Source organism: Vipera berus (assembly GCF_964194415.1).
Source record: "Vipera berus genome assembly, chromosome: Z".
NCBI lineage: Eukaryota > Metazoa > Chordata > Lepidosauria > Squamata > Viperidae > Vipera > Vipera berus.
The window spans coordinates 109,748,378-109,892,556 of NC_138205.1; the positions used below are offsets into that span (position 1 = coordinate 109,748,378).

The following is a 144,179-nucleotide window of genomic DNA, read 5'->3' on the forward strand; positions in this document are numbered from 1 at the left end:
AGGAACTAAAAAGCCTCTTTTTGCAGGTGAAGAAGGAGAGTGCAAAAGTTGGCTTGAAACTTAACATTAAGAAAACCAAGATCATGGCATCCGGCCAGATGGGGACTGTAGCCAAGAAATTAAAAGACGCTTGCTCCTGGGGAGGAAAGCCATGGCAAATCTAGACAGCACACTAAAAAGTGTCAACAAAAGTGCATATAGTCAAGGCTATGGTCTTCCCAGTTGCAATGTATGGCTGTGAAAGTTGGACCATAAGAAAGGCTGAGCGCCAAAGAATTGAGGCCTTTGAACTATGGTGCTGGAGAAGACTCCTGCGAGTCCCTTCAACTGCAACGCGATCAAACTGGTCAGTCCTAGAGGAGATCAACCCTGACTGCTCTTTAAAAGGTCAGATCCTGCAATTGAAACTCAAATACTTTGGCCACCTAATGAGAAGGAAGGACTCACTGGAGAAGAGCCTAATGCTTGATCCTCTGTAGCCTTATCAAGGCCAGGCCACCAAAGGTAGCTTCTAGCTAAAGCTTTCATCCTGACAATGCCTGGATGGCCTTCATGTAAAGAGTGTAAAACCCTGTCTCTTAGTGAAGTGGGAATTATGACTCTGTTCCCCCATAAAATGCTGCCCTTATGTGCAGACAACTAATGTCTCCTGACAAAATAACTTTGAAATTCAGAGCCTGGAATTTCTCCAACCAGCCCGTGTATACCCATGACAACACACTACTCTACTGTGGCAGTTTCAGCAGCAATATCCCCTGCGTGGAGAGGAAACTCTGGTAAGTCCTGTATGGACAGTATTCTAGCAGCAGGAGCTGGATCAGGATCCATTAGTGGCAGTGGTAGTCTGCTGAGGCCATCAGCATGGCCCATTTCCTTCCCTGGTTTATGAATTAACTTAAAATTGTATGCAGACAAAAAAATTGACCATCTCAACATTCTTGGAGATAGTATGTGGGGGGTTTGTTTGTCTGTTGTGAATAATCCCAACAGAAGTTTGTGGTCAGTGTAGACAGTGAATCCCTGCCATATAAATAATCATGAAATTTCTTAACTCCAGCAACTATGGCCAGAGACTCTTTGCCAATCTGTGCATAGTTGCACTCAGCAGAGGATAAGGTCCTAGAGTAAAATGCAATAGGAACCTGTTTCCCATTTTTCTCTATGTGGCTTAAAACTGCCCCCACCCCATAGGGAGTTGCATCACATGCAAGACATACAGGTTTAGACTCTATGTAATGAATTACAGTGGACTTTTCTGATAGAAGGGCTTTCAAATCCTGGAAGCTTTTTTTGTGTAAGTTAGTCCATTTCCAAGGGGCTCTTTTATCAAGCAGCCTGTGGAGGGGCTCTGCTATTGCTGCCTTACGAGGTAGGAATGTGTGATAAAAATTTAGGAGGCCCAAAAATGCTTGCAGCTCTCCTTTTCATTTGGGCCTAGGAGACATTTTAATGGCCTTCACTTTAGATTCAGTGGGGTGAATACCATTAGCATCAATGCAGAACCCCAAGAATTCTGTTGATGAGACCCCAATACTACATTTGTTCTTCTTTCATTTGAGGCCCGCTTCGCAAAGCCTCTGCAAAACAGCCCTGAGCCTTCTGGCCAACACTTCTGGGAATTCCCCAGCAATAAGAACATCATCAAAATAAGGGCAGATGCCCTGAATACCCTTAAGTGTGCATTCCATAATCCCTTGGAAAATACCCGGTGCAACACTGACTCCAAACTGTAAGCGTTTGGAGTCACGATCGTTTGAGCCGCAGTTGTGGCCTCGTCAACCAGCAATTGCTGATAGGCCTGTGCTAAATCAAGTTTAGCAAAATGGTTCCCTCTTGCAAGGAGGCTAAAATATGGTTGACTACAGGAACAGTTACCCTGTTCCTGTATGTTGTTTGAGGGCCTTATTTAATGTGCATTTATAATCAGCACAAATGCGAACTTCCCTGTTGGACTTCAGTGGGGTGACAATAGGAGTTTCCCACTCCCCCCCATCAACAGACTGTAACACGCCCTGTTCTACAAGCTTATTGATTTCGGAATCAATTTTGTGCTTTAAGGCAAATGGAACCCTGCGAGGTTTAACCCTAATTGGAACAACATTAGGATCTAACTTAAAAGAAATTGGTGGGCCAGTATATGTCCCCAGGGTTGAATCAAAAACATCAGCGTATTCTTCGCACACAGTCATGAGGTCTGCGGTTTGTGTCCGGTTTATGCCAGTAATCTGAATACCTAAAGCATCGAACCAATCAAATCCAATAAGACTCATTCTATTACATCCAAAAACCCTTTCAATTTTACCAATAATATGGCTTCACCCTTAACTTTAACATGGGCATTCTGAAAATCCATTAAAATGATATCAGGGTTTTAGTTTAGCTCAATTGTTACTGTGCCTACAGATGAAGTCGAATGTGTCTTGCAAAATGATCAATACTGCAGAGCCGGAGTCCAATTCCATCTTACATGGAACTCCTTGTAGCTTTACCAAGAGCTTAAGTTTAGGCTTGAGGGGACGTTGAGCCCCGGTGCAGCAAATGCTTCTCCGGCTTCTGAAGAACCCCACACTAACTGGACCCTGGGTCCCACTACCTCTCTTAGTCATTTCCTCTGACTGGTGTTTGGGTGGCCGGTCCCTCTGGTGGGCTCTGCAAACCACCGCGATGTGGCCTGTTCTCCCACAAGCTCTACATGTGGCCAAGCAAAATCTGCAATTGGTGCAAAGATGGTTGCCTCCGCACCCTTTACATCTAAGAAGGAGAACTGCCTTGTAAGCATCCTCTTGCTGGTGGTTGTTACGGTTTTGAGCATTGGATTGTCTCTGGTCTGTTGATCTCAGGTTCTTCTTCTGACGATTCTCCAGCGGCTTTGGCAACCTCTAGATGGACTGATTATTCGACTCTAGAAGATTTGGTGGGCTAAACTATCTGCACTGCACCCCGTGTGGCTTCGTCAGCCATCACCTCATCCTGTGCCTCGGAGAATGTTACATTGGGTCTAGCAAACAGTCTCTGCTGGAGCGTTCTGTCATGAAGGCTACAGATGAGCCGGTCTCTTAGTTGTTCTTCTAGGTTTGAGAACTTGCAAAGGTGTGCAGCCTGTCTTAGGCCTGCAATGAACTCCAAATCTGTCTCCCCGGGTAGTTGCACTCTTTGATCAAATTTAAATCGTCACTCCATCTCCGACATCTTAGGCTGGAAGTGCCCGGTTAGTTTCTTCTTAAAGTCTGCATAAGCTACTGCTTTAATGGGCGTCGGCGCGAAAAGATTCTCTGCTAGGTCGAAAGTTGCTGGCCCACACATGCAAAGCAACGTGGCGGCCTTCAGGCCTTCCTCTGCAATCTGGTTTGCTCTCAGATAGTTCTCTGTTTGCAAGAGGTAAGACGGCCATTCTTCCAGATGCTTTACATCAAATTCTCTTAATTTGCCGACTTTCGGCATTCTCCTTCAGCTTCCAGCGATCTTTGGATCCTGTTTCTGGTCTCGTGCTTTGAGTCCGCCGAGCATGAGGCCGCTAGTGTTGCTTACTAGCCGGCCTAGAGGGAGGGGGAAATGCCTCTTCCCTCCAGCGAGTGTTGTCAACCCCTCGTTGACTTCAGCTCTAATCGGTGAAGCAGGATCCCACCTTCATTGTCACTATTATGTCATGGGCTCTTAGTTGCAGGAAGGAAGACACGAGGCTGAGTACAGAATAACTCATTCTTTTCTTCTTGATGGAACCGTACTTAAGCTTGGGCCGCAACCAGCCACAATATATAGCCTAGCCCTAGCCCCTAGGTGGCAGCCAATAGGTTTGAACCCATGCTTGCCGCCTGGGGATGACCAATTGCAGGTGGCCTGTCTGGGTTGCTGGAGATGGCCTGTCTGGGTTGCTGGAGAGCCGTTAGCTCCTCCAGCAACGCATGTGTTATACACCACAAGCTCAATACATAACAGTTTAATTGTGAGCTTAGGTTAAAGATATGTTCATTTATGTTATCAAAGTTGTTTTTATTTTTATTTTTTTACAAATATTATTAATTTTTTAATATTACATTCACATATTTGAAAAGCAATGTGGTGACTGAGTAGTAGTAATTCAATTACATAGAGATATCATTAGTACAGATTTCAGATTGCTACCATAAACATTTTCTCTTTTTCCCTTCATATATACTGTCTATCTGTAAATTAAAAGACAAGTTTTATCTTATCAATCATATAGAAAATAACTTTCTTACATATATATCCATAGTTTTTAGTTTACACATACTCTAGTTGTTTTAACATGCAATCTTTTAGACAATCAATAACCTAATAGATTTTTCAATTTTAATTTCCACTAACATTTAAATTTAACTTTTGATATTTATTATTCCCAAGATTTTTAATATACTCCCAATTCATCTATCACCATTCCTCACAACATCTAATATTCAAAACACACATCCCATTTGCTTAACTTCTCACCCTCTGTGTCAACAAATTAAGAATACAATATGACATCCTTCCTTTTTGCTAATTTTCAGGGATTTTTTTAAGTAGTAATCAAAATTTCTTTTTATTTCAGTATTTAATACTTCCTCTCTCTTCCTCTTTGTATCTGCTATCTCTTGTTTAAACCAATAATTTTCATTTTTAACGTTCCATATAGACCTATTTATTACTTTCAACAGTAGGTTTTTAGCTTATCTACTTTATTCACCTTTACATGACCCTTGTGCACAAATCAATATTCAAATTAGCTATTAGTATTTATACTGCTAAATTTTAATGATCAAATTTTTTTCTTTATCTCAGTTCATAACAATGTCTTGTGTTCAACATGCACATCTTATCTATTTAAGTACAGACTGTTTTAGATTTCAATAAGATGGTCGAAACTCCATTCTTCAGTCTTATTCTGGCTTTTTTTTCTTTGCCAAATCATCTTCCATGTCCTTGTTTTTGGGTCATCGAACCAGTCTCCTTGTAATATCATGTATATTAATTGATATTGGTAAACCATCCGGTCGGCATTTTTTTGAGAGGACTTGTAGATGTAGTGGGTCGTCTCTTTATTCTTCCATATCGAAGTGGTTATTCTGAATTGTTTATCTTCTCATCCAACTGTTCTTTTTCTAAATCCTCTAGTTCCTTCTGAGTTGTATAGGAAACCTTTTCCTTTTTCCAAGTTATCGATGTCTTTTCTGCATTTTCAAATGTCAATATTTACTGAATAGTAGATTCTTTTCTCATAGTATTTGAATGTTTCATTTTTTTTCTATTGTATTTTGTATAGATGGTTCTTTAGTTGTAGTCAAAGGGTGGGCTTTCGTATCTGGGCTGTCTTCTTGTTCCTCTTAGTATTTCATTGGTTGTGGTAAGATTTGAATTAATATTTTCAATGTAGAGAGAATTTGTTGATCTTCATCCTTGAGGAGATTTTGTTCCTGGTCTTCTTCCATATTGGCATTTTAGACTAAAGGCTTTACACTTAGAAAATCCAAAAGGGACAAAAAGTCTTTTTTTTCTAGATAGGGAACACAGAGCCTTTCACAGCTGTTGTTTCAAAATTCTCAAGGTTAGGTATCTTATCTATTTCCCTGGGCAGTCAGCCAGGCCCCTTTTAAAGTTTCCCTTTGAGTCCCAAAGTTATTTTAATCTTTTCAGTTTTTCTTTTTTTATATAAGAAAAAACCCAGATTTCCAACAGAAGTAGACAATGAAAAATCAAAAGTAAAAGATCTTTCAGTCCACATGCTTTGAGAAGTGAAGATCCAATTGGGATTCAGTTATTTTTTCAATGTTTAAAATGCCCCTGGGTATTTAGCCACTCTTTCTGGAGAGAGGGCTAAAGTCCCCCTTCCCCCACCGCAGGGGGGAGAATGCTTAGCAGCTTAGAAGATTAAAGAGGTACAGAAAATAATTAGGGTGTAAAAGAGGTAGATCTCGCCCAGTCTCTTCCATGCTGCTTTAAGAATTGCCTGGTGGAAAATGTGACTTTGGCTCTTCACAGCCTAGGGATGAGCCATAATGGCCAGTCCTTTCATCCACAGGTTTGGAGGGATCGCCAGGTATAATGGGAGAGTTGCGGCTCTCCCATGATTCAGCGAGCGCCCTTCCTTGCTGGTCGCCTCTTCAGGGCGACTTTCAGCCCTTTTCAGGGGCCTCCCCAGTGATGCAAAATTGCATGTGGGAGAGTAAGTCTTCCAGCCATTCATAGCGGCTGCGTGGCAAACCGTTGTTTAATTGTGAGTTTAGGTTAAAGATATGTTCATTTATGTAATCAAAGCTGTTTTTAATCTCATCATGATTTAAGCCAATTGTCATTTGAATCTGTCACAGCATTGCATTTATTTTCTCTTTGAATGTATTTGTTTTGTCTTGAGTCATTTTTCCTACAGATCTCTGATGTTCCAAGCTGGGGTCTTATTAGGTGTGGTTTTCTGTCACTTTTAGATAAATATACAATATCCATTTTGTCTCCCTCCTCTGAGTACCAGTCTCTTTAATTAGCTTTATCCAACCAGCCCATCTTAAAATCCAAGCGACCAAATCTTATGTAGTTCTTATCTTTATGTATGGTTTTTGTAATCCAATACATTTCCAATTATCAAAGCACCACTGAAAACAGTATCTTGTAATAGTTCTTCTTTTCAGGGGTCTTATAATGTAGCACCTTGATCCTGGGGAAACGTTGTTTCATTTCACTGTGTACTGTACTGTACTGTACTGTATATTGCTGAAATGACAATAAAGTCTACTACTACTACAACTACTACTATGATTATCAGCCAGCCAAGATTTCAGGTTTAATCACCTGAAAGCTTTCCAGTAACTTACCCTTTTCAAGATTAGCCAAAGGCCAAGGTTTTTCTTTCTCTGCAAACAGTTCTTAAACTTAAAAATGGAGCTCAGTCATTATATAATCCCAGGTCAGCAGTTTCACTCTGTAATAGATAGCCCAATGCTTTGTTCCAAGATGTTTTTTGCTATTTCTGAGCTTCTTGCCAAATTCTGAGTCAATGCAGCTATAGTTTTCTGTAATCCTCCACTAGATGTCAGTAGCTGTTCATTTTCCAACTTTTAAAGCAAAGAGTTGTTAACAACAACAACAACAACAACAACAACAACAACAACAATAATAATAATAATAATAATAATAATAATAATAATAATAATAATTTTATCAATACTTTTTTTGGTTTTCTTAGTTTTCAAATTTATCCAGACTGTACTATTTTGAATCTTATTTCAATATATTTTTGTTCCCCATATGAGTTTAATTCACCGCCTCTGTCAATGGGCGGGGGTGTAATCCCCTCCCTTCTCACTTTGGGAGGATTTTTGCTTCTTGGAAATATTTTCCAGGAATTCAGATACAAAATAGGAGAGAGAAGATTGAATTACTCATCCAGTTTCAAACAAGCTGTTCACCCTTGTTCTGGTTAGTATGTTTGGATTTCGGCTGCATATAGCTTTGGCTGGTCACCGAGGTGTGGCCAGACTTTCCCCTGTCGGATTAGAGGTTTTCCCCAGAATTATTGGGGTAACCACCATCGTTCTGTGATCATCGGGTGCCCCTCTTTCTTGGTTGCCTATTCGGGGCAACTTCACACCTGTTTAGGGTTCCCTGGCAGAACAAAATTAGCCGTGTGGTGTGAATCTCTGCAATCCCTTGACCGAGCGCTATGGTGCAAAACTGGAAGTCTCTCAATTTCTGATCCACACCAAGTTGCAAATAATATTGGTCAGGCTTATGATAAACAATTGTCTGCCATAATTTCTTCTCTTGTTAAATATTTGTAGAAAATTATACCTGTTCAATTGGACCAACCAGTTCATCTTTTGGTCCCTGGATCCTGGGTGTAAACCAAGTTTGAAGAAAGGAAAGTCCACTGGCAACCAAGTAGAAGGGGAATTTTTAAATATTGTTGACAACATACACCTGTGTTAAAGTCTAGGCAACCAAGCCTTCGATTCATCATACCAGATTGAAGGCTGCAGATCCACTGGACCCTACTTGGACTGTTGAACTAGTGCCAAACAACTTGGGCCTGAAGCTGCTGTTTAAAATGATTAAGTGACTGAATAGAAATTAGTACGTTGGGTGCAGAGCTCTGCAATCCCTTGGCCGAGCGCTACAGCGCAAAACCGGAAGTCTCTCAATTTCTGATCCACACCAAGTTGCAAAAGCTTATGATAAACATTTGTCTGCCTGAAGTTGCTGTTTAAAAGGATTAAGTGACTGAATAGAAATTAGTATAGTATTACAAACTTTCTGCCTCCCCCCCTTTTTTTAGGGACTGCACATGGCAAAGGACTGGGTTGTGTGTTATAGACAACTATTAACTCCTAACTGTATACTGTGGGAAAAGTCTTGGACTAACATCTATATCACATGGCAACAGCCATAACTTCTTCATATCTAGTGTCTTCTTGGATACTATGTTTTTATTTTTTAGTGTCTTTTGTTGCCTGTGATAAACCATATCCCTTGCAATATCCTATATCTTTTTTGTCCAAATTCCTGTCATGATGCAATGTCTTCTTGCACCTATATACAGTCTAGAACAGGCATGTCAAACTGCCGGCCCATGGGCCAGATGCATCACACCAAAACTGCACCCACCCTGTTATGTACTGGGCTTTTGGTACCACACCACGTGCTTTGCTGGAGAGCTAACAGCTCTCCAGCAACCCAGACAGGCCGTCTCCAGTCCTGCAATTAGTCAACCTTGGGCAGCAAGCACGGGTTCAATCTGATTGGTTGCTACCAGAGGGTTTGGCTATATATTGTGGCGGGATGCACCCCATGTCTAGTACAGTTCCAGCTTGAATAAAAGAATGAGTTTCTCTGTACTCAGCTGTGTGTCTTCATTCCTGCTCAGCAGAGCCCACGACTTAACACACCCCATTGCCAACATGGGGAAAAATTGTGATATGTTACGTAAGGTCACATGACGTTGCAAGTTTGACATACCTGGTCTAGAACATATTCCTATCTTTATTATAGATAATGTCCAGTTGCTCACATAAATTGGTAGCAAATGCCAGTAGCTGAAGTGCTACATTCCAGGGAAAACCCTTTCAGGGATCCCTCCCTGAAGGTATCTTCCGTCAGCCATATTCACAGAAGTGAAGTGAAATCCTATTTCATGGCTCTTTTTGCAATGGTTGTTATATGAATTCCACAGTCATAAGTGCAAATCCTTTTTTCTGAAGGGGCATTTTTTGCTGGAAATTGGCAAATAAGGTCACATGACTGTAGACCACTACAACAGTTGTAAATGGGACCTGGTTGCCAAATGCCTCAATTGTAATTACATGACTATATGGTAGTATGAGTGTCATAAGTGGAAGCAACAGACATAAGTGTGAGGACCAGGCATTTTTCAGAAAGATAGACTACTAGAAGCCAATAAATTACATATAAAATAATAACAACACTACTTCAATCTTCACTGCAGAGAAGCATATTTTAATTTGCAATAATCAACATGAACCATAACATTAATAATTATAGACTGCACAGAAAATCACATCAACCATTATTGATTTCCTTGGCTTTAGATAGACATTCCCTCCTCATATATCTTAAAATGAAATGTATCACATTTATAAGATACATTATAAAATATATTTCTTAATATTGCACCATCATTTATTAGTTTATAAAAATATATAGGATTTCCACTGAATTTAGCACTTTTACCCAAAAGGAATGAATCATCAATGGTAAAGCAAGCTTCTTCTTTTTTTTGGCCTTTGTTTATGATATGCTTCCTGCTTTGTGCTTCCAATTCAAGGAGTCTGCAAAGGAAAAGAAGAAAAATAATAATAAACCTTTATTGTCAAAGTACAACATGTGTACATTGAGATTAGCTGAGCCTCTCCCCGTGCTCCCTCCCCCCAACACACAGTGACAACAAACCCTCCATCCTACCACACCATGTGAACCAACTACACCACACACCGGCCTCCCAAAGAGCCTTGGTGGAGCAGTGGGCTAATGCCTCCTTAAGTAACACCAGCTGCCTGCAATTAGTGCAGGTTCGAGTCCCACCAGGCTCAAGGTTGACTCAGCCTTCCATCCTTCCGAGGTAGGTAAAATGAGGACCCAGATTGTTGGGGGCAATAAGCTGACTGTGTAATAATGCCGCTTGGGGGAGCGGGGCAAAAGCCCTAATAAGCAGGCATATACATAGAATGAAGGCTACTGCTAAGCTTGTTTTGTGCTTAAATTGTAAGCCTCCCTGAGTCTTCGGAGAAGGGCGGGATATAAATGGGATTAAAATTAAAAAAAAAAATCAATTCTGCATAGGTTCACGGAGATTATATCCCATTTAAAAGCCTAACAGCCCACGGATAAAAGCTGTTTTTCAGCCTGTTGGTACAGCTGGCTATACTCCTATATCTCCTACCCGATGGTAGGAAAGTAAAGAGATACCGTCCAGGGCGTGAGTCATCCCTGAGAATTTTCCTCACTCTTCCAAGGCAACGAGCCCTGGCGATGTCATCCAGTGGTGTCAGGGGACAGCCTACAATGTCTTGTGCTGTGCTCACTACCCTCTGTAATACTTTCCTGTCTGCGGCTGTCAGACCAGCATACCAAACCACAATACCATACGAGAGGATGCTCTCTATAGTAGACCGGTAAAAGAGGGTCATTAGCCGTTGTTCTACCCTGTTCTTCCGCAAGACCCTAAGAAAGTGAAGCCTCTGTTGGGCCTTTCTAGCCACCTGGGTTGTGTTAACTTGCCAGGTCAGATCTTCACTGAGGTAGACTCCCAGAGATTTAAAGGAGGAAACTCTCTCCACACAGTCCTCCCCGATGTAAAGTGGGGCAGGTTTCTCCTTTTTTCTCCGGAAGTCTAACACCATCTCTTTCATCTTGCCGATGTTTAGGTGCAAGTTGTTGTTACTACACAATATGGATAGTTTTTGTACCTCCACCCTGTATGCTGTCTCATCCCCACCTGTAATAAGACCCACCACAGTTGTATCATCTGCGAACTTGATTATCGCAGTGGATGGGTCAGATGATACACAATCATATGTGTATAAAGAGTACAGGTAGGGGCTAAGCACACAGCCCTGTGGCGTGCCGGTGCAAAAAACAGTAAGAAATATTAGAATTCTTTAAATTGTTCATAACTGGTAAAGCTTTTAAAAAAAATAGTAATAGCATAATGGTACAAATGAAAATGCAAATTAAAAATTCCCACTTTCAGATTCATAATGTGCTTTAATGATTAACACTGTTATTATAAAATATTTTAAAATATGAAATTAAAAGCCCTTGTCAGTTTTTCCAATTTATTAATGTTTATGAATAAATATAAATTAAATTACCATGAAAGCAATTGTTATTATAACAAGTACCAATACCATTGTTGTTCTTGTTGTTATACTTGCATGCTTCCTAATTCCCAGCAGTTCTGGGCAGTCTACTTATTGTATAAAACATGGGGTTGGAGTGGGGGGAAACCCAGGAACAAGCTAAGGGTGAAAATGACAAAACCAGATGGTCACAAAGAAAAACAGCCTGGGCTTGATGAAGGCTTCATTCACTCCCATCAAAGGCCAGTCAGATCTCAGGAACAACCCCATTCCAAGGGAAGGGGCTAAAGCAGAGAACGTGAGCTTTCAGGGTTGCAGGAGATCGCATTACTTAATTGAAGAAACCAGAGTATGGCAACCCTGCCAGATTGAGTCAGTCAGTCAGATGCTAAGGGAGATGGTTGGTCCTTCAAGTAACTAGGCTGGACTTTATAGGTATAATCAACAGCTTGAATCACAGCCAGAAGCATTCTGGCAACCAGTGCAGTTTGTAGAACAGAGTGTTACGTGGGCACCTAGAAACATGCCCGACCCTGCTTCTGATATTGCATTCTGGATGAGTTGAAGTTCTGGGTGGTCTTCAAAGGGAGCGCCACATGCAAGACATTGTAGTAGTCAAGCTGTGACGTGATTAGAGTGGCCCTCAAGGGTCCTCCAATCTATGAAAGTCTGCAGTTAGAACACCAGATGAAGCTGTGCAAAAGCCTTTTGAGCCATAACTGCCACCTGCTGATTAAGCAGGGGTTGTGAATCCAGGAAGACCTCCCCAAAGTTAATTTAAAAAATTAAACAATGTTTACTTCTAAAACTCTGTAGGACACTGGTGTAACAAAAATAAACTGTAGAGCATTAACTGATCAGCAGTAATATATGAAAGAAATGCAGAAGAGAAATTCGCAGGGGATCCATTTGGCCGTAATCCTATGGCCCCTGAGACTGGAATCCTCGCTCCCTCATCCAAGAGAATTCATTTTTTCCTATCAAAAATTGGAAAGGAGGGAAGATTCCCTCCATTATGCCTCTAATCCCTTGTATTGCTTGCAATGTGAGAATAATTGTTTGTAAAGTAAAAATTGACTAAAATAATCCTGGAAAAGAGAAAAATTTGGAGCTTTAACATCAAAGTCCTAACCATTAATATGAAACCAAATAGAAATGTGGGGAGGGGGGAAATCATGTTATTTTTACCTTGTGAGGTTTTCTGTCCGCATATAAAATTCATCTCTTGCCCATTCCAAGCTCCCTTCCGACTAGACAATCAACATACATTTTTTGCCAATCTTCAAAATAATGATAGTAGGCATCATTATATTGGGGGATCACACTCCCATGACTTAGGTGTTCCATGAGGTCCCAGAGCTCATCAACAGTCCTTACTTTAAGACGCCTGAACTGAATCAGCTGCCTAGAAGCCTGCCCAAAGCAGTTCATATTAGTATGTCTCATATAACGAAGGACTCTTTCTTGAAATTGTTGACTGCCCAAAACTAAATTCACCAACAAGAGGCAGCACAGCTGAAGATAAAACCATCTGCACAAGGACCCCATGTTGCTCAGAGATCTCTGAAAGCATAAAGAAGAGAAAAAAGTGGTGTGACTTGGTGATGTTGGTGACTGGCTGGACTCCATCACTGCGGCCCCACTGTCTGTCTTTGCTTGCCCGTAGCTGTCGTGACTGGGATGGGACAGGCAACTGTGCTTTTGCCTCTGCCTGCTGATTGGAGAGCTGGGGTGGCAGTCACAGTGTTCAGAGCCATCTGCCACTTGCAGATGGGGGTTCCTCACCCTTTCCATTCACCAGGGCCATCACGGTGGAGCTGGAGTGCGAGGTTGGATGGCAGCAGCTGAGCATGCAGCGGCCATAGCATGGCACCACCCCCTCCTCACACCTGCCCTGTTCCAGTCTGTAAAACAAATTAAGCCACTAAATAAAGATTAAATGCTTATAGTACCTTTTATTTTTAATTACAAGAAATACATCTCATTTTAGAAAGGGATTTAGAAAACTGAAATGCCAAGATAACTATTTCAGTCTCTCAAAGTTATGTAAACACTTTTCAGAAATTGAGAAATTACTTATTGAAGAGAGATAATTAGTAAAATTAGCTAATTTGCCAGTATGGTAGAGATATTAGGCTGGAGCCAGAATCTTTAAAAAAGAATGATTTGCCATGCTCTGGAAGCAGTACTGGAAATTACCATGGCCTTAAATTGAAAAATCTATTGGATTTGCCCAAACTGGACTGGACTATAAGAGCATACTTCCTGGGTGAGAACCAGGGAGGGCTGAAGAATGATCTTCTGGAGTGAAAGAACTGTGGCCTGGAGAAACCTTACAAACTAAACATTAATACCGGGTTTTGCAAGTTCCTTGGGAAAGATGAAGGTCTGTAGAATATAGGATTTGAAAGATGAGGGGCTTTATGGAGAATTACAGTATGGCTTTTAGGTGGTGGGGTGATGTAAGATCAGTAGGTGGGTAGTGACAATGTGTACAGGTAGTCTTTGACTTATGACCACAATTGAGGCCAAAATTTCTGTTGCTAAGTGAGACAGTTGTCAAATGAGCCTTGTCTCTTTTTAGGTTAGTAGAACGGTTGTCATAAATAGGAGTCAGTTGCCAGGTATTGGAATTTTGATTGCACTCCCTTGGGGATGCTACAACAGTTGTAAGCATGAAAAATGAAACAAACTGGTTTTAAGACAAGGACTGCATGTAGCAGGAAAGGCCTGCAAAAATGTCTTACATAGGTGAGCCAATGCTGGTGAAACATGTGATTGGAGCCAATGGCAATAGTAAGGAAATGAGGCAGTGGCGGGATTCAAATATGTGAACAACCAGTTCTCTGTGTGGATGCCACTTCTGGAAGACCATTCTGAGCCTGGGCAATAAAAAAATTAGCTACTGGCTCTGCCAAAGTGGCTGAATCCTACCACTGAAATGAGGCCATTGTGGGCCTCTGGAGGTGAAAATGTGGGGGTTCAAATAGATATTTGATAAGCAGAGAGAGAGAGAGAGACCTGTTTCTTATCTATGACTGTTGCAGAACTGACCCGCTCTGGGCTCAAGGACAAACATGTTAGATGCTCTGGTCTCCAACTGATGCCCGTTTATTTATATTTACACTTTATTAGATTATAAAATACAAAGCAAATAGTAGGACACAGTGGGGAGGGAAAAGGGAAAGGAGAGTGAGGGGGAGAAGGGAAAAAGGGGAAAAAAGACATTGACCTTTGACTTCCTCTGTTACGGTAGAATGAAGCATTAACAATAAGTCTCTTTTTTTTACTTTTCCATAATAGTATAAACTAGCCATTTCTAAAACAACAAATCAATCTAATCAGTAAAACACAAAATCAAAATTTCTTTTTTTTTCACCTCCAGAAGCAGTTTCCATGTAGAAACAAAAGCACATATTCTTTTCTTTAATCAAAATAGTCAGTTTAGCCATTTCTGCCAACTCCATTAGCTTCTGTAGCCATTTGGCTATAGTGGGAATTTAAATGTCTGATGCTGATGCCCATTAATGCTACATCTGTCTGTAATAAGATTGCATGCATCATGCAATGGTGACAATTGCATGGGTGGATCTTCTCTATATTACTTTCCATCCTTTGCTATGAAGACGCACTATTCTAATTTTGGGGTGGTGTCCCTTAGAAGGTTGTTTTGTGGGGTGAAATCAAAGGAGGAAGTCCCATATATATCACCTGAGCTTCTAGATAAAAGGCAGGACATAAGTCTAAAATAAGTCTCCATCTTTAATGATGGGGGGTGAGGTGTTACCCCCCGTCGATAGGGCTCGTAACTTGGGTGTCCTCCTGGATTCACGGCTCAGTTTGGAAGATCATATAGGAGCCGTGACCAGGGGGGCTTTTGCCCAGGTTCTCCTGGTGCACCAGTTGTGGCCCTATCTGGACTGGGATGCCCTATGTACAGTCACTCATGCGCTCGTGACCTCCCGGTTAGACTACTGCAATGCTCTCTACATGGGACTGCCCTTGAGGACCACTCGGAGGCTTCAGCTGGTGCAGAATGCAGCTGCACGAGTAGTAATGGGAGTGTCCCGATACTCTCATGTAACACCTCTTCTCCGCGAGCTGCATTGGCTTCCAGTTGCCCTCTGGGTGAGATTCAAGGTGCTGGTGATGACCTATAAAGCCCTAAATGGCATGGGTCCAGATTACCTTAGGGAGCACCTGCTGCCAGCATCAGCTTCCCATCGTCCTGTGCGCGCCCACAGGGAGGGCCTCCTTAGGGTTCCGCCGGTTAGAGATTGCCGTTGGGTGATTCCCAGGGGGAGGGCGTTCTCTGTGAGTGCGCCCGCCCTTTCGAACGAACTGCCGATGGAGCTTCGGACTGCCCCTGACCTTCGCTCGTTTCGCCGGGACTTAAAAACCTGGTTGTTTGAATTGTCTGGCCGGGACTGAGGGATTTTAAATTTTAAATTATATTAATTAAATCAAATTAAATTAAATTAATTTTAAAATTTTAATTTTTACTGTTATTATTAATTGTGGGCTTGTACTAATTTAATTTCATTTTATTCTCTTTTTTGTACTGTTTTAACTACCCTGTGAACCTCCCTGAGTCCTTCGGGAATAGGGCGGTATATAAATTCAACTAATAAATAAATAAATAAATAAATAAATAAATAAAATAACTGGTAAGACATTGGTACATTAAGAGAACAGCCTAGAAATGTAGGATGGCTTTAGATATCATACCGGAGAGCCAGTATTGAATTAGGACTGCAAAAGTAAAGAAGGAACAAAAGAAAAGGAAATAAGCACAGGTTCCTTTATTACCTAGGTTTATGAATTTAGGTAGTAAAAATCTCAACTGACATAATTGATTTTATATTAAAGAAAAGCCTATTATTATTATTATTATTATTATTATTATTATTATTATTATTATTATTATTATTATTATTATTATTATTATTATTATTATTATTAATTTCCAGGGCTTTTTTTCTCATTGAACACTCAGAATGGAGTTCCGGCACCTTTTTTGGATGGAACCTTGTAGGGTAGGCAAGGCGGGTTGTATCACATGTGTGAGTTCTGGCACCTTTTTCTTTTACAAAAAAGCACTGATTATTTCAACAAATTTGGGAAAAGGGTTTTCTGCATTATGTTCTGTATACTGTATTCCCATTCACTGTTGTTTCTCTCAGTATCAATCTACCTCAACTGTGAAAATGTATTTTTGTCAAAAAGATAAGATATAAATCTAAAATGTTAGGCTCCCAACTAAACATGAATTATGAAAAAGCAGCCAGAAATAGTTAGAAATTCTATTATCCTTCTTTTGCTTTTGAAATTCAGAATAGCTTTGCTACTATTCAACCTGCATTAAAATTATTAATAGAGCCTCTATTATTGACCCAAGGATTTAGCAGACATTGATTCAATGCTGTTTTGAGCTGTTAAAACTGTACTTCAAATATACTTAGCCCAAATACATATAATTTTGTTCATATGTGCATGGTTCAGAAGCTTTTTCATCAAATTTCCAACAGTACTGAAAAACTAGTTCATGTTATCTCCATACAGGTAATGCTAAAAAATATCTTTCAGGTCTTCACTGAGAAGATAAGAATGAATTCTCTGAACTTTTTGATTTTTACTAGTGGATTTCTCTGAAAAATAAAAGGTTGAGAAGACACTGGATTAAAAAAAATGTACAATGCAATGCTTTTGCATGGAATTGTTGATACACTAATATAGCAGCCCAGACTTGTCAGCCCAACAAAATTATCAACATATATGTCACTGAAAAGAATTATAGCTCAGATCCTTGATACATTTATTGAATACTCTCCTAACTCTCTCAAACAATATACATAGCAGTGCCCAGAAAGTTCTGAAATCTAAGTCTCTCTCTTAATGAAAGTCTTTTTAAACATCTCTTTCATGCAAGCAGGTGATAGTTGTGGTGAAGAAATCTTACTTACTGAGAGATACAGTCCTGAGTGCAACTGTGCTGTCTCTGGTAAAGGGTTCTGTTAACTGGAGTAACTGGAGTGAAGTCTTCAGTTGGCTGTCCCAGAACAGAGGGCTGAAGCTGCTATATATATGTATCAGCAGCTACAGGAATCACTAATGGAAAGGCTATAAATCCATAACCCCGCCTCTCTCCACCTTATCTTTCCAAAGTCAATATGCTACATACCTTTCCGTTCTACTGACAATGTGGGCACTGTAGATTTTTGAAATGATAACAAAGTTCATAAAAGTAGATCTGTAAGCCTAGGCATTTAACTCAGGAATAAAGTCCCACTTAATCCATTTGGTTTGTTAACTAGACTGACATAACAAATCTGTGGATCATACTAAAAATGTGTAGGAAAATTGGTTTATCAGATGTTAAAATAAAAGTTATTTAAAAGATTGATATGTCACCTTTCTGCCAAATAACATTTAAGGTGGCCTGACAATATATTATCAGTGTATGTCTAGAATCATTGAAAAGCTTTAAAAACTACAGAGGCAAACAACAAATGGGAACAATATTTTATTAGTGATTAAAGAAAAAAAATGCTTACCTCTAATCAAATAGACATTAAAACCTCTTTGTAAAAGAAAGTATTAAAATGTTTTAATGATTTAAAAGGGCAAACAAATATTGTCTGTAACCTGTAAGATCTGTTAAAACACTTTTGTTCATTCCAAGTCTTGTTGAACTGATTTTATCCATTTTTGCTGGGTTATTAATGCTCCTCTGGAATCTTGCTTTCGGTCTGAGAGGTTTCCTGCCAGGCAGCAGTAAAAAAAAATTAATTGATATTGTTGTTATTGTTATTATTATTGTTGTTGTTGTTATACTTTTCTTTTTTTCTTCTGTTTCACTTGGGTACCAGGGATGATTTTCAGATAAAGAGCAAGAGATATTGAAATCAGCCAGTTCAAATCATTACACATGCTTAGAGGGGAAAAATATTATTTTCAATTTTATCCCAACAAGAATGGCACTTTCAGCATTTTTCAATTTCTGTCTTTCAAAGCTAACAGTTTACAGGCCCCTTCAAAGGCACCTCATGTGCAATCAATAATGCATTCAAAAAATTATCAAGCCATGGATTTCTCCATGTACGAAGAGTCAGCCAGGTAAAATGTATTATATGTAATCTTCATGGTTTAAAGTAGAAGTAAGGAAATGAAATCCTGTAAGAATAGACAGTGAAGAAATGGGGAGAGGAGAGCCTGCGATCACAATTTATGATTTACTTAATTGTGAGATTTTAAATATGCTAGATTTGGTGAGTTCATGCAAAATGTCAAGGTCAAATCGAGATTTGGAAACCACAAATTTACACATTATAGTAAGCCAAAAGCAAACCAGGTTGTAGTTTAGCTCATTTTTAAATCTAGCCTGAAAGCAATTGAAGAAGAGTGACAAAAAAGAGCCATTGCTGACTTCATTCATTAATCATTTCATCACATTCATCACGCCCTACAAGATAACTGCAGGATGAATAGTATAACTCGACAATACTAATGCAGACTACTTTTCTGATATAAGACAAACACCACTTCTCTAGACAGGAACCTGACAGCCAACTGAGCTGTCTAAATCAAGGTTCACTTTTTTGGTCTACATACTGTCTTTCCTAGTATGTTTTAAAACACAGGAAGTGGAAGCCTTCACCAAACACATCAACCCCGTGGACAGATATATGAAGTCCACATTGGAAGATGTTAAGGAAAATAGTCTGGTTTTCCTGACTTTGCAGTACACTTTAAGGAAGCCTTAACATTGAGGTTTACAGAAAATCCTCACACATATCAATCATTACATTTTGATTCTCACCACCCACTGGAGCACAAAATGGGAGTGATCAGAACCCTACACCAAGGGGCTGAAGGTTTGCCTACCAGCAAAGGTAAAAAAGCTAGAGTCCCTGCACTAGTCATTGCCAACTATAGAGGGCAATGCTCATTTCCATTTCAAAATCATTGAGCTAGCGCTCTTTGAGGACATTTCCACAGTCATGTGGCCAACAGGACATCATGGAGCTCTGTTACCTTCCCACTTAAGTGGTTCTTATTTATCTACATGCATTTGCATGCCTTCAAACTGCTAGATTGACAGGAGCTGGAGTAAGGACAGGAACTCACCCGGTCGCATGGCAGTCCGGTCTTGAACCTGGGCTGCCAGCTTTCCATCAGACAAGCCCAGCATCTTAATTGCTAAGCCACCATGCTACCCCCTGAACCATCAGCAAAGAGGAAAAGAAAAAGAACTAAAGCACATCAAGGAATCCCTCCCAATTTGTGGCTATCCCAACTGGGCCTTCATCAGATCTAAAAAGTCCCAGAGGAACTATTCCATAAGAGACAAAGAAGAGAACAACAAAGCAATATTGTCACTTCATATGTTGCAGGAATATTTGAAAAGTTCAGGAAGATTTTCAACCAACAAAACATACTTGCACACTCTAAACCCAAGAATATCCTTGGGATGTTTTATCCTTGGGGTGTTTTATCCTTGGGATGGACAGGCAGAAGCTTGTCCATCCCAAGGATAAAACACCCAGAAACAAAATGAGCAATATGATATATATATATATATAGTACAATGCAGTGAGACATGTGCAGATCTGTACATTGGAGAAACAAAATAACCATTTCACAAATATATGGCACAACATAGGAGAACGAATCCATCAGCCATTCATCTGCATATGAAATACCAAGGTCACTCTTTTGAAGACAGCAAAGTCTACATTCTGGACAGAGAGGACCATTAGTTTGAAAGATGAGTAAAAGAGGCCATCTATGTTAAAATTGAACAGACTTTTCTCAACAGGGGGTAGGGGTGGGGATGCAACAACAACACCTATCTCCTGTTTACAACACAGTCCTTTCAGCAGATCCAAGAAGGTTGCACACCATCTGCATTCCAATTCAGGGCACCCTGAGGGGACAGATAACCCCCCAACATAGTCTCAATGACTCTAAGAGTTAATGACCAACTTTCAGAGTGCTAATAACCAGATGACTGCAAAGAATATAAACCATTCCATTCAATCAAAATTGAAGAGGTTTCTCGGATGAGAAGCGAAACATCTTTAAGATAAAAAAGGAAGTCCAGTTGTCTTTTGAAAAAGCACCTTTGGGATATCTCTTTTTGTTTTTTGTTTTTCATATTGATAATAAAGAACATTTAGAAAATGAAATACAAATCCCATAAAACCAATCAGGAATGGGCCATTCAAGTTAATATGACCTAGAATGGACCAGTTTTAAATTTGGTAACTAACTAATATTCTCTTAAAGTAGGAAACTTTCTATGGCCATCCGTAAATATAAAAAAACAAAGATGTATCATATGGATTTAAAAAGGGGTCAATGATTCAATTATGTAGTCATGCGCAGTCTTGACTCTTTTTTTTTTGACATACCCTATGGATGCTTGTATAGGGACGCGGTGGCTCAGTGGGTTAGGACGCTGAGCTTGTCGATCAGAAGGTCGGCAGTTTGGCAGGTCGAATCCCAAGTGCCGCATAACAGAGTGAGCGCATGTTACTCGTCCCAGCTTCTGCCAACCTAGCAGTTCAAAAGCACATAAAAATGCAAGTAGAAAAATAGGGACCACTACGGTGGGAAGGTAACAGCGTTCCGTGCGCCTTTGGTGTCTAGTCATGCCGGCCACATGACCACAGAGTCGTCCTCGGACAAATGCTGGCTCTTCGGCTTTGAAACGGAGATGAGCACCGGCCCCTAGAGTTGGCAATGACTAGCACGCATGTGCGGGGAAACCTTTACCTTTACCTTTTACCTATGGATGCAACTGGTTTTTTACCCTTAATAAATATGGTGGTGAATGACAGCGAGGGGCAAGGCAATTTCTATTCTGGTCTAACATCAGGCTGAAATAAATCTAGGTATTAAGATTGACATTTTTAACTTTTGTATTTTGTACTGTTTGGATTTTAAATACCCTGTAAACCGCCCTGAGTCCTTCGGGAAAGGGCGGTATATAAATTTAATAAATAAAATAAATAATAGTACCCTTAACAAATGCCTAGAACATAATGGTTTCTCTTCCCAAAAGGACGGAAAATGTAGTTTTAGAACCCTACAATGAATAACTATATTGAGGAAATAATTTCTGGTTTCTAGTTCCTTTTTTTCTCTCTGTAAAATGCTGTAAACCAATAATCTAGTTAGTCTGCCAACAAAGCAGAGAGAACAAGTTCTATTTGTTTTCTTAAAAGTGATGTAATGACCCATTTATCTAATTTTGTTTTAAAACTAATGAAGTATGAGATTTAAGATAGTTTAAAGATACTTTTAAAATGATTTTTTAAAATACTATTTTATTCTTTCTATTATGGAAACATGTCATTCAGTTTTTATATGTAAATTTAAAGTTTAAATGAGTGCTTCCAATGAAGTTAGGAGACACAGCTTTTTGTAGCAGGTAGTGCAAACAAATAAACCTTGTTTTTCCTTTTCATGAATGAGTCAAGACTCAGTGCTCAAGTCACTACCATAATGCAGCTAACAAGCACATAGTGTTCCTTACTACTATAGTTATAAAAGAGGTACATGGCAAGAAATTGATATTTTTTTAGTAAAAAATACATTAGCCCTTTCAGTGTAACCCTACAAGCAGCTGTTTAACTAAATATACTTTCCAGCAAAGATCAAATCACTAAATATTTCTTTTTTCTTGGTTCATTGGTAGAGGAAAAGTTCAGTTTCATTTATTTTGGACATTTTAGAGATATATTTTGATATTATCTAGCAATATGATTGCAAACACATAGGAAAATGTTAACTTTTGAACTTTTATTGTTGCATTGTCTCTTGACCTATCTCAGATTATGACTGCTTTAGTATAATATTGATTCAAATTCCTTTTGTTTGTTTCGTTTTGATGCAAATTTCTATGATCTGTCAATCTTGGGGAATGTGCAGATGAGCTGTTTTGTGTTCTTATAGATATTTTCATATATTTTTTGTCCTGTTTACAAAGTTTTATTAGTTTATAATATACAATATAATAGAAATACAAGGTAAATAGCAGAAAAGATGGGGAAGGGGGAAAAAGGGAGTAAAGAAGTGAGGCAAGGGAGGAAAAAAGGGGGAAGGCATTGACTTCCGACTTCCTTTGGTGCAATAGAGCATTAACTTCAAACCTCAACTTTTTACTTTTACAAAATAATATAAACTAGCCATTTCAATAACATTAAATCTATCTAATTGGTAAAGCCCACAATCAAAATTTCATTTTTTTTTCCACCACAAGCACAAAAATCTAGAAGCGGTTTTCACATGGCAATAAAACTATTTGTATTCTTTTCTTTCCCAGCATGAGGCCCTTCTCCAGTGAGTCCTTCCTTCTCATTAGGTGGCCAAAGTATTTGAGTTTCGACTTCAGGATCTGGCCTTCTAAAGAGCAGTCAGGGTTGATCTCCTCTAGAGGGCAATAGAAGAAGGGGACGACAGAGAATGAGGTGGCTGGATGGAGTCACTGAAGCAGTTAGGCGTGAGCTTAAATGGACTCCAGAAGATGGTAGAGGACAGGAAGGCCTGGAGGAACGTTGTCCATAGGGTCGCGATGGGTCGGACACGACTTCACAACTAACAACAACAAAATTCTTTTCTTTAATCAGTACAGTCAATTTAGCCATCTCTGCTAGCTCCATCAGTTTTTGTAACCATTCCTCCATTTTAGGAATCGATGGTTGGGGGCAAACTTTGCACAACAGTCATGGATCAACAGGGTAAACAGCAGCGGACTTAGGATGCAGCCCTGAGGAGAACCTGTAGTCAAGAAAATGGTGTTAGAAATAGTCCCAACTCGCACTACTGGGGCCTTTCAATAAGAAAATCAAGAATCCATTTGCACAAAGGAGTATTAAAGTATTAAATATGTGGAAACTATAAATTAGAAACAAGAATATTATATTCTCCTCCTCCTCTTTCTCCTCCTTGCAATTGGTATTTTAATGACTACTATTCTAAATATTGTATGACTGATATGGATATGGAAGTGAGATAAATAAGAACTGGATTACATTACTAGGTATTGGAGAAAATTGTGTAAAGGGAAAGGAGGTTATTTAGCAATATGAAAATGAGAAATCTTAAATGTTTAATTTCAATGTAAAATTAAAGCTAGAAAAATATATAAGGTGTTTGTTGTTTTAAAGATGGAATGTTAAAATATAAAATATACTAAAATATTAATAAATATAAGAAAACTATTTAATAACTGATGGATAGCAATGAGATGTTAATTTAGATAAGAGATAGTATGTATTAAAGGAAAAAAGAGAGAGGAAGTATTGGTTACAACAATTTGGAGATTTGTAATAATATGTATTTGTCTGAAATGGAACTATTGTAACCCGGACACCACGTTGCTTTTTAAAGATACTATTGTAATATTGGAAAACTAATAAAAGAATAAAATAAAATAAAATAAAATAAAATAAAATAAAAAATAAAATAAAATAAAATAAAATAAAATAAAATAAAATAAAATAAAATAAAATAAAAAGCAATACATCATACAGAATGTTTTTAAATCTAGAGTAGAATAGAGCTGGAAGGGACCATGCATGTCTACTAGTGCAGCTCCCTTCTCAAGCAGGAGAAGCTATACCATATCAGACAAGTTTTTGCTTTTACAGAAATTAAATCTGAATGGGACATGACTTTATGTTCTACACATGATCACTTGATGGCTAAAGTTATAAAGTGTTACTTAAAATATGTGAAAATGAATACATTAAAGATAGCATGGTAAAATGGGCAAAAAATGTTGGTTATTACATAATGTAATGTTATTACATAATGGAAGAATGTATGAACCAATGGTTTAAAATTTACTTGACTTTTACAGTTTGAAAGAAAACTTTTATACAGTAAAATGATACATCAGTAATATTTGACTCTGGATAGATTGAGGAGGGACTTCCAAAAAGTGCTGGAAATGCATGAAATTCCAGGTACATTTTATCATATGTGGTGATATTATAAGTACATTAGATCATATTTGATAAATACAATAGTCACAATGTCAAAAATATTTAAAATACAAATGTTATTGAAACTTTAATCCTTTCTTTTAGATTTTATGGGCAAAACAATTGAAAAACAGTTGGGGACATTATTTCTTTACATGGCGAGCACCACAAGGATTGTTTATGCTAAGCATCGGAAGAAAAAGAGGATGCCGGCTGTTGAAGAATAGATCTTAAAATTGACTGAATTGGCAGAGATGGCAAAATCAACCACTATGATTAGAGACAATGGACTAGACAACTCTACAAGTGGCTGGAAGCCATTTGTGGACTTTTTACATGTTAAATACAATAACAGATGGTTAACAGAGGCATATGAAGATTCATTTTACACTTGGGGTAACCAGTTGACTAGGTTTCTTTTAATATATATACTGTGAACAGATGTTCACATGTGGGATATTTATGTATTTAATACAGAATTTTATAATACACAGATGTAAAAATTTATAATTATTTGTTGACGCATTACATAAGGAGAGGAGAAGATATTATTTTTGAATGTATCTTTCATCTTTGAGTGGATTTTTTATGTTTAATGTTAGATTTACTTGACATTTTTTTCTGTTTTTGTACATAAGATCCTTTTTTTGTTATTAGTGTTGGATGCTTGTCAACCTATTGTTTTCTTTTTTGTATTTTATCTTTGTTCATAAAAGAAAAATAAATATGTTAAAAATATAATTGGGTTAAAATAATAGAGACAGCTTCTTCCATAACCTCATTACTTGTAGCTATAAGAGAATAATTACCATTAATTATTCTTCAGTTTGTCCCATACTGTTCATTTTATTATGAACAGTATAGAATGAACTGTTTGATTCAGTTCATTACTGTTCAGTTCAATAATAATTTTCATAGTTCATTCTGTGCTTGTTTATGTGGAGAAAAGAGGTGATTCTGTGCCTTTATCATGCAGAAATTGTTCTCTTAAGAATCCCATAAAAACCACGGGTAATGTGAGATGGTCTCACGAGGTCGATGGATCGTTAAGGTGCTTCCAAGTGAAAAAGCAGAACGCAGAGATGCAATCATATGAAGCTTTATTTAACAATAGATTAGAGAGAAAGAATTACTTGGCATGGAGGCATCCATGCCTGCATGTGAGAGAGAACAAAAGAACAGAGAGCAAGCTAGCATAGCATAACTGGAACAGAACAAGAACTAGAACAAAGAGCAGCCCCTTGAGTGGAGGTATTTATGGGGGGTCTCAGCCCCTCCCTAACCATAAAACTCTCTCGCCAATGGGGCTGCAGGGGCCTGGGACCCCTGACTCATCAGTGGAAGCAAAGAAGCCTCTTTGCTCCCATCTGATGACCTTTTTGGTACCCTGCCACCGACGAAAGTGAGGAACAAGACGAAGATGTCATCCTATCTGGATCAGATGGGGAGGATGAGCCGTCCAGTCCCATGGAGGAAGACACACTGTCTTCACCCCCAGCGACGCCTCAGAGACCCGCGGAAGAAAAGGGCGGTGAGTGGCAGAAGGTAAGGAGGTCAAAGCGGTCAAACAAAGGGATCCCGCCAAAGAGAATTGACATTGGGCACATCGCGTCTGTCAACAGCGTTGTGGTCACCCCAAAATCCTTCTCTGACATCCAGGAGCTGCCCATCGAAGAACAGGAGAAATGGCAGCTCGCGATGGAGAAGGAAATGGACAGCCTAAGAAGACTCAAGGTCTTCACCCCCCAGCAACCACCAAAGGAGAGGAAAGTCATTGGCACAAGGTGGGTTTACAAGGCCAAACCACTTGCCAATGGCCTCTACCTGTATAAGGCCCGTTTGGTAGCTCAGGGGTTCGCTCAACGCTACATGGAGGACTACGGGGAGACCTACTCTCCAACCGTTCGGGCAGAGAGCGTCAAGGCCGCCCTCATAACTGCAGCCACTCTGGGGGAGGAAGTCTTCCAATTCGACATCCAGATGGCTTACCTCCATGCCAACTTGGACCGGCAGATCTATGTGAGGGCCCCTCCTGGCTACCAGCAAGAAGGGGGAAATACATGGTTGCTCCACAAAGGGTTATATGGCCTCAAGCAGTCGGGGAAATTATGGTATGACTGCCTTAGAAAAAGTTTAGAACGAGTTGGTTTCACTGCATCCCATGCAGATGAATGTGTCTTCATACGCAACTCCAAAGGTACCACAGAACGGGTGTTAGTTTATCTGGACGGCCTACTATATGTAGGGCCTGACAAGGAAGGGTGTGATGAATTTGCCAAGGCCCTGGAAGAAAAGTTTACCCTGAAGTCTTTGGGGCGGGTTGACAAGTACTTGGGTGTGCACATCTTGGCCACTAAGGGGGGGGTTTGCTCTATCTCAAAAAGAAAAGATAGAGGAGTTATTGGCCAAATGCAAAATGGCAGAATCTAACCCAACGCATAGCCCGATGCAAAGTGACTATTACAATCACACTCACAAGGACGGTCCTGAGTTCACAGATAATAAGCTTTACAGATCTGTGATTGGCTCCTTGCTATATATCAGCAATTGGAGCAGGCCTGACATAGCTTTAGCTGTGAATCTACTGTCCAGGCACGTGGAACACCCAAAGGAATTCCACTGGACTGCTGTTAAAAGGGTACTTAGGTACCTCAGGGGCACGACCGATGCTCTCCTTGTGCTGGAACCAGAGAAGGGGAAGACGGCCCAGCTCTCCGCTTACTCAGACGCAGACTGGGCTGGTGACACCAAGAGTAGACGGAGCACCTCTGGTTTCCTCATATTGCTAAATGGCTGTCCTGTCCATTGGCATGTTAGGCAGCAAAAATTTGTTTCTTGCTCCACGGCCGAGGCTGAATATGCCAGCCTGTCAGACACGGCCAATGATTTGATTTGGTTCAATGATCTGATAACGAGCATCTGGGCATCTCCTCCTCTGCCCATCCAAATTCAAGAGGATAACACAGCCGCAATTGCAATCTCGGGGGCATATGCTGTGGGCTCTAGGTCCCGCCACATAGACATACGCTATAAAAATGTCAGGCAGCTTGCCAAAGAGGGTTTTATACATGTTGAGCATTGTAACACAACTGACCAGATAGCTGATCTGTTCACCAAACCTGTTCCCATTGACCGGCACAACCTTCTGTGTAAGCGTTTGTGTTTGGTCTTCTGAATGTGTTTGTGCATGTCTATGACACCTGCTCGCCCCTCACACACATTCACTGGTCCCTGTCATTGGCTGGCAAGAAGGGGAATTGTTAGATGTTTTGTGCCAGCCATGGCAGTTCCCCCAAAAGGTCATCAGATGGGAGCAAAGAGGCTTCTTTGCTTCCACTGATGAGTCAGGGGTCCCAGGCCCCTGCAGCCCCATTGGCGAGAGAGTTTTATGGTTAGGGAGGGGCTGAGACCCCCCATAAATACCTCCGCTCAAGGGGCTGCTCTTTGTTCTAGTTCTTGTTCTGTTCCAGTTATGCTATGCTAGCTTGCTCTCTGTTCTTTTGTTCTCTCTCACATGCAGGCATGGATGCCTCCATGCCAAGTAATTCTTTCTCTCTAATCTATTGTTAAATAAAGCTTCATATGATTGCATCTCTGCGTTCTGCTTTTTCACTTGGAAGCACCTTAACGATCCATCGACCTCGTGAGACCATCTCACAGGTAATGAGGTTGCAGAACATACAGTCTCTAGCATAAGACTTATTTAACCCCCCAAAAGAGGGTTTTATTATTTTAACCCAATATTATTTTAATCCAATAAAGAGGGTCCTGCGTTTCTCCTGACTTTATCTACATTGCAGTGATTTTCTTTTCTCAGCCATGATGTTCCTGCTAAATGGCGATGGAGCAATGTGGGGGAAACAGCTGGACCGGCTGAGAGGTGGATCAGTTAAGTAGCGGTGGAGCAATAGCCAGTGGCTGGGGGCAGCGACATGGACCTGCTGAAGACCCCGGCAGTGGCAGGCAAAGGGCAAGTAGACAAAGAGGTTAAGGACAAGTACGGAACATAAGAAGGCAGAGAAGAAAGGGATAAATAAGGATCACAAAAAGCAGGAAGGAAAAGAAGTCAGGGAGGAAAGCACTTCATGACAGGGAGGATAGGAATGGACTTTCAAGGCAGGGAGTAGAGGGCTAAGAGCAAAGCACTGCAAATTTCTACAAAATTTCCTCTCTGCAAAATCCTTTCTGCAAAAGGTGTGATCATCCTTTCTGCAAATCTCAAGGTTATGTTCAGCATACCTGGTTGAGGAGAAAGCAGCCCTTCCCTTTGTTAAGCCGCCCTGTTGATACATTTTTATTTTCAGCTGAGATTTAATTTTTCTTTCATCTTTATCCACCTGTTATGTTATACATTCATCTATTGTTTTTATACATCTCTGGATTACAAATTATATCTAGAAAGCAACCTCATTCCCATTTAAGTCATACTCAATACCACAAATTTAAAATTTTTAAACAAACTTTTAGAATTTTAAATTTTTAAGTTAGATTTTTTTCCCCTTTTTGTGATAACATCTTCTACACTTTAAACATTTTGTGAATTTTTAGAATTTTTAATCCTTAAAAGAAATAGCAAAAAGAAACAGTCATGGAAAAAGAGACTGACCCTGTTATGATTTGTAAAATACGTCCATGTATGTGTTTATGCCCATAGGACAGGGGTCGCCAACCTTTCTGGGTTGTCGGCCCGATGGGAAAGGGAGGGACAGGTACCTTTTTGCACAAACAGGGCCATGAGCATACACACTCCACAAATGGGGCTGCTAGCACTGGTATGTGCTTTGTGGCTCGGCTAGTGTGGGTACGTGGCTTGACTAGCACCAGCGTATGGCGCACAGTTTGTTTAGTGCCAAAAAGCAGCTCACGGCTCACGGCTTGCAGTTCACAGCTCACCTAGTGCCAGTGAGCAGCTTGCAGCTCACATCTTGTGGCACAGCTAGTGCCAGTGCATGGCGTGTGGCTCACCTAGTGCCAGCGGGCAACTCGCGGCTCACCTAGCACCAGCAAGAAGCTCACAGCTCACCTAGTGCTGGCAAGAGGCTCGGGTTTGGCTAGCACCGGCGATAGGCTTCTGGCCTAATCCTAACCCTAACCTACACCTTGGTAAGCTAGAAAAAGGTAGAATAGACAACATCACCACCAGATGGATCTGTGACTGGCTGGCAAACTGTACTCAACAAGTAGTCCTCAATGGCACTACATCCACATGGAGAAGAGTAAGCAGTGAGGTACTGCAAGGTTCCATCTTAGGCCCAGTACTCTTCAATATCTTCATCAATGACTTAGATGAGGGAATTGAAGGGGAACTCATCAAATCTGCAGATGACACCAAACTGGCAGGAGTAGCCAACACCTCAGAAGACATATTCAGGATACAGAAAGATCTAGACCAGGGGTGTCAAACTCAATTTCATTGAGGGCCGCATCAGCATTGCAGTTGCCCTCAGGGGGCCGGGTGGGTATGGCCAGGGTGGGCATGGCCTACTGGGTGGGCGTGGCTACAGTGTGTATGGCCTGTTGGGTGGGCGTGGCCAGCTCTACATCGTTGGCATCAAGGGTGCCTATGGGGCCCTGGGCAGGAGTTTGGACAGATCTGGGGGTCTCTGGCAGAAGGAGGGTCTCTGGGCCAGGGCCAAGGCAGTGGGGGCCGTTCCCTCACTGTTTCCAGGATGGCTTCGCGGGCCACATGAAACCACTTCGCGGGCCGGATCCGGCCCCCGGGCCTTGTGTTTGACATGTCTGATCTAGACAAACTTAAACAATGGACCCTATCCAATAAAATGAGTTTCAATGTGGAGAAAAGCAAAGTCTTACATTTAGGCAGGAAAAATCAAAGGTACAAGTGATTAGGCGAGACACTGCTCAAAAACAGTAACTGTGAGAGGGACCTTGGAGTCCTAATGGATGATCATTTAACCATGAGCCAGCAGTGTGCAGCAGCAACCAAAAAAGCTAATACAGTCCCGGGTTGTATAAACAGAGGCATAGAATAAAGATCACATGAAGTATTAGTACCAATTTATAAAACCCTAGTAAGACCACACCTGGAATGCTGCAGCCAATTTTGGTCACCATATCACAAAAAAGATGTTGAGAGTCTGGAAAAAATTCAGAGAAGATCAAATAAAATGATCAAAGGCCTGGAGACTAAAACATACGAAGAACAGCTGCATGACTTGGGTTTGGCTAGTCTAAAGAAAAGAAGAAATAGGGGAGACATGATAGCAGTATTGCAGTATTTGAGAGGCTGCCACAAAGAAGAAGGGTCACATTATTCTCCAAAGCATCAGAGGGCAGGAGAAGAAACAATGATTAGGAACCGGTCAGAAAGAAGCAACCTGAAATTAAGGAGAAACTTCCTGACAGTGAGGACAATCAACCAGTGGAACAGAAATTTTGGGCGCTCCACCAGTGGAGATTTTTAAGAAGAGGCTACCCAGTCACTTGTCTGAGATGGTATAGATCCTCCTGCTTGAGCAGGGGATTGGACTAGAAGACCTCCAAGGTCCCTTCCAGCTCTAATCTATTCTACAGTAATGGGGAAGTTTAACTATCCTGACTTCAACTGGGAAACATCTCTGCATCAAGTGGAAGATCAGACAAGTTCCTGACTCACCCAGCTGACAATTTTGTCATCTGAAAGGTTGAGGAGGGAACTACCTATGCCTATTTCTTACTAACAGAGAAGTGATAAAGGGGATTAAAGTTGTCAGAATTTGGTAATTCCAATTTGTCATATTGGAATTCAATATAATGCAAATGCAACTAATGGAACATAATCAAAAGAGTGTCTTAGACTTTAAAAGAGCTAATTTTAACAAGCTCACAGAGAGCTTGAGAAGTATTTAGCGGATGAGAATCTTAAGTGGAAAAACAACTCAAGGAGCTTGAGAAACTCTAAAAATATAATCAAAAAAGCCCACTCCAGCAAATACCACTGGGGGGAAAAAGGAATCCCAAAAGAAAACAGCATGGTTGCACAAAGATCTCTCTGATAAACTGAAAGACAAAAAAGTATAAAAATGGAAAGAAGGGCACATAACAGAAGCAGAATACCAACAAATAGCCTGAACTTGCAAAGGTGAATCTAAGACTCAGAATGAAGTAAAACTTGCAACAAATGTCAAAAATAATAAAATAAGTTTCTTTCAACATATAAAAAAAATAGTCAAGGATACAGTCAGTCCTCTTAATGGGAGAAAATGACAAGAAAGTAACAAGCAGTAGAGAAAAAGGAGAGCTGCTTAATTCATTATTTGCATCCTTTTTCACACACACACAAAAAAAAATAAAGCCCAACCTACCAAAAACATAAATGTAAAAGACAGACTATGAATACAAATTAAAATAAATGAGAAAATGGTAAGAAAACACTTGTCCACTCTGGACAAGTACAAATCACTGGGACCTGATGGATTACATCCCACAGTTCTGAAGAGGTGGCAGCCATGATCTCCGAAACATTGAAACATATATTTCAAAGATCCTGAAGAGCGGGGAATTAGCAAAGGACTGGAAAAGAGCTGATGTGATTTCCATGTTCAAAAAAGGGAAAAAACAGATCCAGGAAACTAATAATTTAATTTAATAATTTTATTTGTATACTGCCCTTCTCCCGAAGGACTCAGGGCGGTGAACAGGGCAAACATATGAAAGTACAAAAATACAAAAATTAAGAAAGAATTAAACGAGATGCCCAAGTTACAACAATTGGTTAAAATACATTTAAAACAACAATAAAATCCAAACCCATCCCCCATCAGGCCAGGCCAGCTTGTTCGAACAAATAAGTCTTCAGATCGCATCGGAAGGAGCGAAGGTTGGGCGCCATCCGGAGCTCAACCGGCAAACGATTCCATAAATCCGGGGCACCCACAGAGAAGGACCTCCCCCTGGGGGCCACCAGACGACATTCTCTGACCGGTGGCACCCTGAGGAGGCCCTCTCTGTGGGAACGTACTGGGCGGAGGGAAGTTGACGCCGGCAGCAGGTGATCCCTAAGGTACTCCGGACCCATGCCATGTAGGGCCTTGAAAACCATTACCAGAACCTTGAACCTCACCCGGAAGACAACTGGGAGCCAATGCAGCTCACGGAGCAAAGGTGTAACATGGGAGTATCAGGAGACTCCCAACACAACTCTCGTGGCTGCATTCTGTACCAGTTGGAGCCTCCGAGTGGTCCTCAAGGGCAGCCCCTTATAGAAAGCATTGCAGTAGTCTAAACGAGAGGTCACGAGCGCATGAGTGACCGTACGCAGGGCATCCCGGTCTAGATAGGGCCGCAACTGGCGCACCAGGCGAACCTGGGCGAAGGCCCCCCTAGTCACAGTCATTATATGGTCTTCCAAAGAAAGCTGTGAATCTAGGAGGACTCCCAAGTTGCGAGCCCTATCTACGGGGGGTAATAGCTCACCCCTCATGGAAAGAGATGGAATGTTCTGAATATCCCGAGATGCCGGTACGCACAGCCACTCAGTCTTGTCAGGGTTGAGTTGAAGCCTGTTCCTCCCCATCCAGACCCGAACCGCTTCCAGGCAACGGGACATCACGTCGAGGGCATCACTGGGGTGGTTTGGGGTTGAAATAAAAAGCTGGGTATCATCAGCATATTGATGATACCCAACTCCAAAACCACAAATGATATCACCCAGCGGTTTCATATAGATGTTGAACAGGAGAGGCGAGAGGACTGACCCCTGAGGAACTCCACAAGCGAGAGGCCTCGAGGTCGACTTCTGCCCCCCTGCCAACACCGACTGCGAACGTCCCAGGAGATAGGAGGAGAACCACTGAAAAACCGTGCCTCCCACTCCCAATCCCCTGAGACGCCGCAGCAGGATACCATGGTCGATGGTATCGAAAGCCGCTGAGAGGTCTAATAGGACTAGGACAGAAGAATATCCCCTGTCCCGGGCCCCCCAGAGATCATTCACCAGAGCGACCAATGCCGTCTCCGTACTGTACCCGGGCCTGAAACCCGATTGGTACGGGTCTAGATAATCCGCTTCATCCAGAACCAGAGGGAGCTGATGCGCCACCACACTCTCAACAACCTTCGCAAGAAAGAGAAGGTTGGAGACCGGACGAAAGTTATTTAACACAGCTGGGTGCAAGGCAGGCTTCTTGAGGAGAGGTCTCACCACCGCCTCCTTCAAGGCGGCGGGGAAACTACCCTCACTCAAAGACGCAGATATAACTGCCTGGAACCAGCCTCGTGTCCCATCCCGAGCCGCATAAACCAGCCAGGAAGGGCACGGGTCCAATAAACATGTGGTGGAGCTCAACGTCCCCATAATCCTGTCCACTTCCTCCGGAGTCACAGGATCAAACTCCTCCCAGATAACATCGACAAGACCACCTGTGTCCTGATCGTCAGACTCTGCCCAGTCGGAGTCCAAACCGGTCCGAATCCGAGCGATTTTGTCCAACAGATGTTGACTAAACTCCTCGGCACGGGGGTTTAGGGTTCCTCCCTCACCTCCTGATTAAGGAGGGAGCAGGTCACCCTAAACAGGGCGGCCGGGCGGTTATCTGCAGACACGATAAGGGTAGCGAAGTGATTAGACCTCGCCACCCTTATCGCTGCGAGATAAGACCTAATATAGGTTCTTAGTCGCAATCGGTCGGCCAACTACCTTGACATCAATACCTGGAATGATTCTGGAAAAGATAATCAAGCAACAGATATGCGAACTGAGAAGCAAGCAAAGTAATAACCAGAAGCCAACATGGATTTGTCAAAATCAAATCATCCAAACAAATCTTATTTCATTCTTTGATAAAGTGACCATTGGATCAGAGAAATTAGGGGATCAGAGAAATGCTGTGGATGTAGTATAGTTGGATTTCAATAAAGCGTTTGATAAAGTAGACCAAGCCTACTTTCTGATAAGCTAAAAAAATGTGGGATAGACAGCATCACCACCACATGGATTTGTAACAGATGTCAAATTGCACTCAACATGTAGTTGTCAATGGACTTACATCTGCATGGAGGAAAGTATGCAGTGGAGTATCCCAAGGTTCCATTTTAGGCCCAGTACTCTTCAATATCTTCATGAATGATTTAGATGATGGAATCGTTGATCAAATTTGCAGATGACCCTAAGTAGGCAGGAATAGCCAACACCCAGATGATAGGCTCAAGATCCAGATGGATCTTGACAGACTTGAACACTCTACCCAACAAAATAAAATTTAACATCGATAAAAGTAAGATCTTACACTTAGGCAAGAAAAACCTAATGTACAGGTACAAATTAGAAGAAACCTGGCTCAATAGCAGTAACTGTGAAAGGGATCTTGAAGTCCTAGTGGACAATCACTGAACACTAAAAATTTGGGTTAGTTCACTAACTGTTGTTATAATCAGTTGTTGTGTGTTATGTACTGGGCTTTTGGAATATCACTACGTGCTTTGCTGGAGAACTAACGGTTCTCCAGCAACTCAGACAGGACGTCTCCAGTCCTGCTATTGGTCAACTTTGGGTGGCAAATATAGCTTCAATCCCATTGGTTAATACCATAGGGCCTGGCTATATATTGTGGCAGGGTGACTCCAATCTCTCAGTACAGTTTCTGCTTAAATAAAGTATGTGTTTGTACTCCTCTGCATGTTCTCGTTCCTGCTCATCAGAGCCCATGACATAATAGTGGTGAGGAGGATGGGATCCTGCTACTCCGCCTGAGGGCTGAAGTCACGAGGGGACGGCATTACTTGCTGGAGGGAAGAGGCATATTCCCCCCCTCAAGCTGGCTAGTAAACTACGCTAGCGGTGCTCAGAGGAAGCGTTCCCTGAGACTAGAAGCAGGATCCAACAGCAGAGCAGGAACTGAGGAAAAATGCCAAAAGTCGGCAAACTCAGAGAATTCGACATCAAACATCCAGAAGATTGGCCGTCTTACCTCTCACATTACCTACGAGCTAAACAGATAGCAGAGGAAGGCCTAAAAGCTGCGATGTTGCTATGTGTATGTGGGCCAGCGATTTTCAATTTAGCTGAGAACCTCTTTGCGCCAACGCCCATTGAAGCAGTATTTTTTGCTGACCTGAAGAAGAAGCTGAGCGGGCATTTCTAGCCAAAAATGTCAGAGATGGCCTGGAGGTTTAAATTTGACCAACAAGTGCAGCTTCCTGGTGAGACAGCATCCGAGTTTATCACGGGCCTAAGACAGGCTGCACATCTCTGCAAATTTTCAAATTTGGAGGAGTGTTTGAGAGACCGACTCGTCTGCGGACAAGAGACAGAACTTTGCAGCACAGACTGTTTGCCACATTGAGAAAAATGGGGAACAAGTTCCTATTGCATTCTATTCTAGAACCTTATCTGCTGCTGAGCGTAATTATGCACAGATTGATAAAGAAGCCTTAGCCATAGTGGCTGGAGTCAAAAAATTTCATGATTATTTATATGGCAGGGATTTCACTGTCTTCACTGATCACAAACCCCTTTTGGGCTTATTCACCACCGATAAACAAACTCCCCACATACTGTCTCCAAGGATGCTGAGATAGTCTATATTTTTGGCTGCTTACAGATTTAAGTTAGTTCACAAACATGGAAAGGAAATGGGCCATGCAGATGGCCTCAGTAGATTACCACTGCCACTAATGGATCCTGATCCAGCCCCTGCTGCTAAAATATTGTCTATTCAGGATCTACCTGAGTTTCCCCTCCATGCTGGGGATATTGCTGATGAGACTGCTACAGATAAACTTCTGAGCAGAGTATTGTCATGGGTACACACCGGCTGGTTGGGAAAGAGTCCAGGCCCTGAGTTCCAAAGTTATTTTGTCAGGAGACATGAATTGTCTGCACATAGGGGTTGCATATTATGGGGCAACAGAGTTATTATTCCCACAACTTTGAGAGACAGTCTTATACTCCTTACATGAAGGCCATCCAGGCATTGTACGAATGAAAGCTTTGGCTAGAAGCTACCTGTGGTGGCCTGGCCTGGATAAGGCTGTGGAGGATCAAGTCCATGGGTGCTATATCTGCCAGAGGTCTAGGCCTGAAATGCCTCAGGCCCCAGTTCATAGGTGGGAGGAAACACATACCCCCTGGTCCAGGGTTCATATAAACTACACTGGGCCTTTTCAAGGACAGCTTTTTATGGTAGTAGTGGATAGCCACTCAAAATGGCTGGAAGTAGTTCCAGTCCCTAATATGACTACTGCTAGGACCATCCAGGTGCTGAGAAACTCTTTGCAACACATGGCTTGCCTGATGTTTTGGTTTTTGATAATGGGGCTCAATTCACTGCTGCTGAGTTTCAGGCTTTTCTCAGAGCTAACCTCATCAGACATGCTACGTCTGCACCATTTCACCCCTCTACGAATGGACAAGCTGAATGCATGGTGAGGACAACAAAGGAGGCGCTCAAGCACATCATCACAGGTGACTGGCATCATAGACTGGCAGATTTCTTGCTCTGTCAACACACTACACCCTGCGCAGCTACAGGAAAAAGTCCTGCTGAGCTTCATTGGGGATGGTGATTGATTACTAAACTGGACAGGTTGCACCCAGACAGAGTGGCATTCGAAGCCTCTAAACCAAAACCCCCGAGGGGGCTGCAAACAGGTGGTTGGGTTTGGGCCAGAAATTATGGGCCTGGAAACTTGTGGGTTCCTGGTCAGGTGGTCAAAGAATCTGGACCCCTATCTTACAAAGTGGGGTTGGAGGGAGGGCGACTGGTCAGAAGACATATTGACCAACTTAGAAAAAGAGTCCCAGAGAGGTCACTAAGTGAGGACTATGGCACAAGTCCCTCCCGAGGTCCTCAAGCTGGCATCCAGGCCAGCTCTCACCAGTACCACCAGGGTTTTCCTTCCTCAGTGGAACTTGATCCAGAAGAGGAACGTGGCAGCTCAGAAGTGCAACATGGAACCCCTGACCAGGCAAATCAGCCAAATGTCAGCAACCGTTGTGCCTACTCTGCAAAGCAGTCAGACTCTGGGGTGGGCCCACCGGAAGAGGCCAGCCAGAGTAACTCAACTTCCCTGGACACAGGAGCTCAGGGGGACAATGGTCTACCCAGCCCAATGGGTAAGTTGGTAGACCACAAGGTGACTGCAACCCCTAGGCATTCATCCAGATCACATAAAACTCCAGCATATCTTAAAAACTATGTTGTAAAATAAAGTGATGTGTAATTGTATGACAATTTGCCACTATTGGGGGTGCATTATAACTGCTGTAAGACATGCTCATTGAGATGTTGTTTTATCTCTTGTAGTATATTGCATAGACATATCGTTCTTTAATTTCCTTGTAATCCACTCTACTAGGCACGTCTGAGAAGGTTGCGTAAGGATTTCTAACTACCTTAGCTTTATAAAACATCACATTTATTATTGTTTAATATTATTTTAGTTGGCCCTTGACAATTGTCAAGGGTATTATAGTCTGATCTTAGGAGGGAGGGGTGTTATGTACTGGGCTTTTGGAATATTACCACGTGCTTTGCTGGAGAACTAACGGTTCTCCAGCAACTCAGACAGGACGTCTCCAGTCCTGCTATTGGTCAACTTTGGGCGGCAAGTATAGCTTCAATCTGATTGGTTAATACCATAAAAAGGTAAAGGTAAAGGTTTCCCCGCACATGCGTGGTAGTCGTTTCCGACTCTAGGGGCCAGTGCTCATCTCCGTTTCAAAGCCAAAGAGCCAGACTCCGTGGTCATGTGGCCGGCATGACTAGACGCCAAAGGCGCACGGAACGCTGTTACCTTCCCACCATAGTGGTCCCTATTTTTCTACTTGCATTTTTACGTGCTTTCAAACTGCTAGGTCGGCAGAAGCTGTGACGAGTAACAGGCACTCACTCTGTTACGCGGCACTCGGGATTCAACCCGCCAAACTGCCGACCATCTGATCGACAAGCTCAGCATCCTAACCCACTGAGCCACTGCGTCTATTGTGTTAATACCATAGGGCCTGGCCGATCATTCCGCCGGGGCCTGAAGACCTGGCTCTTTGAGCTCTCGGGCCCAGGCTGAGGAGAAATTTTTAATTGGGGTTTTAATTGTGTACAGGGTCAATTTAATATTTTTTAATTCGGTTTTAACTTTTGTATGTTGGATTTTTTAATTCCCTGTAAACCGCCCTGAGTCCTCAGGGAAAGGGCGGTATATAAATGTAACTAACTAAATAAATAAAATAAATATATTGTGGCAGGGTGACTCCAATTTCTCAGTACAGTTTCTGCTTAAATAAAGTATGTGTTTGTCTGTACTCCTCTGCATGTTCTCGTTCCTGCTCATCAGAGCCCATGACATAATAGTGTATATTTAAAAAGAGTCTCCAACTGTCTTGGAGCAAACTGCTAGCCTGAAATTTAAGCAGGAAATTGTTCTTTAAAATGATCAGTCACCACCTAGTGGCAGCACTATATAAATAAATATCAAGTGGTTGTCAGAGTCACTTCTGTGTTTTCAGCAATAAAGAGCAATTGTATTACATTGATCTGATCAATGTCTCAACGAATGCAATACGCAACATGTATTGTAGTGCAGGATCCAATTTAGGTCGATCACCAGGTTTTGTATTCCAAGCTTTTGGACTTGTGCTGGAGCCCATCTTCAGGGAACCGCTCTTATATATTGTAGCCTCATGTTCTCATATGGATAGGAATGTATCTAGTTTAATGAAAAGAAAGGCTAGAGGTGATATATAGCAATATTCCAATATCTAAGGGCTGCCACAAAGAAGAGAGGTCAATCATCTGAAGGCAGGACAAGATGAAATGGATGGAAAGTAATCAAGAGGAGAAGCAAGGAGAGAAGCAATCTAGAAGAAATTTTCTGACTGTGAGAACAGTTAATCACTTGAATGGCTTGCCTCTGGAAGTAGTGGCACCCACTACTTTTAGGAGCGATTGGACAGCCATTTGTCTGGAATGACATAGGGCTAATGCTTGAACAGGAGCTTAGACTAGAACAGGGCTTTTCAACCTTTTTCACCCATTGTACCACTTTTAGGATATGGCAACATCCAAATACCACCAGTCGCCTAGCAAGGTGTCAAAAACTTGATGACCAAAAAAAAAAGGAAAAAAGTGATGAAGTACATGTAGTCCTCGACTTACAACAGTTCACTTAGTGACTGTTCAAAGTTACAATGGCACTGAAAAAAGTGCCCCCCAAGCTACAGCTGAGCAAGATACCTGCCTACCTGGCGGCGCTCTTCCCCCTGTCTGAGATTTTCATTGTTGTGAACATTTCTGTTGAGGATTGTCAGCAGGGGTGGGGTGGAGGGTGTTTGGTTTTTATTTCCCCTGTCTGCTGGGTGGTTGCAGCAGGTTTTGGTCACTGACCCTGGGACACTGTGACCATCATAAATATGAATCAGTTGCCAAGCATCTGAATGTAAGTCACAAGACCCTGGAGATGCTGCAACATTCCAGCTGATCGGCACTTCTTCTGGGCTCAGCAGAAGTGCCAGGATCAGTGCCGAGCTCCACCTGGAGCCTGGCGCTGAGCCCTGACAGCCCTGCAGCTCCAGCCATCTCTCGCTCAGGCTTGTGCAGTACTACCACTGGTTCAGCTCATTCCCCTTTTCTAGGATGGTCGCATACCACCTGCTAGGTGCCAATGTACCACAGGTGGTACCCGTACCACTGGTTGAAAAGCCCTGGATTAGAAGACCTCTAAGGTCCTTTCCAATTCTGTTATTCTTGGTTTCTAGTGCGTGGCAACAGCTTAAAAAGCCAATGTAGTGCTAGGCTGCATTAACAGAGGGATAGAATCAGGATCAGGTGAAGTAGTAGTACCACTTTATAAAGCCTTAGTAAGAGCACACCTGCAATACTGCATCGAGTTTTGATCAGCACATTATAAAAAAAAGATGTTGATACTTTGGAAAGAATGCTGAGAAGAACAACGAAGATGATTAAGGGTCTGGAAGCTAAATCAAAAAAAGAATAGTTGCAGGAATTGGGACTAGGGATGACATAATAGCAGTGTTCCAATATTTGAGGGCTGCCACAAAGGAAAGGGGATCAACTTATTTTCCGAAGAAGGTTGCTTCTCTCTAATCAAGGAGATTAGCAACCTAGAACTAAGGAGACATTTCCTAACAGTGAGAACAATTAACCAGTGGAATGGCTTGCCTTCAGAAGTTTTGGGTGCTCCATGGCTGGAGGCTTTTAAGAAGAGACTGAACAGCCACTTGTCTGGTATAGGGTCTCCTGTTTGAGCAGAGGGTTGGACTAGAAAACCTTCAAGGTCCCTTACCATTATTCTAACTCTGTCCTTCTGTTAATGATTAAGAAAATTATTGGCCTGAAAATTAGATTGATTTCTATGGGATATGTTTCAACTAGAGGGATTCAGTTTCAGGAACATGGGATTCTGAAGAGGATAATTTCCACATGATAAGCACACACAATCACCACTTTTCTCCTTGTAAACAAGTGCATAATGCACTGAAGAATTATTAGTGAACTGAACATTAATGAACTGAATCGAACAGTTCATTCTATACTGCTCATAATGACATGAACAGTATAGACTGAACTGGAGAATAATTGGAATCATTCTTTTAAGAATCCCATGAAAACCACTGAGTAATAAGGTTGCAGAACATGCTGTTTTTAGTGCTTGACTTATTGTAACCCAATTATTAAGGAAATTATTGGCCTGAAAATGAGATTTATTTCTGTGCAATAGTGGCAAATTTATTTCTGTGGGATATAAATTAGAGGGAGTCAGTTCCAGGAACAATCCTTTGCAGTTGTATCCTGGGAATTCAGAACCAGACATTTGGACTGACTGAGGCCCATTAGCTACTTGCATATGAGGCTTCCCATTCCCACAAGTAGAAGCAGTAAACTGCAGTGACTTCTGTGCCAAAGAGTTTATAATGTTTAAGACTGTGTAAATCTCAAGCCTAATTTGGGATGATTGTTGTTGTTGTTGTTGTTGTTAGTTGCAAAGTCATGTCCGACCCATTGCAACCCCATGGATAACGTTCCTCCAGGCCTTCCTGTACTCTATCACCTTCTGGAGTCCATTTAGGCTCACACCTACTGCTTCAGTGACTCCATCCAGCCACCTCATTCTCTGTTGGGATGATTATATAATATTTTTAAATGTTTCAATGTATATTTATAAATAAATTATTTTAATTCCAAAGCCATCTCCAGTATCAGTTGTTTACATTACCATGACAGATTAGGAACAGAGAAATATTTGTTTTGTACAGTGGTAATGGAAGCATGGGTTTTAGGAAGGTAATTAATTTTATGAAGTGCATTATTTTTGAAGCAAGCATCTATCCTCTATGCCAAGTTAATGGCCATTGTACTGCTTGTGTATTACTTGTGGCTATTCATGGATTGGAAATATATGCTGAAATCTTTGTTACCTCTCAGTTTGACTGCTGAAATTGTTTTGAAATGGAGTTGTAGCTCATTGCAAGGTTCTTAGTGAACATTTCAAAAAGAGGAACAAAATACACACGATCTGAAATTGTCACTTGCAAGCACTTAAGTTTTCACATAATGTCATCAAGGCGTATGACATACAAACAATTTCTTCAATAATTTCTTAGCCAAATAAATGAAGACTGTATATTTGCTAAAAAAATATCTACATTTATTTAGATGCTTTTTTTAACTTTACACATAAACATCACCATTCCAAATATAAATGTAATGGATCTGATAAACATCAGCTGATTTATTTTCAAAGTCTGGGTATTGGATAAAGTTCTTAACATGCAGGATAGTACATTTGCCCAATGACAAATTTCCATAACATCTCATTGGGAAATTATTATTTCCAATATCTATATTGTACCCTAATCCTAACAGCATATGGTAGACTAAAATAATTAAAATGGAAATAATAGAAATCACAACAGAAACAGTTTAATTGAATTGCTAGTTCACCTTCTACTCCACAGAAAATTCTAAATTTCAGCATGAGACTAAAATAAAATCCAAAACTTTCTTTGTTCAGTGGAAAAAATATTCCCCCCCCCCCGCCCCACTCCACCCTATGAATCAGAATAGCTCCAATACAGGAAATGTGTGAAAACTGTTCCAAGATTTGGGAAGGGAAATATAGATGGACCACTACAGGTGGCACTTCTTTTATTGGAGGAGTATTTTGGGAGACTAGTTTAGGATTGTTAATGTTGTCCTTTTATAGTATTTTAAACTTTATTTAAAAAAAGGATATTCACTTAGACTTGGCTAGGATTGAAGTAATTTACAAGCCTAGCTAATAAATAAGTAAAAATGTAACTAATGCAACATTTCTGTGGATGAAAAAAAATCTATCCAGTAATAATTAAGATATATCCACTCTTATTTTAAATCTTTTTCTTTCTTATGGGATATAACTACTGACATCTCAGCAAAGGAAAGACTTCTTTGCATTCAGAGTTAAATACCTCCAATACAGTGAACACCTGATGGTCATTATTCAGAACAGATTAGATAAGAGTTTGCAAGATAGCTCTTACTCTGTCAGAAAAAGTAATCATTGACAAGCAGGTAAGAATGAATACCAACAGTGCAGTCCTATATCTGCCTGCTCTGAATTATGTCCTGCTGTCCTTAACAGAGCCTACAAGATTGCAGCTCTTCAAGTCCCTTGAATATAATTTTCATATGGTTTTAGAAAAACAACAGAACATATTTTTTTCGCTTGTTAAAATCAGTTAAATACTGTAGGATGAAAGCAATCTCCTTATAGCTGGTATTATTGTTTTGATTCACAAAGGTTTCTGTTGCAGGATTGTTTGATGACTGGAGTCTGCCTGCAACAATAAAAGGAACTATTTTGGTGTAGGGGTTAAGCCACCAGGCTAGTTACTGGAAGACTTGGGGTTCTAATCCAGCTTTGGGCACAAATCCAGGTGGGTGACCTCAGGTCAGTCACTGTCTTTCAGCCCTAGAAAGAAGTCAATGGCAAACACTTCTGCAAAAAATATTTGCCAATAAAACTAGTTTAAGCAGTTGCCAGAAATCACTATAGACCTGAAGGCAAACCCTCCCAAAACAAGCCAAAAACTGTATTTAGGTTTATCTTGGGACATAAAACATCCATATTGAAAAAAAACTCAAAGGCTCACAGGGAGCTACTTTGGAGCAAGAAAAACAATAGGATAACAAGCTTTGTGAATATAAGTAATTTTAGATCTTGGGTACAATGATTCTATATGCCCACTTTTGAGATGGTAATGTCTATTTTTAAATGTCGATCAGAAGGTCGGCAGTTTGGCGGGTCGAATCCCGAGTGCCGCGTAACAGAGTGAGCGCCTGTTACTCATCCCAGCTTCTGCCAACCTAGCAGTTCGAAAGCACGTAAAAATGCAAGTAGAAAAACAGGGACCACTCCGGTGGGAAGGTAACAGCGTTCCGTGCGCCTTTGGCGTCCAGTCATGCCGGCCACATGACCACGGAGACGTCCTCGGACAAGCGCTGGCTCTTCGGCTTTGAAACGGAGATGAGCACCGGCCCCTAGAGTCGGAAACGACTAGCACACATGTGCGGGGGAACCTTTACCTTACCTTTATTATAACATTTGGAAGCTCTTTTTCTATTCAGTGAGGCAAGGATGTTAATCCCCAAATTCTGCCCTAGCCAAACATTATGAGATCTCTTTCCAAAAATGAAAAGACAAATTTTACATCATGTCTTTGCTGTATGGATTAACTTGTATGAATATAATGTTAAGCATAAGAGGGAAGCATATGGTTTGGATTACCAGTGGTAATGACTTCTATCAGTTACTTTATGATTGGGGAGGTAGCTTTCAGGTTTTCAGAGGAGGAAAAATATTTAAGAGAATAAATCAAATAAGTCTTTGGAACAATCGAGTAATGCTCTTGTGTAAAGTGGTACAATTACCTTTTAATTATATCTGATGAATGATTTTGCAGATTCCCAAATATAAAAATTTATTGGAAGGCAACTGGTACTTGAGTCTGTGATGATTGGATGGACCATTGATCAGAATGCAATCAAGAAGAAAGAAAAGAAGCCTGGATTCTTAAACAAAGACATCTCAGCTTTCAGGAATTATTGTCAGTAAAAATAATGTTAGTAAAATCAGAGAAACTCCTAGTTTTTATTCTTATTGGAAGTCCTGTAGTGAACAATGGCATGTATTTATAACTCTAAAAACCTGCTGTGCCAAAACTCAGGGCTCAAGTTTTATTCTCTGACTTGCTTAGAGGACATTCAATTAGGAAAACCTTTACACACATAATATCTTCAATGGGATATCAACCGTCTATACAAAATGATGATTATATGGAAACCAAAATGTGTAATCACACAAACAGCAATAGTGTGAAATGTTGCTGCACCTATATATTCAAGCTTTTATGATTCCTGCAATCTGTACTTTCGGCATATTACTTCACTGCATGCATTTTCTCTCTTGTGCATCCTTGTGTATATATAAAAAAGCTGTGGCACAGATGAAATGAGCTCCAACTCTTGTTGGCTCAGCTCAAAAGACACGCTCCCCGTGATTTATTTTTTTACAATTAACCTAGGATCCTAGCATTGCATGTAGTTAACGTCTCAGCTGCCCACGTTGGCTTTGTTCAGAAAACACGCTAGGTAAAAACGCATTTGCTTAATTTCGAGGGTGTCTCAAGGGCACAGCCACTAACTTTCGGTGCTTTTTATTATTTAAGATGCTACGGAAGGGAAAGATTCATTCAGTCGCCCGGAAAGCGGTGTATTCCGGATCTGTGATTCAACAAACATGAACTTCCCAGCCAGTTTCCGGGAAAGGATTAAGCTCCCTGTACCGCCGCATTCTGGCTCATCGCCACACAAAGGGAGAAGCGTAGCTATGGAGAAAGCTGCAAAGGCCAGCGAATTAATCCGTTGGAATGACGTCGAAACTGGCACGTGTTGCTTCATCCTTCGCAATTTCAGGAACATCCTCATCAAACCAACGATGCACAAAGCATCCATTGCCGCTCCCTTAACCCCGGTCACGTCCCACAAGACCAGCCCTCCCCCAACTTCCGTTATGGCTTCCGAAGTGGAAGTGGCCCGTCATTTGACGTCATCAACCTGCGTCCTTCTGGGCTGGAATCTAACCCATCGCGGAAGCCGCGGCGGACTTGCTTAAACTTATTGGCGGGTAGTATGGTGTGGCTTAGCCGCACTCTCTTAGTCAGGCAGGTTAGTGAGATCTTAAAGTGATCCCCCTTTCCCCATAGCTTGTAGCCCTGGGGGAAAGAGGAAGATGCCCAGGGTTTTCCAGATCATGGAACGATTTCCCAAGTTGATACGGTCTGGATGTGATGCTCTTGCGCTCCTACCCTCTTAGATATTCCCCTCGTTGGTTGGGACTTTGGATTTGAAGGGAAAAGCAAGTGCGGAAAAACACTTGGTTTGGTGGAGATGTTTCTCTTAGGGCAGTATTTTTTTTCCCCAAATGTCCTAGGTCCTAGGAGTTCTTGGGAGTGCCCCAAGACCTTCTTACGGGTTCGTGAAATTGAAATTATTTGCAATTATTTGCATGTTGAAAAATTATATGTTAACCTCCCATTAAACAAATGTTGATATGCAGAGTCCTTTGTAAGCAGGAAGAGGTTCCCCCCCAAAAAAAAGTTTAAGAAACTGGCTTTGCATATGTTCCTAGAGTGGTTTGAGGCACAAACTGGCCTCAATGCACAATGTATTTTGTTTACTGAACAGAATTTAGTCCTTATGGTCAGTTTATGGTTCAATATGGATGAATTTAGAAAAGTGGTAGTTTGCTTAAATTGTTCTATTACCTCATAATGAATGTGTTGGGCCATTTAGGCATATCTTGGCAATGAAGAGCTAAGTTAAAGAAAAGCAATTGAGTTTTTGTCTATTAAATTATAAAAATAGGAAATGTATGTTTCTACAATTATGCTTATTGTTGGGATGTGAGTCTTAATACTATCAATTTATGGGAAGATGTTTAACTCAGGAAATAGTTCCACAAGAAGAAATTCACTATATAGGATTTAAAAAGGTAAAGGTAAAGGTTCCCCTGCACATGCATGCTAGTTGTTTCCAACTCTAGGGGCCGGTGCTCATCTCCGTTTCAAAGCCGAAGAGCCAGTGCTTGTCCGAGGACGTCTCTGTGGTCGTGGCCGGCATGACTAGACGCCAGAGGCACACGGAACTCTGTTACCTTCCCACCGTAGTGGTCCCTATTTTTCTACTTGCATTTTTACGTGCTTTCGAACTGCTAGGTTGGCAGAAGCTGGGATGAGTAACAGGCGCTCACTCTGTTATGCAGCACTCAGGATTCGACCCGCCAAACTGCCGACCTTCTGATCGACAAGCTCAGCGTCCTAACCCACTGAGCCACCGTGTCCCATATATATAGGATTTACTATGGCGTAATTTTTTTATAGAACTAGAGATTCATTCAGTTAATTAATGTTCTAATCCAAGAAACTTTGATTTATGCTGAGTTTTAAGGTGCTAATTTTATTTTCTTTAGGAACAAATAAAGCACTGTTTTTAACAATAGCATTTTACTGTTTTAATGAAGACAAAATAATGGTTGGATTTATAAATTTTATTAAGGAGAGGTTTCCTTGCCTATCGTTTATCAAATAAGATATTACTAGTGAGTTTGTGCTAAACCATGTTTTACAAACCACATTTGTATTCAATGCAATATCATAAACTTAATATTTGATTGCCGTTGCATAGATCACATTGGAATATAGTTGTTCAGATTTAGGAAGAGAATATAATTAATACTTTTCAGAACCTGTTTAACTTTCTATTTATTGAAAACATTCTTATTTTGCTTTTCAAGAAAGTCAGCAATGAGATAGCTTTCACAAATAGTGAATACATATGTTGTGGTTTGAAAATCGCGATTTAGCACAAACCCACTAATAACTGATAGTATTTAATAAGCCATACTAAAGAAACCATGCCTTAATAAAATTTATAAACCCAACAACTATTTTGTCTTCACTGAAATAGTGAAGTGTCATCTTCCAGAAAAGTGCCTTTTGTGTTCCTACAGAAAATAAATAAAATTAGCAACATCAAACAAGAAATATTGTGGCTTATATTATAATATGAAGAGTTTTATTTAAGGTAAAGGAAGTCATACTAATAGATCACCTGTGTTTCAGTACATCTCTTTTTATGATATGTTGCAATTTTCTATTGGGTTGAAGTACACATGTTTCATGTATTAATTTTTTTCAGTATGGCAGATTTATGGATGACCTAAGGATCTATGTGAAAGGTGGAACTGGTGGAATGGGTCATGCTAATTTAGGTGGCGTTGGAGGAAAAGGCGGTGATGTCTGGCTAATAGCAGATGAAAAAATGACCTTGAAGAAAATGAAAGATAAATATCCAAAGAAGCGGTTTGTGGCAGAAGCAGGAACCAACAGTAGGTGAGTTCTTTTTTATTGACTGAGAATGCCTGTAGTTCTCAGTCCTGTCCTAGAAAACAGTCATGTAATGTTTATTTTTTGGTCTTCCAAGTATTGCTGCACTGAAAGGAAATAAAGGAAAAGACTGTGAAGTAAATGTACCCCCAGGAATATTTGTTACTACAGATGATGGGAAACAGCTTGGTAAGGATCTTCATTACTCTTATCTTTATTACTATGTTGAATATAAAAGTAGCTTGGATATCTAGTTTGATTTTTCTTCATGCCATTTTTTGTTAATACTGCTGGATAAAATTACAATTCCCAACTTTCCAATAACATTTTGAAAACTGAAGCTCAGTTAAATGTTTTTTTTCTGCAGTAAATAATGGCTTGGTGTATGTGTGTGTGTATGTATATGTACGTGTGTGTGTGTGTGTGTGTGAGATTTAGAAATGGAAAATAATAATTTTCAGAATCTGTTTAATTTTCTTTTTTATTTAAAGCATGATTATTTTGCTTTTCAGCAAAATCAGCACTGAAATAGCTTTCACAAATAGTTACTAGAATCAGGGCTTTTCAACTAGTGGTACGCGTACCACTAGTGGTACACGAGCACATGGCTGGTGGTACGTGTAGGATCGGTTGAACAGCACTGTAAAAAAAAATAAGTAAAAAAAGTAAAAAGCGTTTTTTTATTAACCTGCTTTCAGCTGCATTCTGTTTCTCCATTCGCTTCTCAGCCGCGTGTTTGTGGGGCAAAAATAGTTCCATGAGACTTCCTAATCTCGCGAGAAGTTAGAAGGTCATGGAACTTTTTTTCTTTTTTACCAATAGTCCCATGGCGAAGGCAGAGAAGCAGAGAAACGGAACGCACCTGAAAGCTGGTTAGTAAAAAAATGCTTGGAGGTGGTGAGGGCATCTGGGCAGGGGGGGGGGCCGGCAGAACCTGACTAGGCTTGTTCCATCCAGACGTTTTTTGCGCTCGCCGAAAGACGGGAAGGAACCCCACCTTTCCTTCCAAACGCTTGAGTGGGGTTTTTGTGGGGTTTTTGCGGGGTCTCCACCATGCCTGCAGCCACGATCACACCACTGGGATTCCCCTCCCCACAGTGTGATGCCGGATCATCCCGCACCCTCCGCAGAGAACTCCTGGCGGACTGCTGGCTCTCTGGCGGCGACTCCAGCCGGTGAGAAGAATGGGGGAAAGGTGGTGAGCCTGGAACCAGCCCTGACTACTCCGGAGGGCTTCTGGCATCCACTCGCTGCCCCCCTCCTGCTGTCTTCACCAGCTGGAGCTGCCTCCAGGAAGCCAGCGGAATGCTGGGAGCCCTCCAGAACGGGCTGGCTCCAGGCTCACTGCCTTTTCCCCATTCTCCTCACCAGTGGTCCCCTGTAGAGCTCCGTCAGTGACATGGCCAGCGGGGCTCACAGCCAAAGGGTCCCGAGGCAGTGCAGCAGGCGGCCTTCCTCTCCTGCGAATAAGGCCAGGAGCAATGTGCTGGGGAAAATGGGGCTCTCCATAGTTGGAAGACGCATCCTGTACCCGAGTCCCATCTTTTTTCCTCTCTCTCTCTCCCTCTCCCCCCCCCCCTCTCTCTCTCTCTCTCTCACACACACACACACCACCTTTTCCCAGCCAGGATCAAAAAGAGGAGCAGCCCCGAGTCTCTACCTGTCAGGTAGTAAAGGATCTGTCAGACAATTTTACCAGCTGACCTAATGGGGAGGGAGGGAAAGGGAAAGTACATGGATGGGGAAAGGAAGGAAAAGAAATAAATAGATGAAAAAGGGAAGGGAAGAAAAGGGAAGAGAGAAATGTGAGAGAAAGCAAGGAAGAAGAGCTAGTAGGGAAAAAAGAGAAAGGAAAGGGTGAGAGGAAGAAAAGAAGGAAAGAAGAAAGGAAGGAACAATGGGAGAGAGGGAGGGAAGGAAGACACCCACCCCAGTCCCACCCCCCTCTACCAGAGACCCACAGATTTCCCCCCCACAGGCACCCTGCAACCTGAGTGATGAGCTGGCTATGCCCCCCCCCCCCAGCCATTGACTTCGCTAGTCAAAAAGTTGCAAAAGGTGATGACATGACCCTGGGACACTGAACGTCATAAGTATGAATCAGTTGCCAAGCATCCGAATGTAAATCACATGACCCTGGGGATGCTGCAATAGTCATAAGTGTGAAAAATGGTCATAAGTGCCGTTGTAACTTCGAATTGTCACTAAGCGAATTGTTAGTCGAGGACTACCTGTACTTTTATCATTTTTTCCCCTTTTTTTTGGTCAAGTTTTTTACACCTTGCTGGGCAACTGGTGGTACTTGGATAGAGCCTTATCCTAAAAGTGGTACAGTGGGTGAAAAGGTTGAAAAGCCCTGTACTAGAACAAATATTGATGCTTAGAATCTAAAGGATATGAAATATAGATAAAGAATAGAAGGGAAGAAAAATAAGTTTAGGCATCATTCTTAAAATTACAATTCTTATAACATCTTGGACAATATGCTGGGAATGATTATAGCTATGTAAAAGTTGTGTGAGGTCAAAACTATCTTGTGACAGGGAACAGACCAGCCTTGTCACACTAGTGCAGGGATCCCCAACCTCCGGCCCACAGCTTACTGCCGGGCCTAGAGCCGTTCAGAACTGGACTGCAAAAGTGGCAGGCGAGTACATGTGTGTGCATGTAACCTACTTGCATGAGCAGCGGGCGAGCACGTGTACATGCACTCCATTTGCATGAATTGAGCTACATGTGCACTTGCCCACTGCTTACGCAGAACCATCCCCTCCTCTGCCCCCCCCCCTTGGTCCACAAAGCCAGAAAGATTGGGGAACTCTGCTCTAGCATATATTTGTTAATTTATTTCCACCTTTATTTGTAAATTATATTTTATTTTCAGCTCAGTGGAATGTAAACATTGAGTTACTATCATATTGAGCCTGACTCCTGATTATTATAGGGACATAGGTATAAAGTTCTTCTGGCAAAAGCCTTTACCCCTGATATTACGTGATAATCTCAGATTATTCAGATTTAATGTGAAAGTTTTCGTAAGTCTTTGGAATGTACATTCATTCATAGAACCCTTTTGTACTATATATTTTCTATTCAATGTGTTCACTAACTGATGATTTATAGATAGATGATTGATAAAATTATTTTCCATGTTGTTGAAAAATTCCTGTTAAAATAAGTTCTATGCCAACAATGCAAAAAATTTCCTGACACTTAATATTTATATTTAGGTAAACTTGACACAGTAGGAGAAAGATTGTTGGTAGCACACGGAGGTATTGGTGGATGTCCAGTAACAAATTTCTTGCCTACCAAAGGTCAGGTTCACATGATACATCTTGATCTAAAGCTTATTGCAGATGTTGGTTTAATTGGGTAAGTTATTGATCTTGAAAATTATATTCTAAAATCTCAATAATTAAAGTAATTTCCTTTGTACTAGATTGACTTAACAACCGTTCATTTACCTCCAGATGCTAGAATGTTTCCACTTGCTCCCTATTTCTGTGTAGTTACAATCTTTTCAGGATTTGCACAAAAGTACAGATTTCAAGCCTTTCTCTATTGTTCTGAAACAATAGAGAAAGGCTTGAAATCTGTACTTTTGTGCTAACCCTGAAAAGATTTTGTAGATTTGGATTGCAGAAGGGAAGTCAGGAAAATATACTTGCTTGGCTTAAAATTGAATCTTTTTTCTTCATTCCTATAAGACATTTCCATTCATTATTAGAAAATATTTACTTTATTTTTTTCATTTGCAATTCAACAACTGTGTTCTATTGTATGTAAAAGTTCTATAGTAACATTAAGTGGTAATTTTCTCAATTCTCATTGTTCTAGATTTCCAAATGCAGGAAAGTCCTCTTTATTAACTAAGATTTCTCATGCCAAACCTCAAATTGCAGATTATGCTTGTAAGTAACTTTCTTTCTTTCTTTCTTTCTTTCTTTCTTTCTTTCTTTCTTTCTTTCTTTCTTTCTTTCTTTCTTTTCTTTCTTTCTTTCTCTTTCTTTCTTTCTTTCTTTCTTTCTTTCTTTCTTTCTTTCTTTCTTTCTTTCCTATTTATTTAACTTACTTATTAAATTTATTTTTCACCTATCTCACCATGGGCCTTCTCTAGATGGCTTACAACAATAAAAACAAAGAAATGAAAAGAGTGTAAACAAAACTGAAGTAAAACAATAGAACAATAAAACAATAAAATAAACAATAAAAAGAAAACAATATAATATAATCAAAACAATATGATAATCAAAAAGATGGACAGGTGAAGAGCAGAGAGCAATGGGGGAGGGGGGGAATGGAGTCTGTCAACAATCTAGCAGCCAGCTCCAGCACAGCCAGTTCTTCAGGGTCCTATGGAAGTTGCGGGGGTGGGGGTCAGATCTTACCCTAGAACAGACATGTCACACACAAGGCCTGGGGGCCAGATCCGGCCCGCGAAGTGGTTTCATGTGGCCCACGAAGCCATCCTGGAAACGGAACGGCTACCACTGCCTTGGCCCTGGCCCAGAGACCCTCCTTCTGCCAGAGACCCTCAGATCTGTCCCACTCCTGCCCAGGCCCCCATAGGCACCCTTGATGCGAACGATGTAGAGCTGGCCACGCCCACCCAGTAGGCCTTATGCACTAGCCACGCCCACCCAGTAGGCCATGCCCACCCTGGCCACGGCCACCCGGCCCCCTGAAGGCAACCGCAATGCTGATGTGGCCCTCAATGAAATTGAGTTTGACACCCCTGCCCTAGAAGGTAGGATGTTCCAAAGAGAAGAGACCATGGGATTTGTAGTAGGCCCTCTGCCAGCAAGAGCCGGACAGGGTCGTCCTAGCAGGATGAGACAGTTCATCAGGTAGCCTGGACCTATGCCATAGCTTTCCTCTGGAGAAAAAAGTGTCTTAATTTCCTGACTGCAGTCACTCTCTGCATAATCTTGGAGCCCAAGAAAATAAAATCTGTCACTGTTTCCATTTCTTCTTTTTTGTCAGGAAGGGATGGGACCAGATGCCATGGTCTTAGTTTTTTAATGTTGAGTTTCAAGCCAACTTTTGACTCTCTTCTTTCATCCCCATCAAGAGATTCTTTAGTTCATTGTCAGCCATTATAGTGGTATCTGCATATCTGGGGTTGTTGCTGTTTCTCCCAGCAATCTTAATTCTGGCTTGTGATTCATCCAACCTGGCATTTCTCATGATAAGTTAAAGAAGCAGGGAAACAATACACTCTTCTCATGCTTCTTTCCCTATTTTGAACCAATTGGTTGTTCCATGTCTAGTTCTAACTGTTGCTTCTTGACCCACATATAGGCGACAGGTAAGTAATCTGGTACTCCCTTCTCTTTATGATTGTTGTGATCCATTCAGTCAACGGCTTTGTTCTGATCCATACAATCAAAGGCTCTTGTGTAGTAAATGAAGCAGAAGTAGAGATTTTTCTGGAACTCCCTTGCTTTCTCCATACTCCATGGTATCCATTGTTTTTGGTTCACATGATGTATACGGTAGTCCTCAATTTACAAAACAGACACTTGGCAACCATTTGAAATTACAATGGATTACCCCCCCCCCCCCAAAGGTACCTATGGCCTGATTCTGAGGTACCAGCAGCTCCTTCCCCTCACAGGACAGTTATGTGATTCCATTTTGGGTGGCTTCACAGCTGCCCTGCATTTCAGTAACATTTGTTGAATACCACAGTCACATGACCATGATTTATTATGTTTTTGCCAAAACCCAGCATTTACTTCCAGGTTTCAGCAAAAATGACATAGAGAACAGTGGATTTCCTTATTAAAAGCGATAACTGCCACAAAAAAGATTGTAAAATTGGCTTGGTCACAGGGTGACCTGCTTTACCTCCATAATGGGTGCTGTGCCCATTTCTCCCTGGAACTTGGAGAAAAAGGGAAGAAAGCAAATCACAACAAATGGATGAAACAAGTCAAGCTTACATTGTTTGGAAGGTAACTCTGAATGTTCAATAGACTCTACACAAGTCCTGATTTAGTATTAAATATAATACTAAATATACATACCATTCTAAATTCAAATTGGGTGGGTATGTTTTTGACTTAAGCGTGATGCTGAACCCATACATGCATGCAGGAGTGAAGGTAAATATATGGGTCCCAGGATAATGTTGCAGGATCCAATCTGAGTCAGTCACCCGGGCCAGAGGTTTAGTCTTTTGAACTTTCGTGCTGAAGCCCATCTTCAGGGAACTTCTCTTACGCACTGAACAGATAAATTTAATCCAGGGGTAAATTTTGAAAATCCTTTATACCACATTTGACTTATTTCCCGTTTTCCACAGTCACAACACTATCTCCTGAAATTGGAACTGTGATGTATCCTGATCACAAGCAGGTTAGTTTCTAATATAGTTATTATATAAAATATATTGTGGAAATTCATTTTTGGCAATGTTAGGAGATCTTACTTGCTTATAACTGAAAGAATGCTGCCAAGATATTTGTAAGGGCAGTGCATATTTCATGTGAGTGTCCTAGTTCCCTAATTAAAGCATATGAAATCCTTGATGTGTGGCCATGTTAATCTATTTTTTATTAATCTCAGGTCTGCAGACCACAACATTGTCTGATTACCTACATAGTCCAGAGCAAAACTCCTATTACAAAACTATTGTTTTGAAAAAAATGTTAATATCATCAGTATTTTAGTAAAGGATCTACTATTTTTCTATCGTACTGATTTCCTATTTTTTTCAGCTGGATCAGTATATCACCAGGAGGGTAACATCTAAATAAAGAAATGAAGTATTTATTCTGAACTTTCTAGTAGGTTAATTCTTGCATCTCTGACTTTATGACTCAAATTGCCTCTTTGTGTGCTCCACAGATACAGTCTTCAGGTTTAGTAAATATTCATGAACATAGGCAGCATCTGGATGCATTACACTAAAGGACCATTTAGTCTGAGATTCAATTCTCTTAGTGGTTATTTGATACAGGCATTCCACAAGTAGGACATAATTGCAGTAGCATTATTCTTCTCAAGTTCTTCAGTAAGGAGTAGCAGAGGTGGTAGAAAGTTGGGCTAGACAGACTTTGATATAAAGTTTGATAGTTTTAGTAATATGTGCTCATGATGAATAGCCATATGTACTTGTCCATTATACTAATTTCTTTCAAAATGAGCATTAATGAGTAAGGAATAATATACAAAAGAATTAAAGACGAGATAAGAAAGGAAGTAAAACAATCCCAACACATCTCAATATTTATTTCTTTAAAATATTTGCTTAAAATGCCCTGTTACATATGTTTCTTTTTAAAGAAAATTCTCACCTCTGCGTTTACGAAGGTTTCATCAACTCCATCCAACCACATCTCCTTAGTCTTTTTCTTTCTCTTGATCCATTCCGTCTCTATATACTTGTTTTGTGAATTATCAACAATTGTTAGGTCTGGGCATTGTACAGCAGATGCTTGTTTGAATTCTAAAGTCCCAGAGCACTTTAGATTCTTAATTTCCTATTGTTTTGTCTATTTTGTGGTCCCATCAGTTATTGCTTTCAGGCAAATGATATTACCTGCAGATAGTCCAATACACCATTGTTGCTACTTTGTTATGCCATGGTTTGTAGTCAGCCTGCAGCAGCTAAATAGGTGGTCTGCTGTTTCTTCAGTTTATTTGCAGATGTAGCATTTGCTGTCTGTAAGAATTGAGAATAGAGAAAAATTCTGAGCAAATCACTCCTGTCAGTATACAATGACCTTTCTTATTTATCAGCCTGAAGGCTCAAATCTAGGAAGCCCCCACTGGCACATGCACAACACCTGCCCAACAACTTCAACATTGATTCCCAGTGGAAAAAGCCAAATGGGTTGCTGAATGTCCAGACTTAGGAAGACATATAAATGACCACACAAAATAGATGCTAAGCTTTGAACTACCATTTCAGCCATGGACAATTCTGAATAGGATTTGCACCTCACACATTGTCTGCCGGGACTCACTGTATAAATGAGGCATAGTATCCTCCCCTCAGTGTGACTGTGTGGTCCCATGTCAAACTGCAGATCACACTGTGACCAGCTATAAGCTGAGGGCACATACCAGTCGAGTATCTGATTTTTTCCTATAAACGATGCTGCCCTTGAATGGTTACATGGCCTGGACACTGGTCTCTGAATAGAGAACTTTTTAACATTCACATTTTATTGTGTTTTATTTTAATCTAGGCAAAATGTCAGTATACACTGGAAGACCATGAATGATAAAAAAATAAGTAATTTTCAGTTATGGCTTTTTATGCCTTTGTTCCTAAGGCCTGGTCTTGTGCAGCCAGAATTCATCTGTCTCTTTCTTCAACTTTTCTATTCTTAGCCATTGCCAGGTCTTGTTATTATCTTCTTTGCCTGCTAGTTTTTCAATGTATTGGGCATGCAGTAATTTGTCTTGCCATGCCTCTATTCTATTCTTATTTGATTTTTCTTGTAGACCAGTTTGGTTTTTTAAGTATTCAGTAATATAAGATTAACAAGCACTTTCCAAAAGTGATTGAAAAAGGAAGTATTTAGTTTTACAAAGTTGAATGTAGGAAAAAAAACAAGTAGAAGCAATGTATATGTATTCATTTATTTGTCCACATGTATTTATTTGGTAAATGTTTATGCTGCTGATTTCCCTTATAAGGTAACTCTAGGCAGCTTACAAGTTATAAACCAAGAAGAAAAATAATTTAAATATTAAAATATTTAAACTCCACAGGTTAAGATTTTAAAACTATACTGTTTAAAACTATATTTTTATATACATGTGCTGTTTTTAACTTGTTATTTGGGGGTGCAGAATTACCACATGAAACTACTAGCTTCCTAATGATTTTGGTATCCCCTTAAGTGAATTCAACAGGCCCAAACCATTTAAAAAAGATGTTTTTTTTCTCTTTAGATAACAGTTGCTGATCTTCCAGGATTAATAGAAGGTGCCCATGCAAATAAAGGAAGAGGTCATAAGTTTTTGAAGCATGTGGAAAGAACTAAACAACTTCTCTTTGTTGTAAGAATATGTTCTTTGTCAGCATTTTCATGCTTACTTTGGCCAACATATGAATTGTGTGTTTGTGTATAAATTTGTATATAAGCCAACTCATGGATAAACAGATCCTCAGATTTTAAACAAAGTACCATAAAAAATGCAGACCAGCTTATTCATAAGTGGCATATTTTTATGGTATTTTGATTAAAAAAATGAAGGTCAGCTTATATGCAGAGTATATTAGATGGTTCACGCCATGTTAATCAGATAACTATTTTTTATTAAACCATAATTTGTTGAGTTAATGCAATATCTTAGCCAAAACCAAAACTCCCATAATTTTGGCAAACCATAATATTTGACTGCAGACTGGAAGCAGTTCCCAAGATGAAGTACTGAAATATTTTCATGAATATAAAACACTGAATGTATATTTCCAAGTATGAATTCTTTAACATTTATGGCAATTCACTTTTGAAATTAAAGCTTGGAGTCTCATAGATTGTCCATCTAAATGCTACTAAGCAATCAGTTTACGTAGCAAAGGAATAATTGGTACTGAAATTTTTGGGTAACTTAGTGGAGGGAACACTCATGGTACAATTTCTATTAGATCCAGAATAGGATAACAGCCAATTATGTAAAGTTTCTATAAAAAGATGTGTGCAGCTTTAATGGAACTCAGAAAAATATCTATTTAATGTGTTCAGTAATTTAGAAATCATTTAGAAACATTAAAGTACTATTTTCCGAAACTGTGCTTTGTATATAAATAAATAACCACCTTATTAACTCTTTTCACTTTCACCACCACGTGTGTGAAAATATTTTTTTTTTTAAATTTAGATTGATGTGTCTGGGTTCCAACTTTCTTCTCATAAACCATTCAGGACGGCATTTGAAACTATAATGTTACTAGCTAAGGTAAAATTACTGTCCCTTTTATGTTGTAACATTAAACTATATATAGTTTCATGATGAAATATTTATTTGCATAATAAGTCTCTTAAAATTATGATATTGAGTTTCAGTAGTATTATATGTCTGGAAGTTTCTCCTTGGTATTTCTAGGGAAGGGTGACAATAAAGATGTTGAGCCAATTGTTCCTGGAAGGGTCTGCTTACCTCAAAGCAGTTTAACATGTTTTATTTCAATATAGATAAGAATATTGTTTTCTATTGGCAGTAGATTTCAGATCTGGCCTCTAAGTCAGAGAGTGTAACAATTGTCTAGCCAGATTTCAAAAATATACCATCACCATATTCACATTTAGTTGTGTCTGAATCTTGTCAACTTAATCTCCATGCTACCCTGTATACACCTAGACGTATGAACAGAAGACTTTTTTTTAATGTTTTATTTAGGAGTGTCTTTCACTGCCAGTAATAAAACTAAAGTTTCATACTCATCAGGTGAACTAGAAAATATAGTTACCGTATTTTCCGGCGTATAAGACAACTTTTTAACGCATGAAAATCTTCTCAAAAGTTGGGGGTCGTCTTATACGCCCAGTCGCCTTATACGCCGGAAAATAGTAAATCCTCGGGAGCAGAGACGTTAGTGGAAACGGACAAATCCAGCGCTCGAGAATGGCGAAAGACGGCCTCCTCATAAATAAACCGACCAGCCCAACCGAGGCTGAGGCTCCAGCTTACCGGCGTCCTAGGGCAGCAGACCCCCTTTTTTTTTTTTTGGAAGGGAGCGGGAGTCAAGCGCGTGCCGAGCCGCCAGCGCTCGGCGAGCACGAGAGCTCAAGGGAGCACGGGAAGCCAGGCAGAGGCTGACCTGACATGTTCGCACGGAGCTTCACTTCACCCGACCCTGGGAGTTCGACTTCAGGGCGTGGTGCCATGGCCAGACCTACAGCAACACCCGCCCGGGAAGGCGCAGCTCGGGAATTGCGACAGGCAGACCACAGCGGAAAGCTGGCGCTGGGGCTTCAGCAACCCGGGGTCGCCCCTCCGCCTTGAAGTAGAAGGTGGCCTTTTGAAAAATAAATATTATAATATGTGCGGGGTTTTTCCCCTTTATTTCTTTTTCCCCTTTCTGTATACTCCAGCGATAACTTATGCAAGTGAAAGGAGGAAAAACCCCGAGTTTGTATTTTCTTGGAAAACTTTAGAAAAGCACAGCAAAATGCAGGGGAGGGTAAACGGGCTTCTCGATCTCAGTGCCATGCAGGGCTCCTTCTGGTTTCTAGTTACTTGGAAACTCGGGGCTTTCTTTGAGGGAATCTCAAACTTGCGGCGCAGGGCTGAGCCCGTTTCTTTCACCACCACCCCCCGCCGTCCTTTTCATTAACTAACCTACGGAAAGAACCGCCTTCTTTCAGACCTGGTACCTTCCTGAAGTGCTGGGCCACAATGCTCGTCGCTCCTGGCCGAAACAGCCAGCGTGTGTGGCTGAAGTAGAAGGGGGCGCCAACGCGAGAGGAGACGAGGTTTAGGCGAGGCAGAGCAAAGCTGATCTCGAGGCCAAAAGCTCTTGATAAACCTTCACCTAATTGAGAAGCAGCCCTGACTTCCTACTTACCCGTATTTTCCGGCGTATAAGACTTTAACCCATGAAAATCATCTCAAAAGTTGGGGATCGTCTTATACGCCCAGTCGTCTTATACGCCGGAAAATACGGTATACAACTGCCTTAACATTATATTGTACCATGTTTATGTTATGTATGTTAAGTAATACTGAATTGCTTAGTAGCCAAATATTTTCAAAAAAGTGTATGCTAATTATATTTGAAGGAGCTGGAACTGTATAAAGAGGAACTTCAAATTAAATCTGCATTGCTTGCTGTGAATAAAATGGATTTGCCTAATGCCAAAGAAAATTTTGAAAAGTTAATGGAACAACTACAGAAACCTCAAAGTAAGATTCATTTTAACCAGTTCCTTTTAAAATGAATACTTGTATCTTTTGGATATAAAATATCAACAATGATTAATAATTGTGGGAATTATGGCTTATCTAATAAATCAAAAATTCATAGCAAGATTTCTAGTGCTTAAATAATAATTGTGGTTCAAGAAGATAAAACACCAAAAATATTTCTATCTGCATAATAATGAACAGACAAGGCCTTTACTAACGGGTAGAGATGTAGTTATCCCAATTTCAACTTGAATTATTGTCTTGAACCATCATCAAAAACAAATATATATATATTAACAATCATGCATTGGCCTTTTTTCTATTCTTTTTTCTTAGAATTTAAACATATTAAAAAGAATAAAATTACCCTCTTCCCTCAAAGAAGGAAATGTTAGAAGCATTGCATCATTTTACTTTGCATCTTCTTTTCCTTTGTTAAGACATTTTGCAGCAACTTTGTACAACCTAATTATTTATGACATATTTTCTTCCTTTCAGATTATTTACACTTGCTTCCACAAAAGATGATTCCTGAGGTCATTGTCAAATTCAGGGAAATCATTCCCATATCTGCACTTACTGGCGAAGGAACTGAGCAGCTGATTACATGCTTAAGAAAAATAATAGATCAAGAAGCTGAAGAAAAGATTGAAAGTTATCAGAGGGAGCAACTCAGTGCATTACATCTCTCAAAAATATAGCAACATTTTCCAATTAAACCAATACATCAATTTTTGTAACTCTGCTTGTAACTGAATTAATGCAAAGTTATGGTTGCTTCTCTTTTTAAGTATAAATATGTGTATTTTGTTCTTGTAAAATAGTAAAAACATATGTAGATTTTAAAGTTACGCATCTCATGTACTTTGTAGAATAAATTTTAAAACATGTAAATATGTAATTTTATATATTGATCCTGGGGCTCAGTTTTCTTCATGAAAGACTTCAAGAAGAGTACAATATTTTGAGAGAACACAACAGATTGTACTACAGACATCTAATGCTGCATGTGATTTCCTGAAATGTTTTGGGCAGAAATGTTTAAATTACTTATAGCCATTCTAGTAGCAGTTGTAAAAAGTCTTGCACTGGTACATCTTTCAGCATGAACAGTGTTAGAACCATTTTATACTATACTAGTAAAACCATACTTGGACTATTGTGTCCAGTTTCGGTCAACGGGATACAAAAAATACTAGAAAGAGTGCAAAGAAGAGTAACAAACATGATTAGGGGACTGGAAGCTAAAAACTACAATGAATGGTTTCAGGAAATGGGAATGTCTAATTTAACAAACAGAAGGATTAGGAGTGAGATAATATCAATCTTCCAATATCTGACAGACTGTCATGTAGAAGAAGGGGAGTCAACCTATTCTCCAAAGCAAGACGAGAAGTAACAGATCAAAGCTTAACAATAGAGATCCAACTTAGAAATAAGAAATTTCCTGTCAGAACAATCAAATCAGCAGGGGAGCTTCCCTCCAGAAGTTGTGGAGATTTTTAAGAAGAGATAGGATAACCATTTGTCCAGAATGATACAGGATCTCCTGCTTGAGCGGGGGGTTCAACTAGAAGACCTCAAAGGTCCCTTCCAACTCTATAATTCTGATGCTATATTATGCAAATCTAGCCAGTTATGGTTTATTCAGCCAAACGGATTAATATGACGTGATTCAGCCAAAGAATACCATTCAGTAATTCATACATGTAACTACTTTTGCACTTATATTTAATAAAGAATGAAGGCAAAAATCTAATATTAGCATGATGTGAAATTATTTGAGGCTCAGAATATAATGTTGGACCCACTGGAGAATTTTAACTACCTGGGAAGATGGACTACAATTTTTTTTGTTCTATAGATGGAAGCCTTCCATGGATCCCAGAGGAAAGTTGATACACACTACTTAAGAACCTATAGAAACAGGTTTTCTGGATGATTCAGTGAAGGTTGTGAGACAATTGACAGCCTCTCATTCTCCTGAATTGTCTGTAGAAATGAAGAACCAGTAATGGAGTTTGTACGTTTATCTTGCCATTAGTATTCTTGGAAGTGGCGGGTGGGATTGGAGACCAAATTGGAGAAAGAGAGAAGCCATCTGGTTAATATATCCTAAACTATAATTTATTGTAAAAATAGTTGATTAAGCCACAATAGGTGTAAACATCTCATCCTGCCATAATCTGTAGCTCATTAGACATAACGGTTGGTTTTATCTAGCCAGTAGAACTAGCTTCTGAATAAACTTCCATCTAGTTATGCTGTAAACGCTGTGAAGGCAGAGATGAGCAAAATGAGGGCCCAGGGCTTGTAGACTTATTCGTTTTGGCAAAAATATGAGCCAGCAATGTGCTGCAGCTGTCAAAAAAGCCAACACAGTGCTAGGCTGCATTAACAGGAAAAGAATCAAGATCATGTGAAGTATTAATACCACTTTATAATGCCTTGGCAATGACACACTTTATTTTATTTATTTATTTATTTTTGGGACTTACATGCCGCCCTATCTCCCGAAGGACTCAGGGCGGCTAACAACAATAAAATACAACAATACAAAAGTTAAAAAGAATTAACAGATGAATACTGCATCCAGTTTTGGTCACCACGATGTAAAAAAGATGTTGAGACTCTAGAAAGAGTACAGAGACAAGCAACAAAGATGATTAGGGGACTTAAAACATATAAGAACGGTTGCTGGAATTGGGTATGTCTAGTTTAACGAAGAGAAGAGTGAGGGGTGACATGATAGCAGTGTTCCAATATCTCAGGCTGCCACAAAGAAGAGGGAGTTAAGCTATTCTCCAAAGCGCCTGAAGACAGGATAAGAAGCAATGGATGGAAACTAATCAAAGAGAGAAGGAACCTAGAACTAAGGAGAAACTACCTGACAATTAACCAGTGGAACAACAACCTGCTGGAAGTTTTTAAGAAGAGACTGGACAGCCATTTGCCTGAAATGGTATAGGGTTTCCTGCCTGAGCAGGGGGTTGGACTAGATGACCTCCAAGGTCCCTTCCAACTTCTATTATTATTATTATTATTATTATTATTATTATTATTATTATTATTATTATTACTACTACTACTACTACTACTACTACTACTATTACCCTTGACTACTACTACTACTATTACCCTTGGCATCCCTTTGATTATAGTTGCTGAAAATCAAGAACACCCATTGCACCATATTCAGATTTGTGTGAGATGAGACTTCCCATTTTACTTTCCTATAAAATGTTAAGTGAACTTTCCCCAGATCTAAGATTTGGCTATGTGTGCTTGCCCTTTTTAAAGAAGAGCAATTTCCTGTATTCCTAATCCCAAATCAGCTATTGCTTTAAAACTTGGCTAATGTTGGTTCAAATTAGAGTTGTGAAATCTGACAGCTCAAGATAAACCTGTACTCACCTACGGATCATAGAGTTGGGAGAATGTGAGCTGTTTGGGTTACACAATAGTAGAATTCTTCATTCCCTGTGATGTTGTGGAAAGATTTGTGGTAGGGATCACTGAACAGTGATCTCCAAAGCACCTGAAGGCAGGACAAGAAGAAACAAATGGAAACTAATCAAGGAGAGAAGCAACCTAGGACTAAGGGGAAACTTCCTGACAGTTAGAACAATTAACCAGTGGAACAACAACCTGCTGGAAGTTTTTAAGAAGAGACTGGACAGCCATTTGTCCAAAATGGTATAGTTTCCTGCCTGAGCAGGGGGTTGGACTAGATGACCTCCAAGGTCCCTTCCAACTTTTATTACTATTACTACTATTACTATTACTAAGATCGATAATGGACCCACGGATGCATTGCAGGAACTAATCTTTTTTCTCCCCTTATTTTTATTAATTAACGTTAATTAAAAACTTTTCAAAATGCAACTTAAAGCGCCATAAAGACTGCAATTTCTGTATGTTTTATGATTAAACATCGATTTTAATATTTTAGGGTAAAAATCCATCTGCAGAATTCATGTGGGTTTTTTAAAAAAACGCAATAAACTAGTCCTTACTACTATAAATCTCGAAGGCGATAGCAGCTCATTTCACCCAAACTCCTTCCTTTTTGAAAAATAACAACAAAAACCCGATCCGGTCCTGAAAGGGCAGCCTCAATTACAACCCGGAAGGTAGAGGCTTCAATAATAGCTATTGAAAGAGGATCCTGGGAATTGTAGTCTTTGGAAGCACAAACTTAAGAGAACTGTAGAGAGAGACTACAGTCCCAGGAAGCATTGGGCAGACCTGGAAAAGGCAGGCACTTCCTGAAAATCCGGGAGATCGAAGATGGATTCGATGTTTGTAATTGTGTGCATTGTGCGTGGGAAGCAGGTTAGAAAGGGGAAATTTGCTTTGTCTGTCTGCCTATCTGTCTATCAACAAAGATACCAATTTTCATTATACAGTAATTAAGCTTTGTTTCCTACCGGTCCAGACCGCTAGGGCTGTGTTATATTCATATGGGTGAGGGATTGTATAATGATTATTACGATTTTTGGTTAGTGCAACTGTTGTCTGTTTATTCAAGAGTGAGTCTCATTGTCACAGGCTTATCAGCCAATGCAAGATGGGGTAACTGATGATAGATATGTTCCTGAAGCACAGGATCCAGCATTTCAAACCAGCATGGACTATGGGAGGCGGATGGGAATTGTAGTTCAGCAACATCTGGAGGAGAACCTGTTGCCTGCCTAGTAGAGCCTGTTGTCCAAATATTCTAATACTTGGAAGAAAAGTGTTTCTTTTATTTGTTTAATAAAAAAATACTTCTTTAAAATTAGGGGCCATCCTATGAAAAAGTTTGGTGGAATAGATTAGAAAAAGTATATACCATAGTTATCGTTTTGTAAGATTTGGTGCCACAAGTTGTCATGGGATCTGATTTAGATGGACTTAAAATTGAAACTGGATAAATATGTGAAGGGTAACACCCCTATCTTTAAATAGTCTTTACAAATTTTCTGGCTGGCTGCTTTGAGGCACAAGATGAATCAAGTTGGTTGGTAGAACTCGTAATTATATTGTCTGTTAATTGTATGTGTCAAATAGGTATTTATATGTTGTCCTGAATCATAATTTAACTCATCTTCTGTAGCTTACTGTGGGTTACTTTCATCATTAGCCATAAACAGTAATGCAAACAAAATTGTTTTTATTTAGTTGTTTTTGAGTGCTTCAGTTTGATAATATGATATTTAATTTTTCTTGATTACAGTAATTGGAACTGAAGAAAGTTAGATACAGTGTACAAGTAAGTGTCTTACCATATTGTGACATGTTTTCCTGGCTTTGTTAATTATATACTGTATAGAACTGATATGGTGGGGGCTGAATGAGGTGTGCATGGTCTGTGTCACATTTTGGTTCCATACTCTGATTTGAGATATATTGAAAACATTGTGCATAGTTTTATGCTCTTCAAATGATTCTGAATACTTAGAATTATGAACTTGATTTTTTGGGGGGTAGATGACCAGTTTAAGGGTAATGGTATATACATGAAGTTATAGAAAAGTTTAATGAATATATTTGATTCTCAATATGTTTTCTGTGTTAAAAAGAATGACAACTGCATTTTACTATATTTAGGGACTGGGTCTTCAATAGCATTATGCAATGCTTTACAAATTTGGCATTGAATTCTCGGTATCAACGTATATATCCACAATATCTACAATATAGTTATGTGTATACGCACAACTGGAAGCTAAGAAAAATCATGCCTCAGGCCCTTGAATGAGGGATTTGCTGCCTGCAAATGATAAAACTAATTTTTAATGTGCCTTCAACATAATGTTGAGGAGCATGAGAAAAAGTAAAGTGGTCACATAAAATATTGCCCTTGAGAAGATAATACTGTCTTGGAGAAAGATAATGAAGAATATGTCAGTGCTACTTAATCTTATAGATTTAACATCTATAATAATATATGTTTTGCCTACATGCACAAATTGGTTTGAAATATTATGTTTTCTTTATATAAGGAGTTGGGGATTGTCAGTTTCATTCATTTTAGCGCTTGCAGGATAAACTGAAGAACATAGCATGCATCTTAGCTTCAGTTTGTATTCTGGTATATCAAAATATGAGTGAAATAGTTGAAAGTGTTTTCAAGTCTTCTAATCCAAAATTAGGTTACACAATAATTGATCAGCTTATCATGAATGTTAAAAATGACAATGGACAGCTCTCCTTCAAGTTATGTCTAGTTTAAGTGCACAAGTACAGTACAACTATGCATCTGTGTACAGCAATATTGTAAATTGAAAAAGAATGTTAAAAACAGTAAAGAGGCAGGCATGTCAAATAGAAGTTTGCTAATGCCAACAGGTTAATGAAAAGAAGAACTTTAGAAACAATAATGTCTGAAATTAGATATTTTACTGTTTATGGATACTTTTTACAATAGAATTGAAGTATTTTATAGTTGTTATGGTTATCTACATTCTTTTGCATTCATGCAGAATAAGGATCCCAAGGTAAGTTTGGGCATCATGCTAAGCTTCTGTGTTTTTGTATGTTTAACAGTCATGCAAATGGGAGCAGCAAAATGTGAGTGAATGGGCTAAATATGCTAATATTCAGCTTAGCAATAATAAATTGAATTTCAGTGGAATCCTATCTTATAAATCTATGCAAACATGGCCACTGACTCAAAATATAGTTATATTTGCTCTAGAAACATTGGTATACATATGTGAGTTCTTTTACTAATCTGAATTTATAATTATAATAATAATAATAATAATAATAATAATAATAATAATAATAAGAAGAAGAAGAAGAAGAAGAAGAAGAAGAAGAAGTTGGAAGGGACCTTGGAGGTCATCTAGTCCAACCCCCTGCTCAGGCAGGAAACCCTATACCATTTCAGGCAAATGGCTGTCCAGTCTCTTCTTAAAAACCTCCAGTGTTGGAGCATTCACCACCTCTGGAGGCAGGTTGTTCCACTGGTTAGTTGTTCTAACTGTCAGGAAGTTTCTCCTTAGTTCTAGGTTGCTTCTCTCCTTGACTAGTTTCCATCCATTGCTTCTTGTCCTGCTTTCAGGTGCTTTGGAGAATAGCTTGACTGCCTCTTCTTTGTGGCAGCCCCTAACATATTGAAACATTGCTATCATGTCACCCCTCACCCTTCTCTTCATTAAACTACACATACCCAATTCCAGCAACCGTTCCCTATATGTTTTAGCCTCCAGTCCCCCAATCATCTTTGTTGCTCTTCTCTGTACCCTTTCTAGAGTCTCAACATCTTTTTTACATCGTGGTGACCAAAACTGGATGCAGTATTCCAGGTGTGGCCTTACCAAAGCATTGTAAAGTGGTATTAGTACTTCACGTGATCTTGATTCTATCCCTCTGTTAATGCAGCCTAGCACTGTGTTGGCTTTTTTGGCAGCTGCAGCACACTGCTGGCTCATATTGAAGTGATTGTCTACTAGGACGCCGAGATCCCTCTCACAGTTACTACTATTGAGCAAGGTACCACCTATATTATACCTGTGCATTTGATTTTTCCTGCCTAAATGTAGAACCTTACTTTTTTCACCATTGAATTTCATTTTGTTAGATAGCGCCCAGTGTTCGAGTCTGTCCAGATCCTCCTGTATTTTAAGCCTGTCTTCTGGAGTATTGGCTATTCCTGCCAGCTTGGTGTCATCTGCAAATTTGATGAGTTCCCCATCTATCCCCTCATCCAAATCGTTAATAAAGATATTGAAGAGCACTGGGCCCAGAACAGAGCCCTGGGGCACCCCACTACACACTTCCTTCCATGTAGATACTGTTCCATTGAGGACCAGACACTGTGTACGGCCTCTCAGCCAGCTACGAATCCATCTGCTGGTGATGCTATCTAACCCACATTAATTACACCTTTAGATTAAATTCCATTCTCAGGCTGAAGAATAGTACTTATCTTGGCTCATATTTGAATAATAATATGGCTAGGTTTAGATCAATGCAAATTAGTTTTAATTAGAAAGTCAGATAGAAAATTCTATACCTACTTGTCCTATATCTAAAATTACAAATAGAAAAGTGTTCGGTAATTGAGTCTCTGTTTTTATAGTTGCTTTGGTTAACAACATTCTTTTGCATTCTTGCAGAAACGAGGATTCCAAGTTAAGTTTGGGCTTCATGCTAAGCTTCTGTGTTTTTGTATCTAACAGTCAAGCAAATGGGAGCATTTTTTAAGAATTATTTTACTGTAAGATAGCTTTTTGTATTAAAATTACATGCCCTTGTCATTAAATGTGTGGCTGCATATAGATCAGCAAGTAGAAATTGTTATTTAATATGCTCATTCACTTGACAGTCAATTTAATTCATTTGGGCTTATTTTCAAGTAAGTAAATAAGGGTTTTTGGCTGTAAAAAACTTTTAAATAATTACATTGACTATTTACATTAAATACACTTTTTGTGATTAAATTTACTGTATTACAGATAGTCATTGACTTATAGCTGGTTGCTTGGCAACTGTTTGAATTTACGACAGACCATCCAAAGGTACTGACCCTGCTACAAACTTACTTCAGTGCTTGTGCCATTATTCACCCTTATGACTAACCACAGGAAAGTGCAGTGCCCCTCCCCTTCAACTATCCTGTTGGGTCCCCGCAAGCCTCAGCTTACGCCAAAGCTGGCCTCTCAGCTATGCTCTGTTTGCTTCTGGAGCCTCCTTAAAAAATAGAACCCCCAACAGTCTCTCGAGAAATACTGCTTGCTTGCAGAATAGCACGAAATTGCCATGAGGCTTGCAGCTTTGGAAGAAAGCTGAGACTTGCATTGCATCAGCCAGATTCCTCTGCAAAAATCAGAAAAGGTAAATTGGGTGCTGCTGGGCCCTGGAGCTGGAGTAGGTCAAGACTTGCAAGTCCCTGGGAGGCTGAATGGGAAGTAGGCTGAGGCCTAAAAGATTTAACAGCCTCCTGCTCTGGTGGCTTCTATTGCCCAGTTTTAGGCTGCCTTAAGTGGCCTGGCTGGAAGCAGGCCGAGTCCCGCAAGTCCCTTGGATTGGTGGACGGGAAGTATGCCTTGGCCTACAGGCTCTACCTGCCCTTTTTTGTACCAATGGCTTCTTTAGACTCCCTTCTGTGGCTGAATGGCCAGTTTGTGAGCAGGATAACACCTGTGGAAATCCTGAAGGACAAGGAGTAAAGAACCATATGTCTCAGGGATGGGAGGACTGGAGCAGGAAGACCTGGGCCTGTGTAAGGCCTCCAATTCACTGGGGAGAGTAAGAATGGGAGATCATTAAGATCATCTCCCATCATGAGTTAGCCATCGTGAGCTGCAGCTGTAAATGGGCAGGTTCCATTATGGTCATAAGTTGAGGTTTACCAATGCTATTAGTGATACACTAATAATACTGAATCATTTACAGTAAGGAATCTGATGCCAATTTCAAAGTCAGCTGAATCCACCATTTCTTCTTGGTTTTTCATCACACTGAAATGATCTTCGTATAGTTAACTTGGTGCTCTTTCCCAACTTTTCCAGGAACCATTTTTTACTGATTACAATGGGCTGCCGGGATGTTCATGCTGCAACGGTCCTAGCCTTCCTCTCTGGAACAGCTGCTTTATCAGGACTCATTGCTGCTGCACTGCTTCCAAACTGGAGACAAATGCGACTCTACACCTTTAACAAAAATGAAAAGAATGTGACCGTTTACACTGGGCTGTGGATTAAGTGTGTTCGCTCTGATGGGAGCAAAGACTGTGTCATTTATGACACTGAGTGGTACACAGCAGTTGATCAGCTAGATTTGCGTGTCCTCCAGTTAGCTCTTCCCATTAGCATGTTGACCACAGTCTTGGCCCTCTTTCTCTGTTTAATTGGCATGTGTAACACAGCTTTTGTATCCACTGTGCCTAACATCAAGCAGGTCAGATGCCTTATCAACAGTGCAGGCTGCCATCTTGTGGCCGGCCTTTTCTTTCTTCTTGCATGTGTCATTTGCCTGATACCATCAGTCTGGGTCATCTTTCATAATAGAGAGCTGAATCAAAAATATGAGCCTGTTTTCACCTTTGACATTTCGGTTTACATTGCTATTGCCAGTGCAGGTGGCTTATTATTTACAGCTATTCTCTTATGCCTGTGGTATTGTGCATGCAAGACGTTACCTTCCCCTTTCTGGCAGCCTCTATATTCGCATGCCCCTAGTGTGCACAGCTATGCTTCCCAACCATATTCTGCACGATCACGGCACTCTGCCATTGAAATTGACATTCCTGTGGTTACACGTACTTCTTAAAAGAATGGGTCAAGAAAGCCAAGCATTCCTTTGCGTGTTCTCCCTTTATGCTAGCATTTACAAGTTAAGTGCTTTCCCACAGCTTAGCAATTTCTGCAACTATAGCAAGGGTTTGTAGTTTGGTGACTTTTACTTTCATTATCTAGAGCAGGGGTAGGCAACTTGGCTCCTTTATGACTTGTCGACTTCAACTCCCAGAAGTCCTGAGCCAGCCAGGGGTAGGTTGCCTACCCCTGATCTAGACTGATAAGAAACAGTAATGAGCTGGCTGAAATACTAGTCTTAGAAGTAACTGCAAATTTTTAAGGGTCTCTGAAACCAGCAGTTTTTATAAATTTATAAACAACAAATGTTAGTATCATTTTACTTTTGCAGAACTCAAGTTTGTTCCATAAAATAATAGTATGAAAAATGCTATCATGTTTTTTTCAGTGTTGAAACATTTAAGTACAAGTAGTCCTTGACTTACAACTATTTTTTTAACAAGTGGTTTAAAATTACAATGGACCCAGAAAAAAATAATTCACAACCTGTCCTTGCACTTATGTCTGGCACATAAGAGGTCATGTGATCACAATTTGGGAGCTTGGCTACCGGCTTACATTTATGACTGGCTGCAGCATCCTGCAGTCACATGATCACAATTTACTACTTTCCCAGTCGATTTTCAATTAAAAACGTCAGTTGGGCATGGTGGCTTTGCTTGATGATCACATGATTTACTTAAATCATTTTATAGCTGCAATGACTTACAAAGGAAATTTTGGTCTCAATTGTGGTCATATGTCAAGGATTACTTGTACTTCGTACCAGACCACATGTAGTGGTTGATGACTGAAGTCACAATCGTACTGCAAAAAGTGACTTATGACCAGTTTTCACACGACCATTGCAGCATCTCCATGGTTGTGTGATTAAAATTTGGATGCTTGGCAATTGGTATGCATTTATAACGGTTGTAGTGTCCGGAGTCATATGATCACCCTTTGCAAACTTCTGACAAAGTCAACGGGGAAGTCAGATTCACTTAACAAATGTGTTACTAAATTAATTGCAGTAATTTACTTAACAGCTGGCAAGAAAGATTGAAAATGGTACAACATTCATTTAACTACCTTGCTTAGCAACAGAAACCTTGGGCTCAATTGTGGTCATAAGTCAAGGACTACTTGTATTCCTCTAATTCGAAACATTTGTAGTTTAAATCTTTTCTTCACTGATAGTCATTTCTTATTTTTACAAATAAACTAATTTTGTCTGAAGCTGTACAGTAATAGCTTGACATTCAGTATGCAAAGTAATAGTTTATCTACACATTCAGTCCTGTACCTATTCTTCTGTTTCATTATGCACATACAAAATATATTTGTCAACATTTTAATGATTGATCCTTTGCTCCTATAAAGATTGCCAGTTCTAAAGAAGCATAATGATAATTAATGGGAGTAAAACTGCATTGCCTAAGAAATATTTTGTTTGTTTAAAGAAAAGTTTTAAAGCTTTTTTTTCCAACAAAGGAAGTTATGTAAAAGTCTGTTTACAGGCAAAGCACATGAGTAGTGTACTATCAATATCAGAATAGTCTCAGGATTGATTATGGAGGCAAAGTCAAAAATGTAGATCAGTTGGACAGCAATTATACTTAGGCTTCTATATCCCTTTATTATCAAATATTTTTATAATTAATGTGAGTTTTTCCTTTATACTTAAAATCGTATTCTAAATATTGGTTAACTTAGAAAATCTGCCTACTCTATTGAAAAATGCCTTTCTGATTTTAGATATTTTTTTTAAAAAAAATAGAATTACATTTATGGGTTACTTTTTATAAGTGGATTCCTGAAAGCCATGTTCCAAGTAAAGTACACTGAGTATAGAATATTTTTATATAATATTACAGTTTTGAAGATGAGATTATCATTAAAAACACTTGCTATATTGTTACATGCATATAAGCTTGGTTTGTAGATCTCATTTTGTTTTGTTATTCCTGAGATACTTTCAGATGGATATTTTTTTCCCCAGTTTCTGGTATTTACTGCTTTCTACAGTAAGTAGCACCAGAAGCAGATATGGACTGTGGAGTATGCTATTTGATCTCTTTTTTAAGCGAATAAGAATTTACAAAAGCTTTTAAATATATTCTGGAAATTGAACCAAATCTTGTATCTTTCTAATTGGCTTCTAAGGATATTACTTTATTTGCTTTAAATAGTAAAAATAGTAATGTGATAAAGAAAGCAAAGCTTTGTTTATAATATCTATTTCTGTAGGCAAATTATTGGAAATTGTTTTGTATTAATGTTTATTTTGCATTTACCATTCCAATTATATGTACATCAGTCTGAGCCATTGAGAGCTTTTAGCTTTGTTTTGAATGAGGAATTTCTCCAAAATGTTGGGTATGTAACATCAGTGATATTTGCATTGTTTACAACTAAAAAGAATATTAGAAATAATTTATATTTGCACTTAAGTGAAATTCATAAATGGGAAGTGAATACAATTTCCTTCAAATAGCTGCACTTCATGAGAATTACACATAAAGAACAGCCTCAAAATGCAGGACATGTTTTAACTTATATGTGCTGTCAATGACAAACGAATAACAATACTGCTTCTTCAGTTTTCCCATTTAGGTTTTCAATTTCTATTGTCTTTTGGAGAATTTGGAAATCTTATGGAAATACAATAGCTGCATTCTGATCACTTCTTCTTCTACTACTTCAGTTCTCATCTTACCAATGAGTAGGACTAAGAGTGAGAAGGCTCAGATTCTTGTCCACCTGTAGTCATGGAAGCTCGATGGATGATTTTGAACTAGTCATTCTTTCTCAGCCAACCTACCTCACAGGATTGTTTTTGCAGGGAAAAATGAAAGTAAGTCCAATGAATGCTGTTTTGAGCTCCTGTATGAAAAACAGAGGAGGTATGAAAACAGTTAGCAAACAATACATCAGTTACATCATACAATATAAATGATGGAGCTGTTGTACTTAGCTTAGAGGTTCCATTTTACCCTTTGTTAAGGATAATCTGAGAACCAGTTTGTTCAGGTATCAGGGAGACCAGGAGACCGTGAGTTCTAATCCTACCTTAAGCACAAAGCCAGCTGGGCAAACCTGGTCTCAGCTCTAGAAAGAAGGCAATGGCAAACCACTTATGAAATCTTGCCATGAAACTTCAGGGCCTTGTCCAGGCAGTTTCTGATAATCAGTCACAACTGAATGCAAGAAGAAGAAAAAAAAATACTCTGTATTGATTGAGGTGGCATAGATATATCCATATACTGGATGGAACTGTTTTCCAAAATAAATATTCCATTATGTACCCTGTGCTCTGTTAGCTCCAGCTCTGAAAGAAATTAAAGTATGTCAAAGTGATCTTTTGGGAGATGGGCGAGTTTCATGGAGATGGTGGAGGATACACTTTGTTTTATGGCTGGTGCTTTTAATATCTGAAGAAGACAGATAGGAGAATGCTTTCAAGAATTGCTGTGTTTCAGTTTGGTCATGACTCCATAGGTATATTAAAGCCATTTTTACGGGTTTTAACTTGAAGTATTGGGATGCTGCAAATACTTAACTTGCTTTTCTGGGGATAGGTTTTTACGGCCAGTATCTGTTTAACAATGTTGAGCTTCAGGATTTAGTGTCTGGTTTAGGCAACAGATTTCCTGATATTTTGCAGCAATTGTACCTAGCATCTTCAGAGAGAAAGTGGTCTGCCACGTGGAGTGCAGGCAACTGAGCTGGGGCTGACTGTGCTCCTGTTTTTATAGCCATATAGTTATGAAGCTATATAAAGCTACATAATTTTGTAGTCTTTATAGGTGTCCTGAGTGCAATAAGGACGGGAACCCCAGTCAAACATTGCTTAGTTACCTGTAGTCTGAACAGGTAACATGATTGCTAGATCTGAAGCTCAATACTGCCGAACTTGCTTTTCTATTTTTAAGAGTACAAGGCCTGTAAGCAAAATGAGAAAGTTACCACCAGTGCCAGCTTCAGTGGTATCAGAGTAATAGAAACAGCTCTGTGCCATCTGTCCCATCCCCCTAGCTAACCACCTTAAATGTGAATAGACAGTATCCCTCACTGATGCTGAAGAAAAATTGAACTGCTTGCCTAGTTGGATTTTGTACATTTTCTTAATGAAATATTTATTATAAATGGACTTTTTGACAGTGCTGGCTGCTTGTGCATGCAGAAGCTATTAAAGTGCTACTTGGGTGTAACGTTAATCTGTTTCTTTTGAATTTTATCTTGTTTGGCGTGATACAGAGTAATTTTTCAAATACAAAATTTTGGATGTGAATCCCACCACTCGTTTTAAAATAATAATTATCTTTGTGTTGCATGGAAATATATAAATTTAATCAGAGTTGCTTACTATAAAGAAAACTGGTTTTGACATTTAATAATATCTTATATGTTTTTATGTAAAGTGTGTATTTTTGATTAAAAAATAAAACATTTTGCAATGGGTGATCAGACCACTTTTGACATTTAGAAGTCTTGTTCATTGTTATAGTACGAATTTCTGCTAAGATGAAAGTTACTACTCTTACTTAGTATAACATAAGAAATAGGCCTACATGTATCTCACCCATCTCTTTCCATTCACTCTGCTCTTTTAATCCACCTTTCCAAATTAGACCATCCCAACATTCAGTGTTCTAGGTTTCCAAAGTATTCTCATTGGGCTTTTTGGAAGGAGGGATTAAAAAGATGGTGGTTAAAAATTTGAAGATGTTTTTACTATTTAGCAACTACTAGCAATTCAATCATTAAGCAAAACAGTAACTAAATGAAACCACAACTTTGCTTACAATCTTAAATTAGCTTTCCTTTGCTTTACAGACCTGTGAAGGCATAAATGCCAGGATTGATTGCAAAGTTACTCATCACAGTTCTAATTGTGAACAATTGCTAAAGATTTATAGACTTATGTCTATAGTTGTGCACGGAATCAGTCATTGAGTAAAGCAGTTGTTAATTAAGGCATGTCACAGATTCACTCAGTTACCACAATCCTGGGTCTGCTAATTGTGGTTGTTAATTGAACTTGTGGGTTAATAAACAGCTGGAGTCAGGAGAATGGAGATGTTGTTGTTGTTAGCTGCGAAGTCGTGTCCAACCCATCGCGACCCTATGGACAATGTTCCTCCAGGCCTTCCTGTCCTCTACCATCTTCTGGAGTCCATTTAGGCTCACACCTACTGCTTCAGTGACTCCATACAGCCACCTCATTCTCTGTCGTCCCTTTCTTCTATTGCCCTCAATCTTTCCCAGCATTAGGCTCTTCTCCAGTGAGTCCTTCCTTCTCATTAGGTGGCCAAAGTATTTGAGTTTCAACTTCAGGATCTGGCCTTCTAAAGAGCAGTCAGGGTTGATCTCCTCTAGGACTGACCGGTTTGATCGCCTTGCAGCAAGAATGGAGATGCCTTCTCCAAATCAGTTTTCAAAGAATCATAAGAATGGAGTCTACTTGGAGAATGACAAAAGACAGTAGAAAAGCTGCACTTTGCACAGACTGGGTGTGTCAACTGAAAAAAACCTGAAGTTAAACTGAGTATGGTGGGCTGAGCAGGTTTCTGTAAGTTAGCAGACCCTGAGGCCAGCCTTGTTTGCACAGGCTGATGGGCTAGATCAGAGATGTCGAACTCACGTCATGTGATGTGTTGTGACATATCACGACTTTTTTTCCTTTGCTGTGAATGGGATGGGTGCGGTTTTGGCATGATGCATCTGGCCTGCAATGGGGTGGGGTGGGGTGGCTATATTGGAAGAGGTTGAAGCACCATTGTGTTGTGAACTGCAGTCCAGTTACCTAACACCCAAAATTTGTTCACAAATCCACAAGGATGCCATAACTCTGGGCACAGGTCACAAGTCTATTTATTCAGCACCATAATTTCAAATAGTTGCTAAGTGAACAGTTATAAGTTCAACACTACTTGTACTGAATTATCCAGCATTTCCTTAAAAACTGGAAATGTAAGATACTATTCTCTGGTAACTTACAGAGCTTGCACTAAATGACAGTGCAAGCCCTGTTTATATTTCCTTCAGAGCAACTCCCGTGATTCATAAAAAAAAGTTATAGCCATACAGATTCAGAATCATAGTTGAAGAATCTCTTTATAAGGCTCTAGCGAAGAGTTTGAAAACAGTGAGAAAACTTAAGAATTATTTTAAAGTTTTTGTCTGGCAAACCGTTAAAAAAGAACATGTATGAGGTTTGCAGTTCACATCAATCTCAAATAGAGATCAAGTGCTGAACGCATTGCATTAGGTAAAACTGGTGTCAGCGACTTTCCACCAAAGAAAATGATGCTCCAATCTGTCTCCAATCTAGGTGTTTCAAAGTCAGCAAGTTTAAAATACGCGGACTTCAATTCCCAGAGTTCCCTAGCCAGCAGGCAGATTTTTCTCAATCTACAACTTTAAGAGGAATGCACTTCAATTTCCGGACCCACCATACTGGCTGAGGAATTCTGGGAGTTGAAGTCCAGCCCTCTTAAAGTGGCTGAAAATGAGAAACCCTGTCCTATAGAAATACAACCCGCCACCCTGCCTTTCCCCAAACGCCAGTTTGTTAATAGCACAGCCAATTAGAGGTGCCCCACATCCGCCTTCATTTCTAGAAACGGCACAGCGGACCGAGCGAGAGAGAATGCATCAAGGCCTCGTGGGCGGTGGCGAGCGTTCTTATTGGCGGGGAGGCATGGGCGTTTCCCACGAAGTTAAAGTACGCTTGCGCGAATCAGGGAATAAGTTCTCCCTGGATTCTATGGGAGCAGGTGGGCGGAGAAGTGCGTGGGTTATCGGCTTTGAGTGGGTGAATTGATGGCGATGATTATGGCCTGGTGGCAGCGTTTCTGGACTCTGGCCGTACTCTGCGTCTTGCTATGTCGCTGCCCGACGATGGGACTGGGCACTCTGTCCTCTGTGTCCTCTGTGTCGCCTTCGCCAACTCCTGCTCCGAGTAAGCAAGGAGCGGTCCTGTCGCCTATTCGGGCCGGGCGGTGTGGGGTGCATTGCGGGAGGGAGCATAGTCCGCTCAGGCTCGGCTTCCTTTCCCGCCTTACGGCCAGCTTTTCGGCGGTGGGGGGAGCCTTTCAGTCCCTTCTCTTGGGTCTTTTCAGGATACCGGCGCATTTCCCCCCCTCGTTTTCCTCTTGTCAGTTAGGCTTGCAGATGTGGGGCGAGGGGAAAAGGTCAAGCCCCATCCCCATTTTGGGAGTGGCAAGCCTGATGGCTCTGGAGATGAGCGAAGTCTTTTCGTACATTTAGCAGGCTCTCTCCCTCCGTCCCGCCCCAGGCGTCTTGTTCGGCGTCTTTAAAAATAATGAGCTATATCGTGCTAAATCCCCTTCGGTCTTTTACAGATGAACGTCTTTTCCAGTAATCTTGTTTTATCATTTTACTTGGACCTAAAACTGGGTACAGTTCCTGCCCTTGTATTGTTTTCTCCAGGCTTCTGTGGCCTCCTCTATTACTCCATCCTCCATGAACCTACAGTACCTCGAGCTAATGTCTTAATTTCAGTGAGCATCAGATTAACACTTAGATTTACAGGGGTGGCTCAGGAACTCTGGGAGTTGAAGTCCACGAGTCATAAAAGAGCCAAGGTTGCCTACCCCTGATTTAGAATAACCTGGGCCTTCAAGGTTGGTGCCTTTTCTTTTACGAGTTTGTGAAAATGATATTCCTCTAATAAGAGGATGATTTAGTCTGAAACTCCTACAGGAGCTGCCTGATTTTATTGCAGGTAGCCCTTCCTACATTTCCCACAAAATAGTTGGAAGTGAATTAGACTGGATATTATGGATTTGAAGTGGACTTTACTGTTGGTATTTTAAAATGTAAATTAAGAACAGCCACAAGACACCTTAGATTAAGACTAGTTGAGGAAGGAATTTTATTTATCTCTCAAAACCCCATATAACATTTCTGAATTAAAATATCTCTGAAGGTGCTTTTAGTCACACTATAAGAGAGCTAACCATTTTAAGTTCTAATTTATTAAAGGGCTGATTTTATTTTCTAGTAATTTATAGTTTATTCAACCCTAATAGATTTAATTGTTTTAAAAATATAAATTTTGAACATTTTTCTTTTGAGTTGATAGATTAGGGCAAAGATCTCTGACTAAAATTGTCATGGTCATGTGATTCATTTGCCCAAAGTCTGTAACACTGAGGCTTTTTCATACTTTGATACAAAAGTCTCCATGGTCAATGAATAGTTTCACTGTATGTCATTCAACTAAATGTTTTAAATACTTTATTGAAGAACACTACTTATTTGCTGTTTCACTTTGGCTGCTTATCTTGCAAGATTTTATATTATTTTATTTTTTTATTTATTTTAATTCCATTTATATCCCGTCCTTCTCCGAAGACTCAGGGCGGCTTACAAGCTTAGCAGTAGCCTTCATTCTATGTATATGCCTGCTTATTAGGGCTTTCACACACACCCCAAGCGGCATTATTACAAAGTCAGTTTAATTGCCCCCAACAATCTGGGTCCTCATTTTACCTACCTCGGAAGGATGGAAGGCTGAGTCAACCTTGAGCCTTGAACATCAATGTTTAGTTTGGTTGCTATTGGACAACAAAATATTAAAACTTAATACAGAATAAGAAGTCAAAAAGTAAGCTAAAAGTGCAGGAAAAGTAAAAAGATATATATGGAGTGGCTTTTGATACTCTTCACAGCAGTTATAAGAAAAATATATTTTAACAAGTTATGTTTCTTTTCTCTAATTATCCTGTCTAATCATCAAAAACTGCCAATAAATATGTGTTATTAGCAATTCTCTTTAGAGAAAAATTATGTCTTTATCTTCCATTTGCTATGTCTCTTCATCTCATAACTTATGTTTTCTGAAAAATTAGTCCAGATTACTTTTAATGGAAAGCAGACTAAATTTGACAAGAAGTAGGTCCGACATAGGTAGAAAGTGGTCTGCCTGGCGCAGAAACAGGACCATGTTTGTGATGTGCAAGAATTGGGGGGGGGGGTGGAGTTGAAGCAAAGGAATGAGTATTTCATCAGAAACCCCCATATAGGCACAGCTCTTTGGGTGATGGATGAAAAAAAGCTCGAGAGAAGTCTGTAAACATTCTCAATCATCCAGATCATGGTTGTCCCAAACGTGCTATTTTCAAAAGGCAATTGGACTTTTTTTTGAAAATATTTTGTTTCTCAACCAAGAAACCTCTTTAGTTCTAAACTGAAGAAATGTTTTCAAAAGAAAAAGATAGTTGCTTTTTGGAAAAAGCACCCTTGGGATTCTGGAGAGAGGGCTCTGAGGAGAACGAAGCAGCAGGATACAAGGGGCAGAGTGGAGCTGGCAGGGGCTGCATGCAGAGTGCAACCTTCATCTTAATGCTTTGGCAAGATGATGTTCTATCCTCCCTTGCATGGAGATACATGTTCCACTTTGCCAAGATTTGCTGTTAGATATCACAACAATTTCTCCTTTCAGCTTGTGCTCTCTTTTCCCAAAGCAGTCTTGCTTTTGTACTCCAACTAATGGCTGTAGAGTGCAAGAAAGCTCTGAATGACTTTGGCTTTGTCTGCCTCATCCTGCCCCTTCCTGCTCAGTATGACACCAGTGAAAGGATGCTCTGGGATTGGAATCTGTGCTTCTCCCTACCACATTGGCTGCACATCAGTCCTTAGTTCAGTTAATATGGGTGTCAGTTAAAAGTGTTGGTGGGGCAGGAGTTGGAAGCATTTTCATAATAAAAAGGCAGGTTAATTTGCCTATGGCATGTGACAGATGTAGTTTAGTTTTATATTACTCTGCAGTTCTTGGGTCACTGTGCTTCTGCAGAAGTTTCCATTTAAAATAAATATATTTCAACTATTTAAAATAACTAAAATATTCTATGTGCAATTGTAAATGTAAGTTAGTCTTTAATGACTTTACATGGAAATTTTCCTGAAATGGTTGCAGTTCTTAAGACTATTCTGCAGCTAAAGAATCACTACAAAATGCTGCTTACAAGATATAAAAAATAAATACTTGTAAATACTATTTTCATTTTATTCTAGTTATTGTACAGTACTGCAGATATACATTGAATATGTTATGCAACTTAGTTTTGAGCATATTTACTATGCTACAGTATTGGAATTTATTATAAAATGTACTTTGCTGCTCAATAACTGCTTTATTTAGGTGTAGTTGAAATTTATATAACAAAATGCTTTCTAAACCCTAGCATCTTGAAAAGCATTAGTTTTCTAAAATATTTACACATATTTGATTCACTCTGAAATTTCAACCTTTCTTGGATCTAAAAAACCTTGCTTCTCTATCTATACATTTTTGTGAGAAAATTTACAACCTTCAGATTTAAACTTTCCCATGCAATTTTTTTTCTTTTTCAGAATGTTCTGATTTTACTGGAAAGAGTTGTGAAGCATGTATAAAAAATACTGTAGTAAGTATTTTCATTTTTATTTAACCAGATGAAAATTTTGACTATTTTTACTATATTTCATGGACAGAGACAGAATTTTTTTTAAATGCAAACATTTGTTGTTTGGTATCAGTAAACAATAGGTCACTGGCAACTAGAAGACAATAACATTTAGAGTTCAGTGACTTAAAAGATTTTCAGCCTACAGTGGTGGGCTTATGTTAACAAAAGAATCTGAATGCAGAGAATGTAAAGAATGCCATATTTGGACATTCTGAGGGATATAGATAAGAAATCCAAATTTTCAAAGAGGGTGCAGCTGCAAGAGAGCACAAAAAGTTTGAGATCTGGCTGGCTATAAATTATGAATTTGTATTTCTACCCCACTCAGCAGTTGTCAACTCTGTTATGGTTATCATTCCCTGGAATATAATAAAGATGCAGTTTTGAGTTATGTTTCTTTTTAACTCTGTGGTAGCCTGACAACTTCCTGCTGAGTTTTCAAATGTAAGGGAGGTGTCATAAATATTTGGAAAAAGAAAGCTATTTCGTTGATGGGAGTAAGCCATAGTTTGGTAATTACTAATTGAATCTTCAAGTTTATTCTTCTTGTGTGGGTTCCTAATCCCTCTTATGAAATTATGTTAAATCACAATTTCAGTTTTACCCAGTTGGTTGTACAAGCTGTGATTTGTTACCAAATCTTAATGTAGTTAATTTATACATAAGGGCAAACTGTAAAGTCTGAAAGGAGGGGAGAAAATCCAGTATATGTGAGGATTGTGATAAATATGTGAGTTTATAAATAAGTTACTAAATATGGCTTGTCATAACATGAAAGAAAAAAGTTAAATTTCTCTCTCTGAATTCTACAAATGAATGTGTTTAATGTGCTGTGTATTTTAAAACTGAAGATAACGTGATTACAAGTAATACTTGACTTATAACTGGTTGCTTAGTGACCATTTGAAATTACAACGGACCTACCCCAAAAAAGCTACTTATGACCTGATTTTGAAAGTACAATAGCTCAAACCCCTCACAGTCACATACTCTCTTTTGGGTGCTTGGCAATTGGTTTACCTTTACAGCATCCCACAGTCATGTGATCATGGTTTACAGTTATTTTTGTTAATTTTTGATATTTACTTCCAACAAAAAACAACTATTAGGTAGAATGCATTTGCATAATAAGTGTTACCTTAAAAAAACATCACATTCTTTAATGAGTATGAATGTTTGCTTAACGACTGCAACAAAAGTTCTAAAATTAAGTCTGGTCATATGATGTCCAGGTTGATGATTGTAATGACTTATGACTAATTCTGTGAACAATTATGGTCATATGTTGAGGATTACCAATATTAAGTGTGTCTTTTTGAATTAAAAATGAACCTCTTGGCATGAATTCATATGATGGTGATTTCATGTCCAAGTGAATTCTGATAGTGGCTTAAAATCAATATTGATTTGTTTCACTTTCCTAAATTTGGATTGTGAACTGTTCACGCCTAAACATTTGTTTTTGAGATCATGTTTAGAGGATTTTTTTAAAAAAAAAGATTTCAGAAGAATAATCTTTTACAATGAACGGCTTAATTTATAACAGTGACCTTATTATTTAACTTCAACATTTATCTCAATATTTTCCCTGTGTTATATGATAGACATTTAATTAAGGATTCTTCTATTCTTTTGCTGTAATCAGAACTTCAGATTCAGCAAGAAAAGAGAATGGAAAGAACAAAAGTGAGGCTAGAATGCAGTAGCACCAGGATATAGTAGAAGAGAGGAACAGTGACAAAGCAGGCCAGAACATCATTGATAAAAGAGGATGGGAAGCGCCTAACAGCAGAATACAGCCAGCAAAGGAAGAGTCACATTGTGTTTCATTAATATGGTTATGTGTCAAGAAATAAGACATTAGGATACAAAATTGTGGAAACTGAACAAGCGAAACTCCCCTCCTCATTCATGAGTGGGTTCATTAAGGCAGTGTCTCTGAGTTATTTGAGCCCCTTTTTCCAGGAAGGGAGCTAACTGCCCCTCTTTCCAGAAAACCCTGGATTTGCAACAGCCATCTGCTCTTTGTTAGTGATGTTTTAAAATACTCCCTTTCCTTGCTCAGCCCAAGTGAATTATTTTACAGATATAAATCCACAAAAGAGTGTAGAAAAGGAAAAGAAGACTGATAAATTTTTCTGATACTTCCACTAGCCCCAATTTTTTAAATAAAAATGATAAATATGCAGCCTGAATTTTTTTCACAAGTATCTTCTGAGCCATATTGAAATTGTTAAAGCAACATAAATGTTTAGAATCATTTAAGTCCTGAATTCCAAGGCTGATGAGTTGTATTGATAATTGGATGATGAATGCAGCAAGGAAATTACTACAGCACTGCCAGCATTGTTCTTAGGAAAAAATACATCTGGAGTTCATCTTAGCGGTGTTCATAAATATAATTGTTCCTTGGAGTAATTTTATAAATAAAGCCAGTATAAAGATACTGAATTTCTGGGAAATTACATTTTTATTTCTTGCTCAGATTAGTATAAAATACATTTTCAACTCCCAATTTGAAGAATGGGAAATAATTTGAAGTTCTCAACTTAGAACAGTGGAGCTAGCCTATTATGACCATAAGTCATGATAGTTGTAAAGCGATGATAATGTGACTAACCCGATTTTACAACCTTTTTAATAGCAATTTTTAAGTGCATTGCCATTAAGCAAATGCAATAGCACTTAGACCTATATACGGCTTTACAGCCCTCTCTAAGTGGTTTACAGAGTCAGCACATTGCCCACAACAATCTGGGTCCTCATTTTACCCAGCTCGGAAGGCTGGAAGGCTGAGTCAACCTTGAGACAGTCAGGATCGAACTGCTGGCCGCTGGTAGTCAGCAGAAGTAGCCTGCACTACTGCATTCTAATCACTGTGCCACCACGGCCATAGTCATTAAGTGAATGCCACAATTGTTAAGTAAACCCATTATTCGCTGTGGGTTAGGGTTACTTCTAAGTGATCAGTCATAAGCTGAGACCTACTTGAATTTATAAAACTCTTCTGGTTAATTTAAGGAAGTTGGCCTGGAGTGAATCAAATACGAGTAGTCCTTGACTTACGGCCATTTATTTAAAAACAATTTGAAATTGTGACTGGACTGAAAAAAGTGACTGATGCCCATTCTTCACTCTTATGTGTGTTGCAGTGTCCCCACAATCACATGAAAATTTGGGTGCTTGGAAACCAGCAAGTATTTACAATGATTGCTGGGTCCTGGGATCATGTGAGCACCATTTGCAACTTTCTGAGGAGGCTTCCAACAAGCAAAGTCATTGGGGGAAAATGAATTCATTTAATGATCATAGTGATTTGCTTAATAACCATGGTGATTCATTTTAATGGCTGCAGCCAACAAGGTTAAGAAATTGCAATTTAATGACTACTTTGCTTAGTGAGGGAAGATCCAGTCCCACCTGTGATGAGTCAAGGTCTACCTATAAAGTAAATGTGCTAGCAATTATAACTTGCTAGCCTTTAAAAATGGGATCTTGATAAATCAAGATGAAATATGGCGTAATTTCATTTAATCTGTACAAAGCATTCATGGGACAAAACATTTCCTATCATAACTGATATTTTGGTATAGTGATTAAGGTCCTGGACTTTATATCAAGAAATTCTAAATTTTACTCAATTTTTAAATTGAGATTTAAGGATTTATCAGATCAGATTGCCAATCTGCTGGCTTTTTCTGGTACCGATAGCATTGCAGAAGTGTTAGTTATAACCTTGATAAAACTGCTGATTTAATAATAAGCTTGGTTCGTGATAAACTTTATTTTTCATTCCTTTTCCTCACAGTGTCTTTGGTGCAGTGAAAATTCTACTTGTATGGATTATCCTGTAAACAAAATCTTCCCACCATCATCGTTGTGTTCATTTACAAAGTCTTACTGGGCAATATGTTGGGGTATGTAATCTTGTATAGATGTTAAATCTGCACAGGCCAAAATATAATTGCATTGTCTTTATGAAAGAACATTCAATTCACTTCAGTGTCTCCTATGAAATGGTATCACTATTTATTTAGAAAAAAAATATGGATGTCAGTATTATGTAAAACACCATAGAGGGTTAACAAGCAAACAGAAAAAAACCAAAAGATTAAAATTCATAACCTATCACCAGTGCCATATCAGCACCTTCTTAAAAAACACTACAGAAGCCTCTGTGGGTGACTGGATGATTGTTGTCCAACAAAGTAGGGTGCAAAGAAGGCCTCTTGAAAAGGTCTGAACTACCACCTCCTTTTCTACAAACGTGTTGGATCTTAACATGTGCCTTTCTCAGGAGGAGCATGGTTTTAGAACACTGGGCAGATCTCACAACTGCAGGGATTCTGTCCACTTCCTCAGGACCAGTTAGCTTAAAATCCACCCAGGTAACGCAGCAAAAATATGTCCCCAGTCACTTCTTAGGAGCACAACTGGATTTCAACCCAGAGCAAATCCAATAGACTTTACCCAATGGATGCCTAGAAGAATCCTTACAGCAGCCCTGTAAGAGCTCCCCCAATTGTTCCTTATCAAGGAAAGATCTGTCGTCCGAAACAGCAGTTGGCTGGCTCTCAGTGGATGCAGTAAAAGTGAAGTAATACTTTCTCTTCACTGTTCTTATCACGACAAGGAAAACTGATAAAATATTTTACCTGCGTTGAGCTCTATTTTTCTTCAGGGTTGTTCAAGAGATGCCTATATAATTTCATATCTCATGGTATCTCAGAGAGTTCTATATGTTGTACAGTTGCAAGAAAAAGTATGTGAACCCTTTGGGATTACGTGGAGTTTTGCATGAATTGGCCATAAAATGCGCTCTAAACGTCATATAAGTCACAACAATAGAAAAACAGTCTGCTTAAAATAATACTACACAAACATTAGCTGTTGTCATGTTTTAATTGAACATAAGATGGAAACATTCACAGTGCAGGGTGGAAAAAGTATGTGAACCTTTGGACTTAATAACTGGTTGACCCTCCTTTGGCAGCAATAACCTCAACCAAACGTTTCCTGTAGTTGCAGATCAGACCTGCACAACGATCTGGAGTAATTTTGGACCACTCCTCTTCACAAAACTGTTTCAGTGTAGCAATATTCTTGGTATGTCTGGTGTGAATCGCTCTCTTAAGGTCATGCCACAGCATTTCAATCAGGTTGAGGTCAGGACTCTGACTGGGCCACTCCAGAAGGCGTATTCTGTTCTGTTGAAGCCATTGTTTTGTTGAATTACTTGTATGCTTTGGGTCATTGTCCTGTTGCATCACCCATCGTCTGTGGAGCTTCAGTTTGCAGACAGATGGTCGTACGTTTTCCTGCAAAATGTCCTGATAAACTCTGGAATTCATTTTCCCATCAATGACAACAATCCGTCCAGGCCTTGAGGCAGCAAAGCAGCCCCAAACCATGATGCTCCCTCCGCCATATTTTACAGTGGGGATGAGGTTTTGATGTTGGTGTGCTGTGCCTTTTTTTCTCCACACATAGTGTTCTGTGTTTTTCCCAAACAACTCAATTTTGGTTTCATCTGTCCACAGTATATTTTGCCAGTAGTGCTGTGGAATATCAAGGTGCTCTTTTGCAAACTTCAAACATGCTGCAATATTTTTTTTTTGGACAGCAATGGCTTCCTCTGTGGTGTCTTCCCATGTACTCCATTCTTGTTTAATGTTTTCCTTATTGTAGATTGTCAACAAAAATGTTAGCATGTGCCAGAGATTTCTGTAGGTCTTTAGCTGACACTCTAGGATTCTTCTTTACCTCATTAAGCATTATGCGCTCTGCTCTTGCAGTCATTTTTACAGGACGACCACGCCTAGGGAGAGTAGCAACAGTGCTAAACTTTCTCCATTTGTAGACAGTCTGTCTTACCGTGGACACATGAACATCAAGGCTTTTGGAGATACTTTTGTAACCCTTTCCAGCTTCATGCAAGTCAGCAATTCTTGATCGTAGGTCTTCTGAGAGCTCTTTTCTGCGAGGCATGGTTCACATCAGACAGTGCTTCTTGAGACCAGTAAACCCCAAACAGGTGTGTGTTTTAAAGGGCAGGACAGCTGTCAGCAACACATCCAATATCATCACACTGGTTGGAGTCAAGGTTGGCTCACTCCTGGCTCCAATTAGCTCTTGGAGAAATCATTAGGCTAGGGGTTCACATACTTTTTCCACCCTGCACCGTGAATGTTTCCATCTTATGTTCAATTAAAACATGACAATAGCTAATGTTTGTGTAGTATTATTTTAAGCAGACTGTGTTTTTCTATTGTTGTGACTTACATGACGTTTAGAGCGCATTTTATGGCCAATTCATGCAAAACTCCACGTAATCCCAAAGGGTTCACATACTTTTTCTTGCAACTGTATGTGTGTTTCCACTCTCCTCGTTGATTGTATTTTTCTCTTTATATATATATACATGAACTTGAAATACAGAGTGAGTTGTGTACCGTATGTTCTGCATGGGACCATGTGACCACGAATGTGACAAGCTTAAAATGGAACAGTCAGCACTGGGGTACACTGAGGATAACTTATCTCTGCATCCATTGGCCTGATCTGTCTTTTCCCAACTATTTCCCATACCAAATCTGATCCAGTTCTGTACTCTTTTCCAGTTATCCTGCTAGCAGATGGACAGACACAGACATCCCAATACCCCTTAAATAATTTCCCAATACCCCGTAAATATAAAGGCTTCACCAGAGTGAAAAGATGAAGAGTGGTCATGTAACCTGGATTCTCTTGAGTATTTCCACCACAATAAACTCTACGTAATATTGTGATATCAGTTTCTTGGCATAAATGTGTGCAGGTGAAACTTGAAAAATTAGAATATCGTGCAAAAGTTCATTTATTTCAGTAACGCAATTTAAAAGGGGAAACTAATATATGAGATAGACTCATTACATGCAAAGCAAGATAGTTCAAGCCGTGATTTGTCATAATTGTGATGATTATGGCGTACAGCTCATGAAAACCCCAAATCCACAATCTCAGTAAATTAGAACATTGTGAAAAGGTGCAATATTCTAGGCTCAAAGTGTCCCACTCTAATCAGCTAATTAAGCCATAACACCTGCAAAGGGTTCCTGAGACTTTAAATGGTCTCTCAGTCTGGTTCAGTAGGAATCACAATCATGGGGAAGACTGCTGACCTGACAGTTGTGCAGAAAACCATCATTGACACCCTCCATAAGGAGGGAAAGCCTCAAAAGGTAATTGCAAAAAGAAGCTGGATGTTCCCAAAGTACCGTATCAAAGCACATTAATAGAAAGTTATGTGGAAGGGAAAAGTGTGGAAGAAAAAGGTGCACAAGCAGCAGGGATGACCGCAGCCTGGAGAAGATTGTCAGGAAAAGGCCATTCAAAAGTGTTGGTGACTTTCACAAGGAGTGGACTGAGGCTGGAGTCAGTGCATCAAGAGCTACCACACACAGATGGATCCTGGACATGGGCTTCAAATATCGTATTCCTTTTGTCAAGCCGCTCCTGAACAACAAACAACGTCAGAAGCGTCTTACCTGGGCTAAAGAAAAACAGTCCTGGTCTGTTGCTCAGTGGTCCAAAGTCCTCTTTTTCTGATGAGAGCAACTTTTGCATCTCATTTGGAAACCAAGGACCCAGAGTCTGGAGGAAGAATGGAGAGGCACACACTGCAAGATGCTTGAAGTCCAGTGTGAAGTTTCCACAGTCTGTGTTGATTTGGGGAGCCATGTCATCTGCTGGTGTTGGTCCACTGTGCTTCATTAAGTCCAGGGTCAACGCAGCCGTCTACCAGGAGATTTTGGAGCACTTCATGCTTCCTTCCGCAGACGACCTTTATGGGGATGCTGACTTCATTTTCCAGCAGGACTTAGCACCTGCCCACACTGCCAAAAGCACCAAAACCTGGTTCAATGACCGTGGGATTACTGTGCTTGATTGGCCAGCAAACTCGCCTGACCTGAACCCCATAGAGAATCTACTGTATGGGGCATTGCCAAGAGAAAGATGAGAGACATGAGACCGAACAATGCAGAAGAGCTGAAGGCCGCTATTGAAGCATCCTGGTCTTCCATAACACTTCAGCAGTGCCACAGGCTGATAGCTTCCATGCCACGCTGCATTGAGGCAATAATTGCTGCAAAAGGGGCCCAAACCAAGTACTGAGTACATAAGCATACTTTTCAGAGGTCCAATATTGTTCTATGTACACTCCTTGTTTTATTGATTGCATGTAATATTCTAATTTACTGAGATTGTGGATTTGGGGTTTTCATGAGCTGTACGCCATAATCATCACAATTATGACAAATCATGGCTTGAACTATCTTGCTTTGCATGTAATGAATCTTATCTCATATATTAGTTTCCCCTTTTAAGTTGCATTACTGAAATAAATGAACTTTTGCACGATATTCTAATTTTTTGAGTTTCACCTGTACATGAAGAGGATGTATTCAGTGCAGGAAAACGGTTTTGTAATGACTGAGTGTGGAAAATGTATCTGATATTTGATGCAATTCTTAGGATTAGCAGGAAGGAACTTTTAAAGATGCTCTTGTAGTCAGCCTTATTTTATTTTTTATTTTTATTGGCATAGAGGAAAGAACCTTTTCCATCCCAGCTATGGAGCACGTCCTCTTAACGTTTTTTTGGTCCCACTCTAAATTTTTAGAAAATTTGTAAGGATACATTGCTTTGTTTGGCTTTCAAATGTTAATATGATTTTAGTATTCATTAATAATTTTAAATTATATTTTTACAGTTTTATATTCAGTATTTGTCTATAAGTTTGTTAACCACCTTGAAGGCTCTCCATAATAGAAATATTGGCTATAAATTGAAAGACAAATGCAGTTTAATCTATAAATGAAAACAGGCAGTGCATATTGGACCTACTGCTCTCTACATGGGACTGCCCTTGAGGACCACCCGGAAGCTCCAACTGGTACAGAATGCAGCCGCGAGAGTTGTGTTGGGAGTTTCCCGATACTCCCACGTTACACCTCTGCTCCGTGAGCTGCATTGGTTGCCAGTTGTCTTCCGGGTGAGATTCAAGGTACTGGTAATGGTGTTCAAAGCCCTCCATGGCATGGGGCCGGAGTACCTTAGGGAACATCTGCTGCCGGCATCAAGCTCCCTGCGCCCTGTGCGTTCCCACAGAGAGGGCCTCCTCAGGGTGCCACCGATCAGAGAATGTCGATTGGTGGCCCCCAGGGGGAGATCCTTCTCTGTGGGCGCTCCGGAGCTGTGGAATCAGCTACCGGTAGAGCTCCGGATGGCGCCCGATCTTCGCTCCTTTCGTCGCGATCTCAAGACGTTTTTGTTTGTACAAGCCGGCCTAGCCTGATGGGGATTGGTGGGGTTTTTTATTTTTTGGTTTCTTAATTTTATCTTGGGGTTTTGTAATTGTATACCAATTGTTTTAACTTGGGCAATCATTTAATCTCTTTTTAATGTTTGTATTTAGTATTTTACTCTGCCCTGTGAACCGCCCTGAGTCCTCAGGGAGAAGGGCGGTATAGAAATATAATTAAAATTAAAATTAAATTAAATTAAAATTACTTGATATTTGTCTGGTTCATGCCTATATTTTTCAGTAGGGTGGTTTGTTTTTAGTTTGGTATGATATACAGATTGCTTTACCAGGTTTTATAAACTTCATATTTTTTTTCTTGGGATGTTCTATGATGAGCTAAAGACAAATTGTATTATGGCATAGCATTATGTAATAACTGAGTCATTGTTTCAAGTACAATTCCATTGATTACGTAGTTTTTTTCCAGTTTGTATCATGACATTTTCCTATTAATGTGAAGTAGGTGATAAATGAACAGTGTGCTAATATATGGATTATGAAAAGTGGGCAACTGCACAGTCATGTTATTACAAATTAAATAAAATATCTAAATTTAGCAAATAGATACTGTAGTGATAGATCTTCCTTTTTATCTTACAGGTACATAATAGTGCTTAATAAGATACTGTATGATAGATCTTTTTTATCATACAGGTACATAATAGTACTTAAGAGTGTGCATGTAAGCATAATGGACATAAATCACCTTTTGCCATAATGTAATTTTCGAATGGTTACTTTTTCTACCTTTTCTAACTTTTTTTAACTTCTGATTTTCAGCAAGTTTGGAAGCAATCATCATCACTATAGGTGTTGTAGTAGGCATCATTCTGGTGTTCATAATTTGTTGCTGCTGTTATTGCTGCCGCAGATGTCGTAGGTGTTCTGAAAGGTACATTTTTTAAAAGACGTTTTCTTCATTTTTTTTTCCTTCTGAGAATAGCACTTTTGAAGATTCTAGCACAGGGGTGTCAAACTCACTGTGTCATATGACATGTTGCGACGTATTGTGAATATTTTCCACTTGCTGGGCCTGGGGTCGGTGCAGAGTCTGCGTGACGTATCCAGCTAGCAGTTTGACACTTCTGTTCTAGCACATCTGTTCTTAGGGATCCAACTGTAAGTAAATCATACCATAATTATACTATAACATAATTATAAAAAATTAGATTATTTAGAGACATTTTAGGGAAGTCAGTCGGGATTATAACACATGCAGCAGAGGTTATTCTTTCTTATTGTTTGATGGAGAAAAAATCTTTTCTTCCCTAGCATTTATCACAGTTTTATAGACATTAAGATTGAGGTAATAAACAATGTTGGATATGTGAAAAATTTGAGGTTTTCTGCTTTATTATAATCAAATGCCTATGACTATTTTGTAGCTAATTTGATTCTTAATTTTTAAATATATTTACACAGATTTATTATTATTATTATTATTATTATTATTATTATTATTATTATTATTATTATTATTATTTATTAAACTTATATACTGCCCTTCTCCCGTAGGACTCAGGGTGGTTCACAAGGTTTTTTAAAAAACAATACAACAATTACAAAAATTAAAAACAATTAAAATGATTACATTAACCTTAAATACATAAAAATCCCAATTAGAATCCAATTAAAACCCCAATTAATACTCTCAGTCCAGGCCAGAAAGCTCAAAGAGCCAGGTCTTCAGGTCCCGGCGGAATGAGCGAAGGTCAGGGGCAGTCCTAAGCTCTACAGGCAGCTGGTTCCAAAGGGCAGGCGCAACCACAGAGAAGGCCCTCCCCCTGGGTATTGTCCGCCAGCAATCTTTATGTGTACCTACCATCCAAGCTAGATTATTAGCATGTCTAGGGCTTTACTTTCTTATGTGACTACTTTTTCTGCATGATCTAAGAGAATAATAACCTGCTATTTGCTGCTTTTAAGAGGAAATATTTGGATTTGAAAGTGAGGCACCATGTCATTTGAGATAAAAAATATAAAAGAAAAAATGTATTTCCAAGATATAAAATTATTTAACTACCTTAATCCTGATCTATATGCGTAATATGTAGATTTAAAGTTTGTCACAGAAAATGGTTTCATAAATCATATTAAACACATTAAATCCAGACAATGTTCTAGCGTGATGACTTTCTAATACAGGCAGTCTTCAATTTATAACTATTTGTTTAGTGACTGTTTGAAATTACAACAGCACTAAAAAAAATGACTTAGACCAATTTTCCCTCTTACAGTGGTTGCAGCATCTCCTTGGTCATGTCATCAAAATTTGGGCACTTAGCAACTGGCATGTATTTATGACAGTTGGACTGTCCTGAGAGCATGTGGTCATTATTTGTAATCTTTCCATCTGGCTTCCAACAAGCAAAGTAATGTGGGAAGCCAGATTCACTTAACAACTTAATTTAATTCACTGTGGCAAAAGAGGTCATAAAATGGGGCAAAACTCACTTAACAATTGCCTTGCTTAGCAACAGAAATTTTGGGCTCAATTGTGGTTATAAATTGAGGACTACCCATAATGATCCTATTTATATGTTAGAAAGAAAAAATGAAATAAATAATGAAAACCATAATTAAGGAAAACTATGAATAAGGGAATAGCACCGTAAATAATTACCATCTTGAGTGTCATCTTAAATTCTCAGAGAAAATGCAACATATAATGAAATAATATTAGACCTGAGCTCTAAGCGTGATGGATTATATTACACACATAGAGGTCTCTCTTGGCATCTGCCAGGCCTTCCCTACTTAAATAATTTTTAAAGAGTCTTTAGTTTATATGTAATGCTTACCCCATTCCCAATTAAATGAAAAGTTGGCATGCTATAAAACTTTTAGCTAACAACGTGATTTTTATTACCAAGGATATCTCTGGAGTTTCTGGATGATGGCCATAATTTATTATAAAGATGGGTTTAACTTTTTTCATTTAAAAAAAAACCCTGATGTTATCATTTTCCAGATCATTGAATATTTTTACAAAATATTTTTATCAAATCACAGGTGTGTAGTCTTTTTGGTAGTGATATTAAACCCCATTACTTGGTACAGATATTGTTTTTGTATTGTCGGTTTAGTAGACTAAATAGACAAAATTTGATACATCCTTGAATTTTGGGGCTATAGGAGGTAGAATGCATATATAGTGATGAGTTATCCCCTCACCCTATCAGTAAAGCCATGAAAACACCTTACGCATTAATCAGCTTTTTAAAAGATTCCTGAATGGATCTCTTAAGATGGACTGTGGGGTGGTACTCAGATTACAGGTAGTTCTCGACTTACAAAAAAAAAGTTTTTTACACTTATGACCATTTCAGCAGCCTGATAGTCATGTGATCAAAATTCAGATGGTTGGCAACTGACTCAACAATTGTGGTGTCCTGGGTCATGTTATCACCTTTTGCGACCTCTTATGAGCCAAGTCAATGGGAAAGCCAGATTTACTTAACAATGGATTACTAACTTAACAACTGCAGTGATTCACTTAACAGCTGTGGCAAGAAAGGTTGTAAAATGGGTTAAAACTCGCTTAACAAATGTCTCATTTAGCAACAGTAATTTTGACTCAATTGTCGTAAGTTGGGATTGCCTGTACTCATTCCCTTGCCCGTACATTGGCCTTAAAGAAAAAACATATAACATATAGGGAGTTTTTGGTTGACAACTATTTGTTCACTAAGTGTTTGGGGCTGAACAAACAGTATTTATGACCAGGCCATCCCAGCATCTCAGTGTGGTCACAATCTGGACCATTGGCAGCTGGCTCATACTGAAAATACTTGCAGCATCCTACAGCCATGTGATTTTTTCATGCCAATTGCATCTTCTCTTGGGTGGCTCCCCACAATCAGAATCAAAATGGGCTAGCCAATTGGGAAGATGCCATAGAGGAAGGTGGCAGCTTGCTCCCCCTTCCCAGCATCTGTACCTGGGCCCCACAGCCGGCACACCTCTCCCATAGCCTTGCTTAATTCTGTAGTGCTCTTTTGTCTTGCCTGTTGAAAAATCACCAACACCTTGTTGGTTCCCTGTTTCGCTTCCCCATTCACTTTCTTGGAAGCTAGCAGGAAATTTCAAGTGATGGCCAGTGAATTCTAGCTTAACAATCCATGATCCTCGCTTAACAACAACAAGAGGATGGCAGTGATTAATGTCACTAAATGATGGTCATGTGTCTTCACACTACATTTCTTTTAATGGTGGAAATATATACTTGTTGAAAAATACTACTCTTCAAAGTACAGTTACAAATATTAAATATATATTCATGGCATTTTTGGAATAATTCTTTAATCTCTCACATGACATGTCCACTGGATGTCAGTGTTTATTCTTGCAATGGTCAAAGTACTGTGGTAGTAAATAAAATTTCCTATTTTGACTAACAAATCAAAAGTTGATAGCTAAAAAATATTTTTCTATTGATCCTTTTTTCACACTTGTTTTTCCATGTAAGTTGAAAGAAGAGAATGTCCACTATTCTACTTAAAAGAAAAAAATAAATTCAGTAATACTTGCATGATTCATTATTCTGTTTGTCATGTTGTCAAGTATCTTGATAAATCATCCACTTTAAACCATGAGAGTATATTAGATGAGGTTTATTTTTATATAAAACAAATCTACTATATCCAGAGCACTTTAAATCTGAACTATAAGTTTCATTTAATTTAAGAATTGAATTAAAATTTTAGAATGAAGTGTAATAATAGCATTTGATAATTTTGGGTTCAGATACATCCTGATCCTAAATCTATAAAGATACTACTTCTGACTAGTTTGTAATTAGGCATGCTTTGAGGCTGTTATAAAAGTTTGGTAATAAATTAATGCCACCTGAACAGTATATTTCTGGCATATAGTTGTTCTGAAATCGCACATATTTTTTTTTTCATTTTCAGGAGAGCAACTGATGAAGAAGAAACATTTATTGGAGATCGGGAAGAAAAACGACTGCAATCTGCTCAGCGGTAAGTTTGGAAATTATTACCGTATTTTTCGGACCATAAGACCCACCTGAGCATAAGACGCATCCAGTTTTTAGAGCAAGAAAACAAGAAAAAAAAATATTCTGAACCAAATAGTACCGGTATACTAAAACAGGGCTTTTCAACCTTTTCATCCATTGTACCACTTTTAGGACAAGGCAATGTCCGCATACCACCAGTCGCCCAGCAAGGTGTCAAAAACCTGACCCCCCCAAAAAGGAAAAAAAATGATAAAGTACAGGTAGTCCTCAACTTACAATTCACTTAGTGACTGTTCAAAGTTACGACGGCACTGGAAAAAGTGATTTATGACCATTTTTCACACTTATGGCCATTGCAGTATCCCCAGGGTCATGTGATTTACATTCGGATGCTTGGCAATCAATTCATATTTATGATGGTCACATTGTTCCAGGGTCATGTGATCGCCTTTTGCAACCTTCTGACAAGCAAACTTAGTGGGGAAATCAGATTCACTTAACAATCATGTTACTAATTTAATTTCTCTCTCTCCTTCTCTTTCTCTCCCTCTTTCCCCCTCCCTCTTTCTTTTTCTCTCCTCTCTCTCCCTCTTTTTCTCTCTCCCTTTCTCTCCCTCTTTCCCTCTATTTCTCCCTCTTTCTCTCCCTCTATTTCCCTCCCTTTCTTTCTCCTCTCTCTCTCCCTCTTTCCCTCTCTATTTTTCTCTTTCCCTCTATTTCTTCCTCTTTCTCTCTCTCCATTTCCCTCCCTTTCTTTCTCCTTGTCTCTCCCTCTTTCTCTCTCTCTCCCTTTCTCTCCCTTTCCCTCTCCCTCTCTCTCTCTCTATTTCTCTCCCTTTCTTTCTCCTTCTCTCTCTCCCTTTCTCCCCCTCCCTATTTCTTTCTCCTTCTCTCTCTCCCTCTTTCTCTCCCTCTCTCTCTCTCTTTCTCTCTCTATATTACTCTCCCTCCCTCCCTCTCCCATTGTCCCTTCCTTCTTTCCTTCCTTCCTTTCTTCCTTCCCTCCCTCTTTGTCCTTCCCTCTCCGCGTTAGAGCAGTACCCGTGAAGGTGGCCCTGCGGCCCGGCTTTCTCTTGCAGAAAGCAAGCTGAAACAGAGCAAGGGAGATTGCCAGGAATGCGAATCTGCCGATCTCGCGCTGCTGCAATCTCCCTCACTCGGTTTCAGCTTCCCTTGCTACAAGAGAAAGCAGGCTGAAAGGGAGCGAGGGAGATTGCAGCAGCGAGATCGGCAGATTCGCATTCCTGGCAATCTCCCTCACTCCGTTTCAGCCTGCTTTCTCTTGTAGCAAGGGAAGCTGAAACCGAGCGAGGGAAATTGCAGGAGCGCGAGATCGGTGTTTCTCAGCACACGCCGATTCGTGCTCCTGGCAATTTCCCTTGCTTTCCACTTGCGGAGGTTGGGGCTGGCCATACGGATCACCTTCGGACCATAAGGCGCACCCTTGTTTCCCCGCCCACTTTTTTGGGGGGAAAAGTGCGTCTTATGGTCCGAAAAATACGGTAATTGTAATACTGCTCTCAGCAAATCACGTATTTGGCTACAGAAATATTATTAGGTTGCAGAAGCAGAAAAAGATTCCTGATTCCTTTCAGCCTGTCTTTAGTGAAAGGCTTTGAGCTTCAAAATAGTTGGCTTGTTACAAACAAGGACCCTAGTTTACTGCTGGTCACAAGTAGAAGAGTGGCAGAATAAATTACAATAATTTGGGCTATTCATTGGTTGAAATTCTGCCAATATCTCTACTATGGTGCTGCTTCATTTTGTAGGTAGTCCTTGGGTTACAACCAATTATTTAACAAGCTTTTAAAGTAACTATGAAAGAAAAGACTGCACTTACAGTTGTCAAAGCATCCCCGCAGTCATGTATCAGAATTGGGGCACTTGGCAACCAATATGTATTTATGATAATTGCTGCATTCTGGGGACGCATAATCGCCATTTGTTTTCAACCAGCAAAGTCAATGGGGAAAGACAGATTTTCCTTAATGCCTGCATCATTTGCTTAACCATCACAGTGATTTGCTTAATGACTGCATTGCTTGTTGTTGTTGTCAGTTGCGAAGTCGTGTCTGACCCATCGCGACCCTATGGACAACGTTCCTCCAGGCCTTCCTGTCCTCTACCATCTTCTGGAGTCCATTTAAGCTCACACCTACTGCTTCAGTGACTCCATCCAGCCACCTCATTCTCTGTCGTCCCCTTCTTCTATTGCCCTCAATCTTTCCCAGCATTAGGCTCTTCTCCAGTGAGTCCTTCCTTCTCATTAGATGGCCAAAGTATTTGAGTTTTAGCTTCAGGATCTGGCCTTCTAAAGAGCAGTCAGGGTTGATCTCCTCTAGGACTGACCGGTTTGATCGCCTTGCAGTCCAAGGGACTCGCAGGAGTCTTCTCCAGCACCATAGTTCAAAGGCTTCAATTCTTTGGCGCTCCTGCATTGCTTAGCAACAGAAGTTATGGTTCGTTCCTATTGTGGTCATAAGTCAAGAACTACTGTCTGTATTCTCCTGGAATTCAGTTCTGCACAGCAAAGTAACGATAAATAATAGTACTTTCTTACATTTATTGATTGCAGAGATCTGCACTGGTTGACTAGGTTGATCAGGCACAATAAAAACTAGTTTATTTGTTTACTATTTTTTCATATTGTGCCATCCATCTCCCTCAAATAGTCAATGTCTGGCTGTTTATAGGGCACCTTTTCTGTTGCAAACATTTGCAGCCATTCCTACATGCAAGACAGGCCTTTTTGAAGACGCCCAATTGTTAGTCTGGAATGCAGGAGAACACGTCTTCTGTTGTTTGTGGGCTATGGAACAAACTCCCTTGGAATATTGCTCCCTTTTTTATGTACATAGAGAAAAATTATAAAGACACAGCTCTTTTGTTGAGCTTTTAATTATTAATTGATTGTATTAACAATTTTAGTTTTTGACTATTGTAAACTTTTTAAAATTTTTGATAGCCACACTGAAAATAGAAATCCAATATATAAATCAGATAAATATATTATTAAAATACGTGCCTTGTCTAGAGGCTTCCATAGTGTACACTTTTTAAAAGCACATGTATGTAAGAATCACAGATAAATATACATAAAGCCTGGTGAAATATAATTCATTTTTAAACAAAGTTGCAGAAATGTTCTTTACAGAACAAGAGCCAACCAGCTAGATAGGCATTTTGTCTCCTTGATAAATATCTAAAATAATAAAAGGACCTTCATCTGAAGGCTAAATGGAACCTCTTATTAATTTCATTTCATTTATTTATTTATTTATTATTTTATTGAATTTATATACCGCCCTTTCCCGAAGGACTCAGGGCGGTTTACAGGGTACTTAAAACATTGACACAAAAATTAAAAAACAATTAAAAAGATTAAATTTAATCCGTGAAAAAAATATTAAAAACCCCAATTAAAAAACTCTCAGCCTGGGCCGGAAAGCTCGAAGAGCCAGGTCTTCAGGTCCCGGCGAAATGAACGAAGGTCGGGGGCGGTCCTAAGCTCCACGGGCAGCTGGTTCCAGAGGGCAGGCGCACCCACAGAGAAGGCCCTCCCCCTGGGTGTTACCCGCCGGCAATCTTTAACCGGCAGCACCCTGAGAAGGCCCTCCCTGTGGGAGCGCACTAGACGAAGGGAACTTGATGCCGGCAGCAGGTGTTCCCTCAGGTTTTTCCAAGAGACTGTTAAAACAACAAATAAAATGCTTACTGAAGGCATTAAAAAGAAGCTTATCCCAGTTAGCTTCTTTTTAATGCCTTCAGTAAACATTTTATTTGTTGTTTTAACAGTCTCTTGGAAAAATGAAATTAATAAGAGGTTCCATCTAGCCTTCAGATGAAGGTCCTTTTATTATTTTAGATATTTAGAATGTAATTCTAGATCAAGTGAGGGCCATCAGGAGGAAAATGGAAAGAATAAGGAAAAATTGAGAAACCAAGTCTCTTTGGAGCTAAAAATGAATCAAATCTCCAGAGGCAGTAATGCTACTTTGTTTCTTCCTATCTATTTCTACTACTAATCATCTGTTTGTGACATATTTCTTTCTGAGGTGCAGCTCTAATGAATTGCTTCCTTAATTCAGCATCTTAGCTTCTTTTTTAAAACTGTTGCTGGAGAAGAGAGATCCAAGAAATGTGTGTGTCTATGTGTATATATTAAACATTTTCTATCTATTTTGAAATTGTTTGATCACCAATACCTTAAATTTTAACTGAATGTCCTCTGGTAGTCAGTGCAGCTGACATAGTAATGTTATCACATAAGGGTACCAAGAAATGCTAATGACTGCTTGGCTGCTGCAGTCTGGGTTAGCTGTAAGATTCCAAATGAGTTTCAAGAGCAGCTACATGTAGAGCAGGGGTGTCAAACTCAATTTCATTGAGGGCCGCATCAGCATTGCAGTTGCCCTTGGGGGGCCGGGTGGTTGTGGCCAGGGTGGTTGTGGCCTACTGGTTGGGCATGGCTGGAGTGTGTGTGGCCTACTGGATGGGCATGGCCAGCTCTACATTGTTCAAGTCAAGTGGGCCTGGGCAGGAGTGGGACAGATCTGAGGGTCTCTGGCAGAAGGAGATGGGACCGTGGCAAGTGCCAAGGCATGGTACACTAGAGGAGCCTCACTGTTCCTCTCAGGCCATGCGGGGAGGGGGCGCCTGGATGGTGGTGTGGAGGTCAAATGCCCAGCCCAGCCCTCAAGCACCCATGGCACTAAGCCCAGCCCCACTTCCCCAAGGGGCTGCCCAGCTGCTGTGCTTGCTCTCCTTAGTCAGGTTGCTCATGATGGGTACGAGGGCAAAGTCAAGAGGGAGGTCCACTCCCTCTTCATGTGAGGAGACCTGGCTTTGTATCCAAAGCTTCCTTAGCAATAGGATGGGAGACCCCCCAGGATAGGCCAGGAGGAGAGGGCAAAGGGATGGTGAAAGGGCAGCAGGGCAGGACTAAGGCAGGACTTCCCTCAGACCCTTCCTTCCTTCCTTCCTTCCTTCCTTCCTTCCTTCCTTCCTTCCTTCCTTCCTTCCCTTCCTTCCTTCCTTCCTTCCTTCCTTCCTTCCTTCCTTCCAACAGAGTGCTGGGAAAATATTTGAGATGAGGGAGGGAGAAACGCAGCTGGGGAAGTGTCATCCTTCATGAGGAATGAAGAAATGCACCATCGCCTAGAAATGGCCAGCACATGGCCCTCGCCTACTTCACATATCCGGCTTGGTGGGCTCTGGGGGAGGGGATGCCATGAGCAGTGTGAGAGTCGACATTACCTGCGCAATGCTACCCAGCCCCCAGCCTGCCCAGTTTTGGCAGGCAGCAAGGTGCTCTCTTCACAATGCCAAGAGGCTAAGCCAGGCGGCGCAAATCTGAAGAGAAGTGCGATGCCGCCCAGCCACCAGCTTGCCCAGTTTCAGCAGGCAGTGGGGCGCTCTCCTCATAGCGCCGAGAGGCTGAGCCAGGCGGCGCAAAGCTCAATGCCACCCGGCCCCCAGCCTGCCTGGTTTCAGGAGGCAGCGGGGCGCTCTCTCACAGCGCCGAGAGGCTGAGCCAGGCAGTGCAAATACAAAGAGAAGCAAAATGCCACCCAGCCCCCAGCCTGCCCAGTTTCAGCAGGCAGCAGGGTGCTCTCCTCACAGTGCCAAGAGGCTGAGCTGGGTGGCACGAATCTGAAGAGAAGCGGAACACTGCCCAGTCCCTAGCCTGCCCAAAGTAGGCAGGGCCATATGCTGGCCACTTCCAGGCGATGGTGCATTTCTTCATTCCTCACAAAGGGTGATACCTCCCCAGCGTGCACCCAGGGAGCAGTGCTGGCGCGGCAAGGGCTGGTCCCTCACTGTTTCCAGACGGCCTTGTGGAGCTAAGACTGAATGTATTTCAGCATAGATGACCACCACAAAATTGTACGTTGGCTCCTGGCCGGCTGGGGCCAAGGCAGCGGGGGATGTTCCCTCACTGTTTCCAGGATGGCTTCGCGGGCCACATGAAACCACTTCGCGGGTTGGATCCAGCCCCCGGGCCTTGTGTTTGACATGTCTGATATAAAGTGTGTTGCCGTAATCTAGGCAAGAAGTGAATAAGGATTAGATGACAGATAGTCCTCAACCTATGACTACAATTGAGCCTAAAATTTCTGTTGCTAAGCAAGGCAGTTGTTAAATGAATTTTGACCCCTTTTACGACCTTTCTTGCTGCACTTGTTAAGCTAATAACATTATTGTTAAGTGAATCTGGCTTCCTCATTAGCCATGCTTGTCAGAAGGTTGCAAAAGGTGATCACATGACCCTGGGACACTAACTTTCATAAGTATGAGTCAACTGCCAAGGGTCTGGATTTTGATCATGTGACTATGGGGATGCTGCAATAGTCATAAGTATAACAATCATAAGTCACGTTTTTCAGTTCTGTTGTAACTTTGAATGATCTCACTAAATGAACTGTTGTAAGTCGAGGACCAGCTGTAATCATAGTGGTGTCAGTTTCAGTCTTACTCTAAAATGCAAAATACAAAATAGTCTCCATTATAACAAGAATGACTTGTATTTTCTTTTTAACTGCCCATGTCCATAAATAGCAATAGTACTTAGACTTGTATATCACTTCATAGTGCTTCACAGCACTTTCTAAGCAGTTTCCAAAGTCAGCACATGGCCCCTAACCATCTGGGTCCTCATTATATCAATCTCCGAAGGACGGAAGGCTGAGTCAACCTGGAGCCAGTAAGGATCGAATTCCTGGTATTGGGTAGATACTGCATTCTAACCACTGCATCATTGCAGCTCAATAAAAGCCAACATTGGGCAAGTATTTATTCTCATGAAGTGGATTACAATGTTGCTTTTTATAATCTTCACAGCAATAGAAATTTTTATCTTAAATGAAAGTGCAATTGGAATGTAGGGATTGTAGATTCCACATAAATCAATTAGATGTAACTAAATTCAAGAAAGAATTTATGATGATTCAATCCAGTGAACCCCAGGAGAATAAAACAAATATCACTGCCCATTCTAAGTCAAAGGCATGGATGTCTTTGGTTCTTGTCCTCTAAATCAAACAAAATTTATTATTGACTTTGAGCTATTGCGTAGAATAGATCTCCTGCAGTCCTTTCAATTTCAGCTGCTGAGATAATCATCTCGGAGAAGTTTATTAAAAGGGGTTGATCTGAAATTAGAAGAAAACCTGATGTCAAAAGTAATACAGAATTATATTTACTGACACTTTCTTAAAATCTTTCTATAAAATACCATAATCTAGAACTTAACTTGTTTTGCCTTTGGAAAAAATACTTCATTTTACAAGCCATCATATATGCTAAAATTTAAAAGCTTGGTTGATATTCATACCGCATTCATTATGTGTGCTTCAGTCATTGGAAATCAATACAGATAAAATTTGGAGGAGGGAAAACAACTTTGAACTGAAGATTGATTCAGATTCTACAGAAGTATCTACAGATATGAAAATCACACTGCAATATCAGATATATTGTAAATTGTGTTGTGTTGATATATTTGATCATCAAATGTATATTAAAAGTGTATTTTGAGATGTAGAAATGACTGTAGATGTAATTCATTTTCCGATTATAATAGCTATACAGAATATTACTAGTTAGCACTGGTTTGTCATTTTTATTTTATAATCATCTTAAATATCTGTTATTTTCTCTAATATTAATAACCTTTGCAGGAGACACGAAAGAAAAGTGAAATATGATGAGCTACGCAGAAAATATGGTATGTATAACATAATTTCCATCTGAAGCTTTTTATCTCAATAGTGTTTGTAAGCATGATATGTAAATTCTGTTTAGCAAGGGCAAATGGCTGATTAGTGGAACCTCTTATTCAATTTGTTCCTATATCATTAGTGTTTTGCAGTGCAATTTGTGAAATTGTGAGGTTAAGCAGTTTTCCTGCCTCATTAGACATTCTGCTTATAAAGTGATGGGCAGGTTTAACCAATATCTCTTCATGCATGTTATCCAATGCCTGAAATAAAGTTTTCTAGCCCATGTAAGTGTTGGGGTTAAATGTTTGCCTTTGGCAGATTACATTCAAAATTTTGGCTGCATTCACATATCACACATAATTAACATGATTTATAATTAGAGTTAAGGTGTAATTTGTTTTAGAACAATGAAACACAATTTGGAAAAAATAGCTTGATCTATTTCAGTTTTTTCACTAGTAAGCACCATACCAGTGATTAATATTAAGCCATGCTTAGCGTGCAAAAATATCCAATTCTGGTTTGTTCAGTGCATTTTTAAAAAAATGAAGTATAACTTTATGTGAGCTTTGAATACAAACTTGGCATATAAATGGCATTTTTAACACCAAAAGGTCAGTTAGCTAGTTCAGTGCTTCAAGCCTATTGAATTGTGAATGTGTCACTTGCTTAGGATGGAAAAAAAGAAAATAAAAATAAAGAACTAAATATTATTGAGCCATCTATAAGCATAAGGAACAGTGTTTACCATAAAGTTAAAATAAGCAGCTTGTTGTTTCACCTGGATACAGAGGAATAAAATAAAATAAACAGTATTGCTTGCTCTATTTTGCAAAAGGAATTCTCTCTCATATATATTTATTTATTATTGGGACTTATATGCCACCCTATCTCCCGAAGGACTCAGGGCGGCTAACAACAATAACGCACAATAAATACAGAAGTTAAAATAAAAATAAAAATTAAAGGCCCCTGTAGAATAAATAAAAATAAAAATTAAAATAAATTTAAAATTAGAGTTAAAATTAAAAACATAATTAAAATCCCTGTCAGTCCAGGTCAGCCAGGTGGAAAAGGAGTGTTTTGAGGCCGCGGCGAAAGGACTGGAGATCTGGGGCCATCCGAAGCTCAGGGGGGAGCTGGTTCCATAGGGCTGGCGCTCCCACAGAGAAGGCTCTCCCCCTGGGGGTCGCTAGCCGACATTGTCTAGCTGACGGTACCCTGAGGAGGCCTTCTCTGTGTGAGCGTACTGGGCGATGGGAAGTTGTTCCCGGCAGCAGATGGTCCTACAAGTATCCCGTGCCTAAGCCATGTAGGACTTTAAAGGTAAGTACCAGCACCTTAAATCTCACCCGGAGGACAACCGGTAACCAATGCAGCTCACGCAGGAGGGGTGTAATATGGGAGTATCGGGTTGCTCCCATCACTACCTGCGCGGCCGCATTCTGCACCAGCTGAAGTCTCCGGGTGGTCTTCAAGGGTAGCCCCATGTAGAGAGCATTGCAGTAATCTATACGGGAGGTAACGAGTGTGTGGGTGACTGTACGTAGGGCATCTCAGTCCAGAAAGGGCGCAACTGGCATACCAGGCGAACCTGGGCAAATGCCCCCCTAGCCACGACTCCAATATGATCTTCAAAACTGAGTCGTGAATCCAGGAGGACGCCTAGATTGCGTGCTCTATCAATGGGAGGTAATATCTCTCCTCCTATAACCAAAGATGGAACCTCTTGGACTAAACGAGATGCCGGTACGTAAAGCCACTCAGTCTTGGCCGGGTTGAGCCGGAGCCTGTTCTTTCCCATCCAAATCTGTATCGCTTCCAGGCAACGGGACATCACATCGAGGGCATCACTGGGTTGGTTCGGGGTGGAGATGAAAAGCTGGGTATTATCAGCATATTGATGATACCTCACCCCGAAGCCATGGATGATCTCTCCCAGCGGCCTCATATAGATGTTGAACAGGAGAGGCGAGAGTACCGACCCCTGAGGCACCCCACAGCTAAGGGTGCATTGTGTTATGATTGCCCTTTATGCATGAATGAATAACAGAGGGGAAATAATTTGATAATACGTTTCTAAATTAAGATGACTACAGACTTGTTTTATTATGAAAAAGAATCATCCTCCCCTGCTTTCCCCCCTTTAACTTTTGTTTCTCCATTAAAATTGTAATTATACATTGATAATGCATTCCATGTGTCCCTCACTCTAGTTGTGGTCCTTTGGGTGGAGGAGAGGATGCAGTAGCACTTTGAAAGTGGACTGCTCTACAGGAATGGTTTCTTTGCACAGGGATTTGTCAGATTTTTCCCCCCATATATTCTTGAATGAATATACTTTGCCCAAATTCTATTTTCATTGCTAAATGAAACTAAGAATTTGTTAAGTTGTTAGAAAATATATTTGTTATTCATTTGGTACAATCTTATACATTCTAGAAGAAAAACACAATGTTTTTCATAATTGTCTTTAGACTGAAAAACTTGTTACAGAATAGAGTAAGTATAGATAGATGGGAATAGTAATAGCTCAGAGTTGATCTGTAAGGTCCTTGATGCTTTCTGAGCTGAGGTTGTCTTCTTACAGATACGTCATTACCAAACTAGAATATATCATCAGTGTAACAACTAAGGACAAAAAGCACCAAGGTCCCATATTTTATTGATGGACTAGAGTTTGGTTTTTACTCTCAAAGGCTAAAATTTTCTCAGTATTATAGGAGTTACAATTTCAAAACATTTGCAATGAGTCAGGCTGGGAATGGATTCAAAGGAAACATTAGTACAGGTGGTCCTTGTATTATGATGGCAACTGGGATTTCAATTTCCATCATTAAACAATGTGGTCATGAAGCACAATAGTATGTGGCCACAATGCTTAATGATAGCAACCCCTGCACCCACTGCCGTTGCTAAGTGAGAATCATGGGTCAGTAGGTGAGCATTTCCTTCCTGCCAGGTTTCAACAATCAAAAGGCAATGGGGAAGGCAGCAGGAAATTCCAGGTGACTTTGAAGTAGGTTGGGAGGCAGGTAAGTGGCAGGTGAGGGTGCACAAGTGGTGAGGGAGGCATGGCACAATCTCAACAAGGTTTGGCAACAGTTCCTAAGTGGCTGGAGAGGTTGCACAAGTGGCTGAGGAGGCACAGTGTGAGGTTCAGGAGGGTGCACAAAGGTATACAGGTTGCAGATGGCGTGCAGAGGGCCTGAGGGGGATGCACAGGTGTGATAAACTTACCCAGGTAAATTGTGATCTTCTCTGCCAGCTTCCCCATTGACTTTGCTTATGTGAAGCCAGCGAGGAAGATTGCAAATTGCAGTCACATGATTGCAGGATACTGCAACCATTGTAAATGGAAGCTTCTCACCAAGTGCCTAGATTTATATCATTTGACTATGGAGTGTGTGTGTGTGTGTGTGTGTGTGTGTGTGCGCGCGTGTGCGTGCTAGGATGACCAGAACTTGAAAAAACATTTGTAAGCACCAGTAATCCAGCATAGTTGTAACTGTAGGCAGTCATGAATTTATAATGAGGCATATGAATAGGATATCATATTTGGTATTATATTTGTGTGCTTGTACTTACATATATGAACATCACAATGAAATTTACTGCATGGATATTCACCACAATTATGTCTGCAACTTACTGATTAAAATCTGGTTATCCCATGTCAACCCCCTATATATTGTGTTCTGTAAATCTTCTTCGTCCTTGACCTTAAAGATAGGACTTTCTAGTGCAACAGAAGCACTCTATAAATGCCCTTCCTGCATTGTGTTATGATTGCCCTTTAAATTGTATTGATACTGCCATTGTTCCGCTTATCCTTCAGTGTCATAAATTGTTATGTAAGCACCATATGCCAATCTCAATTGCTCATTTAACTGGTGAGCAATCTAGTTAGTATATACACAGGGAGACTTCTTTCTGTCTGGGGAGCACTCTGCCTTGATTAAAATTTTTGATGGATGATGAATGACTTATGTTTGGATTAACTTGAAGGCTTCTAGACTTTAATTGGCTATTAGGATTTAGCATTTTTACAGTTTAATGCACAGATGTCCATTTTTTATTTCAGGGATCTTGAGCTAAACTACACTTAGTAAGAACTAAAAATCTATTTATGAAAATATCCTTTGAGGTGCTAGGCATGTTTCTAGTAGCAAAACAGTCAAATTAATTTTATGTATTATGACAAAATCCTTTAAATGAGATAAATTTGTGCTGTAAAAATCAGTGTGTCTCTGTTACTGGGCATTGGTTTATTATGATAACCTCATTTCTATTTCTTTTATTTTTGTATTCAATGTATAAGTATCATAGTCCAAGCAATTCTAGGAATGTGCAACATCATGAAACAAAACAAGGAGTAAACAAAGTCAAAAACTATAGAATTATATTGGGAGTAGAGAGGGTAACAGCTAAGGAATAAAATCCTGATTTCAGCTCAGGATCCCAAATGACTTGTTCCAGAGCCAATGGAAAGAATTTCAGTGAAGGACTTTCCTAAACTGCCACAACAGGTTAGGCCTATGTACACTTCAAGAGATAGGGTACTATCCTATAGAGCAAGTATGGTCACAGAAAAGCGTGTCTTCAAACCCCTGCAAGATTATTGTTTAATGATGGCGTGGAGCAGGTCCACATTATAAGATCTAATAGACTGGGCAGACATAACTGAAGAGAGGTAGTTCCACAAATAAGCAGGCACTAAGCTCTGAAAGTCTTCATAGAACAGGAGTGTCAAACAGCCGGCCTGCGGACCGGATGCATCATGTGGAAGCCGCGCCCACCCCATTGCCTGCAGTGGCAAAACCGTCCCGATACGTTGCACGATGTCACGTGATGTCACGAGTTTGACAGGTCTGTCATAGAGGATAACTAGCACCTTGAATTTTGCCCAGAAGCCTATTGGCAATTAGTGCAGCTGAAGCAAAGTGCACTCAGAACCACTTACACTGATGCATTCTGGACCAAGTGTAGCCTCTGACTGTTTTTCAAAAGCAGCCCTACACATAGTGCACTGCAAAAATTCAACCATAAAGCGTACATGACCAGGAAGGGGATCTTCCAATCTGCAAAAGGGTATAATTGATGAACAAAATTGCTCTATAGAAAAACTCTTCTGACTGGAGCTGCTAACTGCTCTTTGAGCAAGAGTCAAGTGTAGGAGAAGCCCCAACTATACAGCAGCAGTTCCATCTGAGGAACTGCAATTCCATCAAGAACTAAAGTTGGAATAGCTTCTGGAAATGGGGGCCCCCTTGAATTTACAGTCAATTAATCTAGCTAGGCTTGAGCCCAAGCTTGTTTTTCTCCTTTCAGTCATTAACAAAGAGGACACTGAGACAGGACTTGGATAGTATTTCATGTTTACCTTGTGTTCAGGATGGTGCGATATCCTCTGCATAGGAAATATGACTCTGTGCTTGCAGTTGTAGAAATCATATAAGGAGGAGAGCATCAAGCTTACAAGAAGCCCTACAAAAACGGACCTCAGGCTTGATTTCTTCCTCCACCATCTGGAAATGACCTGGAGAAAGGAGACGATCCACTGCCAGACAGTATTGCCACATCCAGTTCTAAAGATGAGCCAGAAGAATCCCATGGTCATATTATCAGAGGTCACACACAGATCAAGCAAGACCTGAAGAGTTAAACCCCTTCTAGCTCAGTGCTGTGAGAGGTTGTCAACAAGCACATTCTGTTTGCAGTTATGATTTTTTTTTAAAAAAAAACAACAACCCTTGTTTTATATTCATGCAGAAATTGAAATGTTCCATTCTTAATGGTTATTAGCTACCATGTTCAGAAAAGAACAATTCTGGAATCTCTGTTAATTCTTTCTTTAATTTTATTTTTTAGGTCTCCTTCAGGATCCTGATCATCCCTATAGTAGATACGAGAATGAATGAAAAATAGCACTACTGCCTTAAAAATGTTAAGACATTCTCATTGCACCAAATTTGAACATACATGTTCAGTAGAAGTTAATGTTTATCATGCTTTTTCCCCCTCCTTCTTTGGGAAACAACAATATTGTATTTGCATCTAATGATTCTAGTATAAAATGCTTTGGAGTTTTTTTTTCCCCCTATAGAAAAAAACCCTGGAGGAGTGCAGTTTGAGGTACAGAGACAGTTTAATTTTCTTAAACATCACAGACTTTTGGGGGGTGGGAGAAAACCTGTCATCTTTTCCATGCTGCTAAATAAAGAGGCTCTTTAAAACTGTGTCAAGTAGGTGTTGGCAAGTATTTGACACTGCAGAGGTGAGCTTATCACACAATAATAGCTTACACCATCTTCATGTTAATAGAATACAAAGGGTGTAAGTGAAAGAAACTGTCACTAGGCAGTGACCTTAACTGAATGAATATGATCTGGTGCTTCTGGCTAGCTGTACCTTCGGCAGCATCAGATCCTTAATTAAGGCATCTTAATCACTGCAGCCTGCCATTGTCTCATGTTAAAAGTTCTTCAAAACTGCTTTTTCCAGTCTTTAAACATCTTGATTGCATTCCCTGATGCATTGTACTTAAGGAGAGACCACTGAAATTAACACTTGACTTTAAAAAAGAAAGTTTAAAAATATAGTAAAATCTGCAGTATTATATCAAAAACCTGTTAGCTATTTAGGTGTGTGTTGAGTTTTTCGTTTTAATCTCTGTACATTTGTAGATTGTGTTGAAAAGCCTTGTTCTTAATTCATTCCTCAAGCTATCTACTTTTTCTAATAATGTACAAGATGTATCTATTTACTTTTTCTAATGTACAAACTTTTTGTATCTATTTCTGTCTGTATATAATCATACCTAACATCTATCAAAGCAGATATTTCCAATATATTGTTACTGTATAATTAAAATGGAGCTATTAAATAGTAACTGTTAACTGTACTGTGCTTCAGACTTGAAGAGAAGAAAGTGCTTTGAAGCTTATGGATGTTCCTGTTCAGAGCTTTTCAGACCAATTGTGTATTTTGTGTGGATCCTGTAGATAACCTCCAAAGCCACACCAGGATCCCACGATGGATCTCTTTGCTTTTAGGAACAGTTAAGTAGTATATTTTTCTTTTCACAACTGAAGCATAGTATAGTTGCTTTATTTAGATATTCATAGTTTAAACTGCTTTTTTAAAACTTGTTTTTCTTAAGCAGGGAAGAAAAATGATCTAATAAGGACTGAAATTGCTTCATAGTGAATATTGCATAGCAATTTGAAAATGTGGGAAGTAGGGTGGATTCAGTAGAATACTTTCTTTTTCAGAAGAACATGCTATAACATTTTATTGTGGGTAACATTCCTCTTCTGTATTTAACAAGCCTACAGGCTTTGTCATGTCATTACACAGCTGAAGTTCCCTAAACAAAACTCTGAAAACTAGGGCTTGCTAATCTTAACATTCATTATGAACATGTGATTTTCAGGAATAGCTCACCACAGTTTTCCCATATCAAATTTGCTTTGCAGAGTTGATGGTCTTTCAGAAATAGTGTGAAAAGGAGCATGTTGAGCCAAAGGAAGAGCATTCTTGTTCTATTAACTGAAGCTTTCACCCAATCAAATACAGTACAAGGCCATTAGTGAGACCTAACACATCAATTGTGTATTTCCACCTGAGTGCAACATCAAATTAAGCCACAGCAATAGACATTTATTACTTTATCCACTTTTTTGGTATGTAGAGGCAAGTAGAGACATACCAATCCAAATTGTTTGTAAAGCAGTTTGAAATAATGCGGTTGGTTTATCTTTCACCTTATTTTTGAGAACTTACAGCTTTGGATACTATTTCTGTAGTGAGTTCTCACAGGAGATATCTTGTGAAAGTGGATACTGCATGCGATGTGAAAATATTTTTTATTAGATCTGAACAGTTAATTGGACTGCTAGCAACTTCTCTTAGATATATGATGGGTAAACATTTATTTGAGCCTACTTTGTGAATGATTAATGTGAAAATGTAATTGCACCTTATGCTTTTGATTCCCATATTAGCTTTGCTGTTCAGTATTCCCCTTTTTCTGGACAACCATCTATGTAGATTATCTCAGGATAATAATTTGCGAATTCATCAAGGATGACAGATCATGAAAAATTTGCCTCAGTAAATTTAGAAGGCTTCAAGATGCATAAAGTTTTTGTACCTAAATATATGTACAACTGAAGGATATCTTTCCATGTTTTCTCATTCACGTGAATATTGCATTAATTTAAAAAAATCACTTAGTATATTGTACTTTATTTAATTGTTTATCTTCATGTTTTACCTTGTTTAATTTTGTAGTTTGTATGTTGTTATGTTTGCAAATATGGATTATCAATATAATAAAGAAGGATATGGTTCTGCCTATGTTTATGTGAAATCAGTTGACTGAATCTTGAATTCTATTATCCATGAGGGAAAACCAGAACAATTCATAGCTATAGAGGCTTCTGCTGACAGAAGGAAATTTAGAAGTAGTGATTGATTCCACCTTCAGAAATATTTTATAGTGCCTCTCCCCTCATAACAAAGTGTCCTCAGTCCTGTGGAACCCATCACCTTTTCCTCAGTTTGCAATTTCTTCCAGGTTAATGTATTTTCTGTCGTAGTGGTTATATTCAGTATTCTAAAATACAGAACCTTAGATAGAGAAAATGGGCTAAATGTTCTTGGTAAAAGAACACAAAATGTACAACTGTCAGTTAGTGACCATTTCAAAATGTGCTTTATAGCCCATAAAAACTTTTCTGGTCATTGTAAAATATTGCAAGAATCCTCCCTTGGTCACATGACTGTATTTCGGGTGCTTGCCAGTTGGCTTGCCTTTATCACTGTTTGCTATATCCCATAATCATGTGACCCTGATTTGCCATATTTTTTCCAGTTTTGGCAAAAACGCCCATTTGTAAGAATGAGTTCACACTAATGACTGGCATTTGCTTAAGGACTGTGGATTCACTTAATGGCTGCAATAGTTTACTTAATGACCATGGATTTGCTTAATGACTGCAGTTTGTTGCTTCATCATTACTGCAAAAAATGTAAATTTGGGCCACTCACATGGGTCCTTGACCTATGACCAAAATGACTTAGAATCAGAAATACAGTCGTTAGTCAAGTACTACCTATACTTCCATATTGGGAAATGCTTAAGAATTTCTTGTAGAGGAAAAATAGCTTATATATTATCAAGCAATGAGAATATTGTGTGTTTCAAATTGTTGCATAAGCTAATGTTGCCTGGGGGAAGATGGAAATGTTGAGTTTCCAAGTCAGACAAAAATAGCATGTCTGATTTGGTTAAGGGCATAGTTTTGTCTCTAATTCATCAACTGAGTTAGAGCAGCTAGGATTAATATGTTGCAAAGATGGGGAAATGGTGGCTTAGGTTTTTTTTTTTTTTACATACGGTACCTTTCAGAGTCTACATTTACAAGACAAACTACCAATTAGCTATGTAATAGTGTCTTATTCTTATTTTACATCTGATCCTTGCTGAGCAGCACATGAACAGCATGGGGAAATAGTCACAGCTATTCTTGTGGACACCGTAAAAATTGTTCAGTACTATCTTCTAAGTACTTCCTTCTAAACATGCACAAAATGGCGATTTATAAGAATTAGCATATCTTTGGCCCATATGCAAAGTTGCAATGTATGTTTGAATTCTTTCCCAAAATTAGTAAAAAAGGTATTTTTCAAATCAGTTGCCTGTGCCAGGTTCCCTAGAATTGGACAGGAAGTTTACGAACACTAATGACCAAAGGCAGCTATTTCCTGTAGTTCCTGCCAATGTATAAACAGCCTTTTTCAGGGGCCTTCTCCAAGTTGGTTTTCTAAGAAGATGCTCTCTTTCCTGATTTCTCCATTCCTGGTGACTGCCTGGACAAATCTGTGCAGTTTTCTTGACAGCATTTTGGAAGCAACTTGCCCCTGCCTGCATCCTAGGGCTGTGAAGTTAGTGATACAAGTTCACCATCTGACTTCCCTGTCTAAGAAAGGACTGGGTTTCATAGCCCCTCCCCTTTTCTGGGCTTTTGCTTTAACCACTGAGCCAAACTGGCTCTTGGGATGTTGAAAATTTACATAACTATTTCCCACAATAACTTTTACAGGCATCTGGAAGGTGAGAGATTAAGCCAGGGGTATCAAACTCAATTTTATTGAGGGCCGCATCAGCATTGCGGTTGCCCTCGGGGTGTGGGCGTGGCCAAGGTGGGCATGGCCTACTGGGTAGGTGTGGCTGGAATGCGTGTGGCCTACTGGGTGGGCATGGCCAGCTCTTCATCGTTCGCATCAAGGGTGCCTATGGGGGCCTGGGCAGGAGTGGGACAGATCTGAGGGTCTCTGGCAGAAGGACATGGGATCGGGACAAGTGCCAAGGCATGGTCCACTGGAGGAGCCTCACTGTTCCTCTCAGGCCATGTGGGGTGGGGGGGCTGGATGGTGACACGGAGGTCAAATGCCCAGCCCAGCCCTCATGCACCCGCAGCACTTAGCCCAGCCCCACTTCCCCAAGGGGGCACCCAACTGAACTTACCTCCTCCTCAAGACTGCTACTGCTGTGCTTGCTCTCCTTATCCAGGTTGCTCATGATGGATACGAGGGCAAAGTCAAGAGGGAGGCCCACTCCGTCTCCATGTGAGGAGACCTGGCTTTGTATCCAAAGCTTCCTTAGCAATAGGATGGGAGACTCCAGAGGATAGGCCAGGGGGAGGGGGCAAGGGAATGGTGAAAGGGCAGCAGGGCAGGACTAAGACAGGACTCTTTCCTTCCTTCCTTCCTTCCTTCCTTCCTTCCTTCCTTCCTTCCTTCCTTCCTTCCTTTCTTCCTTCCTTCCTTCCTTCCTTCCTTCCTTCCTTCCTTCCTTCCTTCCTTCCAGTGATGGGAAAATATTTGAGATGAGGGAGGGAGAAAAACAGGCAAGAAACACAGGTGGGGAGGTTTTCCCCCTTTGTGAGCAATGAAGAAACGCACCATCACCTGGAAATAGCCAGCACATGGCTCTCACCTACTTTACATATCCGGCTTGGTGGGCTCTGGGGGAGGGGATGCCATGAGCAGCGTGAGAGTCGATGTTACCTGTGCAATGCTACCCAGCCCCCAGTCTGCCTGGTTTTGGCAGGCAGCAGGGTGCTCTCCTCACAGTGCCGAGAGGCAGAGCTGGGTGGTACGAATCTGAAGAGAAGCGCAACGCTGCCCAACCTCTGGCCTGCCCAAAGTAGGCAGGGCCATGTGCTGGCCACTTCCAGGCGATGGTGATTTCTTCATTCCTCACAAAGGGTGATATCTCCCCAGTGTGCGCCCAGGGGGCACTGCCGATGCAGCAGAGACCCTCGCTGTTTCCAGACAGCCTTGTGGAGCTAAGACTGAATGTATTTCAGCATAGATGACCACCATGAAATTGTACATTGGCTCCTGTCCGGCCTGGGCCGGGGCCCAGGCAGTGTGGGCCATTCCCTCACTGTTTTCAGGATGGCTTCGTGGGCCACATGAAACCACTTTGCAGGCCAGATCCAGCCCCCGGGCCTTGTCTGACAGTCTGGATTAAGACATGCTTTAGTAGGAGCTACTAAAAATGTTATTTCATGAGAAGTATTTCGCTTGCATCTCGTTATAGGGATAAAAAAATCTGGGAAGCAATTGCTAGTCAATATAGACAATGCAAAGATTGGTGGCTTAGCTGGACTAGTCCAACTAAAATATGCCAGTTCCCTATTTTTACACTTCCCCTTTTGGAGACAGTATTGAAACATCTACGATCCTTGACTTAAAACCATTCATTCAGTGACTGTTCAAAGTTAAGATGATGATGAACAAGGGACTTACAACTTGTATTCAATATTATGGTCTTTGCAGTGCCTCTCCCATAGTCAAGTAATTACAATCTGGTCACTTGTCAACCTGTTCATATTTATGACCTCTCACTGAGAAGCCTTTTGACTCTGCAGCTGAAGATCCAAGTGGTTCTGAGGCCTTTGTACAATCTCTTTGACCTTCCTACGCACTTTCTTGCTTCCTCCCCTGCCAGCTTGCAAGTTCATTGTAGGAAGCCAGCAGGAAGCTGTTGCACCTAACTAAGTGAAGCCAGCATTCACTTAGTGACAGCAACTGGGACTAACTGGATTGCCATTGCTAAGCAAAAAAAGTTGCACTTTATCATTTAGCAACAAAAATTTCTGGTCCCAATTGGGATTGTAAATGGAGGACTTACCTGTACCCCAAATTATCAATCATCTTATTTACAGCAAAGATGATCTGTGAGATTCAGAAAACATACCAAAGGAAAGGAAAACAATCAGCTTCAATGAAAAAAATTGAATATGAATAAAACCATTTTTAAAGAGCATGGCCACCTCATTTATGAACATTGAAGATCATTTATCATTTGAGAAACTTTTTAAAACAAGAGTTTACTTGTTTTAACAGCAACTAGAACAAAGAAAAAAAAGGCAGGCTTAGAGTTAAATGTCTCATAGTATCCAAAATAACAGTATTTTTCTAAAGTTCTAACTATCTTCTCATTTTAGTACGTATTATTTTTAACTATCTTGTTACATCCCTTTTTAACATGGCCATTATATTTGCCTTCCCAAAAGCATACCAGTTTTCATTACTCTAATTCTCAACCAAACTTGGTGATCATGGCTATAAACAGTCAACCACATTGCCTTCTCTGATCACTGATTTTGATTCTAATCAAAATGATAGGCAATGTCTCTTGTCCATCTGCTATTCATACCTGATACCTTTTATCCAAATTTTGACAAATTTGTAGATATCAGGTGGATCCAAAGAAATCTGCAGCTCATTCAGTGCTTAGTTCAGCTTTTGCAGATTTAAACTATATCTCCGTTGTAGAGAATATAAGATGAGAATCATTATGCCCATGATCCAATAAAGATAAGGTCACCTTGGCAGATTCAGTAAAATAGAAAAGCAAGCATTGTTCATTATACAGTTCTTTTGTACTCCTGCTTGTTGTTTCAGGTTTCTGATATCACTCTGAATGCATTCTGTTTAGGATAACCATCACTTAGATATGTAGTGATAAAATACTGATGTTACATTTTTAGTATGACACTGGCTACATGAGCTAAGAATTTTAATGAATTTAACTGAAAACTGAAAGGTAACTTGCTCTTTTCTTTGGACAAATCATTTGATGGCCCTGCTTGACCCAATCAGTCACTTACTGATCAACTTTTGTTTTCTTTCAACAGCATAACATCATGCTAACTGGATCATTGATGACCAGTTTGAAATTATTGGAGAAGAAATTTCCTGATGTCGTATAAAACCTCATACCAGGCTTTCATGAGATCATAATACTTTTAACACAAGGCTAATATAAAGGACTACGAAACTGTGAAATGTTTTGAGATCTCCATATCTCACTATCAACAAAATTTTGAAGCAATGGCCTTATTTATACAATAGCAGTGAGCTACTAATCCAGTTTAACACTGATTGTTCAGGCAGAACCCAATTACATTAATGGTTCAAGAAATGCCATTTTAGGGAATACCAAATCCTCATCCACTTTCTCTATTTCATCTTACACCAGAAAAATATGGAGAAAACCTCAGTGCATCATTGTCTACTACTCCACTGGCCTGGCACACACTGATTCTGTTTCCCAATTATACTCAATTGCTTATGAAGAAGGGGCCACTGCATTGTAGAAAAAGGTGGGTGTAAATGATTGACATAGTCATATAGGGTTAAACAAAGTCTGCTTGGTTGTTTACGGAAGAATAAAATATCTCTCTGAAACCGATTGGCTGCAGGAGTTGTGCAACACCTACTCTGCCTTGCAGATCAGTGGGGAAGTGGATATGAAAAATATATTTCTATATGTGTAATCATTAGCATTTTCAGGATTTTTCTTGTGAATGTAAGTTAAGTTCTAAGAAAGATGCAGCTGTGCTTCTACTGAGATAAATATATTTTCTTTTTGTAGAAGGCTATTTTCTCTTGTTTCCCAAATCTGTGTTTTAGTTAATACCAAACTAGGTGTCCTTCTTTCCTTACAATGATTTGTTTTCTCAATGATGTAGTTCCATGAAACTAAAAATTCTTTAACCTCTTCCAATTAGAAGGTCACACTTTGTCAGAAAAGTGTTATCTGCCTGAATATTGTAAGAATGTCATGGAAATGTAGTGACCTGCATGAAACCGTTAGAGTTGCATATTTAGAGAAAGGGAGATCTGCTTCCTCTATTTATAGCTCCAGAGAGCTCATGGATTCATAATCATGCAAGGATTTAGGCAGAACAAGTCCTAACTTTTGGTAGAATGACACTATTGCTTCAAGCAACCAATGCCGAGATCTCTGTAGACTACAAGTAATGATCTTTAATGTGGTACCGGGAATTTGACAGCTGAATGATGTGGTCACAAAGCAAAATATAATGATGGCACCAATTTATGATAGTTCTGATTGTGGTTGTTCAGCAAATCCTGTATTTGTTAGGTATGATATTACATGACTGCAACTTGGGACTTCCTTGGGTTTCCCCACTAAAACTGATAGAGATCACAAATAGTGATCATGGGATGCTGTGAATATCATAACTTTATTCTGCAGTGGTTACAATTTGAGACCAGCTACAACTCTTTTCATTCAATCTCTTTGTAACTTTGAATGAGCACTGAACAAACAGTCACTAAATAAGGTCTAGCTGTACTTGATAATTTGTCACTCCCTAAATGATTCTTATGCTCTTAGTTAGCAGAAGCCCCTTCATGGATTACTGCCTTGTCGTGGCGAAGGGGCTTGCGTAATTCGATGAAGCTATGAGCTATGCCATGCAAGGCCACCCAAGATGGACAGGTATATAGCAGAGAGTTCTGACAAAACGCGATCCACTGGAGAAGGAAATGGCAACCCACTCCAGTATCTTTGCCATGAAAACCCCAGGGACAGTACCAAAAGGAAAAAAGATATGACACTGGAAGATGAGCGCCTCAGGTCGGAAGGTCTAGTACTAATAGCGCCAGAAAGAATGACGCGACTGGGCCAAAGCCGAAAGGACGCTCAGCTGTGGATGTATCTGGTGGTGAAAGGAAAGTCCAATGCTGTAAAGATTTTTTCTCCATAGGAACCTGGAATGTAAGATCCGTGAATCAAGGAAAGCTGAATGTGGTCAAACAAGAGATGACAAGACTGAACATCGACATCTTAGGAATCAGCGAACTAAAATGGACAGGAATGGGTGAATTTCATTCAGGTGACCATACTACTGCGGGCAAGAATCCCTTAGAAGAAATGGAGTAGCCTTCATAGTCAATAAAAGAGTAGGAAAAGCAATACTGGGATACAATCCCCAAAATGACAGAACGATCTAGTAAACCATTTAATATCACAGTAGTCCAAGTCTATGCCCCAACCTCCAGTGCTGAAGAGGATGAAATTGACCGGTTCTATGAAGCCCTACACCAAAAAATAAAGCTATAGAGCTAACACAAAAAAATGATGTTCTTATCATCATGGGGGATTGGAATGCTAAAGTAGGAAGCCAAAAGATAACCAGAATAACAGGCAAGTTTGGCCTTAGAGTACAAAATGAAGTAGGGCATAGGCTGACAGAACTTTGTCAAGAGAATACGATGGTCATAGCAAGTACTCTTTTCCAACAACCCAAGAGACGGCTCTATACATGGACATCACCAGATGGTCAACACAGAAATCAGATTGACTATGTGCTCTGCAGCCAAAGATGGAGAAGCTCTATACAGTCAGTAAAAACAAGACCAGGAGCTGTCTGTGAAAGTAGGGAAAAGCACTAGGCCACTCAGGTATAAACTAAATCATCCCTGACGAATATACAGTAGAGGTGACAAATAGATTTAAGGAATTAGATCTGATAGACAGATTGCCTGAAGAGCTATAGATGGAGGTTTGCAACATTATACAAGAGGTAGCAACTAAAACCATCCCAAAGAAAAAGAAATGCAAGAAAGCAAAATGGCTGTCTGACGAAGCTTTGCAAATAGCCGAGGAAAGAAGGGAAGCAAAAGGCAAGGGAGAAAAAAAAGATACACCCAATAGAATGCAGAATTCCAGAGAATAGCTGGAAGAGATAAGAATGCCTTCTTAAATGAACAGTGCACAGAAACAGAAGAAAACAATAGAATAGGGAGGACCAGAGATCTTTTCAAGAAAATTCATTCATGTTTCATGCAAAAATGGGCGTGATAAAGGACCAAAATGGCAGGGACCTAACAGAGGCAGAAGAGATTAAGAAGAGGTAGCAAAATTACACAGAACAACTATACACGAACGAGCTTAACGTCCCTGATAACCACAATAAGGTGGTTACTGACCTCAAGCCAGACATCCTAGAATGTGAAGTGAAGTTGGCCTTAGGAAAGCTGAGCAACAACAAAGCTACTGGAGATGACAGTATTCTAGCTGAGCTATTCAAAATCTTAAAAGACGATTCAGTAAAAGTGCTAACTCAATTTGCCAGCAAATTTGGAAAACTCAGCAGTGGCCACAGGATTGGAAAAGATCAGTTTACATTCCAATTCCAAAGAGAGGCAGTACAAAAGAATGTTCAAACTATCACACCATTGCACCCATTTCACATGCTAGTAAAGCTATGCTTAAAATCCTACAAGCTAAACTCCAGCAGTATGACTTGGTTTTCTTATCTGGACGGTGGCGTGATGATCTTGGTGGGGGCTCTCCAACCGTTATGCCCCTGTCATGGACCGATCATCACCTCCTGCGGCTGGACTTCCGCTTTGCCACCTCCCCGCCGTGGGTGTGCGGAGCCAACCAGATGGTACCGCCCCAGGCGCCTAATGGACCCTGACAGGTTCCAGGCAGCGCTTGGGAACCCACCTGCACTCCCTGCTCACAACTCGGCGGATGCCTTAGTGGAAGCCTGGGAAAGGGCAGCCACGGAGGCACTTGACCGAGTTGTACCCTTGTGGCCCCTGACCCGACGCAGATCCCAGCGAGCCCCATGGTTCACCGCGGAGCTCCGGGAGATGAAGCGTCGGAGACGGGGCCTAGAGAGCCGTTGGAGGTCCACTCGATCCGAATCCGACCGGTTGCGACTAAGAACCCACACTAGGTCTTATCTCACAGCGATAAGGGCGGCGAGAGCCAATTACTTCTCCTCCCTCATCGCGTCCGCAGATAATCGCCCGGCTGCCCTGTTTAGAGTGACCCGCTTTTTTCTGAATCAAGAGGTGAGGGAGGAGCCCTTACAGGGTCGAGCTGAGGAATTTGGTCAATATCTGTTGGATAAAATCGCTTGGATTCGAACCGGCCTGGACTCCAACTGGGCAGAGTCTGACGAACAGGACACGGGCAGTCTTGTCGACGTCATCTGGGAGGAGTTTGATCCTGTGACTCCAAAGGAAGTGGACAGGATTATGAGGAGGTTGAGCTCCTCCACATGCTTATTGGACCCGTGCCCTTCCTGGCTGGCTTATGCAGCTCGGGAGGGGACACGAGGCTGGTTCCAGGCGGTCATATCTGCTTCTCTGAGTGAGGGTCGCTTCCCCGCCTCCTTGAAGGAGGCGGTGGTGAGACCTCTCCTCAAGAAGCCCACCTTGGACCCAGCTACATTGAATAACTTTCGTCCGGTCTCCAACCTTCGCTTTCTTGCGAAGGTTGTTGAGAGTGTGGTGGCGCATCAGCTTCCTCAAGTCCTGGATGAAGCGGATTATCTAGACCCGTGCCAATCGGGTTTCAGGCCGGGCTACAGCACGGAGATGGCATTGGTCGCTCTGATGAATGATCTCTGGAGGGCCCGGGACAGGGGACACTCCTCTGTCCTAGTCTTATTAGACCTCTCGGCGGCTTTCGATACCATTGACCATGGTATCTTGCTGCGGCGCCTCAGGGGACTGGGAGTGGGAGGCACGGTTCTTCGGTGGTTCTCCTCCTTTCTCCTGGGATGCTCGCAGTCGGTGTTGGCAGGAGGACAGAGGTTGACCCCAAGGTCTCTCGTTTGTGGAGTTCCTCAGGGGTCGGTCCTCTCGCCTCTCCTGTTCAACATCTACATGAAACCACTGGGTGAGATCATTCGTGGTTTTGGAGTAGGATACCATCAGTACGCTGATGACACCCAGCTTTTCATCTCGACTCCAAACCACATCAGTGATGCCCTCGACGTGATGTCCCGTTGCCTGGAAGCGGTCCGGGAATGGATGGGGAGGAACAGGCTTCAACTCAACCCGGACAAGACTGAATGGCTGTACATACCGGCATGCCAGGATACTCAGAGTATTCCATCCCTTAATGTAGGGGGTGAGTTATTGCCCCCCGTTGATAGGGCCCGCAACCTGGGTGTCCTCCTAGATTCACAGCTCTCCTTAGAAGATCACATAGGAGCTGTGACCAGGGGGGCCTTCACTCGGGTTCGCCTGGTGCGCCAGCTACGACCCTATCTGGACCTGGATGCCTTGCGTACAGTCACCCATGCACTTGTGACTTCTCGCCTTGACTACTGCAACGCTCTTTACATGGGGCTGCCCTTGAGAGCCACTCGGAAGCTTCAGCTGGTACAGAGTGGAGCTGCACGAACACTCTTGGGGGCTTCCCGATACTCCCATATTACACCTCTCCTCCGTGAGCTGGACTGGCTTCCAGTTGCCTTCCGAGTGAAATTCAAGGTGCTAGTGATGACATACAAAGCCATACATGGCATGGGTCCGGATTACCTACGGGAGCACCTACTGCCAGCCTCAACACCCCTCCGTCCTGTGCGCTCCCACAGAGAGGGCCTCCTCAGGGTGCCACCGGTCAGAGAATGCCGGCTGGTGGCCCCCAGGGGGAGAGCATTCTCGGTGGGTGCGCCAACCCTTTGGAACTGCTTGCCTGCCGAAATCCGGATGGCCCCCGACCTTCGCACCTTCCGGCGTGACTTAAAAACCTACCTATTCCAGCAAGCCGGCATGGCCTGATAGATTCTGGGGTTTCATTTGTTTTACTATTGTTTTACTGTATACTTACCTTGCTCTGTACACCGCCCCGAGTCCTTCAGGAGAAGGGCGGTATATAAAAACAAACAAACAAACAAACAAACAAATAAATAAATAAATAAATAAATAAATAAATAAATAAATAAATAAATGTGGATCGAGAACTACCAGAAGTACAGGCAGGATTTCAAAGAGGCTGAGGAACTAGAGATCAAATTGTTAACATACGCTGGATGATGGAAAAAGCTAGGGAGTTCCAGAAAAACATCTACTTCTGCTTAATTGACTATGCTAAAGCCTTTGATTGTGTGGATCACAACAAATTGTGGCAAGTTCTTAAAGAGATGGAAGTACCAGATCATCTTTTTTGTCTCCTGAGAAACCTATATGCAGGTCAAGAAGCAACAGTGACAACTGGACACGGAAGCACTGATTGGTTCAAAATTGGGTAAGGAGTCCGGCAAGGCTGTATACTGTCGCCCTGCCTGTTTAACTTATATGCAGAGCTCATCATGAGAAAGGCAGGACTAGATGAATCAAAAGTTGGAATTAAGATTGCCAGGAGAAATATCAACAACCTAAGATATCAGAAGATACCATTCTAATGGCAGAAAGTGAAGAGGAACTAAAGAGCCTCTTGTTACGGGTGAAGAAGGAGAGTGCAAAGGTTGGCCTGAAACTTAACATTAAGAAAACCAAGATCATGGCATCTGGCCCTCACAATTTCTGGCAAATAAATGGGGAAGAAATGCAGGTAGTGAGAGATTTTATTTTCCTGGGCTCCAAGATCACTGTAGATGGGGACTGCAGCCAAGAAATTAAAAGACGCTTGCTCCTGGGGAGGAAAGCCATGGGAAATATAGACAGCACACTAAAAATCAGAGACATCACCCTGCCAATAAAAGTGCATATAGTCAAGGCTATGGTCTTCCCAGTTGCAATGTATGGACCATAAGAAAGTCTGAGCGCCAAAGAATTGAGGCCTTTGAACTATGGTGCTGGAGAAGACTCCTGCAAGTCCCTTGGACTGCAAGACGATCAAACCGGTCAGTCCTAGAGGAGATCAACCCTGACTGCTCTTTAGAAGGCCAGATCCTGAAGTTGAAACTCAAATACTTTGGCCACCTAATGAGAAGGAAGGACTTACTGGAGAAGAGCCTAATGCTGGGAAAGATCGAGGGCAATAGAAGAAGGGGACGACAGAGAATGAGGTGGCTGGATGGAGTCACTGAAGCAGTAGGCGTGAGCCTAAATGGACTCCAGAAGATGGTAGAGAACAGGAAGGCCTGGAGAAACGTTGTCCATGGGGTCGCGATGGGTCAGACATGACTTCACAACTAACAACAACAAAGCAGAAGAGTGAACTACCAATCTGTGTGATTTCAATAAGTAAAAAAGAGAGGCAGCACTTTCTTTCCTTTCAAATAATAAAACCTCAGAATCCCATTGGGAGCAAATAGATCAAGCCCAGCCAACATTATTCATTATTTATTTATTACATTATCATCCTGTCCTTTTTAAAAGGAGTTCAGTTAAACATACAAATCTTCTTTCTCTATGCTTCCCCCACTTTATTTTGCTACCTGGTCAGGCAGGACAGGCCAAGAGGCAGAGACTCCTTCAATCTGACTGCGTGCTGCCAGGATCACTCTCCCTAAACTTGGCCCTTTTATGACTTGTGGACTTCAAGTCCCAGAATTCTTCAGCCAGTGTGCCTTGCTGAAGAATTCTGGGAGTTGAAGTCCACAAGTCATAAAAGAGCCAAGTTTGAAGACCTCCACCTAGGCCAATGCAGGTGCTCCACAGGGAAAGCTGTGAGAAATATAAGAGGTATCAGAGAAGGGCTGAAGAATTTAAAGTAAATCTTATTTATTTCACTTCTTGCCTGCCATAATTCAGAGGATCTCATGGCAGGTTCCATAATAAAACCAAATAAAAATAAATGACAAATTAATTAAAAGCAAACACTTCAAAACAAACAACAGAGAAAACAAGACACTTAAGGGATAAAAGTTATCTAGGACACAAAAGATATTTGAGGTATTAATCCTTTTTGGAGAAATCTGGTTTCTATAAAGATTTATACAATATTCAGTTTGTTGATTTTATGTTAAGAGAGTACGATGAAAAGATAATTTAGGAGTTAATCTTTAAACCTGCAATGTTTAATTTGTTTTAAGCAGGAATTATTTTGTTTCCCTCATTTTATTGAGTGTTTCATTCATTGTGGTTAATCAAATAAATATGACTTTTTTCTGGCATATGAATGATATGAAAATTCTGCAAACATGCTCATGCTGTAGCTTAATGTTTTTTAGCATACATATTAGATCAAACTGAAATTCAATTTAAGCTGAATTACACATATGTATGTACTACTGAGCTTATTTATTATACTTCATCTTTGGGGACTACAGAAAAAAATATTTGCAGAAAACTTAATGTGAATACATGATTGGATTAAAGGACAGCAGCCATAAAAAAAACCCTGCTTAAACCCCATTGTTATTCATAAGAAGCTGGACAATATCCTGGTTCTCATGCATATCTCTACCAATTCAACAGAACCACACAATAGATTTTTCACAATGGATATGCCCGAAGTGAAACCTACATTTTTTTTAAAAAAAAATTGCATTGTACAAATTATAGTGCCATTTTTCTTGTTTAGATTCTACATTCCTTTTCCCAATTTCAATCTTACTAAAAGAAAAGTGTTTGAATAGATTCATAAACTAAGATAACAATCTTTGAGTGATATGGGAACTCATGTTCCTCCAGATATTGTTGCACTACCATTTTTAATAACCATAGTAAGTATGAGTAAGGGTTAAAGTTTCTATAAATCAACCTTGCTTTATTTCCACTTCTGAAATAAATGTAGAAATTAATAGGAAAATGTTTTAAAAACATTAAAATTTTTATCTTCTAATATTTGCCGCTAGTAGTTATGGCTGAAAGCACCCGATCCATTTGCTATTCCTAGAGGTCATGCTAAGGAACAACCAGCATGAAATCATCTATCTTGAGTAATTAGTATTTCTCAGAGGTTCCTTAAAGAAACAGTCCCCAACCTTTGTGGCTTGGTTGGGGCATTAGAGGGGAACGGGCCTGCATGAGCAAGTTGAGCTGTGCATGTGTATGCACATGTGCCGGTCCACTGCTCGCACAAGTCAACCTGTACACACATGCATACACCCAGCCCACTATTCACACAGCCCAGTTCTGAATAGGACATAGCCTTGTACTCCACTGTGGCCAGGAAGTTGGGGACCCCTGCCTTAAAGTATATAGTCCAGCCACAGAAGTGGAAAAAGAGAGGCACAAGTAGTCCCCGAGGTACGAGCCGAATAGAGCCTGCACATTAGGCTCACAATTGTCAAATAAATCAGACTCAACATTTTAAAATCAAACTCATTAGTTGAATCAAATGGGTCGTTAAATGAACAAAGAACTGACTTATTATTTCCTCCAATGGCTGTCTGAATTGAGAGACATTTCCTGCTTGTGCTGCAGGCTGTTTCTGGCCACCAATCAGCTGTTTCAGGTTTCAGGAATTACAGTACTGTAAACTACCTCCCAAGCAGGCAGCAGACTTTTTTTAAAAAAACGATTTGTTACTCAGCAGCTCAAGCTTCTTCACAGGGGAGTGGAGTTTACAGAGCTCTCCTATTGCAGTTGCCACTTAAGGTAAGTAGCTTTAGCTTAAGCATCTCCAGGCAGGCATACAGAGGGAGATGATGGAGTTTACAGAACTGTCAGCTTGCAACAGTAACTGAGATGAAGCAACCTTGAGGTCATCTAATCTAACCCACTGCTCTCACAAGAGAGTACAGTACTGTACTGTGTTTCTGATAAATGCCTATCCAGTCTGTTCTTAAAAGGCTCCAGTGAGGGAACACCCACAACTTCTGGAGGCAATTTAAATTTAAAACCTTTTTTTAAAAAAACTGCCCGCAATCAGCACAAGCCTCTCCAGACAAAATCCAATATGGGGGGGGGGGGGATTTCCTTCCAGTAAGGGGTCAGCAAAAATCTCTGTGCTAGGGAGAGGAGGCAGCAGCAGCCACATGCTGTAAGTTTCAGACAAATGAAAACAAACAATCTTGCAAAGTACTGTGCTTACAAACACAATAGAAAGCAGAGCAGATCCCAAAGTGATTACAAACAATACAGTACAGTACTAAAGAGCACGCATGTCAAACCCCCAACGTCACATGATGTCGCGTGACGTATCATGACTTTTTCCCCATTGCAGGCAATGGGGTGGCTGTGGTTTCAGGATACCGCATCCAGCCCGCAGGCCGGCAGTTTGACATGTCTGTTATAGAATAACAAAAAATAATATTTTAAAATACTTACAGAAGTAATTCTAGCTTTCTGCAGTAGTCCTCAAGCTCAGCAAGCAGCAGATCTTCCACCCAGCTCCAGGAAAACAAAAAGAAATGGTCAGTGCCGGCTGCAAAAATCACTGGATCTTGTTTGGCCATGTGACCACACACACACACACACACACACACACACAAATCCACTTCCAGCTTCTCATAGGCCCAAACTTTCCCAGGCAAGGCACAGAGTTAAAATGGCTGCCGCAAATAGCGGAGACACATGGATACAGAAACCTGTTTTTGGTCGCAATTTTGAATTTCTAATGTAAGTACCCTTTCTGAATAATCTCATTTTTGTGAAATTTCGCTAAATAAACACTTGTATCTGGACCTGATTGAGAGGATGGGTTTGGTAAAAACAGCTGGGCTTCAAGAAGTATGTCCACCCCAGTTCAAAGATATATGGATTTTCAAAAAACACAACCAAAAAATGCAAAAAAAAACCAAAAACCCAACCCCCAAAACAAACCCACCATCAACATCTATGTGCAATTTCTCATTGAACATGTATACATTAATCGATAAATGTGATCAAAAGGTTCAGAAAACAATACTGAAGATATTTCTCTGATATTAGCTCAAAAAATCCTTAATGTCCTCCTATTCCAATCCTCTTAGCAAAATTAGTATTATTTTCTGCATAACAGATGAAAAGTTATGACAAAAATGGCTTGCTTGAGGTGACTGTAGCTGATATGTGATTATAAATATGCAGTTGATTCAGATAATTAGTAATTTCTCTCTAGCAACAGCAATAGCACTTAGACTTATATACTGCTTCACAATGCTTTACAGTCCTCTCTAAGCAGTTCACAGAGTCAGCATATTGCCCTCAACAATCTGGGTCCTTATTTTAACAACCTCGGAAGGATGGAAGACTGAGTTAACCTTAAGCCGGTGAGAATCGAACTGCTGCCAGCTGGCAGTCAGCAGAAATAGCCTGCAGTACTGCATTCTAACCACTGCACCACCACGGCTCTCTAGATATGAGATTGGTGAGAAAAGTCTTATAGGGTCTAGTTACTTAATTTTAAATGTATCAGTACTGAGAAATCATTGTGAGTGAGTCAGCTGCATAAAGCCACTGGTCTTTGATATCCAACAGTTTGATCTTTTCAAAATGAGCAAACAGTCATAAGCATATATTTTCTTTGGCTATGATATTTATGAATTGTTTATGTTGAGCTGTCAAGTGGAGCTCTTGACAAGTTGTACATTTCTCATCAGGTGCTCTTAACTGGCAACTCAGTCCTTATGCAAATAATCTTTTACCCATATTGAAAACAACCTGCTCAGAAAATCTTTATTTTTGTTAACGTCCGTCAGTCTGGATATAGTAACATTCCTGATGCAATTTCTTTTCCACCTTAGATATAAAGCACTTGAATATGATGAATAAATATTTAATCTTATTTATACCACTCTACCCCTGAGGCAAAAACATAGTATAATAGAATTAAAATCAAGCTTTGAAAAAGGTATTAGGGAAAAGGGACATTATTTAAGATTTGTTTCAAATTTAGTCAGAAATTAGGGTTGTTAGCAGCAAATTGGTGGCTTGTACAGATCTGCTTTTTAACTAAAATTAAACAAACAAAAGCTGTTAGTAGCATCTGGTCGACCTTGCCTGGGGTTACTAAGCAGGACTTGGGGGGCAGAATAATAGGGCTGTAGGCTAAACTGAAAAGTAGGAGCATCCCATAAGGCAGTAACAGCAAAACACATCTATATCATTGCCAAAAAAAAAAAAAAAGACATGGGCACATCCATAGAGCCACCAGCTTTGAGTTTTTAGAGGAACTGAAGATTATCATAAATATGTGAAAAACCACTTTGCCAGTAGTTAGGATTTTCCTGATCCTGCGCAAATTAAATTACAAAGGTGTTATAAATATGCCATGCATGTTCTTCTGAAATTTTAAGTCAAAATGTAAATATTTTAAATAGGGGATTGGGTTTTAATGGTTTAAAATGTATCCTTATTTATTTTTTCTCTCATTACATTCCAAATGTCCATGAGATAAATATGGATCGCTAACATTTATAGTATCATTTATAAATGATAATATTTTAAAAGTAATTTAAAAAGTACCCAAACTTGAGAAGTTCTGATATTTTGTAACAATAAGGAAATTTGGTGCAGGAATTCCAATGTTCTGCATATGAATCCCACAGTAAGACAGGTGAGCAAAGGAGACTAGTGCTAATGCCTCCTTAAGTAACACCAGCTGCCTGTAATTGGTGCAGGTTCGCATCCCACCAGGCTCAAGGTTGACTCAGCCTTCCATCCTTCCGAGGTAGGTAAAATGAGGACCCAGTTTGTTGGGGGCAATAAGCTGACTTTGTAATAATGCCGCTTGGGGGTGTGTGTGAAAGCCCTAATAAGCAGGCATATACATAGAATGAAGGCTACTGCTAAGCTTGTAAGCCACCCTGAGTCTTCAGAGAAGGGCGGGATATAAATGGAATTAAAATTAAAAAAAAATCTTGGAATTCCCATCTGGGCCTTAACAATATTTTTTTCAAGACTATTTTAATCCTTTTTTGGATATAGGATTCCAAGGTACTCTAAAAACAGCACGTTTTAGTTCTGTTTGCCTAGTATTGCTTCACAACAATTTATGTGTCATATTTATGTATGGGTATTATAGTGTAATCTCTTGCTTGAAAGAATGATATTGTGGCCTGTTTATCCCAATATAAATCATTAATAAAACATTGTGTCTTAAAATCAGACAAAATCCTTAATGGGAACAGATATGACACTTGGTCATTTGCCCATGAGATGAGTGTAAATCAGGCCACTGCAATTTGTTCAATGAGCAAGTGAACACACAGCCTTGCTTTGCACAATATATGATTTAGCCACTGACTGGTAATATCTGAAACTAAACAATATGTTTTGTAAGCCCATATGAGGTGCATAAATCAGGCCACTGCAATTTGTTCAACAAGCCATAGCAAAAATGCGTCTTTGCTTTTCACAATATATGAACCAGCTGCTGGCTGGCAATGCAGATTTTTATAACTTTGTCTGAAGGTGGCAAAGACTGAATATGTGATCTTCTATATGGAAAGCATTGAGTTTTGCCACTGTTCCATTCTTCTTTATACTTCATTGCCTGAAGTTGAATTGTTCTTCAGCAGAAGTGTCCCTATATCTGGTCCGTCATATTCCTACATTTAGGCATCTCCTGGTAGCCCTGATATACTTTTAAGAAACTACATTGATACTATATTTGATAGGCTTTTGATTATCAGCCTGAGTGACTCAATGTGATACAATGACCTCACGTCATGCAGGGAGAAACTGTGTGAATAGAGAAGAAAATTCTTACTGTGCCTCTTTTTCTTCAAATCTATTTTCCAAATTCTTGGAGTTAATGTTTTGTCTCTAACTTTTCAAGCAGGCATCTGTTTTCATAAACTACCAAAAAAAGAGTATGTAACTTAATAGAGTTTAGCCAGTCTACGATGAAATCTGCAGCATTAAAGACACTTGCATTTCATTACATTTATATGTTGTTGTTGTTTTTTAACCATTTAGCTGTGTCTGATTCTTTTATAAACAAATGCTCCCCCATCAAGCACAGCTTCTTTCAGTTGTTGGATGTTTATCATGATAAACATCCGCCCCGAGGCCTCTCGTTTGTGGAGTTCCTCAGGGGTCGGTCCTCTCTCCCCTCTTGTTCAACATCTATATGAAGCCGCTGGGTGAGCTCATTCGTGGTTTCGGGGTGGGGTATCATCAGTATGCTGATGATACCCAGCTTTTTCTTTCCACCCCGAACCAACCCAGTGATGCCCTCGACATGATGTCCCATTGCCTGGAGGCGGTCCGGGTTTGGATGGGGAGAAACAGGCTTCGTCTCAATCCTGCCAAGACTGAGTGGCTGTGCATACTGGCATCTCAGACTAACCAATCTTTTCCATCGTTAACTATGGGGGGTGAGGTGTTACCCCCCGTTGATAGGGCCCGCAACTTGGGCATCCTCCTGGATTCATGGCTCAGTTTGGAAGATCATATAGGAGCCGTGGCCAGGGGGGCTTTTGCCCAGGTTCGCCGGGTGCGCCAGTTACGGCCCTATCTGGACCGAGATGCCCTACGCACAGTCAACCATGCACTCGTGAACTCCCGGCTAGACTACTGCAATGCTCTCTACATGGGGCTGCCCCTGAGGACCACTTGGAGGCTTCAGCTGGTGCAGAATGCAGCCGCACGAGTTGTGATGGGAGTCTCCCGATACTCCCATGTAACACCTCTTCTCCTTGGCTTCCAGTTGCCCTCCAGGTGATATTCAAGGTGCTGGTGATGACCTATAAAGCCCTAAATGGCATGGGCCCGGATTATCTAAGGGAGCACCTGCTACCAGCGTCAATTTCCCATCGTCCTGTGCGCTCCCACAGGGAGGGCCTCCTCAGGGTACCACCAGTCAAGGATTGCCGACGGGCGATCCCCAGGGGGAGGGCGTTCTCTGTGGGCGTGCCTGCCCTATGGAATCAACTGCCAACGGAACTCCGGACTGCCCCCGACCTTTGTTCATTTTGCCGGGACCTAAAAACCTGGCTCTTTGAGCTATCTGGTCTGGACTGAGGGGTTTAATGTTTTTAAATTGTGATTTTAATTTTTGTGGCTAGACTTAATATAATTTAATTTTAATTTTATATTGTATTGTTTTTAAATTTTGCCTTGTAAACTGCCCTGAGTCCTTTGGGAGTAGGGCGGTATATAAACCGAATAAATAAATAAATAAGTAAATAAATAATAAATAATTTTTTATGTTATCAACCCACGTATTCTTTGCTTGCTCCTTCTTCTTGTTCCTTTAACCATTCCTAGCATCATTGCCTTCTCCAATGAATTTGCAGGCATGACATGGCCAAAGATATCTTAGGATTTTAGATTCCAATAATGTTTCTTGTTTCATATGATTTAATACTTCACTGTTAGTTGGTCAGGGGCATCAAACTGCTGGCCCGTGGGCTGGATGCATCATAGCGAAATTGCGACTACCCCATTGCCAGCAATGGCAAAAAAGTCACGATACATCGTGACACGTCACGTAATGTTGCGAGTTTGACACCCCTGCTTTAGTGGGCTAGACTGCATTAATTCAGCTGTGACTTGTACTAGTACTTCTCTTATCACTACCTGGCCACTAGTAAGTATTTTAAATTTGACAATTGCTTCTCTGTGTTTAACAATGCTATTAGAATGGTATATTCAGTTCACTATCTTTTAGAGGGTGAGATGCTATGTTATATGCTATGTTCTAAGATGGCGGCGCCTGGAATGGCTTCAGCTGCATTGGCTCTTGAAGGCGAATAGTTTTGGGAGGGATAGTAAGGGCTATAGGCCACATGATCAGGAAGATTTTAATGTGTTTGAGCAACATGGTAGAACTAAGGTAACATACGACATACGACCAACAATCTTTGCTGGCCTGGCGAGTTTCTAGTTGTTTTGGAATTGTTGGTGAGACCGTTAAAAGTCGTTGGCGCTGTTTGAATTTGTTCTACCAGCAGCAAGATCTGACTGCTGGCCCAGTGATGGATTCTATTGCAAATCAGGGCTGTTTCCAGAGGAGGCAGAGGAGGAGAGGACCTGGAGCTTATGGAGCGAAGGAACTGGATGAGGCTGTCAGCAGGCCCAGAGGAAGAAAGAGAGGCTTTTGGAGGAGTTGGTGACGGCAGCAGCAGCACCGTGCTCCAGGGGCAAAAAGAAGCAAGGCCTCTTTAAGGAAAGGGTGGAAGAGTCAGGATCAGAAAAAGGAAAGAAGGCGAGGTTGTCAGAATACAAGCGAATTTGAGGGCTAATCCACATGGAGCCCCATTTCCATCTGTTCTGTTTGCCATCGTTCACTCCCTAGAGACTAAAATGGTCAATGTGAAATTTGAGCGGGCCCCGAACAAGGAGTATATATCAGAGGTGGTGACCCTTTGAGAGCTGTATGCAACGAAATTTCATTTTGATGTATGCTGATTGGTGTACATTCAAAGTGACAATAAAGTTATCATCATCATAATAATATAATATTAGTATCACTTTGCTCCTAAAACTAATTCACTGTATATAGTCACCTAAGGTCCAATTCATGTAGAGGGCTTGAACCCTGTAAAATAACATCTGGTACCCATGTCTGAGAATTCCCAATAAGGTTGAAACTTATAAGCCAGTGCCTCCTGATAGTCACTGTAACTATAAAACACACACACACACACACACACACACACACACACACACACACACACACGACGTACATAGTTTCTAATATAATCAAGATAAAAACAAATGACCAAAGCACAACTGTTTACTAGACATGATGTAGTATGTCACATTTAAATTTCAGGTTTCCATCTTGGATGACTATAGAATGGGTTCCCAACCAGGGGTGCAAGACAATATTCCAGGGGTTGCGAAAACTTGGGGTTTCAAAATTATAGTATATATGCATAATTCATTGCCGTTACTTTGAATTTTTGTAAGGGGTGCAACAATATATCAGAAGCGTTCTAGGGGTGTGGGCTATAGAAGAGGTTGGAAGCCGCTGCTATAGAAATAAGATGGAATTTATTCCTATTATACTGATCTTTTGTGTCTCTTTTACTGTGCGAAAGGGTACTATTTTAAATGTGACAATAAGAAAATAAGCATCTGTAATTCTGTATACTAAATGGTTGGCTGGCTGCTTCTGGATTATAATTAAAGACACAAAAAGCTGTGTCAAACCAAAGGAAGATGACACACCCGGGTAGCATTACTCACTGCTATCAGACTTGTTTTCTATCTCCCCTATTCTCACCCCCCCTCTTTCCTGGGCATCCAGGGGTTTCAATATCTTTTTATAGCTACGCAACCATATTTTGGGGGCCACCTGGCACTGTTGGTATGCTTATACACCATTCAGGCTCCATGAGGCACCACACATAGGAATATTACTTCCATATTGAAGCTGTAAATCAGACATGTCAAACACAAGGCCCGGGGGCCAGATCCGGCCCGCAAAGTGGTTTCATGTGGCCCGCGAAGCCATCCTGGAAACAGTGAGGGAATGGCCCCCACTTCCTTGGCCCAGAGACCCTCCTTCTGCCAGAGACCCTCACATCTGTCCCACTCCTGCCCAGGCCCCCATAGGCACCCTTGATGCGAACGATGTAGAGCTGGCCACGCCCAACCAGTAGGCCATATGCACTCTAGCCACGCCCACCCAGGCCACACCCACCCGGCCCCCTGAGGGCAACCACAATGCTGATGCGGCCCTCAATGAAATTGAGTTTGACACCCCTGCTGTAAATGCATAATGGAATATATAATACACAGAAATGCAAACCTGACTATGAACCAGGTTCCAGAGAAACAAAATCTTAATAATTAACTCAAGCTACCACATAGCAGGTAGATTGGGAACTTTTGGGGGGTATGATCTCTTCTCCCTAAATAAAGCTTTCAATATGTACTACATATAATGCATTCATGTTTGATGTAAACAAAGTACTGAATCATACTTTTAATACCCTCCTGGGGCAGCTGGCAAAGACAGCATTCAAAGTATGTCAAGTGACTCAATAAATTCTTGATTGCTATAACTCGCAGTATCTTTTAAGTAGGTTTACAGATAAATTGAACTCAACAGTATCAGTTACTTCTACTGATAGATTTGTATTATCAGCTGTTGTTGTTTTTGGTGTTTTTTTTGTAATTGCTACGTATCTCTAGTTAAGGATTTCAAAATGAAAGTGAATCAGTTCTTGCTGAAGATATATCCCTGAAGCTGATTTGACAGTTCTTCAAATATCTTAAGTAGCTAAGTGCATCCCAATTTCTGCTAATAGATGGTGTTGCCAAGAAGTAAAAGGACTTTTTGCAATATAATTTTTTATTGCTTTTCTGGATTCCCTCTTGTGGCTCTTCCTAAAACATTCATTCTCTTTGGTCTGATACTTTTTGGATTGATTCAATTGGCTCTGAGCCTGGCATAATAGTGAGCTCTATCAGCCTTTTCATGTCTCATGGTGGAGCCTGCAAAGTTCTTCAAACTGAATCCTTCAATTGAGACAGTTTACCCAATGCTTATTGTTGCAAATGTATATCTAGAAAAGTGAAGAAATGCATGCAGAGCTCAGTCTTTTGAGTCTAAGCAATAATTAGTGTCAGCCCAAATAGCGTATTTCTTCAGAGCACTTCTTTTTTGCTTTGAACTCCTATATTTTTAAAAGCTATTGAAAATTTGCTTTCTACTAATTTGAACTGTGTTAATTTGACAAAAATCAAACCCACACAACATTTTGTCACTGTTAGCAAAACCACTTATCTTCCTATAATGAAGTGATTCACAGTAGCTATAGAATTATCTTCCTATGCATGGTTTTATTTATTTGATTTCTATCCTGCCTTTATTACTTTACAAGTAACTCAAGGCAATAAATATAATATTTATTTATTTATTTATTTATTTGTTTCGATTTATATACCGCCCTTTTCCCGAAGGACTCAGGGCGGTTTACAGGGCAAATTAAAACAGTGCCCTGTAAACCGCCCTGAGTCCTTCCTCTTCATATTTTTCCCAACACAACTCTGTGAGGTGAATTGGGCTGAGAGAGAGTGAATGTCACTCAATCAACTTTCATTCTTAAGGGGAAAATAAAACTCACAGTCGCCTGGTTTCTAGGCCAGCACCTTAATCTCTACACCAAACTGGCTCTTCACAAACGTATATTATTAGCATCCTCAAATATATTTCTGTTTGAGTAGCATTTGACTAATATGAGTTACATGAATAATAATAACTCACTAGCCTTCTCTAAGATTCGAGGATAAAGCAGGCCAAGGAACAAGAGCATGGAAACTATGCAATCCCTAAAAGGCTATGTTACATAGCCAGCTCTTTTTTCTTCTTCACAGTTCTAACCAGCAGAAATGTGCTGCAGACCACATTATGGAACAAAATGCTGCTACCATGTCCTCTTTATGACCTGGTCCAGGACTTTCAATCTTAATTATAAAGGCACTCCTGACATTTACAGTGGCTGTGGCTGCATGCCAGATAACAGAGGCAGTAAAACCAGTTCTGTTCCCTGTATCTGTTCCCATTATAGTTTTTGTTCAGTGATAGTTACCTAAGATTGATTTGGAAAATTTAAAAAAAGCCTAGAGTGCTAGGTTTATTTGAATGCCACATAGAACTTTTCATATAATCCCTTGCCCACAGCTTGACACCTCTAGAACATTTCTGTTTATCTTATTTATTCAGCATTTGTGCACCGGGCAGAATAAAAAGTTGATGTGATGCACTTGTAGAATGTTAGTTATAACATTTATCCATTATAAATTACCGTACATTGAAACAACAGTTGGGAATGTACCACTTGATGCAAATCTATCCTTCATTGTTCAGTTTGAAACAAAGCCCCAAACAATGCCCCTATATGATCACTTTGACACCTGAAACATCTGTCAAAACTATGTATCTCCAATCTATTTTTATTCATTCTTGAAAAATATGTTTTCAATTATTGTACTCAGAAGAGACCTGATTTAGCATTCCATAGCAATGAACTAAGAATACAGTTCTTCCATATAAAGTGGGTAAAATATAGCACAATGTTGTACAGCAACCATTTAATATGAAAATCCTTCTTTTTTATTGTAATCTCTTTATGCTATAAACTTTGTTTGGTATTACTTTATAGAGAGCCACAATCAACCAGAGAAGAGCAAAGGATGAGGCACACAAAACTAGGTTCCTATAAAACAGGGAACCATAATTTTCTTTATTTTGTTTATATTGACTCCAGTCAGTAAAATTTCTTCAATAAAATATAATTAAATAAACCATGGCTTCTGTTTCTCTCTATTTGGCAACTAAAACTCTGTAGGATTTGTGCAGAAGTGGTAGAAGTGGGCAACTTATAATATCAGTTTATGACTTCATATCTCCACTTTGGGAATACATATCAATATTAAGTTAAAAATATATTCTAGGGAATTAGTTCATCCCCCAATTCTATATGTTTTAGAAAAAAAATTGTTGTTATACTTTGTGCTTTAAATGAAAATTGCTCTAAATTGCTTTGGATAGTTAAATAAATTTAAAGCTGACCCTGGGTTAGATGTGTTGTGAAGATAAAAGAACGGAAAATAACTGGTGACAATGTTCTGGGCTCCTCAGGATGGGATAAAAAATAAATAGAATAGACTGAGGTAAATTATGATGTTCTTAATTTGGCTAAGATCCGTAAACATACAGATTCCCCCCCCACACACACTATTCATCTCTATTGTGGGATTAAAAATGAAATCAGAATTAGCATATTTATGTGCCACCCAGGAAGAAAATCTCTCTCTCTCTCTCTCTCTCTCTCTCCCTCTCCCTCTCTCTCTCTCACACACACACAAACACACACACACCCCGGCTTCAATTGTGACTGATTCTCGGACATTGCCTGGACAAGTCCCTCCAGGTTTTATGGCAAGGCTTTTCAGAAGTGGTTTGCCTCCTTCCTAAGTGACTGGCCCAAGGACACCCAGCATGCTTTGTATTCAAGTCAGAACTAGAACTCATGGTCTTCTGCTTCCTAGCCTAATGCCTGAATCCCTAACCAAACTGGCTGTACAGATGAATATTAGTACAGTGCCTAATTAAAGGGCCATTGTAAGAATAATTGTGATAATTAAACCTCATACACTAGGGATGGGGTAACAAAAGGAGAAACTGGTCAACCACTTGTCTGAAATGGGTATAGGGTTTCCTACCTAAGCAGGGGGCTGGACTAGAAGACCTCCAAGGTCCCTTTCAACTCTATTATTATTATTATATCTTTTATTCATTAAACATGAACCTCAAGTCAACTGAACATTCAAATTGACTGGCACTGATGGCTGACACGGGTTGCTGCCAGCATCCTAGGAATCAATCAGGTATCTCCTTAAAATGTAAGATGTTCCGAGTAGTGCAGTTTTTTGTAGCATTGCTGGAGTTATTGCAGGAAGCTGCAGTTTCTTGATGTATTTTGCAAAGTTTTTGGACATAGTTCCCAGTGCCCAGATGACAATGGGTATCACTGTTACACATTTCATCCATAACAGTGATACCCATAAAAGTGATACCATATTATTATTATTATTGTTATTATTATTGTTGTTGTTAATATCATCATCATTTTATATAATGTTGCTCTAGCAACCTCATACAGCATTAAACAATAGTAAGGGATCTTGACATCTATAGTTTCAGATATTGTTCATTTTCTCTGTCTCGCTCTCTCTATGGATATATATATATATATATGTTTTCGTAGATTTTCACGGGTATAGGTATGTAGGTCTTGGCGTATTCAGGTCTTTTCCCATGTAGGATTGGGGGTGTCTTGGCGACGTTTCGACGAGGTCCCACTCATCATCTTCAGGCTGATGTCTTTGGTTTTGTGCCAGCCTGAAGATGACGAGTGGGACCTCGTGGAAACGTTGCCAAGACACCCTCAATCCTACACGGGAAAAGACCCGAATACGCCAAGACCTAGGTCTTGGCATATTCGGGTCTTTTCCCGTGTAGGATTGAGGGTGTCTTGGCAACGTTTCGACGTTGTATATGTTGTATATATGTATGTACACACACACACACACACACACACATGTCCCCCTTCTACACAGATGTGGATAGAGGCCACAATAACATCACATCTGACATGTACATGCAACATCACTTTTTCCTTTTCTCTGCATATACCCAAGTCCTTGGCCAGCTTTACATACTACATTTAGCTATAGTTTGCCCAGCTTTGACTTAATGGATTGTTTTGCATGACACACTTAATGATAGTTAATTCAGCTATGATTTACTCATTCAATGACTCACTAAACAATATCATACCCATGAACTCTGGATTTATATATAAGCAGTTCCTTAAGAAAGAGTTCCATTCTTAAATCTGTCTTTAACTCAGATTTGTTTGTTAATTGACACTTGTACATATGAATGGGCTGCATATTACTAAAAATGGGAGATTGCAATATCCTTTCTTGAGCCTTTGAATTGCTGAAACTGAACGTTTTCATGAACTGCTGGCCTACTCAGTGTGAATTTATATCTCAGTGTAAATTTATTCTCTATAGCATTTATGAACTATACTTTATAATTGTGTGAATTCAGCCAAACTACAATATCATTAATAAATCATACATTTTAAATAATGTGACTCTAGAATTTATGATAAAGTTATATTTATTGCAGGAACAGGACTGAAACTATAGGTTTTATGCAAGGATGAACCAGTGGAATTGTGTAGACTACATTATTAAACTTTAAATCTTATCATCCACTTAGTCAGTTAATACATAATTTATATACCTTGCTAAATAAGTTGTTTCAAATAGTTAAAATGTAGTTTGTACTTCATATTAAGTACAAGCACAGTATCTTCTGTGAGAATTCCTGAATTGAAAAATGTGTTAAAATTGCCTTTTATAAATGCTTGCTAAGAAGGGGAGCATATTTGCATATCAGAAGCTTAGAAGGGAATTTTAAATGTATATCTGTGGGCTAATCCATTTCTTTAAAATTGAGTAAGAACACAGTAGCATTAGGCAAAACAAAAACCTACTTCCAAACCCTACAGTGTTTGTTGACACACTTTTTTTCACACCATTCTTAACATCAAGCAACTTTGAGACACATTTGCAAGTTCACATTTTTCTCTAAGTCAGTTTAATGAACTATGTTTTGTTGAATAAGTCATAATTAACTAGGTTTATATACTAACTAAACTAAAATAGAATCAAACTGCCCGAGCTCACGCATCATGCTAATCCATATAATGTGGTTTGCTTGTTTGTGGTCTAGCATGATACACAAATTGTAAATCAATGTTTGTGGCTTTGAGCTCAACCATTTGGGATTACATACAATGTTGTTTAGCATGACACATAAATCCCATCCCCACCTTGAGGGGGTGGTGTGTGTGCAATAAACAAAATGTTTTCAATTAGTGTTAGCAAAGGGGTTACTAATTCAGGCAAAGGAGTACAGTCAGTCTTCGTTTAATATTTTATTGAGTAAGCCACAATTTAGCTAGGTTTACACAATACATTAAACCACAAATAAACCAAATTTTAGTTCAGCATATTGGGATGAATCCAACCTTTGTGTTGTACCTAGCATTATTTAAATGTATAGCAAATCCATTTTAGGGAGCCAGTTTAGTTTCCATTTTAGAGAGCCAGTTTAATGTAGTGCTTAAAACATCAGGCTAAAACTGCAAGATTATGAGTTCTAGTGCCCCCTTAGACACAAAGCCAGTCATTTTCTCTCAGACCTAGGAAGAAAGCAGTGACACACCACTTGTGAAATTTAAGCAAGAAATTTTTAGCAAGATTTGGACCAGACAATCGCTAGGTGTCAAGACTGATTTGAAGGCACACATCCCCAAATTTTTATTTAAAAGAGAATTTAAAGCAGTAGATTCGTGTGCATCTCTCTATTTTCCAAGGCTCTGTTCCAGCTTGGCTAGGTACAGTCACAGCTGGTTAATACTTGGATGGTATTTTGCCAAGTGTCAGGGCAGTGATCAGATGCCCAGGCAATTGATTCTTTTGGGTCCAGAGACAACGAGCACTCTGATCCATGGATTTTAAGCTTTATTACTAGCTCAAGCAAATAGAATTATTAAAAGCATATATATACCAAGCAAGATAATACTCAAATTTCTTGTAAGATGTAAGGAGCTCCTTAAAAATAGCAGAGGTACCCCTAACCTATCCAAGATTAGGTTCAGTTACAGAAGCTCCTCACAAATAACAACAACCCTGCAGTTTTTATCAAAACCTGATAGCCCTGATATGGTCAGGACCTGACCTTGACTGGCTGGCACATGACCCTGGGATGGAATTCCAGAGCGTGAGACTTTCACAACAGAAGCTTTGAGACTATCTGGTAATTTTGCCCAGCCCCTTCAGTCAGCAAGAATGAAAAACAAGTGGGTTAGCTCAGAATGAACTCTAAATTTCCAGACTTTTCTTAATATGAAATACGTCACTAAACTCCTCCTAAAAACAATGGTCTTCTGCTTTGCCACTATAGATGGAAGAAACGTCAGGGCTGAGGAATGAAATGGAAAGTTAAGGAAAGAAGTCCAGAAAGCATCGCTGAGGCAGGCAAGAGTCGATTACTTCTCTGCGCAGTGTCGTTGCTGGGAAACAACAGGTCCCTGTAATCCTCTGGGTTGAACTCAACTCCAGGGAGACCTTATTCTAAATATTCTAAATGCATAAACCGAGTCTTTAACTCATATTCGTCAGAAAGCAAATCCAAAGGAAGGCAGCGGGACTTAATTTATATCGGGAATCACTCTCTTAAACCGGGAAAACTACTGTGGGTTAGATTCAGAGAAAAGACCTAAAAGTGAGACTTTGGAAAGCTGATATTCACCGTTCTCAACAAAAACAAAAGCCACCCAGTTATATCCCTCTACGATGCTGCCGAGCGGGGCAATTGCTTCTCCCACAGAAGCCGGGCTCAGGTTCCCCCCGCCCCACCTCCCACAGCACGTCGGAAAAGGAAAAGGGCACCAAGAGGGGAAACAAGAAACGCGCCAGAGCGCGTGCGAGAGAAACTCTCCGGCGAGCCGGCGTCCGCCGCTGCGGCCAATGAGACGGCGGAGAGGGGAGAGGGAGGCGGGGCGAGGGTGGATGGGCGGCCTCCGCCTTTAGGGGAGAGCGCGGGCCGGGCGGGGCCCCAGAGGAGCTTCGGGGCTGGGGAGCGTCGGGGCTGCTCTTTGGTTCGCGGCTGCACGCGCGACTCCTGCTGCTCCCAGGGCAGGCAAGCAGCTTTCCTTCCCGTTCCTTTCCCGGCTGCAGCATTCTGTAGCGGGGCTTCCCCGTCCCTCCTTCTCTCTGGTTGCCCCTCCTGGCAGCCCTCTGCTCTCCTCTTCTTCCTTTCCCCCCCTCTTTCCTCCCTCCATCCCCGGGTCTTTTAATCCCTTTTCTCCGACATCCCCCCACTTCTCTCCCCTAGAGAGACTCCGCTCCTACCGCCTTGCCTTTCTTCCTCCGCCCCTCATTGTCTTCTGCAGCCTATTGCCCAATTTCCAAAGCAGGGGGAAACTCGCTATGGGCGAGGACCAGGCAGTCCCAGTGGCTCTCCGGTTCCCTTCCAGCGCCAGCTAGAAAAAGCGGGGCTTTTCGGGCTCGGCCAGGGAGGGTGAGCTATACGGCGGCAACCTCTTTTTGCAGCGGCAGCGGCGATCGTCCCTCTGGTGATCCGCCAGGCGTCGCGTTGTCTTGGGGCGCTCGGCCCGTCCAGCCCGATGTGCGACTTGCTTGACTCTCAGCAGCCGGCCGAGAAACTGAGCAGAATGAAAAAGTTACGGCGAACTTTGTCGGAGAGTTTCGGCAGACTAGGTAAGAGGGCCGAAAGAGGGAGGGAGCGAGCCTGCATTCCTAAGCCCCGAGCCCTGTTCCAACCAGCGCCTCGCGGCTCAGTGGGTCAGTTTAGGAGCTGAATTGCCTGGCTTGCTCCTTGAAATTTTGTTTGCTGCCAAGGAAGCTCCAACCTGTGATGGGGAGAGTGATGGGAGTTGTAGTCCAGCACCCTCTGGAGGCTGCCGGCTTGGCTGAAGTTATTTTCTTCATAACACTCTGGTTCGCTGACCGTTTTCTGGACTTCTTTTTCTGCATTGTAATAATATTTTGGAAAATTGATTTTTTTATTAAAATGTACCCAGTTCAAACCGTTTTATGCAGAGATAGTCTTGCTGATTAAATTGAAACGATTAACAGCTGTTATGTCCCGAGAATTACAACATTAGCGTAGAAATGTTCTTTTCACTTTGACTCACCCCTTAAAAATACTTAGCTGCTAGAGTGTTGATTGTGTTTAGCAGAATATAAACTAACTATAATCTGCTTTTGACTACTTAAATTGCTGATGTAATTTAACACGGAACATCTCCAAATAGGGTAATTGAATGGCAGCATACTCTCTACTTAAAAAAATGTATGAAATTAGATTGATATTAATTTGTTATGAACAATTGAAAAAACTAAAGAGTAGAAAGTACTTTGAATTAATTGAAAATTATTTTTAAAAATGGATTCAAGTGCCTTCAAACTATGCTTTTGGGGAAAAAGATGTTTTGTTTCCTATGGATGAATGTTAAAATATATTTTTCTTAAGCTGGCATATAAAAAAGTGTATGAACTTAAGACTCACTGCTGTTTTCTAATGCATGTTTTAGTGGCTTTGCTGTCACATGTTTCAGAAGACCCAATTGTAATTTGTTTCATTATTTTGTAATGCAAGATTGAAGGATTCCCTACAAAAGATATGGAAATAAAAAAGTTAAGTTTATCAAAGGGAATGGAAATAAAAAAATTAAATTATCAAAAATAAATGAAGGATATTATAATAAAATTGTTATACCAGATCATTAATAGAGGTGTTAGTTGTAAATTGTATTTAGAAAAAAACTGTTCTATTTTAATAGCATCAGAGTGATTCTCTTCTGGATTAACATTTATGAATGTGTGAGAGGAAAAAAGGTTCCAATTGCATAATTAAAATTGCTCAGTATCCCTTTGGGCCAGAATGTACTTTCTAGAATTAGTTCTCCCAGTTGTGAGATGGAACAAGTTACAAATGTAAACTAATTGTGTTTCAGAAAAGATGATTTAAAAGGAGTAGTATGTGAACTGCATTTGAAAATTAGGATTTAGATAAGATAACCTTTATTGTCATTTTTTTTTACTGCGGGCACACATCAAAAATGAAATTTAGTTTCTCTCATAGTGAAACACATACATGACACACACCTAAACATACTATATACAACATATGTATAGAGCCAATTCCTGCACTATCATCAATAATAATGGTTTCCATAACAAAAGGGATCTCCTTGGCCTTTAGGCGATGGATACCTTATTCAATAATAATAGTGGGAAAATGAAATTTGTCTTAGTGGTAAGACAAAAATCGGAAATCACGCTAATTTCCTAGTATAGAAGTCTTCACTTGCCCATTAATTTGTGATTTAAGTTGTTTGGAATCTAAAGTGCTACTGATTTGGTACTTCACCAAGGTATTGCAAGTTGTTCACAGTATAAGAAAAAGCTTACTGTGTGCATTGTACCTTTTATTTATGTTATTTTATTTTTATTTAGCCAAATTAGTTGCTCAGAAATTCTCTTACCTCTGCTGGCCCAATGTTTCTGTCATCTTTTGGCACTTCTTGCTTTGTAAATATAGAAACAGCTTTTGGATGACACTACATGATGGTGTGTCATCAACACAAATGTATATAAGGTGTCATATTTACATAAGATGCTCTACAACCATCTCCTAAATTATTCATAGATTTCTCTTTATTCATCTGAATAAGATATCAGAGAATACATATGAATGTAGTATTCCTATGTACTTGAAGCAAATTTCATTAGGATGCAAGTTGATTTAATGTTGCTTATTATATTTGTGTTCTGTTTTTCCTTAAGCAGATCAAGGCAGGCAACATTTTTTCACTTTTTTTTACAGGTTGGCAAATACAGTGCCAAATCTGCCTTTTAAGTACATGTTAAGCTATCTCCTGGTCAGAATAAGAGATGTGGATATTGGGTAGATTATAGAAAGGGATATTGAAATTTGGAAAAATTCTAATTGCTTCTATTGAGGTAAATTAGTCTCTGTATAGTTCTTTCTGACTAATGTAAATTATATTCAAAGTTATCTGCTAGTTCTATGAGGATTCATTGAAATAAATAACTTATCTAAATGTTCAGTTGTGATGATATGAAGATCTAAGGAATCACAGTGAATTTGAACATTTCAGGTCAGTTTTTCCTAAAATGGATCTGTATCTTTCAAAATTCCAGTAAACATGACCTTTGGTATCACTCTGGGCCAACATTTTGGGAGCAATTGAGAAAGTCTGTTTCAGATCAACTACTGAAAAGGAAATGAGTGAATGCCCTTATTGTATACTGTTACTACCAATCACATTACTCATAATTATTCCTAATTTAATTTTTAGGCTGCTTGAGGAAGTACAAAACAATTTTTGCTTGAATTAAAACGGAAGAATATCAGAACCTTCATTCTGTTATACAAAATTGCTTGTGACTGGATACCTCAAGTGCAAAGAATTCTTTTTCACCTGGGGACTTCTACTAGAGAAGACAGAACTATTTGTCACACCCAGTTGTAGAACTGAATCTTTAGTTTGGATGTTAGGTGGTTCAAATACAAAATAAAGGCATATCTGATGTCAATAATACCAGCCCTGGGGAGGATTTCTGAATAGCATTTTATCTGGGCTAAATCTCTGATTGATACTAACCACCTGATAGTACAGTAATGGTGTTCTTGCTTAAAGGGCTGAAAAATCAGCAAACCATTCAGATAAATAAAAAAGGGCCCATTAGTCCTGACCTGTTACTCCCGTTTATACTGTTAATTATTTTAATGCTTGAGCAAAGTGTTTAGCTTCAAGCACTTTGT

The 144,179-nt window shown here is 40.1% G+C and overlaps 4 protein-coding genes and 1 long non-coding RNA gene across 14 annotated transcripts in view; 4 read left to right on the forward strand and 1 right to left on the reverse strand.

The window, feature by feature from the left end:
* Window positions 1-9,686: 9,686 nt before the first annotated feature.
* Window positions 9,687-17,416, reverse strand: LOC308677266. The gene is made up of 3 exons (XR_014028440.1): window positions 17,267-17,416; window positions 12,492-12,866; window positions 9,687-9,773 (listed from the first exon to the last, which is right to left on the reverse strand). It is a non-coding gene; the product is annotated as an uncharacterized lncRNA (long non-coding RNA).
* A 27,934-nt stretch (window positions 17,417-45,350) lies between these two features.
* On the forward strand, window positions 45,351-61,308 carry GTPBP10 (GTP binding protein 10). 4 transcript variants are annotated; one of them, XM_081343864.1, is made up of 11 exons: window positions 45,377-45,456; window positions 45,722-45,762; window positions 47,488-47,681; window positions 47,773-47,864; window positions 50,906-51,050; window positions 51,516-51,589; window positions 53,986-54,038; window positions 56,589-56,696; window positions 57,522-57,599; window positions 59,423-59,546; window positions 60,048-61,308. In XM_081343864.1, the coding sequence occupies exons 3-11, from the start codon at window positions 47,500-47,502 to the stop codon at window positions 60,248-60,250; spliced, it is 1,059 nt and encodes a 352-aa protein (XP_081199990.1). In that variant the 5' UTR covers window positions 45,377-45,456; window positions 45,722-45,762; window positions 47,488-47,499; the 3' UTR covers window positions 60,251-61,308. The 4 variants fall into 4 exon arrangements, with proteins under 4 accessions (XP_081199989.1, XP_081199990.1, XP_081199987.1 ...); XM_081343863.1 differs by lacking the exon at window positions 45,722-45,762 and having other exon boundaries at window positions 45,351-45,456; XM_081343861.1 differs by lacking the exon at window positions 45,377-45,456 and having other exon boundaries at window positions 45,536-45,762.
* A 2,478-nt stretch (window positions 61,309-63,786) lies between these two features.
* Window positions 63,787-74,299, forward strand: CLDN12 (claudin 12). 2 transcript variants are annotated; one of them, XM_081345223.1, is made up of 4 exons: window positions 63,787-63,884; window positions 64,768-64,803; window positions 67,997-68,059; window positions 69,053-74,299. In XM_081345223.1, the coding sequence occupies exon 4, from the start codon at window positions 69,075-69,077 to the stop codon at window positions 69,810-69,812; it is 738 nt and encodes a 245-aa protein (XP_081201349.1). In that variant the 5' UTR covers window positions 63,787-63,884; window positions 64,768-64,803; window positions 67,997-68,059; window positions 69,053-69,074; the 3' UTR covers window positions 69,813-74,299. The 2 variants fall into 2 exon arrangements, with proteins under 2 accessions (XP_081201349.1, XP_081201350.1); XM_081345224.1 differs by lacking the exons at window positions 63,787-63,884; window positions 64,768-64,803 and adding an exon at window positions 66,957-67,031.
* Window positions 74,300-76,607: 2,308 nt separating this feature from the next.
* Window positions 76,608-110,719, forward strand: PTTG1IP2 (PTTG1IP family member 2; the record flags this gene model as incomplete). The annotated part of the gene is given in 8 exon segments (XM_081344450.1): window positions 76,608-76,646; window positions 76,652-76,802; window positions 80,222-80,274; window positions 84,125-84,233; window positions 90,443-90,554; window positions 94,576-94,644; window positions 102,323-102,369; window positions 108,236-110,719. Coding segments are annotated over 8 exon segments (630 nt in total). The 3' UTR covers window positions 108,286-110,719.
* Window positions 110,720-140,436: 29,717 nt separating this feature from the next.
* Window positions 140,437-144,179, forward strand: part of CDK14 (cyclin dependent kinase 14) — a 289,922-nt gene continuing 286,179 nt past the window's right edge. For 5 of the 6 annotated variants that reach the window (XM_081344350.1, XM_081344345.1, XM_081344347.1 and 2 more), the window contains exon 1: window positions 140,442-141,085. Coding sequence is in view for 5 of the 6 variants with exons in the window: in XM_081344345.1 (XP_081200471.1) it covers window positions 140,992-141,085 (94 nt within the window). In the remaining variant the exon portion in view is untranslated. Of the gene's footprint in view, window positions 141,086-144,179 lie in introns of all 6 variants that reach the window. The other variant, XM_081344348.1, reaches the window with a different exon arrangement.

Excerpts from the sequence above, each read along its gene's own strand:
- CLDN12 (XM_081345223.1), top strand. The coding sequence starts at position 69,075 with ATGGGCTGCCGGGATGTTCATGCTGCAACGGTCCTAGCCTTCCTCTCT.
- GTPBP10 (XM_081343861.1), top strand. The coding sequence starts at position 45,679 with ATGTTTCTCTTAGGGCAGTATTTTTTTTCCCCAAATGTCCTAGGTCCT. Across the intron at positions 45,763-47,487 it reads GCCCCAAGACCTTCTTACGG|TATGGCAGATTTATGGATGA; the intron begins GTTCGTGAAATT and ends AATTTTTTTCAG. Across the intron at positions 51,051-51,515 it reads GCAGATGTTGGTTTAATTGG|ATTTCCAAATGCAGGAAAGT; the intron begins GTAAGTTATTGA and ends TCATTGTTCTAG.